General features: G+C 41.8%; 1 protein-coding gene across 2 annotated transcripts; it reads right to left on the bottom strand.

Annotated features, from left to right (window-relative positions):
• Positions 1-57,444: 57,444 nt before the first annotated feature.
• HSD17B2 (hydroxysteroid 17-beta dehydrogenase 2) lies at positions 57,445-123,624 on the bottom strand. 2 transcript variants are annotated; one of them, XM_033219139.1, is made up of 5 exons: positions 122,794-123,306; positions 88,148-88,360; positions 85,359-85,544; positions 65,115-65,252; positions 57,445-57,892 (listed from the first exon to the last, which is right to left on the bottom strand). In XM_033219139.1, exons 1-5 carry the CDS (start codon positions 123,056-123,058, stop codon positions 57,531-57,533), a joined length of 1,164 nt encoding a protein of 387 aa, XP_033075030.1. In that variant the 5' UTR covers positions 123,059-123,306; the 3' UTR covers positions 57,445-57,530. The 2 variants fall into 2 exon arrangements, with proteins under 2 accessions (XP_033075030.1, XP_033075031.1); XM_033219140.1 differs by lacking the exon at positions 122,794-123,306 and adding an exon at positions 123,348-123,624 and having other exon boundaries at positions 57,490-57,892.
• Positions 123,625-141,148: the final 17,524 nt, after the last annotated feature.

Genomic DNA, 141,148 nt, shown 5'->3' with positions numbered 1-141,148 from the left:
CCTTTCATACCCACATAACAATTCATAATATTTAATTTTCTTTGTTAAAATAAGGGTGACTTTTAATCTCCTGACTAGATTTTAACTGTTACCGACATCCTAAAGCAATAATATCTGAAATCATGGGTTTGCTAAGCTTAAAATGCTTATTTTTCCAATCTGCATTCAAGTATATAGTGATTAAAGTTGAAATGTTTATCTGTCTACAACTTCCTGGAAGTTATCCCATGAATCCAGGAATTAGTATGCACTTTTTAAAAAACACTGCCTTGATATTTTAATGCCCTTTGACTGGGTTGGCAAGTCATCCCGTTCATCCCCTTAGTTGCCAAGTTACTGTCCTCTAGGGTAGGGCCTGTATCTTTTTTTTTTTTTTGAGACCGAGTCTCGCTCTGTCGCCCGGGCTGGAGTGCAGTGGCCGGATCTCAGCTCACTGCAAGCTCCGCCTCCCGGGTTTACGCCATTCTCCTGCCTCAGCCTCCCGAGTAGCTGGGACTACAGGCGCCCGCCACCTCGCCCGGCTAGCTTTTTGTATTTTTTTTTTTTTTTTTAGTAGAGACGGTTTCACCGTGTTAGCCGGATGGTCTCGAATTCCTGACCTCGTGATCCGCCCGTCTGGGCCTCCCAAAGTGCTGGGATTACAGGCCTGAGCCACCGCGCCCGGCCAGGGCCTGTATCTTATTTCATTTGCCCCGTGCCTAGCAAGGAATATGGCCTATATTGAAGCTTTCAGTAAATATTTCTTCTGTAAGTGAATGAATGGCAGAATGATTTAGAAACCAACTGGCTCACAAAGCCTATTTAAACCATAGTACTGAACAAAGACCAAAGGAGAAAAGCAAAGGTTATCGATTCTGAGCTTGCTGTAGCAAAAGAGTCAGCCACCATTACTAGCAGCTGTGTAGAGACTCAAAGGCAGGCAGAGGAATGCAAAAGATTTAAGACCCGCGGAAGAGAAGGCTCAGGTGTGCTCTGATTGGACGGTTCGCATGAAGACGCTGGAGATAAGATATCTACGTGCAGGGCACCCTGTGTGATAGGTAAGAGGTACATGTTTGACTTTCTCTAGTTGGTCCTAAGTTGAAAGCAAGGGCAAAATTAGGGAAGCTGTCAGTTATTAAGTCCTGGCCATCTGGGGCCAATTGTTACAGAAATTATTTACCTTCCAAGGTAGCAATCCGGCTTCCTGCAAGTGTGGTTTGTATAGCAATCTGGCTTCCTGCAGGTGTGGTTTATGTAGCAGGCTGGATTCCTGGGTTGCTTACTGTAAATAGGAGTTGGTTTCTTGGGCAGGTTGCTGCAGGTTATGGGTCAACATTCTATTTTTATATATGGTCCGGTCATTGTATATTCGGTTTCTCAGTCCTCAGTTTTATTTCTACTCATAATATGCAATGTTTGATCATGTCTAAGAAAATGTGCACCCAACTTAATAGGAAAACGCCACCAATGGGATCAGGAATGTTTGTGGCTCTAGCCGTGAGCAGAAGTGCCTATTCTGGAGGCAAGCACTGCAGCAGTTAGCACCACAGAGAGAAAGCCCACAAATCTAGGGAACTTTCACTATCCCAGATCTTGGGGAAAAAAACTGAATACCACATGGATATAAAATTCAGTTTAACAGATAACCATTGTTTCACGCCGATATACTTATCCAATCACTGACATTCCCATTGGTTGATGAACTTAATCTAAGTGGGCTTTGGGGGGAAAGACAGATAATGTAGCTATAATGGTAGTTTCAAGAAAATCCCTAGAGAACTCACGCTTTTTAATATGTCTTTTATAAAGGTGTCAGTTTCCTCAATCTTACTTTGTTCAGCTCTGTTTGGGGAAAAAAAAAAAAATCATTTGCACAGAGAGGTCACTGCTTTTCAAACCAACAGCTCAATATTATATACCAGAGTTTCCTTCCAATATATTTTGCTTGTTTTTTGGGGTGGCTGTGTGTTTTCATTTTCCCCAGGGAAAAGATGCACTGGGTTTCAGGATACTCGTGATGTAAGAGTTCCTGGACTTATTTGTGCAAAGTTGCACTGATCTCTGTAAGATACGTTTGATCTGGATGGTATCTCTTGCTAATATCTCTTTCATCAGCATTGTCTGGATGGAAGAAAACTCTGCCTGCACATGAGAGCAGGGGTGACCCTACATAATTGCAAAATTGTGGCAGGATCTAACAGGACCATTGAGGTCATGAAGATGACAATCTGCCAAATATTAGCAGACTGCATGTTACTGTGACATCCCTCCCTCCTCTCCCGATCATGGCAGGTTCTCACCTCCACCACTATTCTCTGACCTCTGCTCTGATCCCTGTACCTGATGGATAGTTCATCATGTATAACATCTGTATCAAACAAACACTCTCCCTGAACCGAATCCTTCCTACTTTCACCTCAGAGTCTCATTTAACCTCACGGGGATGGCCACAAGTCAAACATAGAGAATGACGCAAGAACAGGTCTGCAGTTCAAACCCTAGAGCAGTTTCTAGAGTCCATGAGAACAGAAAACGAGCTATGTCAGGAGAGTGAGGCACAAAGCCACACTTGGCTATCTGAGCTCCTATCAGGTATTCAGTCAACAAGTTAGCAGATAATGATGGGAACAGGACATTACCTGCAGGAAAATAAAGCAAGGTGGAAGCAGCTGCTCCGATGGATGCTCCCCAAAAGAGTAACCATTGTGACAGCCATGCGGTAGAGACCTGTCTTTAAATGTCAAGAACATTTGGGACATCATTCACTGTAATGATGATAATAATAACAACTCAGTAATAAATATTGAGTTTTGACACCGGGCCAGGCACTGAATTATGGGTGAGGGATGTAAAGTATTACCTTCATTTTACCCATGAAGAAACAGAGGCACAGAGACATTTGGTACACCCAATGTCACACAGCTTTTAAGTGATAGAATCAGGATTTGAACCCAGATCGGCTGACTACAAAGCCTGTGCTCTCTCTGTCGTGCTGTTCCCAGACCAAACCAAGGGTCGGGCTACTTATTCTGGCAGCCCTATAACGACATGCAGATGAACTGAAAGAAAATCGAGTTTTTTTTTTTTTTTTTTTTTTTTTTTTTTTTTTTTTTTTGAGACGGAGTCTCGCTCTGCCGCCCAGGCTGGAGTGCAGTGGCCGGATCTCAGCTCACTGCAAGCTCCGCCTCCCGGGTTTACGCCATTCTGCTGCCTCAGCCTCCCGAGTAGCTGGGACTACAGGCGCCCGCCACCTCGCCCGGCTAGTTTTTTGTATTTTTTAGTAGAGACGGGGTTTCACCGTGTTAGCCAGGATGGTCTCGATCTCCTGACCTCGTGATCCGCCCGTCTCGGCCTCCCAAAGTGCTGGGATTACAGGCTTGAGCCACCGCGCCCGGCCGAGAATCGAGTTTTTATTTCTGTAACCAGTTACAGGGAGAAGGCCTGGAAATTATCCCCAGACCAACTCAAAACTACAAAGTTTTCCAGAGCTTATATACCTTCTAAGCTATATGTCTACATGTAAGTGTGCATTCATCTAAAGACATAAGTGATTAACTTCTTTTAATCTATAACTAAGATCTGAGTCCTGAAGCTTTTCCTCTGGAACCTCAGTAAATTTACTTAATCTACATGGGTCCAGGTGCTGGGGTGAATACCTTTGTCTTGTCTCCTGCTAAATCATGGAGGTTTGGGGAGTTTCTTTAGCCCCCAGTAAAGCTTGTTTGTGGAGGCCTGGAGAGTTTCTTTGGACCCCCCAATAAAACTTACGCCTAAACGGGTCCCGTTAAGAATTCCTTCGTTATCGTGTCATGCTTCAAGGCCCAGGCAAAGCTCTTGATGGGCTTTTGTGACAGTCCAGCCTTTGCAGAAAGGCACGGGCTCTCTCAGCTTTTAATATTTCACGGAACCACTCGGTCAGTGCTGAAACGGTTGTTATGGAGGTCTGCGTTAGTGAGACCTGGCCTGCCACAATGTGGTGAAGAAAGCAAAAGAAAATAACTGGGAAACAGGTATAAAACCTAGCCCCATAAAACTGTTTTTTGTTTGTTTGTTGTTTGTTTTTTCCAAACAGAATCTTTCAGAATCCTATTGTTCTGGCAGGTATTTTTTAATATTTCCTTCTTACAAATTCCTTTTTATAGATGATATGCATTAAATTGACATTAACAATCAATCTTAACAAGGGATTGTTTTTATAAATAGGATCTCCTCAATATTAGTGATCCCGTATTAAGAAAGATTGCACACGTGAACCAACGATAACCAAAAATAATTTGAAAAGCAATTATTTAGTGAGAGCTCACTTGGAATATAACTGTATGTCATCATGTATTTATTTAAGTCATATTCTACGAAATATCCTATTTGAAAGCAAAGACACCCTTTGGTTCCAACCCCAAGTTACTCATGCAGTACTTTGTAAAAAGGAGGTGTTGGCTGGGTGCGGCACCTGTAATCCCAACACTTTGGGAGGCCAAGGTGGGCAGATCACTTGAGGTCAGGAGTTCAAGATCAGCCTGGCCAACATGGCGAAACCCTGTCTCTATTAAAAAAGCAAAAATTAGCCAGAGCGAGATTCCATCACGCACACACACACACAAAGTATGTGTTTAATAGATAATAGTGAATTGAATGAAAATATCTTTCTATTTACCCAACCTCACATAAATGTTTTCAGTGAGTCTCTTCTGTGAATTCATTTAACAAATATTGGACTCCTCAGAAGTTTTTCATGTTTCACTGTTTTCCAAGGTAATCCTGTCTGACAGCATATATTCACAAACTCAACCTCTTCAGTTGTTCAAGTTTCAAGAGTAATGGAGTAGAATTTCAATATTTCCCCCGGAGACCAGCTTTATGAAATTTGTAGTTTGGTATGTACTGCTCCCCTCTGGTTGAATCCTGGCACCAGACTCGATTCCCTTCTGTCACACAGAAGGTGCGAGGCAGTTGAGGTGGTTTCTTCCCAGAAATTAACTCTAGAGTTCGTTTCGTCTGGTAAGGTCTAGCTAAGGAAATTTCCAGGCAGAATGTTAAACGTGACACATAGCTTTCGCTGGTTTCCTATGGTAAAATACAAGATAGAAAGGAACTGTTTCATTTTTTAGCAGAATTTCAAGAAATGTTGAGGCCCCAAGGTGGTCTTTCTGTACCAGCAATCAGAAAGTTTTCAGGGTCAGAAAATTCAAAGATCAAATCCAGCACGTTGTCAGCAAAATCTGGTCTAAGGATAAATATTGAGGTAAATCCTCAAATGAAGATGCAACTGTTAAACCATTTTTTGAGATGTCAGAAAGATTTAAGAATGTGCTTCCTAGACCCTCCTTGCTATGTGAAAGAGATTTCATGAATCTTAAGGGCATTGTCATTAATTTGGTGGATAGTTTGTTATGCAGTGATACATAACTAAAACACCAACTTTTAAATGTTTGCCAATCTTATGTGTACAACGTGTAGCATCTCAGTGTTACTTCATTTGCATTTGTCTGACACTAATACGCTTGAGAAGCTTTACATTAATCCCTGTGAATTTCCCCCACACCCAGAATTGAATGACAAAGTTTGAAGGGGAAAAAAGTTTCTCTGAATTAGCCAGGATAATTCAGAGAAATAATAATCAATCAACAACAGGAGATAAACTATAGTGCAGATACTGCTGAAGAGAAATTTCAAGGGAAGAAAATAATTCCAGAAAGTTAGGTTGCCCGCCTGGCACTGGTGCACCTTATAGAAGATAGCGGCAACATTGTACCTGCTTTCAAGAGAACACTTGTTCAACGGATTATGGCCTCTATGCCCTTGATTCTAGGAAAATTGGTCTCTGGATTGTTTGAAAGTACAGCTCAAAATGGCCAAATGCACAAGTCTGAGGTTGCTTCTCTCACCACCAACAAAAGTGGCAACAGTACCTGAGAGACTCCAACAGAAATCTAACAGGAAACCACAGGATCTTAAGTTTCACTGGTGAAAGGAAATGAGGTTGAAATCTAGCCTCATGATGACAGAGTGAAATCTAGCCTCATGATGAGAGAGGGGTATTAAGGCTGGGGATGGCAGAGGGCTTAAAACACCTGGGCAACATGGTGAAACCCCATCTTTACAAAAAATACCAAAAAGTTAGCTAGGCATGGTGGTGCGCACCTGTAGTCCCAGCTACCCAGGAGGCTGAGGTGAGCCTGGGGAGGTCGAGGCTACAGTGAGCCGTGATTGAGCCACTGCACTCCAACCTGGGCAAGAATAAGACCCTGTCTCAAAACAAAAACAAAAACAAACAAAACATAACATAACAAACAAACAAATAAAAAACATCCTCCAGCACTCATGGATTAACAGCTAATCATTTTTAAATCTGAAATTGGATATTTCCAATATTTATGCCTTGGAGCAGTAGAGCTAAACTAAGAAATGCCGATGCTTACTTCGCTTCACAGATAAAGAGATTACAAAGAAAAAAGAGAAAGCCACTACATATATACCAATAATTTCAAATGTGGGAGGAAGTAATAATTATGAAACTAGTAAGAGCTCTCTCTCAAATATGAATTATGCATATTGGAAACTCATTGGTTTTAACACATAAAGTGCTAGAATTGGTAGTCTTATTCCAAAAATTATAATTCATATTAAATTAATTCTTAGAATAAAAATTCAAATACAAACTAACTCATTTTCCATTTCTTTGATGAAGAGTATTTTTATTCTTAAAAAGAAAAAAGAGAAGAAGAGAAAGAAAAGGAAGAGAGGAGGAAGGATGAAAAGTTTTTTCTTCATTGAAAAGGAGCCAAGGAAGAGATGGGCTTCAAGTTGAAGATTTTAACAGTAACCCTTTTAAAATATTGGAAGCCGGGCACAGTGGCTCACACCTGTAATCCCAGCAGTTTGGGAGGCCGAGGCAGGTGGGTCGCCTGAGGTTGGGAGTTTGAGACCAGACTGATCAACATGGAGAAACTCCAACTCTACTGAAAATACAAAATTAGCTGGGCGTGGTGGTGCACGCCTGTAATCCCAGCTACTTGGGAGGCTGAGACAGGAGAATCACTTGAACCCAGGAGGCAGAGATTGTGGGGAACTGAGATTGCACCATTGCACTATAGCCTGGGCAAGAAGAGCGAAACTCCATCTCAAAAAAGAAATAAAAATAAATAATAAATAATAAAATAAAAATATCGGGACCAAATCTTTACCTTATAGGTCTCTTTTATGTTAAAGCTCTGTCAACTGGCAAAACAAATTAATGTTGTTTTTTTGTCAGCATTTAAGTATTTATTTGCATGCAATAAGATGCACCCATTTTAAGTCCAAGGTTTAATGAGTTTTGACAAATGCATTCACCTGTGTAGCTATTCCCATAATCAAGACATAGAATGTTCCCATAATCCCTGGATTTCCCTCTTGCCTCTCTGTTGCCAATTCCAGACCCTCTATCCTAGGCACCCACTGATCTGTTTCTATCATATTATATTAGCTTTGCCTATTCTAAAATTTCACATAAATGAAATCTTACAGTATGTTGTTTTTCTAACTGGCTTCTTTTCCTCAGCCTGATGTTTTCCTGTTTATCCATGTTCTTGCATGTTTCTGGAGTTTTACTCCTTTTATTGCTGATTAGTATTCTATACCACCACTGTACAAAATGTATTTTGTCCATTTATCAGTTGATGGTCATTTGGTTGTTTCCAGTTTCCCTCTATTAAAAATAAAATGGTATAAACATCTGTATGTAAGTGCTATTTTCATTTATCTTGGATTAGTATCTAGAAGTGCAATTGTTGGATCTTACGATGTGTACTTATTTGTATAAGAAACAAACTTTTCCAAAGTGAGTATGCCCTCCTAGACTCCCATCCTCAACATATGAGAGTTCTGCTTGCTCCGCATCCTCGTCAGCATTTGGTGTTGTCAGTTATATTTGATATTAACTATTCCAGTTGTACTTCATAGTGGCTTAATTTGCATTTCCCTTTTGAACAGTACTGTTGAATGAACATCTTATCCTATACTCGTTGGCTATTCTGTATCTTCTATTGTAAAGGGTCTGTTCAAATATTTGCCAATTTAAAAAAATCCAATTGTCTGCCTTCTTGTTAATTTTCAAGTATTATTTAAATATTTTGGATAGTTAAGTTTTGTCAGACATGTATTTCCAAAAATTTTTTCCCTACATCAAAGCTTGCCTTTTCATAATCTCAATGTTATCTCTCCAAAGGCAGAAAGTTTTAATTTGATGAAGCCTGATTTGTCAGGATTTTTTATGATGTATATTTTGTTTCTTAACTTTGCCCACCTCAAGGTTATGACAATTTTCTTCTAAAAAGTGTATAGGTTTAACTTTTACATTTATGTCTATAATTTATTTAGAGTTTATGCTTATGGTATAAGTAAAGGGCTGAGATTCCTGGTTTGGTTTGGTTTGGTTTTCATACAAATGTTCCGTTGCTCTAGTGCTACCGGTTAAAACACTATACTTTTCCCTACTGATTATCCTTGGTACTGATTATACTGCCGTGGATTTATTTCTGCTCCATTTATCCATATGTCCATTCTTACACTAATATTTACCTATCTTGATGACTGCAGCTTTATATTAAGTCTTGAACTACAGTAGTGTATTTATCCAACTTTGTCCTTTCTTTTCAAATTTGTTTTGAGTGCTCTAGGTAATTTACAATTTCATATGTGTGTGTGTATATACACACATATATATGCACACATGTATATATACACACATATATACACAGAGTGATAACTTCTCATTATCACAAGGACAGCACCAAGCTATTCTTGACAGAATCTACCTCCATGACTCAAACACCCCCCACCAGGCCCAGTCTCAAACATTGGAAATTACATGTCAACATGAGATTTGCAGGGACAAACATCCAAACTGTGTCAGTGGCTGGGATTTAGAAAAGCATTAATCAATGGAGTAGGGCTTTTTCACCTTGATTCAGGGAAATTAACACTTACATTTTTAGAAATTACCAAATTTACAAGGTTACTTCTATCTAATGTGACACTGGCACCTGAGAATCTTTGGCACTGAAATCAGAAGCATTGTTGGTTAGAAGTGAGGATGAAATCTTCTGCTGTGGTGGTGGAGGCCACAGGGATCAATAACAAGAATGGTACCAGTCTGGGATTGGATAAGCAATTGCTGGGCAGATGTCCTCACAGAAGTATTTTTGTGTAAGGTTGTGATGGCCTCTGTGCAAGGTTGTGGTTTTTGCAGAGTGTTTGTGATAGTTTTGTTTTGTTTTGTTTTGTTTTGTTTTTTGTTTTTTGTTTTTAATCAGGCAAGAGTGTTTGTGATAGTTTTTTCAGGGCACTTAGTCAATGAAAACCCTCCCTTCTTGACCTTTCCCAGTTCTGTCAGGATTTTCTTTTTTTTATTTTTTGAGACAGAGTCTTGCTCTGTTGCCCAGACTGGAGTGTAGTGGCATGATCTCGGCTCACTGCAACCTCCGCCTCCTGGGTTTAAGCAATTCTCCTGCCTCAGCCTCCGGAGCAGCTGAGATTACAGGTGCACGCCACCAGGCCTGGCTAATTTTTGTATTTTTAGTAGAGAGGGGATTTCACCACACTGGTCAGGCTGTGCTCAAACTCCTGACCTCCTGATCCACCTGCCTTGGCCTCCCAAAGTGCTGGTAATACAGCGTGAGCCACCATGCCCGGCAGGATTTTCTTAACTCAAGTGACTCCAATGATTCTGACAGCTTTCACATTCCCCCGTTTTTATCAAGATACTTCTTTAAAAGCATCACTGATCAATCATGTGTAGTTAGATTTTGATTGTCTCTTGGTGCTGGGATGGACCTCTCCTGGGTTGTTGGTATGGTTCCACATTGGAGGGAGTGATTGGCAGTTAGGGGTCAGTGTCAAAACCCTTTAGCCACATTTGAGCAACAGGAAAGGTTTGAAGGAAGTGATTCTCAGACTAAGTCTATCTGGAGCCCACTATTAAGTTTAATTTTCTCTGTACCATAGTCTTTTGCTATCACCTCAAAGTGCTGGGCCAGCAGTATTTTTTTAAGGAGGTGCACTTCTGCAAAATTTAACACATAACAAATGCAAAGTTTAAAAAGAGAAAATGCAAAATTAATAGTAATATGAACATGTTGGAGTGCAGTGGCACGATCACAGCTCACTGCAGCCTCCACCCTTCCGGGCTCACCTCAGCCTCCCAGGTAGTTGGGACTACAGCTGAACACCACCACACCCAGTTAACTTTTTTGTATTTTTTGTAGAGACAGGGTTTCACCATGTTGTTCAGGCTAGAGAAGGGTGTTTTTAAGCACTCTGCCATCCCCAGCCTTAGTACCCCAGCTTTCTCTGCCTCATCATGAGGCTAGAAGATTTCAACCTCACTTTCTTTCACCAGTAAGACCTAAGATCCAGTGGTTGCCTGTTAGATTCCTGCTGGATACTCTCAGGTACTGTGCCACTTTTGCTGGTGGTGACAGAAGCAATCTCAGACTTGTGCATTTGGCCATTCTGAGCTGTACTTTCAAAAAATCCAGAGGCCAAGTTTTCTAGAATTAAGGGGATAGAGGCCATAATCCGTTAAACAAGTCTTCTCGTGAGAGCAGGTACAATGTTGCCACTATCTTCTATAAGGTGCACCAGTGCCAGCAGGCAACCTAACATTCTGGGATTATTTTCTTCCCTTGAAATTTCTTTCCAGCAGTATCTGCACTATAGTTTATCCCCTGTTGCTGATTTCCTATTATTTCCCTGAATTATCCTGGCTAATTCAGAGAAATATTCCCCTCCAAACTTTGTCATTCAATTATGGGAGGTGGGGGGAATTCACAGGGATTCATGTAAAGCTTCTTAAATTCATTAGTAGTCAGATAAAAGGAATGAAGGAACATTGAGATCCTATACTTCGTACACATAAAATTGGCAAACATTTAGAAATTGGTATTCTAGTTATGTATTGCTGCATAACAAACTATCCCCCAAATTAATGACAACATCAGGTATTCACCTAAGTAAATACCTTAAAATTAAATATATGGGTATTTTATCAATAACTCAGATGACTTATTCAACCAACAATATTAAATTAGCCATATGTATGAGTTACACAAATAAATGCCATTCTATCTTTCAGAGGGGCTTATAGTTTTATTTTATCTTACTTTTATTATTTTATTTTATTTTTTGAGATGGGGTCTCTCTCTGTCACCCAGGCTGGAGTGCAGTGACTTGACCTTGGCTCACTGCAGCCTCTGCCTCCTGGGTTTAAGTGATTCTCCTGCCTCAGCCTCCTGAATAACTGGGATTACAGGCATACACTACCACGCCCAGCTAATTTTTGTATTTTTAGGAGGGACGGAGTTTCACCATGTTGGTCAGGCTGGTTTCAAACTCCTGACCTCAGGTGATCTGCCCGCCTTGGTCTCCCAAAGTGCTGGGATTACAGGCATGAGCCACTGCATCCAGCCAGGGGCTTATAGTTTTATAACCTTAAGACATCTATCAGAGACAAATATAAAACTATCTGACCAGTAAATCCAGGCAAAAATGTATGTGGACAATTTTTTTTTTTTTTTTTTGAGACGGAGTCTCGCTCTGTCGCCCAGGCTGGAGTGCAGTGGCCAGATCTCAGCTCACTGCAAGATCCGCCTCCCGGGTTCACGCCATTCTCCTGCCTCAGCCTCCCGAGCAGCTGGGACTACAGGCGCCCGCCACCTCGCCCGGCTAGTTTTTTGTATTTTTTAGTAGAGACGGGGTTTCACCGGGTTAGCCAGGATGGTCTCCATCTCCTGACCTCGTGATCCGCCCGTCTCGGCCTCCCAGAGTGCTGGGATTACAGGCTTGAGCCACCGCGCCCGGCCATATGTGGACAATTTTAAAGACATTTCTATTTTTTTAATCAATAATTTAAAAACCAGCTTATTCATTAAAGATTTACTTCAGCCACATGAAATGAAAGCTATGTGGGTTAATCAGTATATATTTTTAAAATTTTTTGGAAGACTCGTTTATTTGAACCTATCTGAATAGAATTCCTTAAGGGATTTCTGGCCAACTACACCAAATTTTACCATGTGGACACACATACAGCATAATAAATGTACATATGCATAAACACACCTAAGTGTATGTAGGTACACACACACACACACAAGGATCTTAGAGCTCTTTAATTTTAGAATTTTACTCATGAAATAGTAATATAAACTCACTAGTTTGTAAAAGATAATTGAATCAAAATTTATTTCTGACAAAATGGGACAAGTTCATATGGCCAAATTTTAATTGCACTGATAGGTAATCTAATGAAGACTGTGAACCAAATTTTTGATTAAAGCAGCTTCCATAGCAGTTTGACCTCTTAAAAAGACATTTTTTTACCCTTTTATTCCTTCTCAGTTTCAAATGAGTTTATAGTTAAATTATTAATGTTTGTGTTAATATTTTAACTAGGACTGCCTGAATTCTATAAAAAATAAAATTTCCCTGTGGCCTTGAATTTTTAGTAACAAATCTATCTTGTTAGCTCCTCTGGTTTTTTTGATCAGTCAGTGCAGGTGGGGATGCAATTAAGCAGCAGGATTTTTTGCTTTTTCTGGCTCCTGTACAGAACACAAAGTAACTTTTACATCAAACAGCAGTACCATGTATTATTACTCTGAGCTCAAGATTTTGACCAGTCTGATCTGAGAGCCTTTTATGAGCATTTATCTGGTTCTTTTTCTCTTAGACTATCAATCCTTCAATTAACAGTTCCATCACCCTAAGCAATTGTTAGTGAAGCAAACCCACATTTACATTTCCAAAAGGGATCTAGGTGGTTGGTTGCCATGGAGCTGTTAGAATTTGCAAAGACATTAATTTGGAATCCCTTTAAGACTTTTTAACAAAAATCGTGGCTGAAGTGAAATAAGCAGTGAGTTTTATCTCAACACCAGCAGAAAAGTCAACAGTTTCAAAGTAGGAGTGGGGAAAAAAAGAAAGAACTTGGCAGGCTGAGGCAAGTAGATGGTTTGAGCTCAGGAGTTCGAGACACGGCAGGGAATATGGTGAAATCCCATCTCCACAAAAAAATACGAAAATTAGCCAGGCATGGCTGCACACACCTGCAGTCCCATCTACTGAGGAGACTGAGGTGGGAGGATGGCTGGAGCCTGGCAGGTCAAGGCTGCAGTGATGTATGTTCATCACACCACTGTACTCCAATCTGGGTGACAAAGTGAGACCTTGTCTCAAAAAAGCAAAAACAAACAAACAAAAACTTAGAAGGTTCTACACGTTAAGTGTGTAGTAAGTTTCTTTTTCCTCAGAGTTTCTGATTTGTGTGTGAGGGGGGTTACATAATAGGCATATATATTTATAGGCTACATAAGATATTTTGATACAGACATACAATGCATGGTAATCACATCAGGGTAGATAGAGTATCCAACACCTCAAATATTTATCCTTTCTTTGTGTTACAAACAATCCAGTTATATTCTTTTAGTTATTTTTAAATGTACAATAAATTATTCTTGACTATAGATTGTCCTGTTCTTTTCTTGACTATAGATTATTCTTGACTACAGATTGCCCTGTTCATTGCCCTGAGTCTTTTGTGGTTCCATATACATTTTAGGATTTTTTTTCTGTTTCTGTGAAGAATGTCATTGCCCTGTTGTACCATCAAATACTAGATCTCATTCATTCAAACCGTATTCTTGCAGGTATTGACTATCCCCCTCCTAACACCAGACTCTGATAACCATCACTGTACTCTCTATCTCCATGAGTTCGATTGTTTTAATTTGTTTAGCAGCCACAAATAAGTGAGAACATGTGAAGTCTGCCTTTCTGTGCCTGGCTTATTTCACCTAACATAATGACCTTCCAATTCTATCCATATTGTTGCAAATGACAGAATCTGATTCTTTTCTATGGCTGAATATTACTCCATTGTGTACATGTATCGTATTTTCTTTACCCATTTGCCTGTTGATGAACACTTAGGTTGCTTCCAAATCTTAGCTATTCTGACTAGTGCTTTAATAGATATGGGAGTGCAGATACCTCTTTGATATACTGATTTCGTTTCTTTTACATATATACCTGGAAGTGGGATTGGTGAATCATATAGTAGCTCTATTTTTAGTTTTTTTTGAGGAATCTCCAAACTGTTCTCCATAGCAGTTGTATTAATTTACATTCCCACCAACAGTGTATGATGGTTCCCTTTTCTCCGTATCCTCACCAACATTTGTTATGGCCTGTCTTTTGGATAAAAATAATTTTAACTGGGATGAAATGATACTCAATGTAGTTTTTATTTGCATTTCTCTGATGATCAATGAGGTTGAGTGCCTTTTATATGCCTGGTTGCCATTTCTATAACTTCTTTTGAGAAATTTCTATTCAGATATTTTCCCCATTTTTAATCAAATTATCAGATATTTTTCTATTGAGTTGTTTGAGCTCCTTATAAATTCTGGTTATTAATTCCTTGTCAAATGCATAGTTTGCAAATATTTTTTTCATTCTGTGGGTTGTCTTTTCACTTGTTGATTGTATTCTTTGCTATGCAGAAGCTTTTTCAATTTATGTGATTTGTCCGTTTTTCTTTGATTTCCTGTGCTTATGGGATATTGCTCAAGAAATCTTTGCCCAGTCCAATGTCTTGAAGGGTTTTTGTAAAGTTTTCTTGTAGTAGTTTTATCGTTTGAAGTCATGGTTTTAAGTCTTTAATCCATTTTTATTTGATTGTTGTATATGTGGGAGATAGGAGTCTAGTTTCATTCTTCTGCATAAAGGTATCCAGCTTTCCTGGCACCGTTTATTGAAGAGATTGTTTTTTCCACAATGTATATTCTTGGCATCTTTGTCAAAAATGAGCTCACTGTAAATGTACAGATTTATTTCTGGTTTCTCTAACCTGTTCCACTGGTCTGTGTGTCTGTTTTTATGCCAGTACCATGTTGTTTTGGTTACTGTAGCTCTGTAGTATAATTTGAAGTGAGATAATATGATTACTCCAGTTTGGTTCTTTTTGCTCAGGATAACTTTGGCTATTCTGAGTCTTTTGTGGTTCCATACACATTTTAGGATTTTGTTTCTGTTTCTGTGAAGAATGTCACTGGTATTTTGAGAGATTGCATTGAATCTGTAGATTGCTCTGAGTAGTATGGACTTTTTAACAATATTTATTCTTGCACTCCATGAACATGGAATAACTTTCTTTTTTTATCCTCTTCCATTTCTTTCATCAATGTTTTATAATTTTAATTGTAGATATTTTTCACTTCTTTGATTAAGTTTTTTCCTATTTAATTTTATTTGTAGCTATTATAAATGAGATTACTCTCTTGATTTGCTTTTCAGATTATTTGCTCTTCACATACATAAATACTACTAATATTTTATGTGAATTTTACATCCCGTACTTCTACTGAATTTATCACTTCCAATAGTTTTTTGTGAAATATTTAGATTTTTCCAAACACAAGATCTTATCATCTGTAAACAAGAATATTTTTTTCCAGTTTGGACCCCTTTTATTTCTTTCTCCTGTCTGATTGCTCCAGCTGAAACGTCCAGTATTATGTTGAACAACAGTGATGAAAGTGGGCATCCTTGCCTTGTTCCAGATCCTAGAGGAAAAGCTATCAGTTTTTCCCCATTCAGTATGATACTAGCTGTGGGTCTGTGGTATGTGGTTTTTATTGAGTTGAGGTATGTTTCTTCTGTACCGAATTTTTTTGAGGGTTTTTATCAGAAAGGATGTTGAATTTCATTAAGTACTTTTTCAGTATGAATTGTAATAGTCATATGGTTTTTGTCCTTCGTTCTGTTGATATAATGTATCATATTGATTGATTTGCATATGTTGAACAATCCTTGCTTCCCTGGGATAAATCCCACTTGGTCATGATGAATGACCTTTTTAATGTGTTGTTGAATTTGGTTTGCTAATAGTTAGTTTAGAATTTTTGCATCAGTATTCATCAGGAATATATTAGCCTGTAGTTTCTTTTCTTTCTTTCTTCTTTCTTTTTTTTTTTTTTTATTTTTATTTTTATTTTTATTTTTTTTTATTTTGGCAAATCTTTTTTTTTCTTTTTTTTTGATTAATTTATTTATTTTTATTATACTTTAAGTTCTAGGGTACATGTGCATAACGTGCATGTTTGTTACATATGTATACTTGTGCCATGTTGGTGTGCTGCACCCATCAACTCGTCAGCACCCATCAATTCATCATTTATATCATGTATAACTCCCCAATGCAATCCCTCCCCCATCCCCCCTCCCCATGATAGGCCCCAGTGTGTGATGTTCCCCTTCCCGAGTCCAAGTGATCTCATTGTTCAGTTCCCACCTATGAGTGAGAACATGCGGTGTTTGGTTTTCTCTTCTTGTGATAGTTTGCTAAGAATGATGGTTTCCAGCTGCATCCATGTCCCTATAAAGGACGCAAACTCATCCTTTCTTATGGCTGCATAATATTCCATGGTGTATATGTGCCACATTTTCTTAATCCAATCTGTCACTGATGGACATTTGGGTTGATTCCAAGTCTTTGCTATTGTGAATAGTGCCGCAATAAACATACGTGTGCATGTGTCTTTGTAGTAGAGTAATTTATAATCCTTTGGGTATATACCCAGTAGTGGGATGGCTGGGTCCTATGGTACATCTAGTTCTAGATCCTTGAGGAATCGCCATACTGTTTTCCATAATGGTTGAACTAGTTTACAATCCCACCAACAGTGTAAAAGTGTTCCTACTTCTCCACATCCTCTCCAATACCTGTTGTTTCCTGATTTTTTAATGATTGCCATTCTAACTGGTGTGAGATGGTATCTCATTGTGGTTTTGATTTGCATTTCTCTGATGGCAAGTGATGATGAGCATTTTTTCATGTGTCTGTTGGCTGTATGAATGTCTTCTTTTGAGAAATGTCTGTTCATATCCTTTGCCCACTTTTTGATGGGGTTGTTTGTTTTTTCTTGTATATTTGTTTGAGTTCTTTGTAGATTCTGGATATTAGCCCTTTGTCAGATGAGTAGATTGCAAAAATTTTCTCCCATTCTTTAGGTTGCCTGTTCACTCTGATGGTAGTTTCTTTTGCTGTGCAGAAGCTCTTTAGTTTAATTAGATCCATTTGTCAATTTTGGCTTTTGCTGCCATTGCTTTTGGTGTTTTAGACATGAAGTCCTTGCCCATGCCTATGTCCTGAATGGTACTACCTAGGTTTTCTTCTACGGTTTTTATGGTATTAGGTCTAACATTTAAGTCTCTAATCCATCTTGAATTAATCTTCGTATAAAGAGTAAGGAAAGGATCCAGTTTCAGCTTTCTACTTATGGCTAGCCAATTTTCCCAGCACCATTTATTAAATAGGGAATCCTTTCCCCATTTCTTGTTTCTCTCAGGTTTGTCAAAGATCAGATGGCTGTAGATGTGTGGTATTATTTCTGAGGACTCTGTTCTGTTCTATTGGTCTATATCTCTGTTTTGGTACCAGTACCATGCTGTTTTGGTTACTGTAGCCTTGTAGTATAGTTTGAAGTCAGGTAGCATGACGCCTCCAGCTTTGTCCTTTTGACCTAGGATTGTCTTGGCAATGCGAGCTCTTTTTTGGTTCCATATGAACTTTAAAGCAGTTTTTTCCAATTCTGTGAAGAAACTCATTGGTAGCTTGATGGGGATGGCATTGAATCTATAAATAACCTGGGCAGTATGGCCATTTTCACGATATTGATTCTTCCTATCCATGAGCATGGTATGTTCTTCCATTTGTTAGTGTCCTCTTTTTTCACTGAGCAGTGGTTTGTAGTTCTCCTTGAAGAGGTCCTTTACATCCCTTGTAAGTTGGATTCCTAGGTATTTTATTCTCTTTGAAGCAATTGTGAATGGAAGTTCATTCCTGATTTGGCTCTCTGCTTGTCTGTTACTGGTGTATAAGAATGCTTGTGATTTTTGCACATTAATTTTGTATCCTGAGACTTTGCTGAAGTTGCTTATCAGCTTAAGGAGATTTTGGGCTGAGACGACGGGGTTTTCTAATATACAATCATGTCATCTGCAAACAGGGACAATTTGACTTCTTCTTTTCCTAACTGAATACCCTTTATTTCTTTCTCTTGCCTGATTGCCCTAGCCAGAACTTCCAACACTATGTTGAATAGGAGTGGTGAAAGAGGGCATCCCAGGGGTCTTGTGCCAGTTTTCAAAGGGAATTTTTCCAGTTTTTGCCCATTCAGTATGATATTAGCTGTGGGTTTGTCATAAATAGCTCTTATTATTTTGAGGTACATTCCATCAATACCGAATTTATTGAGCGTTTTTAGCATGAAGGGCTGTTGAATTTTGTCGAAAGCCTTTTCTGCATCTATTGAGATAATCATGTGGTTCTTGTCTTTGGTTCTGTTTATATGCTGGATTACATTTATTGATTTGCGAATGTTGAACCAGCCTTGTATCCCAGGGACGAAGCCCACTTGATCATGGTGGATAAGCTTTTTGATGTGCTGCTGAATCCGGTTTGCCAGTATTTTATTGAGGATTTTTGCATCAATGTTCATCAGTGATATTGGTCTAAAATTCTCTTTTTTTGTTGTGTCTCTGCCAGGCTTTGGTATCAGGATGATGTTGGCCTCATAAAATGAGTTAGGGAGGATTCCCTCTTTTTCTATTGATTGGAATAGTTTCAGAAGGAATGGTACCAGCTCCTCCTTGTACCTCTGGTAGAATTCAGCTGTGAATCCATCTGGTCCTGGACTTTTTTTGGTGGGTAGGCTATTGATTGTTGCCTCAATTTCAGAGCCTGCTATTGGTCTATTCAGGGATTCAACTTCTTCCTGGTTCAGTCTTGGGAGAGTGTAAGTGTCCAGGAAATTATCCATTTCTTCTAGATTTTCTAGTTGATTTGCATAGAGGTGTTTATAGTATTCTCTGATGGTAGTTTGTATTTCTGTGGGGTCGGTGGTGATATCCCCTTTATCATTTTTTATTGCGTCTATTTGATTCCTCTCTCTTTTCTTCTTTAGTAGTCTTGCTAGCGGTCTGTCAATTTTGTTGATCTTTTCAAAAAACCAACTCCTGGATTCATTGATTTTTTGGAGGGTTTTTTGTGTCTCTATCTCCTTCAGTTCTGCTCTGATCTTAGTTATTTCTTGCCTTCTGCTAGCTTTTGAATGTGTTTGCTCTTGCCTCTCTAGTTCTTTTAATTGTGATGTTAGAGTGTCAATTTTAGATCTCTCCTGCTTTCTCTTGTGGGCATTTAGTGCTATAATTTCCCTCTACACACTGCTTTAAATGTGTCCCAGAGATTCTGGTATGTTGTATCTTGTTCTCATTGGTTTCAAAGACCATCTTTATTTCTGCCTTCATTTCGTTATGTACCCAGTAGTCATTCAGGAGCAGGTTGTTCAGTTTCCATGTAGTTGAGCGGTTTTGATTGAGTTTCTTAGTCCTGAGTTCTAGTTTGATTGCACTGTGGTCTGAGAGACAGTTTGTTATAATTTCTGTTCTTTTACATTTGCTGAGGAGTGCTTTACTTCCAATTATGTGGTCAATTTTGGAATAAGTGTGATGTGGTGCTGAGAAGAATGTATATTCTGTTGATTTGGGGTGGAGAGTTCTATAGATGTCTATTAGGTCCGCTTGGTGCAGAGATGAGTTCAATTCCTGGATATCCTTGTTAACTTTCTGTCTCGTTGATCTGTCTAATGTTGACAGTGGAGTGTTGAAGTCTCCCATTATTATTGTATGGGAGTCTAAGTCTCTTTGTAAGTCTCTAAGGACTTGCTTTATGAATCTGGGTGCTCCTGTATTGGGTGCATATATATTTAGGAGAGTTAGCTCTTCCTGTTGAATTGATCCCTTTACCATTATGTAATGGCCTTCTTTGTCTCTTTTGATCTTTGATGGTTTAAAGTCTGTTTTATCAGAGACTAGGATTGCAACCCCTGCTTTTTTTTTCTCCATTTGCTTGGTAGATCTTCCTCCATCCCTTTATTTTGAGCCTATGTATGTCTCTGCATGTGAGATGGGTCTCCTGAATACAGCAGACTGATGGGTCTTGACTCTTTATCCAGTTTGCCAGTCTGTGTCTTTTAATTGGAGCATTAGTCCATTAACATTTAAGGTTAATATTGTTATGTGTGAACTTGATCCTGCCATTATGATATTAACTGGTTATTTTGCTCGTTAGTTGATGCAGTTTCTTCCTAGCCTCGATGGTCTTTACATTTTGGCATGTTTTTGCAATGGCTGGTACCGGTTGTTCCTTTCCATGTTTAGGGCTTCCTTCAGGGTCTCTTGTAAGGCAGGCCTGGTGGTGACAAAATCTCTAAGCATTTGCTTATCTGTAAAGGATTTTATTTCTCCTTCACTGATGAAACTTAGTTTGGCTGGATATGAAATTCTGGGTTGAAAATTCTTTTCTTTAAGAACGTTGAATATTGGCCCCCACTCTCTTCTGACTTGTAGAGTTTCTGCAAGAGATCTGCTGTTAGTCTGATGGGCTTCCCTTTGTGGGTAACCCGACCTTTCTCTGGCTGCCCTTAAGATTTTTTCCTTCATTTCAACTTTGGTGAATCTGGCAATTATGTGTCTTGGAGTTGCTCTTCTGGAGGAGTATCTTTGTGGCGTTCTCTGTATTTCCTGAATTTGAATGTTGGCCTGCCCTACTAGGTTGGGGAAGTTCTCTTGGGTGATATCCTGAAGAGTGTTTTCCAAGTTGGTTCCATTTTCCCCCTCACTTTCAGGCACCCCAATCAGACATAGATTTGGTCTTTTTACATAATCCCATACTTCTTGCAGGCTTTGTTCATTTCTTTTTCTTCTTTTTTCTTTTGGTTTCTCTTCTCGCTTCATTTCATTCATTTGATCCTCAATCGCTGATACTCTTTCTTCCAGTTGATCAAGTCGGTTACTGAAGCTTGTGCATTTGTCACGTATTTCTCGTGTCATGGTTTTCATCTCTGTCATTTCGTTTATGACCTTCTCTGCATTAATTATTCTAGCTATCAATTCTTCCACTCTTTTTTCGAGATTTTTAGTTTCTTTGCGCTGGGTACGTAATTCCTCCTTTAGCTCTGAGAAGTTTGATGGACTGAAGCCTTCTTCTCTCATCTCGTCAAAGTCATCCTCTAACCAACTTTGATCCGTTGCTGGCGATGGGTTGCGCTCCTTTGCAAGGGGAGATGTGCTCTTACTTTTTGAGTTTCCAGCTTTTCTGCCCTGCTTTTTCCCCATCTTTGTGGTTTTATCTCTCTCTGGTCTTTGATGATGGTGACGTACTGATGGGATTTTGGTATAGGTGTCCTTCCTGTTTGATAGTTTTCCTTCTGTCAGTCAGGACCCTCAGCTATAGGTCTGTTGGAGATGGCTTGAGGTCCACTCCAGACCCTGTTTGCCTGGGTATCAGCAGCAGAGGTTGCAGAAGATAGAATATTGCTGAACAGCGAGTGTACCTGTCTGATTCTTACTTTGGAAGCTTCCTCTCGGGGGTGTACTCCACCCTGTGAGGTGTGGGGTGTCAGACTGCCCCTAGTGGGGGATGTCTCCCAGTTAGGCTACTCAGGGGTCAGGGACCCACTTGAGCAGGCAGTCTGTCCGTTCTCAGATCTCACCCTCCGTGTTGGGAGATCCACTGCTCTCTTCAAAGCTGTCAGACTGAGTCGTTCACGTCTGCACAGGCCTCTGCTGCTTCCCCTGTTGTTTTTTAGCTGTGCCCTGTCCCCAGAGGTGGAGTCTACAGAGACAGGCAGGTTTCCTTGAGCTGCTGTGAGCTCCACCCAGTTCAAGCTTCCCAGCAGCTTTGTTTACCTACTTAAGCCTCAGCAATGGCGGGCGCCCCTCCCCCAGCCTCGCTGCTGCCTTGTGGTTAGATCGCCGCAGTCTGCTGTGTTAGCAGTGAGGGAGGCTCCATGGGCGGGGGACCCTCCCGGCCAGGTGTGGGATATATTCTCCTGGTATGCCCGTTTGCTTAAAGCGCAGTATTGGGGTGGGAGTTACCCGATTTTCCAGGTGTTGTGCGTCTCAGTTCCCCTGGCTAGGAAAAGGGATTCCCTTCCCCCTTGCACTTCCCAGGTGAGGCGATGCCTCACGCTGCTTCAGCTCTCGCTGGTCAGGCTGCAGCAGCTGACCAGCACCGATTGTCCGGCACTCCCTAGTGAGATGACCCCAGTACCTCAGTTGAAAATGCAGAAATCACCGGTCTTCTGTGTCGCTCGCGCTGGGAGTTGGAGACTGGAGCTGTTCCTATTCGGCCATCTTGCTCCGCCCCCCCCCTTTCTTTTTTCTTTCTTTCTTTCTTTCTTTCCTTCCTTCCTTCTTTCTTTTTTTTTTTTTTTTTTTTTTTGATATGTCTTTGTCTGGTTTTGGTATTACGATAATACTGGCCTCACAGAAGGAGTTTGGAAGCATTCCCTACTCCTCTATTTTTCACAATAATTTGCGTAGGATTGGTAATCGTTCTTCTTTACATATTTGGTAAAATTCAGCAGTGAAGCCATCGGTTTCTGGGCATTTTTTTTTTTTTTGCTGAGAGGCTTTTTTATTACATCTTCAATCTCATTACTTGTTATTGGTTTGTTCAGATTAAGGATTTCTTCGTGGTTCAATCTCAGTAGGTTGTATGTGTCTAGGAATTTATCCATCTCTTCTGGGTTTTCTACTTTATTGACATACAATTGCCCACAGTAGCCTTTAATGTTGCTTTGAATTTCTGTGGTATCAGTTATAACATCTCCATTTTCATCTCTGATTTTATTTATTTGGGTCTTCTCTCTTTTTCCTTAGGTAATCTGGATAAAGTTTCATCTATTTTGTTTATCTTTTTCAAAAACCAACTTTTTGTTTCATTGATCTTTTGTAGGTTTTTTTTTTTTTCCTGTTTCAATTTTGTTTATTTCTACTCTGATCTTTATTATTTCTTTTCTTCTACCAATTTTGGGTTTAATTTGCTCTTACTTTTCTAATTCTTTAAGAGGTGGTTTATTTGAAGTTTTTCTACTTTTTTGATGTAGGCAGTTATCAAAAGAAGCTATCACCTTCCCACTTAGTACTGCTTTCACTGTATCTGATAGGTTTTGGCATGTTGTGTTCCATTTTAATTTGTTTCACCTTAGGCCTCTTACTAGCAATGACACTCAACCTTAAAACCAATAACCTTAAACTAAAGTACCCATTACAGACGTTCAACTTCTCCAATATACTAGGTTTTTATTCCATCACAATTCACCATACAATTCACCCATGCAAGCCTATTCACAGGCCAAAATATGGCCACACTTCTAGACCTAATTTGACTAGAAAAGTTTATACCAAAGACCCTTTCACAAACCCAAGTTTCAGCCTCCATTACCATATCTACTCAAAAAGGCCTAATTAAACTCTTTCTCTCTTTTTTATCCCATCCCTTTTAACCTACTCTTAATTAATCTATTACCCCAAGTAATTTCAATTGCAACATAAACACTAACAACTATTGCTCAACCAGCAACTTCCACCAATCAACATCCATAACTGTACAAGGCAGCCACACCCACAGAATGTTCATGCAACAACCCCGCTCCCTCACCCTCAAAAATCATTCAACTCTCTATACTATTGAAATCTATCATAATTACCACCCCATCATACTCAACTATTCACCGAACCAATACCAACTCTACTAATAACACTAATAATAAAGTCCCTCTAATGTCAATATTTAACTCTCATGTTTCAGGTTATTTCTCAATAGCCATCATCACAGTATAACCAAAAACAACCATCATACTGCCCAAATAAATAATTAAAAAAAACTATTAACCCCACGAAAGCTCTGCCAAAATTCAACACAATACCACAACCCACAGCACCACTAATAATTAACCCTAGACCTCCATAAATAGGAGAAGGTTTTAAAGAAAAACCTACAAACCCTATAACCAAAAGAACACTCAATAAAAATCATGCATATGCCATTATTCCCACATGGACTATAACCATGACTAATGATATGAATAATCATCATTGTACTTCAACTACAGGAACACTAATGACCAATACCAGCAAAACACACCCGCTAACAAAAATTATTAATTACTCATTTATTGATCTTCCCACACCATCTAACGTTTCTACATGATGAAACTTTGGCTCACTTCTTGGTGCCTGCCTAATTCTCCAGATCATCACGGGATTATTTTTGGCCATGCATTATACATCAGACACCTCAACTGCATTCTCTTCAGTTGCCCATATCAGCCGAGATGTAAACTACGGCTGAATGGTCCGCTATTTTCATGCTAACGGCGCTTCAATATATTTGTCTGCGTCTTCTTAACACATTGGCCGAGGCTTAAACTACGGATCATTTATATTCCTAGAAACCTGAAATATTGGCATTATCCTCCTATTCACAACTATAGCAACAGCATATATGGGCTATGGGCTCCCATGAGGCCAAATATTATTCTGAGGCACTGCAGTAATTACAAATCTACCATCAGCCGTCCCATATATTGGAACTGACCTTATACAATGAATCTGAGGTGGATTCTCTGTTGATGAAGCCACGCTTACACGATTTTTTGCCTTCCATTTCATCTTACCCTTCATCATTACAGCTCTAGCAACTATTCGCCTTTTCTTTTTACTTAAAACAGGATCTAATAATCCTTCAGGGGTATCATCAGACCCCGACAAAATCACTTTCCATCCCTACTATACAACAAAAAATGTTCTAGGTTTCATTTTTCTCCTCTTCCTTCTAATAACTCTAGTACTATTTTTGCCTGACTTTCTGAGCGACCAGATATTTACACTTTAGCCAACCCCCTCAACACCCCACCCCACATTAAGCCAGAATGATACTTAGTGCTTGCATATGCAATCTTATGATCCATCCCTAACAAACTAGGAGATGTACTGGCCTTTGTATTCTCCATTCTCATTCTAGCAGTTATTCCCATACTTCACATGTCTAAAAAACCAAGCATAATATTCCGGCCAGTAAGTCAATGCCAATTCTGAATGTTACTGGCTGACCTGTTTACACTCACTTGAATCGGAGGGCAGCCAGTCAAATGCCCTTTTATTGCCATCGGAAACACAGCATCTGTTATGTACTTCTCTACCATCCTTACCCTCATACCACTAATTGAAAATACACTACTTAAATGAAAATGCCCTTGTAGTATAATTCAATACTCTGGTCTTGTAAACCAGAAGTGAAGAATTCCCTCCCCAGGACAACTCAAGGAAAAAGCATTCGCACTTCACTGTCCACACCCAAAGCTGAAATTCTAATTAAACTATTCCCTGAATTTTCTCAGCACACACTTCAACTACCATGCCAGTGCTAATTAACTAGCACTAATACATTAGTGCTTTTATGTACTTTGTGCATTACTGTTAGTCCCCATGGATAATATATAGTACTATAATGGCTTATTCGTACATAGTACATTCATATATGAGAGTACATTATAATCTAGTGCACATACATATAAGCACATATTAACAATCCCTTAGCCAATTATTGCACATCTACTGTTTTGAACCATACAATAAAACCTCACCCATATGAATACTGACCCGTACTAAAAATCCTTAATATTACATAGTACATACATTCGTTCATCTGACATAGCACAACTCAGTCAAGAAATCCCACACCAACATGGATATCCCTTACCAAATTTTGGTCTTTTAATCTACCAACCTCTGAGAAATCATCATCTCGCTCAGCAGTACTACCCTCCTCGCTCCAGGCCCGTAACACTTGGGGATGACTATCCTGAAACTATGCCTGGCATCTGGTTCTTACTTCAGAGCCATAACATTAAGATTGCCCACGTGTTCCCCTTAAATAAGACAGCTTGATGGACTAGTGACTACCACCCTATTAACCAGTCACAGGAGCACTGTCATTCATTTGGTATTTTTAACTTTGGGGGATGCTATCACTCACCATCGCGGAAGGCCTCGTCCTTTCCGAATCTATTGTAGACGAACTCGGATTTGATTCCTGCCAAATCATTGTAGAAGCTGTTCCCCTAGTCCTGGATAGGTCCAGAAATTCTGTACAAGAGTCAGGACCTGGAGTCAAGAACCTTAGCAATCTACCTGGTGCTCTATTCTAGTGTAGCTGAGCTGTCACCCAAGCCTCAAGACAAAGCCCTTCCCACTCTTCCCTCCCCTTTCCTTAAGCAGAGGGAGTGCCTCCCCATTGCCAGCACTACCCCAGACCTGCAGCAAGTACTTACTGGCTATGGCTGATGTTCACTCAAGGCCCAAGCACTCTTCAGGAACATAAAAGAACCGAAAGTAAATTTGCCAGAGAAGACATGCCTTGCAGACAGACATAAATTCTATAGAAACCAGAGTAAGTACTCAAACCAGAAAGACACTTATCTTTATGCCAGAAAAGACAAGAAGTCTTTTATTATCCCAGGAGTGTTGTGAGGTCCTTTATTAAGGCAGCCTTATAACCAAAGCAAATCCAAAATGAAGCCAAACACCTCTACCAAAAAGAGGGTGGCTTGGCATCAAAGAAGACTCAGCAGGGAAGAAAAGGCCAGCCATGAAAGGCAAACCATGGAAGTGGAGCTCCAAGGACTCAAGTGACTACTGAACACTAACTCCACGAATTGCCAGTTCCTCCTGATAGTGATATCTCTTCAGGTCCCCCTTCCAACACCATTTATGTCAAACTAAATCACTAACAGAGAGAGCCTCTCTAAAATAAAATTATATTTATTTGGAAACAGGGCATTGCAATGGGAATATGTATGCCATAGTAAACTATTAAGTTGGTGCAAAACTAATTAAAAGTAGTGGCAAAAACCATGAATACTTTTGCACCAATGTGCACTAATATGTGCATATTCAGGGAGGAAAAGGAAGACAGACGTTTTTAAAGGAAAATCAAGAGGATTACATAATTCCTTTGAGATAATTATCCTTGGCTAAAAGGATCAATAATGAGGGTAGTGCCAGTTCAGGACTGGACAGGCAGTTGCTGGGCAGATGTCCTCACAGCAGGTTTTGTTTGTTTGTTTTGTTTTTTTGTTTGTTGTTGTTGTTGTAAGGTTGCAATGGCCTTTGTGCAAGATTGTGGCTTTTGCAAAGTGTTTTGTGATTGTTTTTATCAGGCATTTATCCATAAGAACCTCCCTTCATGGCCTTTTAAGACTCCATTTGTCAGTTTTTTTGTTTTTTTAACACAAATGACTTTATATTTATTAATTTATTTTGTTTTGTTTTATTTTTCGAGACAGAGTCTTGCTCTGTTGCCCAGGCTTGAGTTCAGTGTTGCCATCTCGGCTCACTGCAACCTCCACCTCCCCAGTTCAAGTGATTCTCCTGCCTTAGCCTCCAGAGTAGCTAGGATTACAGGCACGTGCCACAACGCCCAGATAAGTTTTGTATTTTTAGTAGAGATAGGGTTTCGCCATATTGATCAGGCTGGTCTGGAACTCCTGAGCTCAAGCGATCCTCCCGCCTCACCCTCCCAAAGTGCTAGGATTCTAGGCGTTAGCGTCAGCACCTGGCCATGTGACTTTATTTTTATACTGACAACTTTAACCGTACTATCTTTATTGTAAAATTCTAATTTATCTATCTTCAATTACTCTTAAAGAATCCATTGTTGCCTAGTTTACTCTTTATTTTCTTGCTGAAGACCAAACAGAAAAATAAAAAAATGAATGGAAAGGGAAGAAGACAGGAAGAAAGAAAAGAAGAAAGGGAGGGGGAGAGAGGTAATAACAGAAATAAACAGAAAGAAAGAAAGAAAAAGCCATCAGAAGGAACAAAGAGGTTCTCACCCCTATCGTACCCTCTCTAAACATCTCTTAGGTGGCCAGAAACTTAACTTTTTCTGGGAATAACCCTCAAGCAATTACCAGCCCAACTGATATCAAAACATCCCATCAGGTGGAGAAATTCGGAGATGTGTGTTTAACACCGTTTTGTAGGATTTTCCTAGCGATTAGGCTGCAGTTGCCCTCAATGCCGGCCTGCTTGATAAGGCAGCTTTTAAGACTGCTTTCTCTTCTCTTTCCTCCCCTCCAAATTTTTCCTTCACCTCCAAATGAACTGCTGGCACATGAATCCTCATCTCAAGGTCTGCTTCTGGGAGATCTCAAATCAAGGCAGCAACTCTGAACCAGAGATTTGAATAATAGCTATTGGTAATGTACGAATGACAGATTAATAGATAGATAAAAGCTTGGACAGATGGATGAAATACATGGATGGATAGATACACACATCCATTGTGATGGGGTGTGTTTATAGATGGGGATGCATGATTAATATATGAAATCAAGAAGAGAATCATTGGAAAGGAGAAATATTACAGACATTTTTATCTGGAAGTTCATATTAATTAAATTCAGGTTTTACTGAATGCATTAAAATTGCTTTTAATTTTTTTAAAATTATCATTGAAAATTTTAACCCTGAAAAGCCTTTGGGGCGGAGCAAGATGGCCGAATAGGAACAGCTCCAGTCTCCAACTCCCAGCGCGAGTAACACAGAAGACCGGTGATTTCTGCATTTTCAACTGAGGTACTGGGGTCATCTCTCTAGGGAGTGCCGGACAATCGGTGCTGGTCAGCTGCTGCAGCCTGACCAGCGTGAGCTGAAGCAGGGCGAGGCATCGCCTCACCTGGAAGCGCAAGGGGGAAGGAAATCCGTTTTCCTAGCCAGGGGAACTGAGACACATAACACCTGGAAAATCGCGTAACTCCCACCCCAATACTGCGCTTTAAGGAAACAGGCACACCAGGAGAATATATCCCACACCTGGCCGGGAGGGTCCCACGCCCACGGAGCCTCCCTCACTGCTAGCGCAGCCGTCTGCGGCGATCTATCCGCAGGGCAGCAGCGAGGCTGGGGGAGGGGCGCCCGCCATTGCTGAGGCTTAAGTAGGTAAACAAGCTGCTGGGAAGCTCGAACTGGGTGGAGCTCACAGCAGCTCAAGGAAACCTGCCTGTCTCTGTAGACTCCACCTCTGGGGACAGCCCACAGCTGAGGTCCAATAGGGAAAGCAGCGGGGGCGGTGCAGAGGCGAACGACTCTGTCTGACAGCTTTGGGGAGAGCCGTGGATCTCCCAACGCGGAGGTTGAGATCCGAGAACGGACAGACTGCCTGCTCAGGTGGGTCCCTGACCCCTGAGTAGCCTAGCTGGGAGACATCCCCCACTAGGGGCAGTCTGACACCCCACACCTCACAGGGTGGAGTCATCCTGAGAGGAAACTTCCAAAGGAAGAATCAGACAGGTACACTCGCTGCTCAGCAATATTCTATCTTTGGCAACCTCTGCTGCTGATACCCAGGCAAACAGGGTCTGGAGTGGACCTCAAGCAATCTCCAACAGACCAACAGACAGTCCTTCTGACTGTCAGACGGAAAACTATCAAACAGGAAGGACACCTATACCAAAACCCCATCAGTACGTCACCATCATCAAAGACCAGAGACAGATAAAACCACAAAGATGGGGAAAAAGCAGGGCAGAAAAGCTGGAAATTCAAAAAATAAGAGCGCATCTCCCCCTGCAAAGGAGCGCAGCCCATCGCCAGCAACGGATCAAAGCTGGTCAGAGAATGACTTTGACGAGATGAGAGAAGAAGGCTTCAGTCCATCAAACTTCTCAGAGCTAAAGGAGGAATTACGTACCCAGCGCAAAGAAACTAAAAATCTTGAAAAAAAGCGGAAGAATTGACAGCTAGACTAATTAATGCAGAGAAGATCATAAACGAAATGACAGAGATGAAAACCATGACACGAGAAATACGTGACAAATGCACAAGCTTCAGTAACCGACTCGATCAACTGGAAGAAAGAGTATCAGCGATTGAGGATCAAATGAATGAAATGAAGCGAGAAGAGAAAACCAAAAGAAAAAAGAAGAAAAAGAAATGAACAAAGCCTGCAAGAAGTATGGGATTATGTAAAAAGACCAAATCTACGTCTGATTGGGGTGCCTGAAAGTGAGGGGGAAAATGGAACCAACTTGGAAAACACTCTTCAGGATATCATCCAGGAGAACTTCCCCAACCTAGTAGGGCAGGCCAACATTCAAATTCAGGAAATACAGAGAACACCACAAAGATACTCCTCCAGAAGAGCAACTCCAAGACACATAATTGCCAGATTCACCAAAGTTGAAATGAAGGAAAAAATCTTAAGGGCAGCCAGAGAGAAAGGTCGGGTTACCCACAAAGGGAAGCCCATCAGACTAACAGCAGATCTCTCGGCAGAAACTCTACAAGCCAGAAGAGAGTGGGGGCCAATATTCAACGTTCTTAAAGAAAAGAATTTTCAACCCAGAATTTCATATCCAGCCAAACTAAGTTTCATCAGTGAAGGAGAAATAAAATCCTTTACAGATAAGCAAATGCTTAGAGATTTTGTCACCACCAGGCCTGCCTTACAAGAGACCCTGAAGGAAGCCCTAAACATGGAAAGGAACAACCGGTACCAGCCATTGCAAAAACATGCCAAAATGTAAAGACCATCGAGGCTAGGAAGAAACTGCATCAACTAATGAGCAAAATAACCAGTTAATATCATAATGACAGGATCAAGTTCACACATAACAATATTAACCTTAAATGTAAATGGACTAAATGCTCCAATTAAAAGACACAGACTGGCAAACTGGATAAAGAGTCAAGACCCATCAGTCTGCTGTATTCAGGAGACCCATCTCACATGCAGAGACATACATAGGCTCAAAATAAAGGGATGGAGAAAGATCTACCAAGCAAATGGAGAACAAAAAAAAGCAGGGGTTGCAATCCTAGTCTCTGATAAAACAGACTTTAAACCATCAAAGATCAAAAGAGACAAAGAAGGCCATTACATAATGGTAAAGGGATCAATTCAACAGGAAGAGCTAACTCTCCTAAATATATATGCACCCAATACAGGAGCACCCAGATTCATAAAGCAAGTCCTTAGAGACCTACAAAGAGACTTAGACTCCCATACAATAATAATGGGAGATTTCAACACTCCACTGTCAACATTAGACAGATCAACGAGACAGAAAGTTAACAAGGATATCCAGGAATTGAACTCATCTCTGCACCAAGCGGACCTAATAGACATCTATAGAACTCTCCACCCCAAATCAACAGAATATACATTCTTCTCAGCACCACATCGCACTTATTCCAAAATTGACCACATAATTGGAAGTAAAGCACTCCTCAGCAAATGTACAAGAACAGAAATTATAACAAACTGTCTCTCAGACCACAGTGCAATCAAACTAGAACTCAGGACTAAGAAACTCAATCAAAACCGCTCAACTACATGGAAACTGAATAACTGCTCCTGAATGACTACTGGGTACATAACGAAATGAAAGCAGAAATAAAGATGTTCTTTGAAACCAATGAGAACAAAGATACAACATACCAGAATCTCTGGGACACATTTAAAGCAGTGTGTAGAGGGAAATTTATAGCACTAAATGCCCACAAGAGAAAGCAGGAAAGATCTAAAATTGACACTTAACATCACAATTAAAAGAACTAGAGAGGCAAGAGCAAACACATTCAAAAGCTAGCAGAAGGCAAGAAATAACTAAGATCAGAGCAGAACTGAAGGAGATAGAGTCACAAAAAACCCTCCAAAAAATCAATGAATCCAGGAGTTGGTTTTTTGAAAAGATCAACAAAATTGACAGACCACTAGCAAGACTAATAAAGAAGAAAAGAGAGAGGAATCAAATAGACGCAATAAAAAATGATAAAGGGGATATCACCACCGACCCCACAGAAATACAAACAACCATCAGAGAATACTATAAATGCCTCTACGCAAATCGACTAGAAAATCTAGAAGAAATGGATAATTTCCTGGACACTTACACGCTCCCAAGACTGAACCAGGAAGAAGTTGAATCCCTGAATAGACCAATAACAGGCTCTGAAATTGAGGCAACAATTAATAGCCTACCCACGAAAAAAAGTCCAGGACCAGATGGATTCACAGCTGAATTCTACCAGAGGTACAAGGAGGAGCTGGTACCATTCCTTCTGAAACTATTCCAATCAATAGAAAAAGAGGGAATCCTCCCTAACTCATTTTATGAGGCCAACATCATCCTGATACCAAAGCCTGGCAGAGACACAACAAAAAAAGAGAATTTTAGACCAATATCCCTGATGAACATTGATGCAAAAATTCTCAATAAAATACTGGCAAACCGGATTCAGCAGCACATCAAAAAGCTTATCCACCATGATCAAGTGGGCTTCATCCCTGGGATGCAAGGCTGGTTCAACATTCGCAAATCAATAAACGTAATCCAGCATATAAACAGAACCAAAGACAAGAACCACATGATTATCTCAATAGATGCAGAAAAGGCTTTTGACAAAATTCAACAGCCCTTTATGCTAAAAACGCTCAATAAATTCGGTATTGATGGAACGTACCTCAAAATAATAAGAGCTATTTACGACAAACCCACAGCTAATATCATACTGAATGGGCAAAAACTGGAAAAATTCCCTTTGAAAACTGGCACAAGACAGGGATGCCCTCTCTCACCACTCCTATTCAACATAGTGTTGGAAGTTCTGGCTAGGGCAATCAGGCAAGAGAAAGAAATCAAGGGTATCCAGTTAGGAAAAGAAGAAGTCAAATTGTCCCTGTTTGCAGATGACATGATTGTATATTTAGAAAAACCCATCGTCTCAGCCCAAAATCTCCTTAAGCTGATAAGCAACTTCAGCAAAGTCTCAGGATACAAAATTAATGTGCAAAAATCACAAGCATTCTTATACACCAGTAACAGACAAGCAGAGAGCCAAGTCAGGAATGAACTTCCATTCACAATTGCTTCAAAGAGAATAAAATACCTAGGAATCCAGCTTACAAGGGATGTAAAGGACCTCTTCAAGGAGAACTACAAACCACTGCTCAGTGAAATAAAAGAGGACACAAACAAATGGAAGAACATACCATGCTCATGGATAGGAAGAATCAATATCGTGAAAATGGCCATACTGCCCAAGGTTATTTATAGATTCAATGCCATCCCCATCAAGCTACCAATGAGTTTCTTCACAGAATTGGAAAAAACTGCTTTAAAGTTCATATGGAACCAAAAAAGAGCCCGCATTGCCAAGACAATCCTAGGTCAAAAGGACAAAGCTGGAGGCGTCACGCTACCTGACTTCAAACTATACTACAAGGCTACAGTAACCAAAACAGCATGGTACTGGTACCACAACAGAGAAATAGACCAGTGGAACAGAACAGAGTCCTCAGAAATAATACCACACATCTACAGCCATCTGATCTTTGACAAACCTGACAAAAACAAGAAATGGGGAAAGGATTCCCTATTTAATAAATGGTGCTGGGAAAATTGGCTAGCCACAAGTAGAAAGCTGAAACTGGATCCTTTCCTTACCCCTTATACGAAAATTAATTCAAGATGGATTAGAGACTTAAATGTTAGACCTAATACCATAAAAACCCTAGAAGAAAATCTAGGTAGTACCATTCAGGACATAGGCATGGGCAAGGACTTCATGTCTAAAACACCAAAAGCAATGCAGCAAAAGCCAAAATTGACAAATGGGATCTCATTAAACTAAAGAGCTTTTGCACAGCAAAAGAAACTACCATCAGAGTGAACAGGCAACCTACAGAATGGGAGAAAATTTTTGCAACCTACTCATCTGACAAAGGGCTAATATCCAGAATCTACAAAGAACTCAAACAAATATACAAGAAGAAAACAAACAACCCCATCAAAAAGTGGGGAAAGGATATGAACAGACATTTCTCAAAAGAAGACATTCATACAGCCAACAGACACATGAAAAAATGCTCGTCATCACTCGCCATCAGAGAAATGCAAATCAAAACCACAATGAGATACCATCTCACACCAGTTAGAATGGCAATCATTAAGAAGTCAGGAAACAATAGATGTTGGAGAGGATGTGGAGAAATAGGAACACTTTTACACTGTTGGTGGGATTGTAAACTAGTTCAACCATTATGGAAAACAGTATGGCGATTCCTCAAGGATCTAGAACTAGATGTACCATATGACCCAGCCATCCCACTACTGGGTATATACCCAAAGGATTATAAATTACTCTACTACAAAGACACATGCACACGTATGTTTATTGCGGCACTATTCACAATAGCAAAGACTTGGAATCAACCCAAATGTCCATCTGTGACAGACTGGATTAAGAAAATGTGGCACATATACACCATGGAATACTATGCAGCCATCAAAAAGGATGAGTTTGCGTCCTTTGTAGGGACATGGATGCAGCTGGAAACCATCATTCTTAGCAAACTATCACAAGAAGAGAAAACCAAACACCGCATGTTCTCACTCATAGGTGGGAACTGAACAATGAGATCACTTGGACTCGGGAAGGGGAACATCACACACTGGGGCCTATCATGGGGAGGGGGGAGGAGGGAGGGATTGCATTGGGGAGTTATACATGATATAAACGTTATGCACATGTACCCTAGAACTTAAAGTATAATAAAAAAAATAAATAAATAAATAAATAAAAAAATAAAAAAAATAAAAAAAAGAAAAAAAAAGAAAATTTTAACCCTATACAATAGTAGAAAAACTACTAGTATCATAAATTTCCATATATCCATCTTCTAGGCTTCAAAAATTATCTACTCGTAGTCATCTTGTTACATTTCTACCTCCACCCACATATCCCACTCTATATTATTTTAAATAAAATCCCAGATGTCATACAGTTTTATCTGAAAATATTTCACTATATATGTATAAAAGATAAGGACCCTTAAATAATAATCACAGTATTATTATCACATCTAAAGTAATTAATAATTTCTTAATATCATAAAATATCCAATAAGGATTCAATTTTCAAATTGTCTAATATATTTACCTAATTTTTTTTACAGTTTTTAAAAGTCATGATCCAAACAAGGTCTCCACATTGTGGCTGGTTGATGTTTCTTTTAATACTCTTTTAATCTGTGTATCTCTGCTCCATCTCTCTTTTTTTTTCTTCTCATGCATTTCTTGAATAATTACTTGATACATTTTAATTTAACAAAAACTTGGCCAAATCGAATGCAAATTACATTTTTGCTTCCTATGAGTCATGCAATTTATAACTCAGGATGAAGCCAGTGCTTTGACTTTATTTCTTACTGTCTGAAGACTAATAGTGGAAACTGTTATTTATATTGTGAAAAGCATTCTTGAAATGTAAGTGCTTGGAGGCTGTGGAAACAGACATATGTATATGAAAGTAAAATTAGGAATTCTCAGAAGCTGGATAATTAAAGAGAATGAGAAAGCCAGCAGTAAACGCCAAATTACTGTGCTTTATAAATCTGGAAATTGATCATGCCATTTCCCTGCTTAAAATATTTCTATGCATTTCCATTACACAGAGAAGACACTCCAAACTCCTTATCCCGACCCTGTGTGATCCTGGCCTGTCTCTCCAACTACAAGCTCTCCCTCTCCCTCACTACACTACAATCACATGGCCTTCTCTCTAAACCTCTGATCACATTATGCACTTGTATTCTCAGTCTGGATAGCATTGTTTCTAATTCTAAAAATGCCTACTCACAGTGGAGAACTAAGAAAGTGCTGAGTACTTCTCAAGTTTAAAAACGTATAGCCAAATCTGAAAGCAGCAGACAAGCGGCCATGGGGGATTTTAGCCATAGTAGTAAGCAGAAATAAAAATCTTGTGGCGCATGTGGGTATCTAGACAAGCAAATTCTTTAGGAACTGGACCTTGAACCTATGCTTTGAAATGGAATGACCCTTGGTGATCGTTCATTTGGGTATAGAATTCTGGGTTGAAATTTGTTTTCACAAACACATAGACCAAGACCTATGACTCCTCACAGACCTTTTCTGTAAGCAGTATTAAAGAATGAGCTTAGGAAAACAAAGACAGTTGTGTCGTGCAAGAAGCATTAGTGAGGACAGAAATCAGCAAATATTAGTTGGAAAATCTAAATATACAACTATTGTAAATTGTATAATTATTTGGTTTTAAAAATAATACCAAAGACAAAAATAACATAGAAGACAGGAGGGGAGCATTTTAAGGGGTTAAGCTGTGCTTACGTCCTCGATTTATTTAAAAGGAGACCTAAAATACAAGTTTATGTAGATATGATTTTTAAAAATATAACATTTAAGTGTACATGTTAAAGTTCTGAGTAAGCACTAAAGGAACTGAAATAGATTATGGTTAAGTTAAAAATAGAAGGTCAAAGAAAACTTAATTCATCCAATACAAGACAAAAAGAGGAAAAATAAATAAACAACAGCATATAGCATGGCATAGAATAGACAAATAAATGAATGGAATATAAGAAGTACAGAAATACACCCGCATCTATATGGTCAGTAATATTTTTTTTAAAGGCATCACAGCAATTTGGTGGCCAAGTCTTTTTAACAAATGGGGCAGGAACAACTGAATATACTTATTTTTAAAAAAAGAAGTGAAACATGACCCCCCTATTCTCTCTTGTGTGGGCCATGCAGGTGTAAGAATTTCTCAAAACTCATTGAGCCATTTGCTTAAGATGTGTATGTGTATGTGTGTGTGTGTGTTGTATCTAAAATATTACTTAATTTTAAAAATCTTTATTAGAAATGATTACATCTGATTCCTTATCAACCTTTGTTCTCAGCCTAAATGTCAGTTCCTCAAAGAGGTCCTCCATAACCATTCATTGTAGGTTAAATTTAATCCTTAGTTCTTTACCTGCTCCCTGCCTCCACACCCTTTCTATGGGTGGAACTTACTTCCCCATCTCTGGATTGGGGATTGGCCATGTGACATGCTTTGGCTAATGGAATCTAGGTGGAAGTGACGGTATGTAGGTTCTGACTTTAAGTCTTAGGAGGCATCACGTGTTTTCACTTTCTTTTTGTACTTACGCTCTTCCCATGAGAAGAGCTTCTGTTGGGTAGCCACTACACCTTCAGCCTACTCCCCAGAAGGAATCCAAGCTGAGGGAAGCCATCCTAAACCAACTGAGCCCAATCCACAGCTTAAAGCAGAACTGCCAGGCTGCATGCATCCTCAACAACAGACCCCCGGTTGATGTGAGAATAAATGGTTGTTGTTGAAACTATTAAATTTTGGAATGGTTTGTTACACAGCATTTTGAAGGTCGTAGCTACTCAACACTCTACTCTACACAAGTAAGCCTTCTTTGATTCTCTCTCATGTTTCCTGGTTTATTTCTTTGCCAGCAATTATTGAAATTGGTTTATTAGTGTATTTGTTTGCTATTTCATTGATTATTTCCCCACTAGCTTGTGGACTCAAAAAGGGCAGAGACCTAATCTTTTTTATTCATTGTTTTATCATTCATGTAGAGCCTAGGTCCTGGCATATAGTAGTTTCTCAGTGAACATTTATTAAGCTGAATTGAACACTGCTCTTTCTAGGCTGGTGGAGGGAATGGCATCAAAGGAAGTTTGTTTTAGAGGGGGAGACCTGATCCTGTTTCGAGGTTGAGAGACAGAATCCTATAATAAGGGAAAAACTGAAAAGTTAGTGAGAGCTAAAGATAGAGATAGAGATGGAGATAGAGATAAAAACAGAGACACTATCTCTATCTCTTTCTAGAGCTAGAAAGAGATAGAGATAGATAGGGAGAGAGATACAGTCATGTACAGCATAATAACATTTTTGGTGAATAATGAACCACATATATGAGAGTGGTCCCATAAGATCATAATGGAGCTGAAAAATTCCTACTGCCTAATGATGTCATAGCTGTCATAAAGTAATAGCATATTACCTTTTCTATGTTTAGATGCACGAATACTGACCATTGTATTACAATCGCCCACAGTATTCAGTATAGTAACATCTGTACAGGTTTGTAGCCTAGCGGCAATCAGCTATAACACACAGCCTAGGGATATAGCTGGCTCTCTCACCGAGGCTTTGGTAAGTGCACTCTGTGATGTATGCACAACAAAATTCCCTAACGATGCATTTTTCAGAACATATCCCTGTCATGAAGGGACACAAGACTGTATGTCAATAGCTGGCTGAATATTATCTGTGTCAGGAATTTCCTCTCCTTTTTCTGGGTGTTCCATGAAACTGTGTTCCTTCCTACAGCTTCAATATTCAAAGCTGTCAGGGTTAAGCCTAACTCCCTAACTTGGGTTTCAAGCTTTTCGTGGTGCGACCCTTGCCAATCTCACAGTTACATTCCAAGTTCCGCCGAGCAGTGTGTGGCTTACAACTCACCCAAGTTTGTATCTGAGGCTTTGCACAAATGCTGTCCCCTCTGCTTCCCTCTTCTCTTGCCCAGTAGCTTTCTTGCAGCTGGCACCTGTTCTTGCTTCAAGTGTCCCTCTATACGTCACCTCCAGGAAGCCATCTCTGACTCACTGGTTGGATTAGATGGCCTATCCCTCACCATATGTTGGCACTGATTGCATTCTTAATAATAACTGCCATGTACACGAGGCAGGCTCTAACAATTTTATATGCACGCACTCATTTCAGATTTATAACAGCTTTCACTATAAGGCAGGTATTTTATTGTTCAGTTCTTCAGATAAGAACAATGAAGCACAGAGGGAAAGAGTAACTTGTCTGAGATCCCACAGCCAGCAAGTGGTACAACCAAGACTTAAAGTTTGTCTCGGAAGCAGTCTGGATTCAGAGTATGGGCTTTTCATTGCTACACTTAACTGCCATACTACGTTGTAGAAGGTCTAGTACATTACTGTTCACTAGACATATACTATGAGCCACGTATGTCATTTTAAATTTTCTAGTAGCCACAGATTTAAAAAGTAAAAAGGAACAAGTGAAATTAATTTTGATAATATATTTTGTTTAGCCCAATATATCCAAAATGCTAGCATTTCAATGTGCATGTGACGATAATTGGTGTGACTATTGTTATACTGAATTTTCAGTCAAAAAGTTATTGAGCATTTTACATTCTTCTTTATTTTTGTACTAAGGCAACCAAATCTAAGGTATATTTTACATTTTACAGCATATCTCATTCGGCACCAGCCACATGTGACGTGCCTCACAGCTACATGCAGCTGAGTGTTACTTTATAATCCCTGAGGGTAATCTATAATCCCTGATTATAATGCTACAATCCCTGAGGGTAAGGGCTGCATCTAGTTAATTGTTGTAACCATCCCCCCCACCTTCCCAGCATAGTAACTAGCACATAGTGGGTTCTTTACAATTTCAAAACAAATAAGTCGTTGTATGAAAAAGACACTTGCACACGCATGTTTATAGTAGCACAAATTCACAATTACAAAAATATGGAACCAGCCCGAAATAAAATGTGATATGTGTATATATATATCTATATATATAGTGTGTGTATATATGCACATTATGTGACATATATACACACACTATATATACACACACACATACACACCTATATATACACACACACTATAGAATACTACTCAGCCATAAAAAAAACAAAGTAATGGCATTTGCAGCAACCTGGATGGAGCTGGAGACCATTACTCTAAGTGAAGTAACTCAGGAATGGAAAACCAAACATCGTTATGTTCTCACTTACAAGTGGGAGCTAAGCTTTGAGGACACAAAGGCATAAGAATGATACACCCATTACCCCATGTGTAATATTTTATTCCTCACCCTCCTCCCATCTTTCCCCCGACTTTGGGGACTCAGGGGGAAAGGTGGGAGAGGGATTAGAAACAGAATATTACACGTTGGGTAATGGGTGCGCCACAATCTCAGAAATCACCACTGGAGAACTTATCCATATAAGCAAACACCTCCTGTTCCCCAAAAACTATTAAAATGAAAAATAAAATAAAATTTCAAATCAACTTATTGGTCACGTGGGCCTCCTCATTGGCAGATGCTTGGACTACTAACTAATTTCCATACCTTCAACTCTACAATGTCATCAAGTCTTCACTTTCCTTTATTTCGTTTTCATTCAGGCCCAGTAAACTTAGCCTGGGGCCACATGTAGGATGACCTCCCAAACTAACTGGGTCTTGGGAAACATGGAAGGGCTTACAGAAATAGCCCTTGGTTCACTAAACCCAGATACTATCTCCAAGGAGGTTACTGTCATAATGTCAAGAAGCTATGGGATGATGTGGTCACTCACTTGGCAAACTGTCCATTCAGAAATTTCATCCTCTAAGCCATAGGAATGTCAACCCACTAAAGAATCTGCAGGCATGGAAGACTGATTGCATTAGTGGCCCCAGTTATTCATCTTTCCCTGCATACATGCCCTTTGCCATGTGACTTTGCAGCTCCTGTCACTGAAGAGGCAGAGTGTCTCTTGACTTGCTTTGGACAATAGAATATGATCATAGCGGGGTGCCAGCTGTATGCCTAGACCCCAGGGGCTTTGTGTGCATCCCACTTGTTCTTCCTCATGCCTCTGTCATTGCTATGACATAATGGCCAGGCTGGACCTCTGGAGAATAAAAGCTATGAGAAGCAGAACTGAGTCATCCCAGTTGTTCCTGCTGAGGTCAAGCTGCCTCAGCCAACAACCTGTCTATCCCAGATATGCAAGTGAGCCCAGTTAAGATCAACAGAGCCCCCTGGCCACCTAACCCCACAGACCTGTGAGGAGACAAGGCTTATTGTCGTGTGTTTGTTAGGAAGGAATAGTGTGTCAGTTGACAACCTAGTCAGCAGAAGAAGAAAATAACATTAATTAAGTGCCTGTTGTGTACTGGGCACTCTGAATGGGTGCTTTCAATATATTTTCTCACTCAGTCCTCTGTCTTTTGTAGATGAAGAGGTTTTGCAAACATTATTTGCCCCCAACCCACAGTTAGTTAATAAGTAGCCTAATACATAGTGATCTGAACCTAAATCTATCACCAAAGCCCAGATTTTTTCTCTATTTAGGAAGATCTGCTGAGCACCGATCGGAAGTGCTGTCTTAAGATGAAGTTGTTTGGTGTTTGAGAAAGTGTCCCCACACAAATGCACATGGACCCAGATCCTGTGGGTGTGACCTTATTTGGAAATAGGGTTTTTGCCGATATAATTAAGTTAAAATGAGGGCATACTGGAGTAGGGTGGGTCGTAATCCAGTGACTGGACACAGAAAGGGGAAATCTGGACATGAAGACACACAGACACAGAGGGAAGGATAGGATGTGAAAGCAGAGGTGGAGGCCTGGTGCAGAGGCTCACTCCTGTGATCCCAGGACTTTGGGAGGCTGAGGCCAGTGGATCGCCTGAGGCCAGGAGTTGAAGACCAGCCTGGCCAACATGACAAAACTCCAACTCTACTAAAAGTACAAAAATTAGCTGGGCGTTGTGGCACATGCTTGTAACCTCAGCTACTCAGGAGTCTGAGGCAGAGAATCACTTGAACCCGGGAGGCGGAGGCTGCAGTGGGCTGAGATTGTGCCACTGCACTCCAGCCTGGGAGACAGAGTGAGACTCCATCAGAAAGAAAGAAGAGAGAAAAAAGAAAGAGAAAGAAGAAGGAAGAAAGGACGGAAGAAGGGAGGGAGGGAGGGAGGGAAGGAAGGAAGGAAGGGAGGAAGGAAGGGAGGGAAGGGAAGGAGGGCGGGAGGAAGGAAGGAAGGAGGGAGGGAGGGAGGGAAGGAAGGAAGGAAGGAAGGAAGAAGGAAGGAAGGAAGGAAGGAAGGAAGGAAGGAAGGGGAGGTGGAGATTGGAGTGAAGCCACCACAAGTCCGGGAACGTCAAGGATGGCTGGCATCCACTGCAGCTGGATGGCAAGGAAGGATCCCGCTGTAGAGACTTTAGATGACATGGCCCTGCAGACACCTTGATTTCAGATTTCTAACCTCCAGAAATAAATTTCTGTTGTTTTAAACCACCAAGTTTGTGGTGCTTTATTACAGCAGCCCCAGAACATTAACAGAGTGTTTTCAAAACTGGTAGCTTTAACACTTCTTTTGTTTTTGCGTTTCTTTTTTTGACAGTTACCAATAGGAAGACATATAAACCGCTGCAAAGAAGCAGAATAACAGAGTTGCTAAGAGCATAATTCAGGCTCCAGAGATTTCTTAGGCTCAAATTTCAACTTCCGCACTTGCTAGTTATGTGATCTAAGGCAAGATACACAATCTCTTTGTGCCTCGATTTTCCTCTCCATAAAACAGGACTGATGCAACAAATTGGATGCATCTCTGAGGAATCATGCTGAGTGAAAAATGCCAGTCCCATAAGCTCACATGCTCAATCGATTCCATTAAAATGATGTTCCAGAATTGACACAATTCGAAAACTGGAGGACGGATCAGTGGTTGCCAGGGCTAGGAACGCAGAAATGTGGTTGACGTGACTATAAAAGGGCACGGTGAGGGATCCCTGCGGTGATGGAAAGTTCTGCACCTTGACTATATCAGTGGCAATTTCCTGGATGGGAGACTGCTAGAGTTTTGCAAGATACATCAGGGGAAACTGCATCATGGGCTCAAGGGATCTCTCTGTATTACATTTCATAACTGCATGCGATCTGCACTGATTTCAAAATAAATACTTTAACTTTTAGAAATGGAGCTAATAAGAGTATCCACTTTAAAATTTGTGTTAGTTTGCATCCCGATGAGTGAATGAGTGAATACATGAAAAACAGGTTGGACAGGGCCCAGCGGAAGTGCTCATGAGTCTTTATCATGATCAGTTATTGCTCAGTACTACATCCTGTTTCAGAACCGTTTTCAGTCTTGCATCTTGAAAGGTTCCTGTGCATGTGACACCTGGGCTCAGTCTCTACTTTCTCATTGCCATGAGGCAATCTGAGTAGATGGTCATTCATACAGGTGAGTAAGACGTTATGACAATTGTCTACAGTGCACAGAGCCTTTCCAGTATCACTTCATCCATGCAACTCTGGAAAGAAGGCGCTTTCACATAGTGAAGGATCCAGCAGCCGTGCATGGCTGCTTGCAGCAACCAGTCCGGGGCATGTTAGCATGGGTCTGAGCACACTTGGTTCTCTTGGTGTGAGATGCAGTCCGTTACTCTCAGGGATTATAGCATTATCATCAGGGATTATAGAGTCCTCTCAGGGATTATAAAGTAACCATCAGCTGCATGTAGCCACGAGGCACTTCAAATGTGGCTGGTGCTGAATGACATATGCTGTAAAGTGCATAAAATATATCCTAGATTTGGTTGACTTAGTACAAAAACAAAGAAGAATGTAAAATGGTCAATAACTTTTTGGAAGACACTGCCTACCTCCCAGAGCAGCCCATGGAACTACTAAGCACAGAGCTTTGCAGGCAGCACATGGCTGCACCCTGTAAATGGCATTAGGAGTACTTAAGGCAATCTTCCAAAGATGGAAACAGTGGTAGTTTGAAACGTTCCTTTTCTGTATTCAAACAACCGTGTACACCCTTCTCTCTTCCCCTCCCCATTCCCAACCCCAGTGTCTGAGAAGTCTTTATAATTTAGGAGTACCCACGTTACTGGCTGACCAAACCCGAGGAGGTTGGTGTTATCTGAACTCAGCACTTGTTTATAATAGAGAACTAAGTCAAAATCTCCATCGGAGACACAGACCTTATAATATTACTATCATGTCAGCACAGAGACCTGGAAGTTTTAAATTCCATGAAATTCTATGCTCAATGATTCCCTCCTTTATACACTTTTTATTGAAGCACAAATCATAGTGTAAGCCTCAATGAATTTTCACAAAGCGAGGGCGCTTGTGTAACCAATGTCTGTACTTAAAGCAAAAACAGAACATGGCCAGCCTTCCTGAGGCCCCCTCATGTCTGCTTCTAGTGAAGAGTCCCCTCCACCCAAAGTAACTACTATCCTGACATTCATTCATTCATTCATTCATTCATTCATTTATTTATTTGAGATGGAGTCTTGCTCTGTCACCCAGGCTTTAGTTCAGTGGCATAGTCTCGGCTCACTGCAACATCCACCTCCTGAGTTCAAGCAATTCTCCTGCCTCAGCCTCCCATGTAGCTGGGATTACAGGCGCCTGCCACTACGCCCAGCTAATTTTAGTATTTTTAGTAGAGACGGGGTTTCGCCATGTTCGTCAGACTGGCCTCAAACTCCTGGCCTCAAGTGATCCACCCACCTCGGCCTCCCAAAGTGGTGGGATTACAGGTATGAACATGAATTAGGTTTTTCTTTTTTTGAAATGTATATAAATGCTTGGGGTTGAAGCAGAACTCCCTTCTTTTATGTAACAGTGTGGGTCAAGTGGGCAGAGGGGACCCCTAGGATTTGGTTTGGCCTTTGTGTCCCAGATCAGATCAGAGAAGGACAAGCAGCCGGGAGTCACAGGGCAGAAACACTGGAGCTCCTGCTCCAATAGGTGGGATGTATCACATATGAAATAGTGAAGTTATGAAATGCTTCATCCCTTAGCGTCTGTTTTGGCTGGTATGAGTCTAGCTACACCAACTTTTAAAAAAATTAGTTTTAGAATGGTATATCTTTTTAAAAATCTTTTTACCTTCAGTCTTGGGATGTTTCTCTTGTGGACACTCATTTGTTTTCACTGTCGTGGTGGACATTAACCCTCAGGAGTTTGAGGAAAGTGTATTACTGTTCACTACAAAGTGAGTTTGGGGAACCAAAGTGGTGTTGTCTCTGTTCTGAACCCACTCTGACCTTCTCCAGCTTCTCACCCAGTGCTGCTGCTTTATGATTTGCCAAAGTGGGGCTGTCTCCCATCTCTCACCAAGCCAGGAATCTCACTCTCAATTACAATGAAGCAGAAGTCACAGGACACAGCGATATAGAGATGGGTCAGGATGTTGCACTCTCCTTTTACTTCACAGCAGTTATGGTGCCAGGTGTTACTGGCTCTGCCTCCTTGAGCTTTTCTTGTGCTTTTCTTCAACCACCCATTCACAGCTGTCCTGAGAGGGAGAATGTTCTGTCCCTTTTACCATTTCACTCAGGATAGAAAGAAAAGATTCATGATGACACTGAATTAGTGTGCTTTTACTTTATTTGAAACACTAATGAGGCATCTTTTCTCCAATTTTTCAAAAACATATAAATGCTGACAGTAATTTTCAAACAGGAAAATTTGACAATTTCAGCATTGCATTATTATAAGAAATAACACCTCAACAAAAGGCATTTACATACCACTTACGTCTTCTGCCTTCCTGCAGATGAACATGCCTTTATTGGCAGGGGCACACAGACTTTGGAAATTTAAGAAATTTCCTGACTTAGGAAATTTGTTACACGTAGCACCAGGAGGTTTCATGATCCTTCTCAGGAGGAAAGACTTTCTGACACCTCCCAATAGATTTCAGTAAAGCTTGGCACATAGTAGTTGCCAAGGGATGCCTTGGAATGAATGGACGATTATTTCCTCACCTCCTGAGTCCTAATCTTCCCATTTTTCTTGAATAACAGTCCCATTTGCTGGGTAAACAGACCATACATCTCTACAAGGTCACTAGCAGCACCCAATGTAACTAAGAATAAATCTTGCATCTCCTGATATGGCTTGGCTGTGTCCCCACCCAAATCTCATCTTGAATTGTAGCTCCCATAATTCCCACATGTTGTGGGAAGGACCCAGTGGGGCATAATTGAATCATAGTGGTAGTTTCCCTCATACTCTTCTCATGGTAGTGAATAAGTTTCATGAGATCTGATGGTTTTATCAGGGGTTTCCCTTTTTGCTTGGATTTCATTCTCTCTTCTTGCCTGTCGCCACATAAGACGTCCCTTTGCTCTTCCTTCATCTTCTGCCATGATTGTGAGGCCTCCCCAGCCATGTGGAACTGTGAGTTCATTAACCCTTTTTACTTTATAAATTACTCAGTCTCGGGTATGTTTTTATTAACAGCATGACTAATACACCTTCCAAGCTCCTCACCCGTTTAACATCAACCCTTACACCTTAATTAAAATAACCCATCAGCATGTGAGATAAAAGGCTCTGAAATCATGCAGTTTATATATGAAATCCTGACTTAGAAAGAGAAGGTGAACTTCCGTCTAGGATAGGAAAGAGAGAGCTTCCTTTGACCTTTCGCCGCTCTTCAATGAGAACTGATGCTTCTCTTGGTCTTTCCTGATGGCTAAGTTGGAGCTCTGACCGAGTCATCGGAAATAGCCTCAGCCAGCCATGGAAGAAGCTGTCTGGAACATCTAAACTAATGCCCTGTTGTCATCAAGAGTTGGATGGCAAATCAGTTTCCTTTCTCACACAAATTGTCATCAACTGGGGGTGGCTGTGTGGTGCACAATGCTGAAAGAGAGTCTGAGGCCATATCTAGCCTTGGTGGAAAAGAGTTTCCTGGTCGCTTAGCAATCTCTGCCCTGGCAATTGTTAGGAAAAAACAATCAAAATTTGGAACCAAGACAAAAAATACGTGTGTAGTGTTTTTAGGATCACGTAAACAATGCCAGAACATTGTCTAAAAGCCCATGTAAGGACAACCTGACTTTTTGAGGAAATGTGACTTTGTTTGCTGTACAACTTGTATATTGTCCCAGTTCGGTAAAGGTAGATATTAAATTGGAGAAAACGAATAGAGTGCCAATTACTTTTCAATGTTTTTTAATTTTTATTTTTAAGTTCTAGGATACATGTGCAGGATGTGCGGGTTTGTTACATAGGTAAACATGTGCCATGGTGGTTTGCTGCACCTATCAACCCATCACCTAGGTATTAAGCCCAGCATGCATTAACTCTTTTTCCTATTCCTCTCCCTCCCCCAACCCTGCCACCAACAGGCCCCAGTGTGTGTCGTTACCTCCCTGTGTCCATGTGTTCTCGTTGTTCAGCTCCCACTCATAAGTGAAAACATGTAGTGTTTGGTTATCTGTTCCTTTTAGTTTGCTGAGGGTAATGGAGTGCCTGTTACTTTTATACCACAGAGATGCAAATAATTTCTGAACAGGATAGAGCCTAACCCCAGATGATGACTACATTGCTCCAAAGAACCTTAATCTGTTCTGTAGTTTTACATGTAATTTAGCAATCTAATTCTACCACCATTTTTTAAAGGACACTCTGTGTTGTATACCAGCTTCTTATCTCCTCTCATCTCCTCTCTGAGATTATTTATCTCACTAGTGAGTTAAATAAAACTTTGATGTATGCTCATTGTATATTTGTATGAGATTTTAACATTTTCTGAAAATTATTTCTTAACCTTGTGGAAAGAGGAGGGAGGTAGCATGAAAGTCATGAGTTTTCCCTTCCTGGCCTGGGGTCCGGTGGAGGAGAGGGGCCTGAGGATGTGGCCAACACAGGCTTGCACTGTGCACCTCATCCCAGGCCCTCCATGCCAGGGAACCAACCCTGTAGAAAGAAATGTGCGTGCATGATCGGTGCCTGCTTGGACCACCCAGTTGTCTACCGATCAGAAAGACCATGTTGCCTTTCAAAATCGTTTAGCGACCTGATGAAACCCTACCACCATTGTATAAGGAAATGATGTATTGCTTCAAGCCCAACTCAAAGAAGTAAGCTTAAATAAAACTTTACATAGTCCAAAGTCTTCTCCGCATTGCAACATCTTTCCTAATGCTTTGCGCTCATGTTTTAGTTTTTCTCCTATCATTACTATAGCACTCTATAATTAGCCATGTGAATAACAACGTATTGTGTGCCTTCTAGAGCCAAGTAAGTTCTAAGTACTTATTATAGATTAACTTACATAATATTGTAACGGCTCCATTAGACAGCTACTATTAATCATCATCCTCTTGGCCGGGTGTGGTGGCTCATACCTGTAAACCCAGCACTTTGGGAGGCCAAGGCGGGCAGATCCCTTGAGGTCAGGAGTTCGAGACCACCCTGGCCAACATGGTGAAACTCCATCTCTATTAAAAATACCAAAATTAGCTGTAATCCCAGCTACTCAGGAGGCTGAGGTGGGAGAATCGCTTGAACCCGGGAGGAGAAGACTGCAGTGAGCCGAGATCATGCCACTGCACTCCAGCCTGAGTGACAGAGCAAGACTCCATCCCAAAAAAAAAAAAATCATCATCATCATTATCCTCTCCACTTTACAAATGATGGTTCTAAGGCACTAGGAAAAAATCAAGTAAGATCCCCAAGATCTCATAGCTCGTCAGTGGCAGAACTGTGGCTTGAACCCACGAAGCTGACTTCAAAAAGAAATTAACCACTGCATAATTGCTACTTTTTAAAAATTGGAGTTGAACAAGTTCAGATTAAAAATTTTGCTCAACTCCACTACGTCCTAGGTGTGTGACTTTGGACAAGTTAACGTTCTAAGTCTGTTGTGTTATCTAAAAATTGTGATGAGAATAGCACCTACTTCATGGAGTCGTTATAAGGATTGGATTGGTATATCCAAGTACAAGTTGCCCCCATTATTCACAGTTTCACTTTCTGTGGTTTCAGGTACCTGAGGACTACCATGGTCTGAAAATATTAAACAGAACATTCCAGAAGTAAACAATTTATAAGTTTTAAATTTCACTCTGTTCTGAGGAGCGTAATAAAATCTCACTCCATCCTGCTCCCTTCCACCCTGCCCTGCATAGTGGGGATTCATCCCTCTGTCTAGTGCTTTCACCCTGCTGACGCTCCCCACCCGTTAGTCACTTAGGAGGCATCTCAGTGATCAGATCAACACTTGCTGTATTGCAGAACTTGTGTTCAAACAACATTATTTTATTAATAATGGCCCCAACATGCAAGAGTAGTGCTGCTGGCAATTCGGACATGCCACAGAGAAGCTGTAAAGTGCTTCCTTCGTGTAAAAAAAAAAAGATGAACGTTCTCAACTTCATAAGGAAAGAAAAAAATGGTACACCGAGGTTGCTAAAAGCTACAGTAAGAACAAATCTTCTGTTTGTGAAGTGGTGAAGAAGGCAAAAGAAACTCATGCTAGTTTTGCTGTCGCACCTCAAACTTGAAAAAGTATATAGAGGTCTGTACTACCCCCTGTTTCCGGCATTCACTGGGGGTCTTGGAACAGATCCCCTGTGGATAAGGGGGGATGACTGTGAAATTGCTCAACAGAGTCCCTGGCATGTAGAAAGTCATCAATGATGATTGTTACCTTAAAAAAAAAAAAAAAAAGGCAGTAGGGATTTTTATCAGGAGGAATAGGAGGTATAAGCCTCATAATTTGTTCATATTAGGTTTTCGAAAAAGTAATTGTGGTTTTTGCCTTTTAAAAAAAAATGTAATGGCTAAAACCACAATCACTTTTGCACCAACCTAATAAAAGATTCTCCTATGACCTAGTGGGAGGGAGAAGCATTAGCCAACCCACAGTGAGAGGCCCCATTTGGATTAGACTGTTCATGAAGTCCTGGGTACAGATTCAGAGCCATGTTGACCTTCTCACTATCTGGCCTCAAGCTAGAAAGGACACTCCAAAGTGACCTCTTGGCCTCATCTTCATTCAGATACAAGAGAAGAAAAGTGTGACTATTACTACCACATTCATGGAGCCCTTATTAAATGCCAGGCACTGGCTGAACCCTTTGCATTATCATCATAGTTAATCCTCACAAGCATTTTGTGAGACGATCATTACCACTGCCTCTGTGTTCAGAGTAAAAGGCAAAAAAGAAACCTTAAGATGCAGAGAAGTTGAGCAGCTTGCTTAAGATCACCCAGCTTTTGAACAGCAAGCCCGAGATTTGAACCCAAGTCTTTGTGTCTTATTCAGTTCGCACTTCTGTAATAAATTACCATAGACCGAGTGGTTTGAATGACAAACATTTACTTCTTACAGTTCTGGAGCCTGGAAGTCTGAGATCAAGGTGCCGGCAGACCCGGAGTGTGTTGAGCGCCCACTTCTTGGTTTGCAGACGGCTGTCTTCTGGTCGTGTCCTCACACGGTGAAGGGAGAAAAGCAAGCTCTCCCTTGTCTCCTCTTGTGACAGCACTAACCTCATCACAAGGACTGCATCCTCACAACCTAATCACCTCCCAAAGGCCCCAAATCACCTCCCAAAGGCCCCACCTCCAAATATCATCCCGTTGAGGCTGAGATTTTGACACATGGATTTAGGGGGTACACATTCAGACCATAACACCAAGTGACTCCAAAATGCCCATGACATACTGCCTTGTTGATCTGCCACCAAGTAGGTGACATTTGGAGCAATATTAACCAGGATTCAAACCACAAAAACAAAACCAAAATGCATCTGCTATGCCGGCGGCTTGGGGAAGGGTGAGCAGTTCTTTGACCTGAAAATAAGGAGAGCCACCTTGTGTTCCCACAAGTTGTTTGCACATCGCCCCATCCCACTTCATCCCAGCAGGTAGGACAGAGTCCTAGCCAGAGAGAGGGGAGGGACAGGAACCTAGAACGATGTACAAGGGGAAGTGCACATCCCATCGTTCTCACATGTAGGGCCTGGAGTCATTCATCCTGAGGACACATGAAGATGTGGGCCTGAGTGTTAGCCAGAAACCTTTGAAAACACTGTGGCAAGGATGATGATGATAATGATGATGCTGGTATGAATTAGAATGTTGTGCTTGCAAGTAACGTAAACTGAATTCTGACCGTCTTTTACCAAAAGGAGAGTATTTTTGAATGTATATATGATTCACACAATCAAGGCAAGCTTGGAGGACTCGGCTTAAAATGTTGGATTGGGGGCAGACAAATGTCTATAAAGGACCAAGAAATGTGAGACACACCTTCCATTTGTGGGAGACTGTCAGCCTCACCCTTCATGTTGACATTCCATTCCCTAAGAGGGTCATATGTTTGTTCACACGTCCAAGTCCTGGAGCTAAAATGCTGGCAGAGGCAGGATGTAGGCCTTGTGCCTTCCATGGTTGGAAGAAAAGCGCTGCTTCCCATCAAGATCTCACATCTGGGCAATGACCCCCAAGTAGGAAACTAAGTGGATGCTGCACAGCCACACCCCCTCCAAAATATCCAGCGTTACAATAGCAGTGGCATGTACTGGCCTAGCTGTCGTATAATTTTCAGACCTATTTTGCAACTCATCTTCGATATTCAACATGGAAGTGTGTGCTTTTCGTTCGTCAATGAATATTTCTTGCCTGAACATTTAAGCCTTACCAAAAAACCCTACCCAGACCAAAGAACAAGTTTCTATTCAGAACCTTCTCTATGTGGAATTAGTTCGCCTCTGACAGTCAGGAGAGAGAGCGCAGGGCAATGCCAAAGAGAGGGGTGATGTGTCCAGCAATGAATCATTACCTGTAATCAAAATAGGAGAAAGAACAGAAAATGGAGCTAAACAAAAATCTCTCTATAATAAAATTCTCTGGGAAATTACCTGGTGGGAGAACATCTTCACACAGGTGGAATTACCTGAGAGGAACAAATAATTTACAACAAATGCTTTGAGTTTACTTGTTGATCCTCCTGATTCCCATGGTAGGTTGGGAGTCTCACTTTAGTCATCTCTGTAGTTTGCAATATGGTAAATAAGTTTTACTGTCTTACTGTGCTAGACACAATGTACATTCTACTGTTATCCTAGCTAAGCATAACTCCAATAATCTAGGATTGCCAGTGGTCAGCTAAAATCTTTGATTTCCACATCGAGGCTCAGTAAGGATTTTGTTTTATCTTGTTCCAGAGGGACTGTGCTCATAGACTTTAGGGATGAGATCCCAAAATAAATTTTAACAGAAAAGTTGCTTTTCTGTGGGAGAGGGCCACTAAATGGTAATACCATCCACCCTAACTACTTTCTCTCTTTTCATGTCTACTCTCCTCACTTTCTTTCTCCCCTAGGACATTGAAACATTGTCCGTTTTCTCTGTTAAGCATTCTTTTATTCCCCATTCTTTACTACATCTATTTCGAGAGTGTGTATTTGTCAGAAATTAATTTTGTTGCCTAAAAATAGAAGTTCATCTTGAAATAGTTCAAAGAAAATGTATTGGTTCACACAATTTGGAAATCAATCCAAAGGGTAAGTCTGCAGGTATGGCTACATCAAGGCACTCAAACTATGTCATTAGACCTGAGTTTTTCTTCATGGTTCTGCTCCATTTTCCTCTATCCTGTCTTCATTCTCTAACAGACTCTCTCTCCTTGGTGGGCTCTAGAAGCTTCCGTTGTTACCATGGAAAGTACAGTTCAGCAGCTGCTCATTTCTCTCAGTGCCCATTAATAATCTTCCCACCAAAAATCTTTGATTGGCCCTTCCCAGGTCACGTGCCCACCATGAACTAATCACTGGAGCCAAGGATATAGGTTGGTAGGTCAGCCTGGGTTACACCCTGTAGTAGTCGGGGGGGGGGGTAGGGGTCCCTTGAATGACAGTGTCACTAAGATCCCAAAAAGAAGGAAGGCAGGGCAGGCAAGAGAGTAAGCAACTTTACCCTACAAACATATTGAGGTCTCCCTATCTTGAGCCTTCACATCTGTCCCCAATTTCTCTCTTCCTTTTGTTTCTATTTCTTGATGTGGAATTCTGAGCTGGGTGTTGTACTGGGACTCAGAAACACCCATCTACTTCTGCCATGTCCACCAATGATCTTGGAGACCTCAGAGGGAGATATGGGCCTACAAGACCAATCAGTAGAGAAACAGTTTATTTTGAGCCCCACCAGAGCAGGTGTGTCCAGGAGTCCTGAACCCCTGCATGGAGCATTATATGTAGGCTGGACTAGAGACTTTTACTGGGCAGGAGTTAACCACCCCATCAGAGCCTTTTGCATGGAATTTCTCTTTCTCTGAATTACACCATCCAGACATCTAGAATGGCATTCCAGAACATGGTCTTTATCACTAGTATAATGAAACTGATGAAATTTAATGTTCTATTCCAATAATATAATAGAATTTGTTTGTACGCCTTTTATCGACTCCCTGTGTAATAAAAGAAATCATATTTTCACTGGATGCTTTTCCTGACTTATCCTGGATCTGCTATGAGGATGGTCCATTTTCCTGCTGGCAGCACTGGGAAAACAGAGAAAGGCAAGAGAAAAAGAGGGTGGGTGGGTTTTGCGGGTGATGCTGTATAGCCAAGTAGTAAAAGCACCTTGTATCCTACCCTTGAGCAGGACAGCAGGACTAGGAAAGGGGAAATTCTTTCAGCCAGAAGTCCTGTTGTTGAACCACCATTTCGTCATGCCTTCCCCCAGGAATACAGTGAATTGTGGATGTGTGGAGGGCTTCACTCTGCCCTTGGCTCTTACTGGTTTCTTACAGTAAATCAGGGACATCAATTACTGTGTAGACATGGTCAATGCATGAAGGTATTTTGTATGTAACACTTGTCTCTTTTGTTTTCTGAGAAACTGTGTGTATTGCTCTAAAGTGAAATATATTTGAACCTTTATTAGTGCGTTCAGGCAACCTTGTCTCTCCTGCTTTAAAACAGATACATTTGAAGCTAAATTCAAGATTCTCTTCCCTCCTCCTTCTCTTTTCCTTGCTCTTTTCCTCAGGATCTAGATCTGTAGGGACTGGTGTATTCTCCTGGCATTGGGGAAAGAGCATTTGTCTTATCTTCCAGTTGGGATTTCTCATCATCACTTTGGCCCAGGCTCAAAGCTGCCGACACCGAGTGGCCTCCACTACAGTGTTTCCTGACCCACATGCCAGCACCCTGATTCTTCCAAGCTCTGCTCCCTACTCTCCTGAGGAGCTCCAATTCACTTTTCCCAGATCTCCTCACTCCCACTCAAAGCCAAAGGAGTCATGATGGAGGCTAAGGTCTGAATGTTTGTGTCCCAACAACCAGCACTATTCACGATAGCAAAGACTTGGAACCAACCCAAATGTCCATCAATGATAGACTGGATTAAGAAAATGTGGCACATATACACCATGGAATACTATGCAGCCATTAAAAAGGATGAGTTCATGTCCTTTGTAGGGACATGGATGAAGCTGGAAACCATCATTCTCAGCAAACTATCACAAGAACAGAAAACCAAACACTGCATGTTCTCACTCACAGGTGGGAATTGAACAATGAGAACACTTGGACACAGGAAGGGGAACATCACACACCAGGGCCTGTCATGGGGTCGGGGGAGGGGGAAGGGATAGCATTAGGAGTTATACCTAATGTAAATGACGAGTTAATGGGTGCAGCACGCCAACATGGCACATGTATACATATGTAACAAACCTGCACGTTGTGTACATGTACCCTAGAAGTTAAAATACAATAAATAAATAAATACATACTAATCCCCTTAAGAGGTGGGCCCTTTGGGAGGTTCTGCTTTCATGAATGGGATTAGTGCCCTTATCAAAGAGATCCCAGAGAGATCCTTCACCTGTTCCACCATCTGAGGATACAAGAAGATGAAAGTCTATGAACCAGGAAGCAGGCCCTTACCAGACACCAAATCTGCCAGCATCTTGATCTCGGACTCCCTGAGAACGGTGAGAAGTAAATCTCTGCTGTGTAGAAGCTGTCCCGTCCATGGTATTTTTTTACAGCAGCCCAAATGGACTCTGACAATGGGGGTGGCATGGGAGGTTGTCAATCTTTCTCTGGCTAAATAGAACATCTTGTGGTTTATTTTGCTCCCAGGTAACCCCAAAATCATGTGGAAGCCCTTCTTCAGGGAACCCAATGTGAGCTTCTCTGATCTGGGGTTCTCAGACCCATGGGGGTATCTATTCAGCACCTTCTCCTGATGGCTCACAGAGTTTTCAACCCTTGGGAAGCTGCAGAAGAGAATAGATCCCACACTGTCATCTCAGCTCTCTTGATGTCTCTCACTGTCTTCAAAGAGTCTTCCCCACTTCTTCTGTAGCCTGACCACATACCCCACAGCCTGCTCACTCCACGACTTGGAGGCGTGGTTCTCAAATGGGGGTGTGCATCACCTGGAGAGCTCCTTGCAACACAGGTTGCTGGCTCCAACCCTGTTTCTGATTCAGTAGCTGTGGTCAGTAGGACAATGGTCTTTGATATGATTGGGGCCTATGTCCCCACCCAAATTTTATGTCAAATTGTAATGTCCAATGTTGGAGGTGGGGCCTGGTGGAAGGTGATTGGATTATGGGGGTGGATGTCCCCTTTGGTGCTGTTCTAGTGATAGTGAGTGAGTTACTGTGAAATCTGGTTGTTTAAAAGTGTGTAGTACCTCCCCACCACTCTCTCTTCCTCTTGCTCTGGCCATGTGAATATGTGCCTGCTTCTCCTTCACCTTCTGCCATAATTGTACGTTTCCTGAGGCCTCCCTATCCATGCTTCCTGTACAGCCTGTGGAACTGTGAGCCAATGAAACCTCTTTTCTTTGTAAATGATCTAGTCTCAGGTATTTCTTTATAGCAGTGCAAAAATGGACTAATACAGTTCTTAACAATGATAATGTTGCACGAATCCTCAAAGCCTGTGAATACGTTATCTTATGTGGCAAAAAGGACTTTGCAGTTGTGATTAAATTGAAAATCTTGACTTTGGGAGATTCCACTGGACTATCTGGGTAGGCCCGATATAATCAGGAGGGCCTTATGAGCAGAAGGCAGCAGAGTCTATCAGAAAAGATGTGACAATGGAAGAGGAGATTGGAGTGGTGCTGCCATAAGCAAAGGAATGCAGGCCTTTGGATGCTGGAAAAGGCAACAGAGGGAGTCTTCCCTGGAGTCTCCAGAATGAACACAGGTCTGCTGAACACTTGATTTTAACCACTGCATAATTGCTACTTTTTAAAAATTGAAGATGAACAAGTTCAGATTAAAAATTTTGCTCAACTCCACTATGTCCTAGGTGTGTGACTTTGGACAAGTTAACTTTCTAAGTCTGTTGTGTGATCTAAAAATTGTGATGAGAATAGCACCTACTTCATGGAGGTAATAGGGCTAGTAGGGTGTTGGTTGCTAAGGCTAGTAATAGGTTAATTATTCTTTTTTGAATGTTATCGAAACTAGTTGATTGGAAGTCAACTGTACTGATTATACTAAAAGAATAGGATCCTCATCAGTAGATAGAAATATATAGGAACAATCAGACTATATCTACAAAGTGTCAATATCAGGCGGCGGCTTCAAAGCCGAAATGGTGGTTGGATGTAAAGTGATGTAATAATTGGCGGATAAGGCAGATAATGAGGAATGTTGATCCAATAATGACGTGGAGTCTGTGGAAGCCTGTGGCAATAAAAAATGTTGAACCGTAGACACCATCAGAAATAGTAAAAGATGTAAGACCCATTTCAGAATTCTGACCTCCAAAACTGTAAGGTCATGCCTTTATGCTGTATTAAGCTGCTACATACGTGGTAATTTGTTATAGCAGCCATAGGAATATAATACAGAATTGGGGTGGCTCCTGAGAATCTGCATTTCTAATAGTTTCAGGTGATGCTAATGATTCAGGTCCAGGGATCACTCTTTGAGGACTGTTGGCTTTCAGGGAAGCACGCCATCCCCAGTGCTCTTCCAAACTTTGGACTATAAGCTAAACAAATCACTTGTTCTCTCAACAGTGCTGGAAGCATGCAAATAGAAGTGTTGGCTTCAACAACACTTATCCCCAGAAAGTGCCTATTAGGGAAATCAACATTTAGACTGATTTTTTTTTCTTTCCATTCTGCTCTGAAAGAATGGTGGAGAGCCACTGGGCTGTCACTATGACTAGCCATTAAAAACATATCGTGTTAGTATTTTATAAGTATTTATCTTGCTATATGGCTATTTATTTTCTCTGAGAGACAATTGCAGAGCAGTGTCATGGTATATACTCTCAAGAAATCGCCAAGGAAAACAGAAAAAGAGTCTCCACATTCTAGAAAGGAAATGGAACAGAGAGGTTTGCAATGAGCAAGGTATTCTGGTTCCCTTTATGCACCCTCTGCTCACCAACTCCTCCCCTTTTGCCACACCAAACTGACTTTGGCCATACCTCTATAATTATCTGACATTGCTCCCTTCCACTAAGCTCTTCCAGGTAATGATATTGACTTTCCATCCCAGTGTGCTCAGATGGGGGTAACAGTGATGGTTACTATGGGCCCTAAACCAGTCAGCCACATTCCCTAGATCTGCCAAGAGGTCTCCTGGGTTCTGTTTGAGATGGGAGACCTTATCCTATTGTCTCCAGAGTTCCTGGTAGAGGAAAAAAAGAGGAAGGAAGAGAACGAAGCCCTGATGATTTACCGTGAATCCAATACCTTGGGTGTAGTAGTTACAGAATATCAATGCAGTCAGGAAGACTTGGAGGATCCATTAGACTGTTGCCCTTGCCATTTCTGCCTCCTCCTTCCCTTCCCTCTCTCTTTCGCCTCATCTCTCTCTGTCTCTTCTTCTTCTCTTGGCAGGCAGTGGAGTTCAACCCAGGATTTGAATTCTGGCCCTGCCTTTTGCTAGTGTGTGACAAGAAATCTCTCCGATTATAAGTAGGGGCAAAGATACCCACCTCAATTCTCTGATGTGAACTAGATGAAAGAATATCTGCAATGTATCTGGTGCATAGTACGAGCTCAATTAACATTCTCCATGAGGCTGTTGCTACTCTGCAGCCTTCTCGCTACAAAGTACTATTCAATCAATGAATTTCACAGAGAATGCAGAGTAGGAAACAACTTTAATGAGAAACCCAGTTTCCCTTTCATTTCAAGACTGTGACATTCCCACTTCTTTGAGGTCTTCCGTTGCCTAGGTGGCCTTCCTCTTATAGTTAGGCATGCTTAGAGCTCTGGGCATGGGCTTGTCTTTGCCAAAATTTCTTTCAATCAGGTAATTATATATGCCAATAGGCAAATAGAAAGCAAGACAGAGCCACAAGTAAGCGCCTTTCCCTGGCGTGTAATAGGCAAAGGGGCTCTTCGCCGAGATAGCATGCTGGATGTCCCGCAGCACCGGAGAGAAGTCCGTGCTGGCCTCCGAGTTGATGAATAGGAGGAAATTCCTCTGCGATAAGATGTAGTCCTGGCCGTAGTCTTCCTGAACCTCAGCGGGTAGGTGGTCCAGAATGTCCTTCTCCAGCTTTTCCCACTTGTCACTCGTGCCTGCGATACCTGGGGCGAAAGGAAAGGAAGAGTCAGGTCCTGGGAAAGCCAAAGAAGTCAGGGAGCAGGCGTTCGTCTCTGTTGGGAAGGATGGGCCTTTGCAAATGCCATTTATTTATTTATTTATTTATTTATTTATTTATTTATTTTTGTGAGACAGAGTCTTACTCTGTCGCTCAGGCTGGAGTGCAATGGTGTGATCTCAACCCACTGCAACCTCTGCCTCCAGAGTTGAAGAGATTCTCCTGCCTCAGCCTCCCAAGTAGCTGGGATTACAGGCATCCACCACCATGCCCGGCTAATTTTTGTATTTTTAGTAGAGATGTGGTTTTGCCATGTTGCCAGGCTGGTCTTGAACTCCTGACCTCAAGTGATCTGCCCACCTCGGTCTCTCAAAGTGCTGGAATTTCAGGTGTGAGCCACCATGCCCGGCCTGCAAATGCCTTTTAAAATGTGTGCTTTATAATGGCATTTATTATCACTTCTAAACCTACATACAGAAAAGTGCACACATGATTGGATTTTTCCAAACTGGTAGCCCATGTGACCAGCAAACAGATCAAGAACAAAACAGGGCTGGGCACAGTGGCTCATATCTGTAATCTCAGCACTTTGGGAGGCCCAGGAAGGGGAATCACTTGAGCCTAGTAGTTCAAGATCAGCCTGGGCAACAGCGAGATCCCGTCTCTAAAATATATATATATACACACACACACACACACACACGTATACATAGACATGGACATATACACAGAAATTTAGCTGGGCACAATGGTGCTCACCTGTAGTACTAGCTATTCGAGAGACTGAGGCAGGAGGACCCTTGAGCCTACAAGTTGGAGGATGCAGTGAGCCATTATATGACTGCGCCACTGCACTCCAGCCTGGGCAACAGAGCTACACTCCAATTTTAAGAAAAGAAAAAGGGGGAAAAAAAAACAGAACAGGACCAGCCTTGCAAGTCTCTCCTCTCAGCCCACTTCTCAGTAACCATTTTCCTGATTAACAGGATAGATTCATTTTGGCTGGTTTTGAACATTATATAAATTGAATCATATGAATAGTACTCATTGTTTAGCATCAGCTTCTTTATTCAACATTATGTTATGTGTGTTGATTCTCCTTTCAGCATAGTATTCCATTGCATCAAAATGCCATGAATTATTTATCCGCTATACTGTAATGGACACTGTGCTTGTTTTCAACTGGGCCTTTACAAATGCTGCTGCCACAAACACTCATGTCTTTTGGTGACTATTACATGTATAATATATCATGTAATGTCTACAATATAATATATACTGTATATAATATAGTATATATACACTCATATAAACATATATACATATAATTTTTTTAATATAGAAGTAATGTCTACCTTTGTATTTAAAATTAAATGCAGGATTTTAGACTGGGCATGGTGGCTCATGCCTGCAATCCCAGCACTTTGGGAGGCCCAGGTAGGTGGATCACCTGAGGTCAGGAGTTCAAGACCAGCCTAGCCAACACGGTGAAACCCTGTCTCTACTAAAAAATACAAAAATTAGCCGGGTATTGTGGTGGGTACCTGGAATCCCAGCTACTTGGGAGGCTGAAGCAGGGAGAATTGCTTGAACCCAGGAGGCAGAGGTTACAGTGAGCTGAGATCATACCACTGCACTCCAGCCTGGGTGACAGAATGAGACTCCATCTCAAAATAAATAAATAAGTAAATAAAATACAGGATTTTAAAAATTTAATCTATTTAGTAGATATACTTTTCATTGATGTTTTTAAAAATATATGAAATGTAATTTTAATATAATTTACACATATATTTAAATTTTAATATACAAATTACATATGATTAAGTATAAATATACATTTTAAATAAAGGCAATACCTGCTTATTATATAAAATTAAAGAATTTATTTACTTTAAAATGTAGCGGCTCTGCCTCCTCATTATATAAAGTGAATAATAAGGAGATGTGCGTATTTTAAAAATTAATCTCCTCTACGGTAACTAACAGTTTTGTGTGCCCTTCTCCATTCCTTCCTTGTTCATACAAACATACATACACATTGGCCGGGCGCGGTGGCTCAAGCCTGTAATCCCAGCACTTTGGGAGGCCGAGACGGGCGGATCACGAGGTCAGGAGATTGAGACCATCCTGGCTAATACAGTGAAACCCCGCCTCTACTAAAAAAATACAAAAAAGAACTAGCCGGGTGCGGTGGCGGGCGCCTGTAGTCCCAGCTACTCCGGAGGCTGAGGCAGGAGAATGGCGGGAACCCGGGAGGCGGAGCTTGCAGTGAGCTGAGATCCGGCCACTGCACTCCAGCCTGGGCGACAGAGCGAGACTCCGTCTCAAAAAAAACAAAAAAAACAAAAAAAAATACATACACACAGAAGAATTTGATTCATTTTTTTAAACCAAGAAATAACAATAACAAAAAGGATCATACTATAGTATTTATATTTTCCATGAATTTGTTTTGACTTAGTAATAAATCACAGACCTCCCTTCTCGTCAATGTCTATAGATTAAACCAGAGCAACAGAATTTCCCATTGAACAGCTTTTAGCCAACCACTTCCCTATCCAACGACCTTCCAGTTGTTCCTATAGGTTTCAGCATTGCAAGCGCTGCCGCAGTAAATAGACTTTCACAACCTATTCATTTGTACTTTGGCTTTACTTCTGTAAGCAAGAGTCCTCAGAATACAGCCTGGTCAAAGGCACGTTCATTTTGAATTTTAATAGCTACTGCCAGATTACTTTCCAAAAAGGTTGCAGTCTCCCACGCTCGCTCCTGCAAAGTGCTTGGTTGCTCAGACAGCTGTGGGGATGAGCCCTTGCTAGCTTGGGTGACTCCTGGATATCAGGACTGTGGAGAAGGAGGGGTGCTTACTTGGAAATGTGGACCAGTAAAATCCAGTTATACTCATGGAAATGCAAACGGAGTTTCAATTGCTCCTTTCTTTTCAGGAAGGCACACACTATGCTTAAAGAAATGATTATCCTGACAATGACTCTGGAGGCTTTTAGGTCCTGAAAAACATGTTTTCGTGAGCTAGTATTCCTCTTGCTACCTCTCCCCGTCCCTGTCTTCATAGGCTGGGGGTTCATTTTCCTTTCCACCTCCTCCTTCTCTAAACACCTCATGGACTTTCTGGTCACTCTTGTGGGTACCCTATCCAGAGTCCCCAAAGCTCTCTTTGTGAGTGACAAAGCCATCAGTCTTTTGCCATCAGTCCATCATCATCTCCCACTTTTGACACATTCGCCCTACCCACCCATCCCATGCCACTTTGGTGCTACACACAATGAAGTTACTGATATGACCTGTATCAAAATCCCATCTCTGCCTCCCATCAGCTCTATGGCTTTGGAACTTCCTTAACTTCTCTGAGTCTCCATTTTCTCACTGCAAGATGGGGATATTATGATGCCTACTTCATAGGTGAGGATTAAGGGAGATAATGCATATAAAGCACTTAAAATCTGCTAATCTAGCATGCAGTATGATTTAGCTATCTTATTTCAGGGCACCAAAAAAATCTGGAATGTCTCTTAGAATGTCTTCAGAAGCTCCTTGTCTGTGTCCCTAAAGATTCCTTTTCTTGCCCCCACCTTCAAATAAGTATAAGTATGAAGTGTCATTCTCCAAACATGAGCTCTCTGCCTTCTGCTCTTGGGCTTCTTGCCTTCAGAGAGCTCATCAAATAACTTTAAACTGGGGGCAGCCTGATTTAAAAGGAAGAACCCAGGCACTGCATCTCAGTATCTGATCTCAAATTTCCCACCATCACGGTGTACGTGGGGTACCAGATCCCCACCCTAGGGCATGTTATCCACCCCAGCTCAGCACCATCACCAGGAGAATAATGTCAATGAAACCTGCTCCTCAAAGTTGTGGTGATTGGAGTATACATAGAAAGGGTGGAGGTATAAATTGGAGCAATATTTCAGAAAACAGGTTGGTATGATTCAGTAAAGCTGAAGCCAGGAAAACTATGATCTAGTCATTCTTTCAGAGGCATTTGAACCAGAGTAACTCCATCTTGAATAGGGGCTGGGTAAGATGAGAATGAGACCTGCTGGGCTGCATTCCCTGGAGGTTAGGCATTCTTAATCACAGGATTAGATAGGAGGTTGGCAGGATTGGTATCACAAGATACAAGTCATAATAACTCTGCTGATAAAACAGGATGTGGTAAAGCAGCCAACCAAAACCCACCAAAATCAAGATGGTTATCCTCACTGCTCATTATATGCTACTTATAATGCATTACCATGCTAAAAGACACTCCCACCAGCGCCATGACAGTTTATAAATGCCATGGTAATGTCCAGAAGTTGCTCTGTATGGTCTAAAAGGGGGAGGAACCCACAGTTCCTGGTCATCCCTCCCACTTTCCCAGAAAACACGTGAATAATTCACCCCTTGTCTAGAATATAATCAAGAAATAACTATAAGTATATTCAGTCAAGCAGTCAATGCTGCTGCTGTACCTAAGAAATAGGCATTCTTTTGTTCCTTTACTTTCTTGATAAACTTGCTTTCACTTTACTCTATGAACTCACCCCAAATTCTTTCTCATGCAAGATCCAAAAACCCTCTCTTGGGATCTGGATCATGAGCCCTTTCCAGTAACAATTTCACTCTGGAGCATGTGTCATAGGAAAAATTCAAGCACACAAAAAAACAAAGTACATGTACCAGAAAGTTCATAGCTGCATTGTTCATACTTGTTCAAACTAGAAGGGGCACAAACATGCCATCAACAGTAGAAAATCGTGGCATATTCACAGAATACTACACAGCAATGAAATGAGTGGACTACAGCTACACACAGTGGAGATAAATTGTCAAATGAGAATGTTTAGTGAAGGAAGCCAGACACAAAAGGATACATACATATTGATTCCATTCAAAGCGCAAAAGCAGTTAAAGTCAAATGCTATTGATTGGGATGGATATAACTCTACAAAGAAAAGCAAATCAATGATCATTACAAAAAGTAAGAGGTGATTACCTATTGGGTGGTTGGAGAGGGCTGTGATGGTAGAGGATCATGTAGGGGCTTCTGGGTGTTGGTAAGGTTTTATTTTTTTATCTGGGTGTTAAGTACAAGAGTGTTTATAATAATGTGCTGAAACATGTGCGTATAATGCTTTTTTCTGTTTATGTATTTCTCGATTTTAAAATAAAAGACCAAAATCAGTAAAGAATGTATGTTAAGTGGGTATCCCAGTGCCTGGTAAGAACAGCTCCCCAGAACTATTATACATAGCAATTATATTGAATCTCCAAAATCATAACTTAACTGCAGGATTGCTCTCTCGTCTAAATGGAATTTTACATCTGTATGTTGGAATTCTCTTTGGGCTGTGTCACCAAACCCTCAATCCTCCTGCCAGATTCAAAATCAAATTCACCATTTCCCTCTTCCACCAGCTGTCAACCAACTTTTCTCTCTCTGTAACCCAGTCTCTCAGTCCAACCAGGACATTTGGCTTCACCTCTGACCCATATCTCTTTTCTATTACCTCTCCTCAATTCTCCTCCCCACCCAGGGAGTCCCCAAGTGGGTAACCCCTCTCAAGACTTCATCTTCTCTGCATTTTTATCGCTCCAGTCCTGCCTCTCATCCTGGTGACCCATTTCCCTTTCTCTGGGTCTCTGTCCCTTTCTCTGAGTCTTGTACCCCCTCTACAACCTTAGGAGGTTCTCAGCTACCAGTGTTTCAAGCCAAAAATTTCAATGTTTCTGTATAGATTTTATCTTTTGGATTTGGGATAACATTCAAACCTTTAGGGTTTGTTCTTTAGTGCGTTTAGCAATACCTTCCAGTCTGTGGTCTTTTATTAGACATACTTTTTATATCTTCACTTGAATCATCAATGAAATATTTGATGGCCCGTAACTAAAGACTGAGCCTTGGGGTAGGCTGCCTCTGCCCAGAGTTCAGATATGCAGGGAGGTGAGTGGAGAGAATGGCCATCTCTGCTTGGAGTGGAGAGGAGGTGGGTCATATTCTTTAGAGGGAAGGAGAAAAATATTGTTTCTGAAATATAAAGAAGCTGGGGAAGGAAACCTTCTTGGCCAATGGAAACAAAAGACTAATAAATGTTACTCCAGGTATCTGCTCAAACTTTTAGATGAAAATAAGCACTCAAGCTAAATAAAGAAATCTGGTATGAAACTAATGGATTATATATTGTTAAACAGGTTTGGGTGGGGCAATGAAAATAATCAAAATTGGTGAGAGTCAGTTAGGGATCATTTTTGAGCTGCGTTCCCAAAGACCAAATACAACTCTACCATTGAGGAAGGGAGTGTGTGTCCTAGAAAGGACCTGCTCAGAGCAGGCACCAGGGGACCAGGGTTCTAACTCAGGAGGCCTCTGCTTGCTGATGACTTATGATCCAATGCATTTCCTTTGTGAAAGGAAGCAGGGGTGAAGCCGTACACGGAGAGCCTGACACTTAGAAGAGGCCCACCCATCCCAAGTCCTGCTGGGTGGACCCTGAGAGCTGGAGAACTCTGTACACATGACAACCGCATCCCAACCCCTTGCACTAAGAGACTTAACCAAACTCCAGCACGGTTTCTAACAGTATAAGGCCCTGTCCCTTGGATGACACCAGCCCCTCACTAAAATGCCTGCCTAAGAAGGCTCAGCCTTGCCAGAAAATTTTACTATTTGTTCTAGCCAACACACCCCTGAGAGGTCCCTGACTTCCCTTTCCTGAAATACTTACTAAAAAAGAACTTTAAATTGTAAATATATAGCTCTTACAATGCAGAAGCATTTCTCTCCAGGATCTGAGAGCCATTCCTTTGGAATTGAATCATGCAGAAGGGTCAGACTTCTGTTTCTCAGTCTCTGTGGGAAGACAGAATCTGGACTTCTTTTATTGCCAAGCTGGCCCCTCTGCATGGACACTGATGACCCTTATACTTTTTCACTAATCTGACTTACTGAGCCCCCACTTTCCCCTCTCCCTCATTCTCCTTTTAAAATATTTAAAACACCTTTGCACAAATCAAAATGGAGCTTAGCTCTTTCCCCTACAGTCAGCAGTTACTGAATCAAACCTGTTTTCACCACTTTAACTGATGTCTGGCTGTGCTCATCTTTGACAACACTGAGGGGTTCAATGTGTGCTCTGTCAGACCAAGAGGACCTTCAGGGTTCCTTTCAGAATAAACATCACAGGTTCTTGGGCTCAGAAACCTACTTGTTCGGAAGCCTCCAGGTTGGATGGAAACAACTTTAATTCCCCACTTGGAAAGCTCGATTCTCATAACTGATGAGAACATGGTCACAGCCGCCTTTGATGAGCCATAAGATGCCAGCTTTGCCATTGGGGCCCCTCCTATGGGAATAAAGGGAGAAAAAGAAGTAAAGTTAGATATGTTCATTTGTTCATCCAATAAATATTTAATCGGCATCTACTGTATGCCAGGAACTGATATCAGTGACTTGGGCAGACAAAGGCAGACAAGGGCCCCTGAGCCCAGGTGAGCAATGTTCTTGCTCATTCCCACAGAGTAGCTTCATTTGCTTCTGCCCTCCTTGGCTCCCCTATTGCAGCTGGTAGGATGACAAACCAAGTTGAAGGCTCAATCTTGCCCAACTCCTAAGCAAAATGTAATTTAGGGCTGGCTGCGGTGGCTCACGCCTGTAATCCCAACACTGTGGGAAGCTGAAGTGGGTGGATCCCCTGAGGTCAGGAGTTTGAGACCAACCCGGCCTCTACTAAAAATACAAAAATTTGCCGGGCGTGGTGGTGCATACCTGTAATCCCAGCTACTCATGAGACTGAGACATAAGAATCACTTGGTTCTTATGGTGATTTTGGTGAAGCTCCGTCTCTACTAAAAATACAAAAATTTGCCAGGCGTGGTGGTGCATACCTGTAATCCCAGCTACTCATGAGACTGAGACATAAGAATCACTTGGACTCCACAGGGCAGAGGTTACAGTGAGCTGGGATCACGCCACTGCACTCCAGCCTGGTGACAGAGTGAAACTCCGTCTCAAAAAAAAAAAAAAGTAATTTAGGTAAGATGAAGAGCGTCTACTGACCAGGCCCTGATCTTCTAGCCTGACCAACCTACCTTCTGAGGTTCCTGGTAAACATATCTTTTTCAGGGGAGGAGAGTCCACTATTCAACCCACTACAACATCTATAATTGAACTGATTGGGCTCAATACTTGTTGCAGTGAGGAATAATGTGCATCATGGGGAATGGTGGGGCATTTCTGTAAGAGGGTGTGAGAAAGGACTTATTCTAGGGCTAGAGCAGATGCTCTGTATCCCACCTAAATCATATTTAGCTCAGAAGTTGGTGAGACTGAACCTTAAACTGAGTTTGTCACTGGACCAGCTATAAGGAATTAATGGGAGGCAAGATCAAAGGAAGCCAGGAAAGGGAGTGATCTACTTGGAATAAGAGTCTGCAGATGTCATTGAGGCAAGGATCTCTACAAAAGACCATCCTGGATTACGATGGGCCCTAAATCTCATTAACGATGCATGTCCTTATCAGAGACAGAAAAAGAGAAGACACAAAGGAGAAGGCCATATGAAGATGGAAGCAGAGATTGGGGTTGTGTCGCACAAGCCAAGGCACACCTAGGGCCACCAGTAGCTGAAATAGGCAAGGATAGATTCTTTCCCAGACTCTCAAGAAGGAGCACAGCCCTGCTAACACTTGGTTTAGATATCTGGCCTCGAGAACTACGAAAGAATAAATTTCTGATGTTTTAAGCCACTCCGTTTGTGGTGATTTGTGACAGCAGCCCTAGACTATGAATTGAGGTGCATTCCTGGTGGTCTTCAGCAGGAAGACACTGAGGTTATGAAGGAGCAAAGACAGTGAAAGCTCACAGGGCCTCATGAAGTCTCATAGGAAGACTAGACCCGTAACAACAGGGCTCCCAGTCTTGGCAAAATTTCCCAAGTCAAAGAAGCATCCATTGGGTAAATGGACAAGCAAACTGTGGTCCAGTCATATAATGGAACACAACTTAGCCATCGAAGGGAATGAGCTTGATACATGTAACAACATGGATGTCTCAAAACAATTATGGGCAGTCAGAGAGCCAAACAAAAAGGGTGTGTACTCTTTGGTATAATTCCCTTCATATAAAGTTCTAGCAAATTAATCTCTAGTGAAACAGATCAGTGGTGACCTGAAAGGTGGGGGTGCTATGAATGTTGTGCCCACCCCCATCAAAACTCATATTTTGAAGCCCAAACTCCTAGTGTGATGGTATTTGGAGATGGGGCCTTTGGAAGGTAATTAAGTCCTGAGGGTGGAGCCCTCGTGATGAGAGGGATTAGTGCCCTTTTAAGAAGAGATACCATTGAGCTTATTTATTCTCTCTCTCAGACAATTGGTGAGCTAGTAATTTGTTGTCTCTCAGACAATTGGCGAGCTAGTAAACTCCTCTTCCATTTTTGGTTTAAGCTAAGTTGGAGTTTGGCCCTGTCACTTAAAACAAAATGTCCCAAGGCTTAACTGATATAATTTTAACACAATGTCTGGCATCAAGCAGGGTCTCATTAAACTGGTTAATCTTGCCGCAGATGGCCAGCGGATTTTTATGTAAGTGATTTATAGTTTCATGAAATCTTAGTGTTTGAAATCCAACTCCTATCTATTACTAGTAAGAGAGGCCAAAGAAGTTAAAGCAACTTGTTCAAAGTCACAGTGTGGGCTGTGTGGCAACCCCAGTTTATGGGGTTAGCCAGAGTTCTCACTTCTCCACGACCTTTACAGATGATGAAAGTTGGTCAGATAGAAGGCAAACAGGTGAGCAGAGGAGCCAACACTGACTGCATTCAAATCCTAGCTCGACCATTGATTAGCCACCTGTTATCAGGAGAGTCGCTTTATATTTGGCCTCTGCCTTTTTATTTGCAAATTAAGAATAGTGATAGTACAAGCATCATAGGATCGTTGTGAAAGTTAAATTAATAATATATTAGAATAGTGCCTGGCACAAAGTAAGCTCCATGTAAGGGCTTCCTAGTATTAGTGCTACTCAGGCTTTTCAAAATAATATCTTAATAGCCCAAAAGGCTCCATATGTTCACGGTTTCTTAGAGTAATAAGTGCACCTGCTTCAGAATCTCCAGCAACTGTTGTTTATTATGTAGATTACTAAGAGCCACCCTGGACCCACTGAATCAGAATCTGCACTTAATACTTATTCAAGTAATCTTTTGAATATTAAATCTTGAACTATTACATTAGGGTTTTGTCACGTATTTGTGCACGTGAGCTTTCGTAATAATGCACTGCCTTATGGATAAGTGCTGTGGTTTGAATGTGTCCCTCCAAAAGCGTAAGTTGAAACTTAATCCCCAATGCAACACCTCCCCAGTGTTAGGAGGTGGGGTGTACCAAGAGGTGATTAGGCCTTGAGGATGGGGTGAATGGATTAATGCCATTATCTTGAGAGTGAGTTCATCATAAAAGGGGGAGTTTGGCCCCCTTTCACTCTCTTTCTCTTTCTCATTCTCTCTTGCCCTTCTACCTTCTGCTGTGGAATAACATAGCAAAAGACCCTCACGAGATGCCACCCCTTTGATCTTGGACTTCCCAGCCTCTAGAACAAAGAGCCAATCAATTTCTGTTCATTATAAATTACCCAGTCCGTAGTATCCTGTTATAGCAACACAAAACAGACTAAGACAATGAGTATGACATATGAAGTTTGTTGAGAGTAGATCATATACCACATTAACAATCTAAACAAAAAGCGTGCTTTGAATCAAACATTTAAAACTCACTTGTCTTTTGCATTATTTTGAATGCTGCAAGAACTGCCAATATTAGACCATGTCTTACCTATGAAATGGCAGTATTATATGGTTCAACCTCATAGATCCAATCTTGCTGTTAATGCTTAAGATGACGTAAGATGAGATAAATATAGGTGTCCATGGTTGCTGATTAAGAGCCACTGTGTCTCAAGGCTTTCTGACCTTACATACCCCTCCATTGTCTGTCCAGTTACAGCCTTTAATTTTTTAATTTAACTTTTAATTTTATCAGGTAAAAACACTTAATATGAGTTCTACCTTCGTAACAATTTTTTTAAGTGTGCAATACAGCATTGTTAACTATTGGCACAATGTTGTATAGCAGATCTATGTAACTTATTCCTCTTGCATTACTCAGACACTTTGAATAACCTAATATTAGGTAACTTAAGAGAACACCCCTTGTTATTCACTTAATGTTTGTGTTTCCAAAAAATTCCTATCTCAAAGCCCTAATCCTCAGGATAGCTGTATTTGGAAATGAGGACTCTAAAAAAGTAAAGTTAAATGAGATCAGAAAGATGAGGCCCCTGATCCAACAGAATTAGTGTCCTTATAAGAAGAGACACCAGACACTTCACACTCTCTCCTTGAACATGCACCAAGGAAGGGTTATGTGAGGACACAGCAAGAAGGTAGCTGTCTGTAAACCAGGAATAAAGCCCTCACCAGAAAAGCAACCATGCTGGCATTTTGATCTGGTACTTCTAAACTGCATAACTGTGAGAAAATAAATGTATGTTGTTTAGGCCACACGATTCGTGATATTTTATTGTGGCAGTCTAAGCAGACTAACATACGTAGTCAACAACAGGACCTGTCTTAACCAATAAGGTACAGAACTATGGACTCTTTCCACTCTTCCTAGACCTAGACTGCACACTTTCTATCCTTACTTAGCATAGGCATGAAAATCATCCCCCCTCTTCTAAGTCATATTCCCCCACATGCCTCTGTGAACTATTCAGTCAATTTGTTCCCTAGGCTGTGTTCCCTTACCTGGCAAGGGAATAAATTCAGCATTCATTTTGTTGATTATTCTGGTGGTCATTTTCTTTCCTTTACATTGTGGTATATTGTTGACAGTGGGCTAAAAATAAGGGATTTGAAGTTACCATTCTGAAGCTTACAAAAGAATTGTGGAGACCCTGTCTCGCCCCACCATATGTGTACTTAGCATCATGTTTTCAAGGTTCATTCATGTTGTAGCATGTATCAGTACTTCACTCTTTGTAAAGCTGAAAACTATTCCTTTATATGGATATGCTACATTTTATTTATCCAGTGACCCATTTATGTATACTTGAATTGTGTATACCTTTGGCTATTATGAATAATGTTGCTATGCCCATCTATGTACAAGTTTTTGTTTGAACACCTGTTTTCTATCTCTTACATATACACCTAGGAGTAGAAATGCTAGGTCACACAGTAATTCTAAGTTTAACTTATTGAGGAACTGCCAAATGTTTTCCACATCCGCTGAACCATTTTATATTTCTACCAGTAGTATAAGAGGGTTCCAATTTCTCCACATTCTCACCAACATGTGTTTTTTTCTGTGTTTTATTATTATTATTATTATAGCCATCTTAGGGTGTATGTTATATTATGGTGGTTTTTCATTACGGCCATCTTAGGAGGTATGTTATCGTATTGAGGTTTGATTTCCAGCCATTGTGTATTTAGAAGGCCTCTGGTGATTGTGATGCAGCTAAAGCTTGAAAATGTGGTCTGAGGATTAGTACCACCAACATCACTCAGGAACTAGTTATAGATTTGCAGAATGTTAGGCCCCACCCAGACCAATCCAGTCAGATTCTGCCTTTTAGCAAGATCTCCAAGTGATGCCCACATATGTCAGTGTTGAGAAGCAATGGAGTAAGAGATAGCCCTAAATTGCCAACACTTCTTAATTACCATTTAAACAGACCAGAGTTAGGGTTTGTATTTTATGCCCCTGCTTATCTTACATGTTCTTGCTTAACAGCCTGGAAAAGTAGAAAGCACATAGTACTTGGAGTAAAACAGACCCTGGTTCAAATCCTGAGTTTATCACTTACCAGCTATACAAACTTGGGTTACAGAGTGCTTGATCTAGAAAAGTAATTAATATCTGCATTCTTTGGATGTTAGAATGGACACCTTGGACACCTATATTTATCTCATCTTATGTCATCTTAAACATTAATGGCAAGATTGGATCTTTGAGGTTGAACCATACAATACTGCCATTTCATAGGTAAGACATGGTCTAATATTGGCAGTTCTTGCAGGGTTCAATTTACATGTAGGCATGTAAATCTCTCACACAACCCAGCACGAGGAAGTTCACTCAGTCTTGCTCTACCCACCTTCCCCCTTGTCCCACAAGCGCCCTGCAGAGTGTCAGGGAAGAAAATCTCAGCCTTGGCTTCCTGTTTTGCCACTGAGCAACTGAGGGACCGGCTGAATGACTTGCCAAATGATTCTTTTAAGGCAGCTGGCTCAGCAAGGAAAAGTCCAGGAATGATCCCACAGTCTGGACTGAGACAGAACTCAAGGCTGAAACTGTGAACTTCATTAGATCCTTTAATTTGTAGACTTGTAAGAATCTCTAAGATTGCTTGCTTTGGTGTAAAGTAATTTTGGTGTATTTTAAACAGCTTGGGCTGGACTCAGTAGCTCATGCCTATGATCCCAACACACTGGGAGGCCAAGACAAGAGGATTGTTTGAAGCCAGGAGTTCAAGACCATCCTAGGCAACACAGTGAGACCCCATGGCAAAATAAATAAGCGGATGTGATGGCATATGCCTGTATTCCCAGCTACTCAGGAAAGTGAAGTGGGATTATTGCTTGAGCCCAAGAGTTCAAGGTTATATAAGCTACAATCATGCCACTGCACTCCAGCCTGGGCAACAGAGGGAGATCTGTTTTAGAGGGCTTTATTTTCAGCTCTTCTTATTCAAGCATAGCATGAGGGCCTGAAAAAGGTTTTGGGCCTCAAACAGAACAATTTTCCAACTGTCCTTTGTACCATTAGAGTTTCCCACTTCCTCTAATACTAGGTTAAAAAAATAAAAATATGAAAACTAAAAAAACAACAGAAAAACAGCTTGATGTGGCAGACAACTGTGATTACTATCTCTCAGTCAAGAGGTCCCTTTGACTCGGGTACTTCCTATAAACCAGTGACTGTGCTAAGCACTCAGAACACGCGATGCATTTAAATCTGCAGCCAAGATCAGAGGTTTTCAATTGGGGGTGATTTTGTACCCCAGTGATCATGGGAAGTATCTGAAGATGTGTCACAACTAGGGGTGGGTGCTACTATTGTCTAATGGGTCAGGGACACATATGCCGTTAACACTCCATAATGCACAGGACAGTCCCCTTACAGAAAGAATTCTCCCCACCAAAATGCCAGTAGTGCCAAGGTTGAGAAATATTGCCCTGGACTCAGGTGCTACATGACCATCATTTGAAGATAGAGACAGACAAGTAAGGTGACCTGACCCAGGTCACCCAGCTAGTAATCGGAGAGCAAGATTTAAGCCAAAATGACACAAAATCTCTGAGGCCTGGGTCATTTTAGAAGGGCTTGTTTTCAAGCATAACATGCAATTGCACACGAGTGTTTACGTGTACATTTCTGAAGAGGAAAACTGGCGCTTTTAGGCCTCTCAAACAAAAGTTTTTCCAAATGCCCTTTGTACCGTCAGAGTTGCCTCCCGTGCCTCTGATCCTTGGTTAAATATTTATCTAACTGCCCTGCTGGGATTTGTGTTAAAGAGCTATGATATTTGTGTGGGAGGGATAATCAACATGTTATTACAATGGGGACAAGTCTCCTGTAGTAGACATGGTCAAATCTGGAAGGAGTGACCTGTTGGGGTCACCTCCTCAGGAGCTAGTAAGTGATGGGGCAGAGGATGAAGGGTCACTCGGTGTCACAGTCAGAGGCAGTTGTACCAGCAGCTGGCAGACTAAGAAGCTACAAGAACACAGACTGTCAGCTGCTGCCCCAGATCCTCGTGGTTGATGGTTTTTGGGTTGCCAATGCTACTGGGCCATTCACTGCATGCCAAGCTCAAGATTGATGTTTAAACATGCGTTATTTCATCTCATCTCTCCATGGTCCCCAGAAGAAGCAGTTACTATTATCCTCATCTTAAAATGAGGAGGCTGCAACTCAGAGGTTCAGAACTGTTCCCAAGGTCATGCAGTTGTCATTGGTAAAGACAGGATTAAAACCCGGGCAGTCTGTCTTCATTCTGCTTGCCTGGCATCCTAGAAGATTCTTACCTGCATTCCTACATGATGTATCTTACTCTTTCCCTTTCGTGTTCCTTTCTTTAGGGATGGAATATGTAGGAGGGAAAGACATCGGAGGGAAGGACATGGTTGACTCTAGATTGCATTTCTTAGAGAAGAACTTAAAGAAGTAATGTTTCTCCCCATCCCACTCCTGGAACTTCCCACCCGTAGGAGTGTATTGAGAAGACATGGGTTATGTTGACTTTATTTCCACACAAGAATGGGAGTTAGACTGGAACAAGCATCTAACAGTGGAGCTAGTAGAATGCAAAAAATGGCCAATAAGGTACCACTGGGAAGAGCATCTGAGACCCTTTGGCCTTGTGTTTGATGTGGTGGTAACATATGGTTACACTGAGTCACCACGGAAGGAGGTGGTTTAGTGAGTCAGAATATGAAACTCAAGTTCAAGTTCAAGTTCTAGCTTACAGACCAGTCACTGAATCCTTCTGACTTTGGTTTTTATAACTGCAAAATGAGGATAGCAACATTATAGAGGTTATTGGGGTCACATACCTGAGAGCATTCAACAACTGCCTGAAATGTAGTGGATCCCTCATAATAACTCTTAATATTTATTAGATATCTACTATATGCCAAGCACTGTTCTGAGTGTTTTAACATCAGCTCTAAATGTATTTAATGGTCACAGCTGTCACAGGAGGTAGATTCTAGTGTTATCCTCAGGAACCTCATTTTAAAAAATGAAAACACTAAAGTGTAGAGAGTTTAAGTGACTTTCCCAAGGACACAGAAAGTGATAGAAATAATAGCTAACCCTTACGTAAAATTTATAGTGTCCACATAAAAACTTGCACAAAAAATATTCAGAGAAGCATTATTCATAATAGCCCAGAATTGGAAAGAAGCTAAATGTCCGTCAACTGATGAATGGATTTTTAAAATGTGGTTATATTCATATGCATATTCAAAAAGCTGCAAAGAACCCTATTGAGGAGAACGTTTTGGGAGTTTCAACTTTCAGACAAACATCCTTTTAAGCAATGTGTACATTCCAACTCTAGCTGCCTCTGCCCAAATGAGAGGCACATGGAACTTCTCACTGAGGCTGGACAACCAGGTAGAAGGTCAGGAGAGGGCGTGGAAATTCTGCCTGATAGAGACAGCAAGGAGGGTAAGAAGTGGCCAGTGGGCACAGGGAACTGAGCAGTCTTTAACAGATAACAAAGGAGCCAAACTTTAATGGGTTAATGAGGTTGTCGAGAAGTAGAGGCTGCAAGTCACCTAGCTTTTGAAGGAGCTCAGGGGAAAAGGGGAAAAGAAGCTCTCACTGTTCAGCTCCCACTTACAAGTGAGGACGTGAGGTATTTGGTTTTCTGTGCCTGCGTTAGGTTGCTAAGGATAATGGATTCTAGCTCCATCCATGTCCCTGCAAAGGACATGATCTCATTCCTTTTTATGTCTGCATAGTATTCCATGCTGTATATGTACCACATTTTCTTTAATCTATCATCGATGGGCATTTGGGTTGATTCCATGTCTTTGCTATTGTGAATAGGGCTGCAATGGAAAATACATGTACCTCAGAATTTAAAATTAAAATTAAAAAATAAACAAGTGTGGGGCAGTGTCCATTAATAAAAATAATAATAACTCATAGCCTTCAGGGAAGATATACTACACATGAGCATCTATGCTAAGAACTTTATGAGGATTATTTTATTTAAGCCTCAGAACGCCCCTATGTGGTCTTATTTCCTCCTCTTATTCATCCACTCTTATTGTCTTTAAGGGGACAAAAGTGGAGCTTAGAGAGGCTATAGGACCTCGGGTTTTCCAGGAGTGTCACCCAACCAGGAAGTGGAGAGGAGAGCCCCGCCCTCCTGGCTCCCAGCCCAGCTCAAGGAGAAAAGGATTGAGAGTCTGGGGAGGAATCATTCTTAGAACATAGCCTAAGGTAGAATGAAAGGCCCAGGGAGAGAGGAGTTAGTCGGGAGGAAGAAGGAGGAAAGGCTGAAGAGGAGAATGAGTGACAACAGAAGGAACGAGGAGAAGTTAGGGAAGTTCGTGCGGGACAGCTTCAGTTTGTTTGTGAGAGTTCCAGAGAGGAGGGGAATAGAGCAGAGAAATAAACAGCAAACACGATTTGCAATAATTTTTTCTTCTATTCTGCACACCTCTTGCCTTCCAAGGAGGGCAGATCCAATGGAAGTGTTTAGTTTATTGAGCAGCTAAGAGTAGGTGGATGTGATATGAACGTGTGGTTATGGGGGAAGGAAGGAGAGGGAAAGATAAGGAAAGAAACCGCGGAGATTTGGGAGCCAGGAAGGACAGGGAGGGGAAAGTAACCAGGGTGAGGTGGCTGGCAACTGAACACCTTCGGAAGGAGGAAAAAAAAAAATCTAAAGGGAATTTGCATTAAATGGTGCTTTGTGGTATATGGAATCTCCAGTAAAATCTGCATTTTCTGGAGTTGGCTCTGTCTTTTTGGAACACGATAAAGTGCTAAGTGTTCCTTCAACATGGTGTAAAGAATGAGGAGAAAGTGTTCATGGAGACCTGAATTACATAAGATTGGGAGGAATGAAGTTTAAATTCGAGGGAAAAAAGAAAAATGTTTGGAATCGGTAATTAGGTGCATGTGATTTGTTGTAAATCAGAGCTCGTTTAAAGTCAAACCAGACACATTATTTTCCCACAGCTGCTATAACAGATTACTACAAACCTAGCAGATTAAACATTACAAATTTATTATCTTATGATAAAATCAAGGAGTCAGCAGGGTCATGCTCCTTCTGGAGGCTCTCGGGGAGAACTAGTTCCCTTAACTTTTCCAGCTTCTAGAAGCCACCTGCATTCCTTGGTTTCTGGCCCCTTCCTCCATCTTCAAAGCCAGCTGGGTACTATCTTCCAGTTTCTCTCTGACTCTGACCCTCATGCCTGTTTCTTATAAGGACCCTTGTGATTGCATCAGATCCATCCAGAATATCCAGGATAACCTCCTCATCTCAAGATCCTTCACTCAATCACACGTGCACAGTCCCATTTGCCATGTGAGGTAACAGGCTCACAGGTTGCAGACACTGAGACGTGTATGTCTCTGAGGACCCATTATTCTGCCTCCCAGACCAGCTGCCTACTCACAGCAGCCTGAGATCGTTTCTTCATGGTTATTTACTCTGCAGCAATGAATAACTGAAACAGAGTCATCAATTCCAGCTCAGTTTTTCCTGGCTGGTGCAAAGTTCCATGATAAATCTATGCCACCAAAATTCTTGTCATTCAGAAGGTGACAGAGGTGCCAGACTCAAGACAATCTGGTGGGTCAGGGCAACCACGTGCTTCTTCTGGAACCCTTATTAGTGACTGACTGCCTCTCTGCCTCCATGCACCTTGCTTCAAAGTGAAAATAACAGCAATGAACTCCCAAATAAGCACATTTTCCAAAATTGCTATTCCATTAATTTTGCCAAAGATATATCAACAAGTCAGCATCACATTAGATGTTAATTTCTGTGGATTTGTTGGTTATATATTGACTTTTACACATACTTTGACTTTTCTAATCCTTGCGTTACATTCTAGTTTTTTCTTTTCCATTTCAAAATCTTTTCTATTGTTTCACAAAACTCTCCAGTAAGTGCTAGAGAGTCCCTTACTGTGTTCTCTGCTGAATTTCCCTGTTCCTTATCAATTACGGTGTTATGGACTGAATGGTTCCCCCCACCACACAGAAAAGTTTATATGTTGCAGTCCTAACCTCCAGTGTCTCGGAACGTGACTGTATTTGAAGATAGAACCTTTAAAAAGATGATTATAGTTAAATGGGATCATAAGAGTGGGGCCCTAATTCAGTATGACTGCCATTCTTAAAAGAAGAGGAAGAGACACCATGGGTGCAACAGACAGAGAGATGACCATGTGAGGACACAGCAAAAAGGTGGTCATCTGAAAGCCGAGAAGAGAAAGCTCAGGAGAAACCAACCCTGCCGACAACTTGGTCTTGGACTTCCAGCCTCCAGAACTATGAGAAAAAAAATTTCTGTTTTTTTAAGACACCCTGTCTGTTGTATTTTCTTTTTTTTTTTTTTTTTTTTTTGAGACGGAGTCTCGCTCTGTCGCCCAGGCTGGAGTGCAGTGGCCAGATCTCAGCTCACTGCAAGCTCCGCCTCCCGGGTTTACGCCATTCTCTCGCCTCAGCCTCCCGAGTAGCTGGGACTACAGGCGCCCGCCATCTCGCCCGGCTAATTTTGTATTTTTTTAGTAGAGACGGAGTTTCACCGTGTTAGCCAGGATGGTCTCGATCTCCTGACCTCGTGATCCGCCCGTCTCGGCCTCCCAAAGTGCTGGGATTACAGGCTTGAGCCACCGCGCCCGGCCGTCTGTTGTATTTTCTTATGATAGCCCTAGCAAACTAACACAGAGGAAAACTGATCGTTTCAGAGCTTTGTTTCTTTAATTTTTAATATTTTGTGGGTACATAGTCAGTGTATATATTTATGGGCTACATGAGATGTTTTGATACAAGTATGCAATGCATAACAATCACACCAGGGCAAATGGGGTCTCCATCACCTTAAGCATTTATCCTTTGTGTTACACACAATCCAGTTATACTCTTTTAGTTATTTTTAAATGTACAATTAAATTATTATTGACTATTGTCACTCTGTTGTGCTATCAAATACTAGATCTTACTCATTCTTTCTAACTATTTTTTGTACCCATTAACCATTCCTACTGCCCCCTCCTTAGTTCTCTCCACTGCTCTTCCCAGCCTCTGGTAACCATCATTCTGCTCTATCTCCATGAGTTCAATTTAGCTCCCACAAATAAATGAGAACATGTGAAGTTTGTCTTTTTTTTTTTTTTTTTGGTTTTTTGTTTTTGTTTTTTTTTTTGGGACGGAGGCTCACTCTGTCGCCCAGGCTGGAGTGCAGTGGCCGGATCTCAGCTCACTGCAAGCTCCGCCTCCTGGGTTTTAGCCAGGATGGTCTCGATCTCCTGACCTTGTGATCCGCCCGTCTTGGACTCCCAAAGTGCTGGGATTACAGACGCCGGGCGCAGTGAAGTTTGTCTTTATGCTCATTATGTTATTTCACTTAATATAATGACTTCCAGTTCCATCCACGTTATTGCAAATGACAATATCTCATTCTTTTATATGGCTGAATAGGACTCCATTGTGTGTATATGTACCACATTTTCTTTATCCACTTATCTGTTGATGGACACTTAGGTGTCCATCTTTATCCACTTATCATTTGATGGACTTTCAAATGTTGGCTATAATGAACAGTGCTGCAACACACATAGGAGTGCAGATATCTTTTTGATATATTGATTTCCTTTCTTGTGGGTACATACCTAGCAGTGGAATTGCTGGATAATATGGCAGCTCTATTTTTAGAGCTGTTCTCCATAGCAGTTGTACTAATTTACACCCCCACCAACAATGTACAAGGGTTCCCTTTCTCCACATCCTTACCAGCATTTGCTATTGCCTCACTTTTGGATGAAAGTCATTTTTCCTGGGGTGAGATCATATCTCATTGTAATTTTGATTTGCATTTCTCTGATGATGAATGATATTGAGCACCTTTTCATATGCTTGTTGCTATTTGTATGTCTTGTCTTCTTTTGAGAAATGCCTGTTCAGATCTTTTGTACATTTTGAGTGAGATTATTTGATTTTTCCCTGTAGAGTTGTTTGAGCTCCTTATATTTTCTGGTTATTAAGTCCTTGTCAAATGGGTAGTTTGCAAATATTTTCTCCCATTCTGTGGCTTGTCTCTTCACTTTGTTGATTATATCCTTTGCTGTGCAGAAGCTTTTTAACTTGATGTGATCTCATTTGCCTGTGCTTGTTGGGTGTTACTCAAGGAACTTTGCCAATTCCAATGTCCTGGAGAGTTTCCCTAATGTTTTCTTATAGTACAATAGTTTCATAGTTTGAGGTCTTAAATTTAAGTATCGAATCCATTTTGATTTGATTTTTTTATATGGTGAGAGACAGGGATCTAGTTTCATTCTTTTGCAAAGGATATCCAGTTTGTTTTCTCTTTCTTTTTTTTTTTTTTTTTTTTTTTTTTGACAGGGTCTCACTCTGTCACCCAGGCTGGAGTGCAATGGAGTGATCATAGCTCACTGCAGCCTCTACCTCCCTGAGCTCAAGTGATCCACCCACCTCAGCCTCCTGAGTAGCTGGGACTACAGGCACATGCCACCATGCCTGGCTAATTTTTTGTAGAGACAGGGTTTTGCCATGTTGCCCAGGCTGGTTTCGAACTTCTGGGCTCAAGCAATCCACCTGGCCTCCCTATGTGCTGGGAATACAGGCATGAGCCACAGCACCTGGTCAAGTTTTCTCAGCACCATTTATTGAATAGATTGTCCTTTCCCTAGTGTATGTTATTGCATTTGTTGAAAATGAGTTCACCATAGATGTGTAGACTTATTTCTGGGTTCTCTATACTGTTCTGTTGGTCTGTATGTCTGTTTTTATGCCAGTACCATGCTGTTTTGGTTACTGCAGCTCTGTAGCATAATTTGAAGTCAGGTAATGTGATTCCTGCAGTTTTGTTCTTTCTGCTCAGGATATCTTTGGCTCTTCTGAGTCTTTTGTGGTTCGATAAAAATTTTGGGATTGCTTTTTCTATTTCTGTGAAGATTGTCATTGGTATTTGGATAGGGATTGCATTGAATCTATAGATTTCTTTGAATAGTATGGACATTTTTAAAATATTGATTTTTCCAACTTATGGACATGGAATATCTTTCAATTTTTTGTGTCCTCTTCAATTTCTTTCATCAATATTAGATAATTTTCATTGTAGAGATCTTTCACTTCTCTGGTTAGGTTAATTCCTGGGTATTTCATTTTATTTGTAGCTATTATAAATGGAACTACCTTCTTGACTTTTCTTTCTGATTGTTTGCTATTGGCATACTCACGCCTGTAATCCCAGCACTTTGGGAGGCAGAGGCAGGCAGATCACAAAGTCAAGAGATTGAGACCATCCTGGCCAACATTATGAAACTCTGTCTCTACTAAAAATACAAAAAAAAAAAAAAATAGCTGGACATGGTGGTGCACACCTGTAGTCCCAGCTACTCAGGAGGCTGAGGCAGGAGAATCACCTGAACCCAGGAGGTGGAGGCTGCAGTGAGCCAAGATCACTTCACTGCACTCCAGCTTGGCAACAGAGCGAGACTCTGCCTTAAAAAAAAAAAAAAAAAAAAAAAAATGTATGCCACTGATTTTTGTAGTTGATTTTGTATCCTGCAACTTTACTGAATTTGTTTATCAGTTTTAATAGTTTTTGGTGGAGTCTTTAGTTTTTTCCAAATATAAGATCATATCATCTGCAAACAAGGATAATTCAACTTCCTTTCCAACTTGGATGCTCTTTATTTCTTTCTTTTGTCTGCTTGCACTAGCCAGGACTTCCAGTATTATGTAGAATAACAGTGGTGAAAGTGGGCATCCTTGTCATGTTCTAGATCTTAGAGGAAAGGATTTCAGTTTGTTCCCATTCAGTATGATACTAGCTATAGGTCTATTGTATATGGCTTTTGTTAGGTTGAGGTGTGTTGCTTCTATACACAGTTTTTTTTTTTTAAATTGAGGGTTTTTATCATGCAGGGATGTTGAATTTTATCAGATGCTTTTCTTAGCATCAATTGAAATGATCATATGGTTTTGTCCTTCATTCTGTTGAGATTATGTATCACTCTGATTGATTTGTGTAAATGTTGAACCATCTCTGCATCCCTATGATAAATCCCACTTAGTCACAATGAATGATGTTTTTAATGTGCTGTTGAATTAAGTTTGCTAGTATTTTGTTAAGGATTTTTACATCAACGTTCATGAGGTATATTGGCCTGTAGTTGTTTTGTTTTTTTTTTTTTAACATATATTTTCTGGTTTTGCTATCAGAACAATATAGGTCTCGTAGGATGAGTTTGGAAGTATTCCCTCCACCACTATTTTTCAGAATACTTGAGTAGAATTGATATTAGTTCTTCTTTAAAAGTTTTGTAAAAGTCAACAGTGAAGCCATGAGGTCCCAGACTTTTCTTTGCTTGCAGACTTTTTACTACAGCTTTGAACTCATTACTTGTTATTGGTCCGTTCAAGTTTTGGATTCCTTCATGGTTCAATCTTGGTAGGCTTTCTGTAAGAATTTATCCATCTCTTCTAGGTACTCCAATTTATTGGCATATAAACACCACAAAGTTTCTGTGGTGTTGGTTGTAATGTCTCCTTTGTCGTCTCTGATTTTATTGGGTCTTCTCTCTTTTGTTCTTACTCTCATTAAACGTTTGTCAATTTTGTTTATCTTTTCCAGAAACCAATTTTTCGTTTTGTTGATCTTTTGTATTGTTTTCATTTCAATTTTTTATATTTCTTCTCTGATATTCATGATTTCTTTTCTTCTACTAATTTTGAGGTTGGTTTGCTCTTGCTTTTCTAGTTTTTTGAGATGCATCACTAGGTTGTTTACTTGAAGCGTTTCTACTTTTTTAATGTAGGCACTTATAGCTACCAACTTCCCTCTTTGTACTACTTTCATCACATCTCATGGGTTTTGGGATGTTTGATTTCCTTTATCATTTATTTTGAGAAATTTTTAAATTTTCTTCTTAATTTTTTCATTGACCTACTGGTCAATCAGAAACATATTGTTTAATTTCCATGAGCTTGTATAGTTTCCAAAATCCTCTTATTTTGTATTTCTAGTTTTGGTCCATTGTGGTCAGAGAAGATGCTTGATATTATTTCATTTTTTAAAATGTTTTAAGACTTGTTTTGTGGCCTAACATATGGTCTATCCTTGAGAATGGTCCATGAGCCCAGGAGAAGAATACGTATTCTGCAGCCTTTGGATAAAATGTTCTGTCAATAACAATTAGGTCTATTTGGTCTATAGTGCAGATTAAGTTTGATGTTTCTTTGTTGATTTTCTGCCTGGGTGATCTATCCAAAGCTGAAAGTGGAGTATTGAAGTCTCCAGCTATTAATGTATTGAGGTCTATCTCTCTGTTTAGCTCTAATAATATTTCCTTTATACATCTGGGTGCTCTGGTGTTGGGTGCATGTATATTTACAATGGTTATATCCTCATGCTGAATGAACACCTTTATGACTATATAATGACCTTCTTTGTCTCTTTTTATGGTTTTGGTCTTGAAATCTATTTTTCCTGATATAAGTATGGCTACTCCTGATCTTTTTGGTTTCCATTTGCATGAAATATCTTTTTCTTCTCTGGACAGTGCTTTGTTTCTGTCTTTACACAAACTCCCGGCCCTGTTGAGTACATACGCCTCCCATCTCTTCTGATTTCTTGCTACTGTTTTAACAGCTTTATAAAGTACATTGGGTGGTTTCTAAGTCCTACAAATAAACTCATTTCTAGAGTGTCTCTGGGACATGAAGGTTCAAAGCTGGTTGTGGTGGAGGAAAACTTTATACATCTTGGTGAGTGGGTAGGAGAAAGAAGAGAGAGGCATGGGGAAAAACAAATCCAAGATGACTCAAAGCTCTGAAACTCAAAAGACTAGGACAGAAAGAAGTCAGGGTCCAGTTTCAATGTTCTGCCTATGGCTAGCCAGTTACCCCAGCATCATTTATTGAATAGGGAATCCTTACCCCCATTGCTTGTTTTTGTCAGGTTTGTTGAAGATCAGATAGTCATAGGTGTATTGCTTTATTTCTGGGTACTGTATTCTGTTCCATTGATCTTTGTATCTGCTTTTGTACCAGGACCAGGCTGTTTTGCTTACAGGTAGCCCTGTACTATAGTTTGAAGTCAGGTAGTGTGATGCCTGCAGCTTTATTCTTTTTGATTAGTGGTGCCTTGGCTATTCATGCTCTTTTTTGGTTCCATATGAATTTTTAAATCTTTTTTTCTAGTTCTGTGAAGAACCTCAATGGTAGTTTAATAGGAATAGCATTGAATCTATAAATTGCTTTGGGCAGAGTGGCTATTTTAACTATATTGATTCTTCTTATCCATGAACATGAGATGTCTTTCCATTTGTTTGTGTCATCTCCAACTTCTTTGAGCAGCGTTTTGTAGTTTTCCTTGTAGAAATCTTTCACCTCCCTAGTTAGCTGTATTTCTAGGCATTCTAGAGGGCTGACAGCAAGTTTTGTTTCAGATGGGTTAACTTGGTGATGATCTTAAGAAAATAGACAGACATAGCTGGGTGTAATGAATTTGCACAACCAGAGGGTGAGAATAAGAGTGAAATACATTATTTATTTTAACGTTCAGGGTTTCTCTTCAATAAAAATACATGACAACAGAGTAAGGTGTTCTGGCTTAGAAAGAGCTTTAGAGGCCAAGTCGAAGATATGTGGAAGGGTATGCTCTGTATTATAAGTTATTTTTTGAGAGAGGGTCTCACTCTGTCACCCAGGCATGAACAGTGGCATGAACATAGCTCACTGTAGCCTCAACCTCCCAGGCTCAACTGATTCATCTCAACCTTCTGAGTAGCTGAGACTACAGGCACATGCCACCATGCCTGGTTTTTTGTTGTTGTTGTTGTTGTTCATTTGTTTGTTTTATTTATTTATTTTTATTTGTACAGACGAGGTCTCACTGTGTTGCCCAGGCTGGTATCAAACTCCTGGGCTCAACTAATCCTCCTGCCTTGGCCTTCCAAAGTGCTGGAGTTACATCCTTGAGCCATCACACCTAGCCTTGTATTGTAAGCTCTTTGCTTACCCATTCATTAATCCATTTTCCATTTTTCACTTGTTCACACACTTGCCTTTCTTCATTGATTAACTGAGCTGCTGCTGCATGCCAGACACTGGGCCTACAGCACATACTCCACATTTTGGCAATAACTAAAGTGATCTCATATGCATGAAGGTGTTGCTCAAAGTTGAGAACAGAGAAGAAAAGAGAAACCTCCTTGTCAGCGTGCCAAGGAGGAGGCAGTACTCTGTTATTTCAGTAAATATTTATTATATAAGTGAGGCAAAGAGTCTGTGTGACTTTCCCAGAAGTACCAGACTGTTCCAGGGAAACGAGAAAGGTGAGGCTTCCACACAGGCCAAAATTGTAAAGGCTAAGTTCAGAACAAAGATTAGGAAAATATTGCTGTGTGTTTTCTCAGGATTCATTTGCTTCAGCAAGGTAGCAGAAAATTGGAAATACTTTAGGGTTCTCACACAGCTAAAATATAATACTCATGGCTCCTAACCATCCTGGAGAAACCTTCGTCTCCCCCAACTCTCTCTTTCTCTCTTTCTCTCTCTCTCTCCCTCTCTTTCTCCCGACCTTCTTCTTTGCTTATGCCTCAGGCGAACCACGACTGTAGTCAAAGACAATAGCAGTTAATTTTAAGAACGTTACTGAGTTAAAGCCAGGAAACAGAATGTGATGGACAACAATATTTGTCTAGGAAATACGAAGAACCCCCTCCCCCACCAAATCATTCTAGAACTGATATTTACATTACCAAAAAAAAAGCACAAAACACAAAAATCAAGCAAACAAACAAAAACAGCCTAGTCGTACCGTTTATTTTAAGAAATTTTACTGAGAATTAATTGATCCAACAGTGAAGAGTGGTACTCCTCTACTTGAAGGCAGGGTCCTAGAGTCCAGAGCCCATCCCTTTGGCTTCCCTCTCACCTCTGCAATGACCCAGTGACCCAAAAGTCAGGTCAATGGATCTTCCCCAGACTGAATAAGAGCCTGAGGAACCCCAGTTTGAAAATGTCTGTCCCAGCAAAGAGGGTGTGCTGTGACACACATGGGCATTGTTAATGAAAAGGCAAGACTGTTCAGCCCTTGACTCAAGTTGTGTACTATTTGTTCTTGGAAACAGAGAGAGACAAACCATCCAGTGTCATCACATCCTGACCCAGCTTGGTTGAGGCTGCTCAACACTGGGGATAATCTTCGGGTTAACAATAGCAGGCAGCTTGTGTTTGACGGCATGAACAGAGGGAAAGTATGGCCTACTCAGCTTACAGGGAACTGAATACAGTGTGTTAAATTGACGAAGTGTTGAAAACAGGTTGCCTGAAATGCTGACATTATTTGTAATGTGAGATTTCCTGTGCAAATCTAGCAACCTTGTGTGTTGGCAGTCACTTTATGAAGATATATATGAACCCTAAATCCCCAGTAAGAAATGGATGAGTTAGAAGGCAGATGAGAGTTTGTACATGAAAGAATTTGGAAGAGGAGAAAGGTTTTATTGTGTGAAAGTCAACAGGGGATAAACAATTTGACTAATTCTGACCCAGCCCTGCCTTTGCATGCCCTGCTTTTTTATTCAGCCCACAAAGAATGCCATGAGCCATGTCTTGTGATGGGCACCCCATAACCACGTATGAAAATGCTGACTCACCTCCCATGCTGCTGACATTCACCAGCCTTCCTTTGGATTTCCTAAGAAGGGGCAAAAATGTCTTTGTGACCTCCACAGTTCCAAAGAAGTTCACGGCCATGCATTGTTTGTAGTCAGTCATAGGAAGAAGCTCCCCATCAGATGGAAAGCCAAGCACCCCAGCATTGTTGACCACAGCCCACAATCCTGGAGACAGAAAACCATAATGAGTGAGTGTCTGGAAGAGTAAGTGAATAACACAACCTGCGACACCTGGAAGACTGTGCAAGAGGTGTTACGTGTGAGCCAGGTCTCCCGTGGGATTAGAGTCTGCCACTGGACAAAGGCAAGAGTCTTAGGGAAAAGGAGTGGGAGTGGGAGGGGAATTCCTGTAACAGGAAGCCAGATGTGCAGAGATGTAAAGTAGAACATTCTGTTCCAGAAACTCTTCAGAATTTACTAAGTGAACCAGCAGGTATTGCAGATTAAGGGTTTGGCAGGAGCTATTATCCTGAAAGGACCTCTAATCCTTGTTAAGGTGTTTAGATAGTGAACCACTGATAGGTAACCAACAAACCACTGATAAAATAAATTCCCCACCACAGACATGCCCCATGGGAGGACCCCAGTCCATGGAGGCTCTGTGTGTCTAAAGGATTTTAGGAGATGGATGGCATTGTAAAATGTGAATGCTGTGAAGATTAGTCTCTGGAAAGTAATGGGGAAGGAAAGATGGGTTGCCATTGGAATAGCCAATTGGGATATCCAAGGAGGCCACTGGGATAGCCCAGGTGGAAGAAGGTGAGGGTCCAGTGCATGCAGTGCTAAGACATAGCGCTATGCAATGGTAGGAAGGGGCTGGAAGGTAACTACCCAGGAGGTAGACTTGACAGGACTAGAGTCAGTAGGCTACAGAAATTGAGGATAAGCTGAGGGTCTCAGTGACCCACAGGTTTCGGGCTTGAATGACTGGTTAGTTGGTAGTGCCAGTGTCTGAGCTGTGGGATGCAGGAGAGCAGAACGATTTGCAGAATGGCAGCAGGGAATAAAAAAAAATGAGCAGTTTTTGACATGTTGAAGTTGAAGCCTCTGGAGTATAAGGGAAGATGTCTGGTAGATAACTTTGTATACGTGGAGAAGAAGGGTTAGGTTGGTAATATATTAGTATATTTGGGAGTTATTGGTATAAACCAGTGTTTTTTGGCCCTGCCCTAACATAAGCATCACATTGGGACCTTTAAAAACTAATGATAGCTGGGACCCCATCCTAGGGACTGATTTAATTGGGTTTGGGGGATCTGTTCAGTCACACAGGGCCTGGTGCTTCAGAAGGGTCCTGTACGTGTGTGAAAGTTTCAGTCTCTGCTGTCACCATCTTACATTCCTAATTATTTTCCAAACTCAAACTAGGGGCCCCATATTTTCATATGGCATTGGGTCCGCCCAGTTACATAGCCCATCCTGGACCCCAGCACGGGTAATTTTCAAATGATTCTAATGTGCAGCTGGATTGAGAACTCTCGGTATAGGGAGCAAATGGTATGGCCCCAGACACATGGAGTGAGAAGTCTGGGGATGCAACCCTCAGAAGCATTTGTATTTGTGGGGAGACAGAGGCAAAGTTTCATCCAGGAGAAGTGGAAAGAAAGATTGGAGAACTAGGGGAGCAATGGGGGCTGGGGACCACAAACCATGGAGGAGAGTATAAACAACATGCTTAAATACTGCAGGGAAGTTAAAACCTGGGTCTTCCAGCAATCCCATTACTGGGTATACATCCAAAGGAATATAAACCATTCTATTATAAAGATGCATTCACACATAGGTTCGTTGCAGCCCTATTCACAATAGCGAAGACATGGAATCAACCCAAATGCCCATCAATGACAGACTGGATAAAGAAGATGTGGTACATATACACCATGGAATACTATGCAGCCATTAAAAAGAATGAGATCATATCCTTTGCAGGGACATGGATGGAGCTGAAAGCCATTATCCTCAGCAAACTAAAGCAGGAACAGAAAATCAAACACTGCATGTTCTCACTTATAAGTGGGGGCTGAACAATGAGAACACATGGACGCATGGTGGGGAACAATTCACACTAGGGCCTGTTGTAGGGAGGGGAGGTAGAGCTTCAGGAATAATAGCTAATGAATCCTGGGCTCAATACCTACAGGGTGGGTGGATCTGTGCAGCAAACCACCATGGCACGTGTTTACCTAGGTAACAAACCAGCACATCCTGCACGTGTAACCCAGAATTTAAAATAAAAGTTGAAAAAAAAAAAAAAAAAACCAACTAGGTCTTCAGGCTGATACTCGTTAGCTTTGCTAGATTAGTTAGGGAGGCAGAGTGAGAACCAACATCAAATTAAGGTGAGGAAGAGAATCAGAGAGCTACAGGAGCTTGGCCATGAAGGAAAGAGAAGAGGAGGGGTAATGGGTAAAGGAGGACAGTAACCATGAAGGTATTTTTTTCTAAGCTGGGGACTCTAATGCATGTTGCTATTGTGGACAGGAAAGCAATGAGCTGGGGCTGGTGGAGTTGTTCTTGGGAGAGTGACTGAGAAGTTGGTGAGAATGAGATAGAGGTTTCTGTAAGTTCTGTGTAGATGGGCCCATGTCTGAGTTATTCCAAAGGTCTTCATGTTGATAGAGGGCCCCACACATGGTAGAGGTTCAGCACAGGTGTGCTCCAGTGCAAGCAGAGGCCAGAGTGGAGTAGGGGCATGATCAACCCAAGCTGGAACAAGAACTGGGTATTCAGGAGGAGGGTCAAGGCACCGAGGGTGCTGGCAGCAGTACCTCTGTCCTGCAGCATTGCTGCAACCTTGCTGTAAGCATCTTTTATCTGCACTGGCTTCGTGACGTCCATTTGGAGCACCGAGAGGCGCGGGGAGCAGGTTCTTCGCAATTCCTCAGCTCCTGGGCCATTTTCATTCAAAACTCCGGCGAATACTGTGAAGCCCAGCTCATCCAGATACTTGCACAAAGCGTGACCAAGCCCGCAGTCACCACCTGCATAGGGTCAGGGGAGTAGGGAGTGAGTTAACCACAGTGACAGGAGAAAATATTTAACAAGGAAAACATTACGTTGTTTAGGATTCTCCATGCTCTCTGAAGAGAGGGGTTCCTGGGGAAGTTTCTTTATGTGCTAAGTGGGGAGGTGGGAGGAGAAGTCAAGCCATACAGATACATTTCTCCATATAAAGAAAGGGATATAATGTAGAACTGAGGGGTGGTGGGTGGGCATAGGTGGAAAGAGAAAGGCTTGGGGGAAGGGTAGTCCAGGAGTGACTGGTGGCCAAAGAAATTGGGAAGGAAAACCAAGACATCTAACGGAAGTAGTTTTAGTAATCTACAATGTGTAGTGTTTGATGTAACCTCACTCACTCTGTAAAACCTTCCGTCAAACATTCATTACAAACTCATACTTTGGACTCGGTTTTGCCTTATGGAGACACAGGGCAATAACAGAGGCTGCCCACGGGGGCCAGTTCGTTCTGGATTATAAAAGTTAAAAGTTCATGGCCACCTGTGTTTCTCACCCTCCTGGGCCTTTTTCCCTGTCTATGACTGACCTTGAGCTATGGAATAGATGTCAAGCCTAGAAAGAAAGTTACAACAGAAACCAAATAGAAAGCCCTAATTGCACTGCTCTGTGAAAATGGAGAGTAACGTAATACACAAAGTATGACTTAAGCTTCTCAGAATTTGAGATAGGAGTGTACCCACCCAGCCAAGAGGGTATTAGGGACCCCAGAAAGAGTGTTTTATACCCACAAGTGCAAAATGTAGATGTCTGAAATTCCCAAGTTGAAGATAACGTCAACATTAAATCACCCTTTGAGCTACATACACCATAATAAACAAATAACAGTTAATGTCTCTCTCCTTTTAATGAGAAAGTATTTCACATTGCCTGTGTCATGTGATCTTCCTTGGACTCCTGCAGGGATCTCTTTTGTCAGTAGTAAGACATCTCCACCAAGAATTGGGAAATAAGGAAAACTAGAGTACATGCAGAGAATCAACTCAAAGATCAGTATGTGAGTGGGCAGAAAAGAGATCTCCCTTCCAAGCTAACAACAGGGGCCTGAAATCTACTGTCCCCAAAGAGAGGACAGGTGTTCACATACACTGTTGATAAACATGTGCAGGACAAAAATCAACCAATGTGAATTCGCCTATCTTTTGACCCCAAAAGTCTCAGTATTCATCCTAGAGAAATACTTGCAGGCACATAAATGATGTTCTTTATAGCACTGTGTAAGAGCAAAAGAAGGAATTCACTTAAATGTCCATGAATAGGAGAATGGTTACATAAATTATGGTACATAAAATGGAATACGACAAAGCAGTTTTAAAGATGGAATAGAACTATCCAAAATGACATGGATATTGCTCCAAGATGCTTTGTTAAGTGAAATAAAATAACTTGCGGTATAATAATAATTAGTAAAATCCAATTTAATGCAAAAAAGGAGGAGAGTTGATTCTATACATACCAAGGTGTGGAAATGTAAAAACAAACAAACAAAAAAGAATTTGGAAGGAGAGATCCCTAAGTTCCCCTTAGGAAGAGAGGCAGAATGGAGGGGGACCTTATCTTGCAATGTTTACCATTTTTGCTACAAGAAAGTACTTTTTTCTTTTTTTAAAGGCTATGCTAATTAGAATGGAGATTGGCCAGCCCTCTAAGTGTAGAAAAGGGTGGAAAAGAGAGAGAAAGTCTAGCATGGTTGGCATCTGCAAACACTGCCAGAGAGAGAATGATAGTCATGACAAAAGGTGTGTGTGCTCCTGTCCTTCTGACACCACCATTAAGATATGAATGCCTCTGGTTGCCATCACTGATTGCATTTAACGTTTGCTCCATCTCCTTCCTTCTTATGTCTCCATGTGTGTCGGTGACCAGCAAATAGCCCTTGAGTTTCCTCCCTGAGGCTGGCCAGAGGAGGAGATGGTACCAACTGAAACAGATGCAAGTGTCTGGACCATGTAATAGACACCTGCCTTAGTGTAAATTAATGCATTAGAATTCTGGTACGAATACATAATAAAATATGTGTGTATAACCATTTTGTGAGCCCAGTTCCTGAAGAAATGGACCTGTTGCTGGACAAATCCAACTTCTGGATCCACAGTGCTGAGGCCAGATGCTGAGCACTGGCAAGTTCACCAGCCAGCAGACCAATGCTGTGTGGGTCTCCCTGGAATCCCCTAAATACCACTGGTGGTCAAGTCTATCCTATAAAATTATTCCCGAAATGTCTACAGTAGAAATTATCCTTCCTATCTTACAGATGAGGAAACTGAAAACAAGAGATGCCAAGATCACACAGATGGTAGGGATCAACCTGGACTCTTTATTGGATCCTAAATCCAAGTTCACCAGTCACTGTCATACTGGACCAGCCACCTTCTCCTTCATCTGTGTGAGCAGAGAAGGGAGGTTTGGGCAAGCTAATCCCAGGATGATCCTCTTGTGGTCTGTAACAAAGGGTATGAATTAACCTGAAAATAACTAACTTTGAACCAGGTTGAAGTGAAAAGTACCTGGAGCCTGATTATACACACCCTGCTGGGTGAGGCCAAGAGTTTCATGGACAGCCTCTCCCATTTTGTGATGTACCATACCTTATGCTTCTGCCTTATTATTGGCACAGCTAGATATATGGGAGCCATGGATTTTAAAGCACCCAGTTCCCCTTAGAGGCTTGTGTGATGTCAGGATGCCCAGCATATTCCTTCTACAAAGAGAAGAAAACTGCTCTGCAGTGCAGAGATGAAGACCATGACCTTGACTCTACAGGGCATATAAACACCCCACCAGGGTGTCTGCTGCTCTCTAGAGAACTAAGACAGGGGGAAAAGGGTCATCCACCCAATTAGAGCTGCTGACCATGAAGGCATGCAAACTGTCACCTGTATCCAAACCTGAAGTCCATCATCTGCTCCCCAAATCCACATGAGAATCATGAACTTTGCACTTTGCAGTCCTTCCTTTGGCCTTGCGTCCCACAAACACTTTGACGTGTTCAACACTATGTCCCTCCACACATGATGCTGAGAGCTTCCCCTTCCCCACAGGGGTTCCATCCATAAGTTTGTAATTGTCCTGTGTAACTCCACCGCTTGTCTGAGGCTGATTGGACCAGAGTCAACCAGCTTTTCTCTTTCAGAAATGTGGGGTTGTGGCTGCAAGATCCAAAGCAGTGTCTGATACTGTCTGACCCAAAAGGACATTAAACTCAATAGCAAATGGGGGCCCTGGGGGGCTGTCTTCCTTCATGCACATGGAGATATGGGCTAAGTCCTCTTGAAGAGTAACAAGAGGCAAAGCTACAAATAAGAGCAGAGTCTGAGGTCAGATGTTGTCCACAGACATAGACGAGCATCTTCTTGGCTCATGATAGCTTTCCAGTCTCTGGTAAACCTCAAGTGACCTCTTCCCCATGTGTGCCTTAAGAAATTCCACATCCTCATAATAATCCCTCTTCTTTCTCAAGTTAGTTTCAGTATCTTTCCTAAACTCTATCTTTTTCACTTACTGCAGACACTAAAACTAGTTATCTCTGCTTTGGAAAACAGTCCTCAAAAGGTTAAATGTAATGTTACCAGACGACCTAGCAATTCTGCTCCTAGGTGTGTACCCAAGAGAAATGAAAATATATGTTTCCACAAAAACTTGTACACGAATGTTCATAGAAGCATTATTCATAATAACAGAAAAAAGGAAACTAACCAAACATCCATCAACTAATGAATGGATAAAAAATATGGTATATCCAACAGTGGGATGTTATTAAGCCACAGAAAGGAATGAAGTTTCTATGCTTGCTACAGCATGAACATTGAAAACATTATACTGAGTGTAACAAGCCAGTGCGGTAGATAAAGGGATGAGAGCAAGGAGGAGACATTGTGGTCTTGACTCCTTTTCCTCTGAGCAGAGGATAATTTGTCACCTTTTGGAAGGCAGTGCCTTTGAGCAGCTTCATGAGCCTCGGATCTGACTCTCAGGAAAGTTCCTCGGAAGAGCCTACAGGTGATGACAGTGTTGAACTTTAGGCAAGCCCTGTAATCCTGGAAAATTGCAAAGGTTAAGAAATGTCCCCACCCTTTTGTGTTCTGGGAAGCAGCTCACTGCAAATAATGCCCTTCCCCATATGACTTCGATGAGACTCACAGGTGCTCCCACTTGTTTACCTATAACAAGGCCAGACCCAGAGCCTCCAAACTCCCTTTCTTTGTTTTTGTCGTTAGTTGAACTGCCTGTTTCCACTGGTCAGTCAGAACAAAGTGTTAACCTAACTTTCGTGTAGATTCTCTCCTTTCCCCAGGTCCTGGGCCACCCTCAGCCTGAGCCAGCAGACAAGTCCTCTTTACAGACCTTCCTGATCAGCCCTCAATGTCTGTCTGATTGTGTCACTCTGATCATCCCAGCCTGCAACACCCACTTCTTTCTAGCCTTGTTTATGCCTCTTTAGCAATGCAAAACATTTACTGCCTTATCTTGAGACACTTGCAGATTACGTGGTCAGAACATTCCCTCTACTGCAATAATCCTTTTGAATAAAATCTTTCCTAACTAAATCTGAGTTTGCTTTTATTTGGCAGTGAATTAATGAAGCCAGAGATCACAGGAGACCATCTGCTTGTGTTTACCTCTGAGGCAGTGTGGCATAGGGGCATGGGTGCAAATCTAGCCCTGCTATTCCTGCCTGTCTAACCCTAGAGAACCTTTCTAATTGCTCTCTGCCTCCGCTTCCTTATCTATAAAATGGGCTTAATAATGGTACCCGTGTCAGTTAATATTTGTGAAGTGCCTAATAGAGCCTATTCCGAATAATTACTACATCGGTCTTTTTAAAAAACAATACTCAGTCTTTATTTTAATTTTCAGGTGTTTCCACTCACATTATTGGTAAGTGTAGCGTTTGCCTCTACCGACTGTCAGCTGAACATCTTGGTTAAGACTCAGACTGCCTGATTCTCCTCTTCCACTTACGGGCCTCGGGAAAGTCACATATAACCATGTGGCACCTCCACTTCCTCACGTGGAATGTAGGGTTATCATAATACCCCCTCCTAAGCTGGCATGGGAAGTCAGCAAGACAGGATTTCCCACAGGCCCAGCGTGTTGTGAGTGGCTGTCATTAGTATCATGGCTCTAACCCTGGCATCATTTCTGACTTATGATGTTCGAGATCAGGCTGTGCTAGCCCCTGGTGTCTATGAAGTCTTGAGGCAGTTCAGGGGTCAGAGGGCCTTGAAAAAAATCTGTGGCTGAGGAATCGCTCCTTGAGGAGAGGGAAAAACAATTGTGTACTCCGGAAACCCGGCGACAAAGCCAGGGCTTTCGTGAGAAGGTGGAAGGTTTCATAAGAGTTACCCAACAGTGGTGTTTGAAAATAAGCACACCGAGTATGGATTGCCTGTTTACCAAGTTCCAGCTAGTTCACATGCATTTACTCATTGAATCCTCTCAATCATCGTGGGAAGTAAGTAATGTTACCATCACCCATTTACAGAGGCGGAAACTGAGATGTGGATGGATTAAGTCGTTCAGCTAAGACATAGCAAAGGTAGTTTGGAGCCAGGCACAGACTGGGATATAAACAACTGGGGTATAAAATATTCAAATCCTCCAAAGCACAAGGCTTAGCCCATAGTGGATGTTCAATAAAAAAGCACATGTTGGATGAATAGGCATCGAAGAGGGCACTAGAATATGAGTGCCTTACAGACCAACAGAGGGTCCTTTGTCGCTAGAGTTGAGGGCACCTGCCTCATAGTAAGTGCTCAACAGGATAGAGAAAATGTTGGTGTCAAACTATGTCATTTGGGATCATTCTATCTCTAGCAGCCTGGAAACCCATCAACCTGGAACAGGCAATGAGTACTAGAGACCCATTTGTACAAGATTGGAGTGAATTTGAAATAGCAGTTAATTCTAAAAATATTAATAAAGTCTCCGTTTATGTGCAAATTGGAAATAATGTGAATCACCTTGAATTTTAGAGCGTTAGGAACTGTATATTGTCGTTGCAAAGTGTATTTATGCTACTGCCACATGGGGGCGCCATATTAGCTGGTGAACGGAAACACCCTATCATTTGTTGGTTCAAGTCTTAAAACTGGGCAAATTGTGAATAACGCGTGTTTGGGAGTTCCTCGGGCCAGGCCCCTTGAATGAAATGCATCCACCCTGTAAATACAGGACTGAGTGGTGGGATGCATGTGCTCTGGAACACAAGCACTGCCCTTTGGAAGCTACAGTGAGAGAGAAGGAAGTAGGGGAAGAATTTACAAACCTGTAAATGGCTTTTAGTCATTAATAAAACATCATACAAGAAATAAAACCTCACAGTCAATACTGAGATCAATAAAAGAAGACCTTCTCCATAATCTCACCAGTACTGCATAACTCTCACAATGTTCATATTCTTTTTCTTCTAGTCTTTTTTCCTACATATCGTTCTTTTTTTTTTTTTTTTTTTTGAGACGGAGTCTCGCTCTGTCGCCCAGGCTGGAGTGCAGTGGCCGGATCTCAGCTCTCTGCAAGCTCCGCCTCCCGGGTTCCCGCCATTCTCCTGCCTCAGCCTCCCAAGTAGCTAGGACTACAGGCGCCCGCCACCTCGCCCGGCTAGTTTTTTGTAGTTTTTAGTAGAGACGGGGTTTCACCATGTTAGCCAGGATGGTCTCGATCTCCTGACCTCGCCATCCGCCCATCTCGGCCTCCCAAAGTACTAGGATTACAGGCTTGAGCCACCGCGCCCGGCCCATATCATTCTTTAACAGTTATAGCACACATAAAATTCGACAGCTGATTTTTAAATTACTATTATATAGACCAGTTTTACATATTTCTACACAGTCTTCAAAACCATAATTTTTCATTGCTGTAGATAAAATCATCCTTATTAAAGTGCAGCCAAGAAAAATGATGAGAACCTGGATTCTGGAGCTGGGAGACCTGGGTTCAAATCCCAGCTCTGTCACTTAACAGCTGTGTGACTTTGGTTGTCACTTAACCTCTCTGTGCCCCAGTTTCCCCAACTTTAAAATGCAGTCACACTAGGACCTGGCTCATAGAGTTGTCAGGAGAATTAAATAATTTGATATATTAAAGGAACTGGAACAAGGTCTGGCACAAAGCCACTGCTCTCCAGGTGTTTATTAAATAAATGGTAACTTTTTTTTTTTTTTTTGAAACAGAGTCTCACTCTGTCGCCCAGGCTTGAGTGCAGTGGCACAATCTTGGCTCACTGCAACCTCCACCTCCCAAGTTCAAGCAATTATCTTCCTCAGCCTCCCGAGTAGCTGGGATTACAGGTGCCCGCCACCACGCCCAGCTAATTTTTGTATTTTTAGTAGAGACGGGGTTTCACCATCTTGGCCAAGCTGGTCTTGAACCTCTGACCTCGTGATCCACCTGCCTCGGTCTCCCAAAGTGCTGGGATTACAGGTGTGAGCCATCGCGCCCGGCCCATAAATGGTAACTTTTTTAAAAACCCACACTACACTATTCCTTTCACTGGCTCCTTCTAGTTTCTGGAACCAAAAGGGTTTTCAGTTCAGTTCTCCTCTCAGAAGGTCATCACTGCTATTCTAGCCACAGTGATGAATCAGCCAAAGATCACAGCTCTGCTTTCTGAGTCCTTACCCCTAAAGCTCCTCCGAGCACCCCCTTTGCCAGTGATATCTTCAACCACCAGCAGCTTAAGGCGGAGGTGCTAACAGGGTTGGTATCTTCAGAGGCACCAAGACCCTTTCTCATAGTGGAATCCCACTTCTAATAGTAGACTGGACAAACACAAATCAAAGATCTACTATGAATCAGCAAAAGGATGTGATCTGAACAGGCATTTCGTTTGTCCCACACAATTAATTTTGTAAAAATTTGAACAAAGACTCAGAATCGAGAGATTGTACCTGAAAACTCAGAGCAATGATTTCTCTTGATTAACCAGGAGATGAGCCAGCATTCCCACAAGGGTCCCATCAGCTGAGGCTGAGGACCTCCAGGCCTCCCCCCCGATGGTGTATGCACTCCAAGGAACAAGGTTCACTCATCAAGAGCTCACACACACATTCCCATCACCAGCTTCCCTCAGTAATGTGGCCTGCCCTGAGCCCACCATCACCAGCTTCCCTCGGTAATGCGGCCTGCCCTGAGCCCATAGCCTTTTGAGCTGGAGACCCCTGACATAGTTTCCCACTTACGAAGGTCATCTGAATCAAAGCTGTTTATCTGGTTGAAAGCCTGTGGGAAACTAGTGGGAAATGGACTTTCCCCACCCTTTTGTTTAAGACTTAGGCAATCCATCAGATTGCCACCCTCATGTTGACATTGCCTGTTCCCCATAAAATAGATTAAGGTATAATAAAATGTTAGATAAATACAACAAAACTCCAGCATACTTAGGACTGCCCTGAGGTCAAAATAAAGCTCAACTCTTAATCCAGTGAGAGCAACTACTTGACATCCCACCTCCTTTGCCCTCAGCATTCTTACAAGATAACAGTTGTCGGGTGAGGAGGCCTTGGGAAATAGCTAGATTTTTCATGTCAATTTTTTTGATGAAAACAAATGCTTTTTTCTTGGAACACAACCTTGATGAAGAATTCTCCCATATTCTTGTCATTCCTGTGTTAAGATGAGCAACTGAAATGCCCGGGAAATTAAATACTCGCCCAAAGTTACACAACGGGAATGTGGTAGAGTCAGCCCTGAAACCCACGTTTGCTCTTTGCAAAGCACATTCCTTTACTGTCGCGGTGCCACTTTTAACTTATGACACTTCTTCCTACCTGTCTTCACCTCCATTCTTTTGTTCACTTATTCGTTCAGGGAGATCACCGCGTTAGGTCCTAGCAATCCCCACCCATAAAAGACAAATACTCCCTGTCTTCACGAAGCGTACTGCTTAGGAAAGAGGTTTTCACTCCTGAGTCCCACTACAGTCTAAAAAAAAGTCAACGCCCAGGTCCCATCCCCATAGAGTCTCATTTAATTGGCCTGGATGGGATCAATACCCACTGGCAACAGTTTCTGAGATCTCTCCAGGAGATTCCAAAGTTCAGCCAGGATTGAGAGCCACCAATGCAGGGCGGTGATTTTCAACCACGGACAATTTTGTCCCCTGGGGAATATCTGGCAATGTCTGGAAACATTTTTGGTTGTCACAACACAGAGCACTATTGAGGCCAGGGATGCTTCTCAACATCTGCCAGCCAACATCCAGCCTCAAATGTCAACAGTGTCAAGGCTGAGAAACCCTGGTCTAGAGAGAAGATGCACATTGGATAAATAATTACAATCTTGGTGAACGTTATTAATAGGAAAGACTTAGGAATATAAGTCATAGTCTACTTTGACAGAGAACTCCAGGTTCCTCCTTAAGGGAACCCTCATCGGAAAAAAATATGGGCAGGAAAGAGAAGAAACTAGATGATCTCCCTCAGGGTATGGACTGTCGTGGGTTGTCTGGTTCACTGGTCTAGACCCCACACCTACTGAGCAACTGTAGTAAATATTTACCGAATGACAGAATGAGCAACTGAGTAAATGAAGAAGTATCACAGTCCATCACCTTCTCACAGTTTCATGTGCTTGCCCTGTGCTCGCTCCCTGGACCCACTCATCACCCTCCCTGAGCCCTGCCATCTGTCCACAGTGCCTACAAATCAGATTCTTTCTTTTAAATTACCTTCATTTTTTAATAGGAACATAACTTGTGAAAAGTTTCTCAAATTCTGTATTCACAAAGGAAACTGAACTACACAGATGACTAATTCAGCATTCAGCTAAGACTTGGTCACCATGAAAATTCGCATTACCCTTAGGGCACAGGTGAACCAACACAAAGCTGATGTGGGAATGGGTGGGGTAGGCGGGCCCTAATGACTTTTGCCCATGAAAGGGGACTACGTCCAAAAAGTTTGAGAGCCTTATGTTTATATATGTTATCTCGCTTTATGCTTGCAACCTAAGGAAAGGTGCTCATTTTTTAAAAAAAACAGATTTTATTTTTTAGAGCAAATTTAGATTTACAAAAAAATCAGAAAGCTAGTACTCAGAGTTCCCAAATACTTCGCGTACAGTTTCCCTGTTATTAACATCTTATGGCTGGATGCGGTAGCTCATACCTGTAATTCCAGAACTTTGGGAGGTTGAGGCAGGAGAATCGCTTGAGCCCAAGAGTTTAAGACCAGCCTGGGTAACAAAGGGAGACCGTGCCTCTACAAATAATTGAAAAATTAGCCAAGTGTCCTGGCACACACCCCTGGCCCCAGCTACTCAGGAGGCTGAGGTGGGAGAATCACCTGAGCCCAGGAGGTTGAGGCTGCAGTGAGCATGATCACATTGCTGCACTCCAGCCTGGGTGACAGAGCAAGACCCTGTCTCAAAAAAAAAAAAAAAAAAAAAATTAACAACAGCAGCAAAAATCTTACATTAATATGATGTAATTACACCTTCTACAATTAATGACCCAATATTGATACATTATTATTAACTAAATTCTATGCTTTATTCAGATTGCATTACTTTTACCTAATGTCCTTTTTCTGCTGTAGGATCCTGTTCGGGATATTGTTACATTTAGTCATCCTGTCTGCTTAGACTCCTCTGAGCTATGACAGGTTCTCAGACCTGACATAGTTGACATAGTTGATGGTTTGAAGGAGTGCTCATCAGGGATTTTGTAGAATGACTCTCTATTTGAATTTGTCTGATGCTTTTCTCCTGATTAGACTGGGATTTTAGGTTTGGGGGAAGAAGATTACAGAGGTAAAATGCCATTTCATATCACATCACATCACATCACATCAAGGGTACATAGCACCCATGTGACGTAAGACCACTGCTGATGTTGACCTGGAAGATGTTGACCTGGATGAAGTAGTGTTCATCAGTTTTGTCCACTGCACAGTTGCTTTTTCCCCTTCCCAAGCTCTATGCTTTGAAATGAAGCTGTTGTGCACAGACCACACTTAAAAACTGGGGAGTTAGGCTGGGCACCATGGCTCATGTCTGTAATCCCAACATTTTGCAAGGCCAAGGTGGGTGGATCATGAGGTCAGGAGATCGAGACCATCCTGGCCAATGTGGTGAAACCCCGTCTCTACTAAAAATACAAAAATTGGCCGGGCATGGTGGTGGGCGCCTATAGTCCCAGCTACTCGGGAGGCTGAGGCAGGAGGATCACTTGAACCAGGGAGGTGGAGCTTGCAGTGAACTGAGATCGCGCCACTGCACTCCAGCCTGGTGACAGAGCGAGACACCATCTCAAAAAAAAAAAAAAGAAAAGAAAAAAAAAGGAAAAGTGGGGAGTCATGCTGCTTCTTTAGGGTGGAATAGCTCCATAAATTAATTGGAATTCTACAGAGAAGATTTATCTCTTCTCTCTCACTTATTAATTTGTTCAATTACTTATTTATATCAGTTTGGACTCATGAACGTTGATTTTATACTTTGGGTTATAGCTTACTACTTTATTTATTGTGTTGCTCTAATTCTTCCAGTTTTGGCTATTTAGAGCTTCCAGTTGGCTCCCATAAAAAAAGTGTACATTTTTTCCCATTTTACAGATGAGGAAACCAAGCTTCAGAAAGAATATAAAAAGTTTCCAGCCTCACCCAAGTGAAAAAGCAGGGGTGCAATTTGAACTCTATGTCCATAAGATTCTAAGGCACCTGTTTGGTTGGTTGGTTGGTTGTTTTTGTTTGTTTATATTTCCTGTCTGACACATTCTCTCTGAATATAGTCAACTTCCATGAATCAATGACTGGTGTATATTTTACCTATCATTGTGAATAAGCAATAGCATTTTGGAGGTTACCAATCTGCTATGTATTATACATTATAGAGAAACTTAATCAGCACCCAGGTTAAGAAATGGAACATCACCAGCTCACCAGCAATCTCCCTTGTATCTCCTTTCAGTTGTCCCCACCCCTCATAGGTTACCACGATCCTGACTTACAACAGCATAGATCTGCTTTACCTGATTTTTGTTTTAAATAAATGGAATTAGGTATCAGTCCTCTTTGTGGCTGGCTTCTTTTGTTCATTCTCTTATGTTTTCCTGTGGTTTGGTTAATAGAAGTTTTTTTGTAAATGTTCCAACCATATATTTCACAAGAATGGCTACAAGTAAAGTAACACTTGTAAAAACACGTTAAACAACTACCTAAAAAGTAAATTTACTTAAGATTAGCATAACATAAAAAAGAGAAAACGAAGTAGAGATACAACTAAACTGCCCCACTATCCCAGGGTCCTTTTTATAATTATCTAAGGTTTTATCTAAGTAGGGCAGCCTTACTAATGTCCCTTTTTTTCATGGGAAAGATGCTTCCTGACTGACAGGATGTCATTCTTGCCAACACATGACCAAAAACTCACTCAGCTGCTTCTAAAATATAATGGCACAAGATGCAACTTGCCAAACTTGAATAAAATCCAAGATGTCTGTGATTTACAGTTTTCTATCTTCTGTTTCATTACTAATTACCACCATTGACCTAGTTCTTTACAACAGAGATGTCCCCGGGCAAGCTTACCCTTCTCATGCCACCGTGGACACTGTTCAATCAAATCACCTCTCCCTTAGAATCTACTCACCCCAATACTCCTCACCAACCACAGAGGAAACCAATTTGCCACCCTCACTCACACCAGAGCACTGTGTTATTTTCTAGTTGGATCCACGTTTTCATTGCATGGTTTTCCGGTTGAATTCAGGCTTCTCATTTCCGCTCCATTCTTATCACATCTCTCCCCAACTCACAAACTTGCTCTGATACCCACTTGCCTGATAGGTAATGGATACAGTATACCGTCTGGATATTAATAACTCCTACCATTTGCCCACTCCAGGGAAGTTTTCTACATTTCCCAACCTTAGGACCTACCTTCTATTCTAGTTGGGCTGATTTCTTCATCATCTCACATATATCCTGCTTACTCCATCCTGTGTGTTCCTGCCTATTCGTTATCTCATTCTTTCAATAGCTCTTTGTTAAGCATGTGTCATGTACTCTTCTACATCATGGAGACACGGCAACATGTAAAACCATCCAAGTCCCCATCCCATGGAGCTTAGCTTGTAGGGGGTGATGGGAGACATTCAATAAGCAAACGTACTGATGTCAGGTGGGAATAGATGTTTGCAACAGAATAGTGACTGGGTGCCAGGATGCCATGTTCGGGGACAGCAACTCTGAGTGGGTAGCAGCTGAACAGCTATCCCAGGGAAGGGTGCACCAGGCACAGGGCAGAGCAGGTGCAAAGGCTCTCAGACAGGAACATAATTCTCAGTCGAAGAGCAGAGAGGCCATTTTAACCAGAGGAGAATAAGCGAAGAAGAGAATAAAAGGAGCTAAATTATAGCAGTAGTTCAAGGCCAGTCCATGTGGCCTTTAAGTCAGTGATTTTCAGTCCTCCCCACTGCCCACCGCCCCCCCCCCCCCCCCCCCCCCCCCCACCGACCAGGGAACATTTGACAATGTCTGGAGACGTTTTTGGTTGTAAAAACGGGAATGGGCTACTGATATCTGGTGAGGCCAGGGAGCTGCTAAACATCCCAAAGTGCATAGAACAGACCCCACCACAAAGAACCATCTGGCCTCAGATGTTGAGAGAGCCGAGGTTGAGAGACTCTGCTTTCAGCCATGAGGAAGACCGTGAGTTTCATTGTAAAGTGTGATGAGACATATCATCAGAAAGTTTTGAACCAAGGTGTGACTTGAGTTGAGTTAGGTTTAAAAAAAACCAGAAATATTTCTATTGGACAGCACCCTTCCTTTCCTGCTAAAGACACTAGTGGGGAAAGAGGAAAAAAATGACAGCCCAAAGAGATGAAGTGGGAGTGGGGACAGAAAGTAACATTTCTGGAGGTTGGGAAATTAAGTTGGAGGAAATGGCTAAGTGGTATGCTAAGAATAGGGCAGGGCTGGGCACAGTGGCTCGTGCCTGTAATCTCAGCATTTTGGGAGACTGAGGCAGGTGGATAACTTGAGGTCAGGAGTTCGAGGCCAGCCTGGGCAACATGGTAAAACCCCATCTCTGCTAAAAATGCGAAAATTAGCCAGCTGTGGTGGCACACGCCCATAGTCCCAGCTACTTTGGAGGCTGAAGCAGGAGAATCGTTTGAACCTGGGAGGCGGAGGTTGCAGTGAGCCAAGATAGCACCACTGTACTCCAGCGTGGGTGACAGAGTGAGACTCTGTCTCAAAAAAATAAATAAATAAAAGAATAGGGCAGTCTGTTAATGGCTATGAGTTTTTTGGGAGGGTGATAAAACTGTGGAATAAGTGGTGATGGTTGCATAACCTTGTAAATACAGTGAAAACCACTGAAATGTATACCTTAAAGACTACATTTTATGGCATGTCAATTATATCTCAATAAAAAGTTATATTAGGCCAGGCACAGTGGCTCATGTCTGTAATCCCAGCACTCCGAGGGGCCAAGGCTGGAGGATCACTTGAGGCCAGGAGTTTGAGCCCAGCTTGGGCAATACGGTGAAACCCCGTGTCTACTTAAAACACAAAAATTAGCTGGGCATGCTGGTGCACATTGTAATCCCAGCTACTCAGGAGGCTGAGACATGAAAATCACTTGAACCCAGGAGTCAGAGGATGCAGTGAGCCAAGATCACACCAATACACTCCAGCCTGGCTGACAGAGCGAGACTCTGTCTCAAAAAAAAAAAAAAAAAAAAGAATGGGCCGGGCGCGGTGGGTCAAGCCTGTAATCCCAGCACTTTGGGAGGCCGAGACGGGCGGATCACGAGGTCAGGAGATCGAGACCATCCTGGCTAACACGGTGAAACCCCGTCTCTACTGAAAATACAAAAACTAGCCGGGCGAGGTGGCGGGCGCCTGTAGTCCCAGCTACTCGGGAGGCTGAGGCAGGAGAATGGCGTAAACCCGGGAGGCGGAGCTTGCAGTGAGCTGAGATCTGGCCACTGCACTCCAGTCTGGGCGACAGAGCGAGACTCCGCCTCAAAAAAATAAAAAATAAAAAAATAAAAATAAAAAATAAAAAAGAATGGTGCAGTCTAATATTTACAATGTCTGTGATGACAGAGGAGCCCTGAATTTTCTGGAAAGCATATGACTTTCATCTGATCTATGTGCGTGGCTTTTCTTTCTTTTTTTTTTTCAGTATGTGGGTTAAGGTAAGTGATTAAGGAGAAAGGGCTCATGAAATGTTTGGGCTGATAGCAGAGTAAAGAATGAGAGATGAGAGTTCATCTTCACTAGAAATCCCAGCCAGAGGTAACTTGGAGAAAGACAAGCTTGGGAACTTGTAAACACGCTGTGGAAGGCATGGATAGACCTCCCTTAGGTCATCATGTAAGGACTCACACATATGATCTCTTTTTTGTTTGTTTTGTTTTGTTCTGTTTTCACACGGAGTCTAACTCTGTCGCCCAGGCTGGAGTGCAGTGGCACCATCTCAGCTCACTGCAAGCTCCGCCTCCTGGGTTCAAGCTATTCTCCTGCCTCAGCCTCCCGAGTAGCTGGGACTATAGGCGCCCACCACAATGCCTGGATAATTTTTTGTGTTTTTAGCAGAGACGGGGTTTCACTGAAGCACATGATCTCTTGACTTCATGAGCATGGTGACCTTAACTGATATCTGAATCACTTTGATTATCAGGAACAACTGCTTATTAAATAAAAATGATAATGAACTTCTATCTATGGTCATACATTCTATGTTAGAACTTCTTTACATAATGCAAGGGGGAGATGCTCTACCAGTCCAGTACCATCCATGTTCAGTGTTGTGTGAGCTCCCCAGTAGCAACACAAGATGAAACTTTCTTTCCACGGGCAGCAGCCCACAAAGTCTTCTCTGTGCACAGTCTCAGAGTTGATAGAACATCTTTAGAGGTCAACCACAACCAAAGAGTCTAATCGGTTCACTCAGCTTCCCTCTGCCCCCCATAGTGGACTGGGTGCTACAGGTACTATGGTGACCAAGATGGACAGAGTTCTTGGCCTCAAGGTCTTACAGTCTAACGGAGAACTCAGAGTCCATGGCTAGTGCAGTGAACTTTCCCCAGTCCTGCTAAACTTATCATTGGTTGTGTTGGTGTTTTTTATCTTAGTTTTCAATCCCTGCTACTTAAATAAATAAATAAATAAATATAAAAACTTGGGAGAATGAAAAACGGAGATATTTCCATTTTCTCTTTTCATCTCTGTAGACTGCAGGGGTGTGTCAAGTGTAGTTTGCTTGGGATGTGCGCCTCTTCCAAATCTTCTCTACCTGTAAGACTTTTGGTTTGACTTTTTCCCGTGCAGTCCAGGTGACTCTGATCACTAATTCCCTGATGTACATGGGCTCCTTCTATTGACCTCTGCATTTGCCATGCAGCCAAAGCCTGTGCTACCAGAAAAAGAAACTTCTTAGCAACTTTTAGCTAATAAGTGCTGTAGTTGGAATGTGTTCCCCAAATTTCGTATGTAGTAAACTTAATCCTCAAATTCATATGTTGATAGCATTGAGAGGTGAAGCCTTTGGGAGGTAATTAGGACTAGATAAGGTCATCAGTGGGGCCCCCGAGAGGGGACTGGTGGTTTTATAAGAAGAGGAAGAGAGACCTAAGCTGGCATGCTCTTGCCTTCTTGCCATATGATGCCCTCCACCATGTTATGATGAGAAAAGGAGGTCCTCACCCAAAGCCAGTGCCTTGCTCTTGGGTTTTTCAGCCTCCAGAACTGTGAGTGAATAAATGTCTGTTGTTTTAAGGCGACTAGTTTGTTATACTTTGTTACAGCAGCTCCAGGAGACCAACAAAGTGAACTATCCGTCTCCTACCACATGTGATCTTCAGTAGACTTCCTAACCCTGCCCAAGCTAAGAGAAAGGATGCTTTTTCCCTGGATTGTGAGTTTTGAGCATAAAAAATAGAGAGATGGGCAAGAGCTAGATTCAGGGCCTAGCTTTGTCAGTTACTCTCCTAGTGGGACTAGGAAAAGCTAGTCCGAGGGAAATGCACGCCCAAGGTCTAGCCTTCTGTAGATAGTTTCTGAGCAGGTAGAAGATCTCAAGGGATGCTCCCTGCTATGAGCAAACTAGAACTCACTGACAATTCCATTCACAAGAACCTCTCACTAGAATCTCTCACTAGAACCATTTGGATACAGGACAGTTCCCTTGCTCCAACCAAGGAGGAACAGCTGCCCACACTCAGTTCCCTGGGTCTAAGAGACAGTCAGACAATATCTTTGTTAAATTCATTATTTGCAAAGGTCTGAGGCAGAACACCAAAACAGAAAAAGAGGTAAGAGGATCCAGGCATAGCTTCTCAATTTTTGGCAAACCAGAACGCCCACCCGAATAACAGAGAGGAGCACAGCCTCCCCAGTCCCACAGCCCATCAAGGAGGGACCTGGGATTGCTCATTTTTCCAGGAACCAACCTCTATAAGAATAGTCTCAGCAAGCTACCTACAAGACTCATCAAATCTCGGATACAACTTGATCCCTGGTTACATACCGCACAGACGTTATTTCCTGAGCACCTATGCTGTGGTTGGCTCTGCATAAGGCACTGAGGGCACAGTGTGATCCCATCCTTGGTGATGGTGAGCCCTTGATAGAGACCTGCACCAGGTGCCAAGGGCACATGAAGAAGCATCCAAAGTCCATGGGGTCTGGGAGAGAGTAGGGAAGATTACACAGCTAAGCAAACTCTCAAAAGTAGTATCCCCGCTTTACAGATTAGTAATCTGAGGCTCTGAGATGTTAATTATCTGTCCCAGGTGACACACCAAGCAGCTGGAAGAGCTGAGAAGCTGCAACTAACTGATTCCAAAGTCCAAGCTCTTTTTTTTTTTTTTTTCAAGTTCCGGGATACATGTGCTGAACATACAGGTTGGTTACATAGGTATATATGTGCCATGGTAGTTTGCTGCACCTAGCAACATGTCACCCTGGTGTTAAGCCCTGCCTGCATTAGCTATTTGTCCTGAGGCTTTCCCTCCCCTCACCCCCACCCCAACAGGCCCCAGTGTGTGTCATTTCCCTCTCTGTGTCCACATGTTCTCATAGTTAAGTTCTCACTTATGTGTGAGAACCTGCGGTGTTTGGTTTTCGGTTCCTGTGTTAGTTTGCTGAGGATGATGGCTTCCGGCTTCATCCATGTCCCTGCAAAGGACATTATCTCATTCCTTTTTAGTCCATGCTCTTTTTGCGCTGCTAGATAATCTCTCTCACGCTGGGGAGAAGGCACTTGCCTGACTAGCAGCTGCAGTCTTCATTGGCTCATGCATTCATTGATGCATGCACACATTTCTTCAATGCATGTTTCTTAAGCATCTACTGCATACTAGGAGCTGTATGAAATGCTGTTATTACAGAACTGAATGAAATAATCAAGATAGTCTAGTGGGACTGTGACACAGATATTTACTCAATAAATATTCAATTTCAAGGTGAGAAAAGTACTATGAAGGTAACAAATAGGATATGAAGATTGAGAAATACACCTAGAGACTTAAAGCCTGGAGAACAGAGAATACCTGTTCAAGAAGTTAATATTTAAGCTAGTAGTTATCAACTGGCAGGGATTTTCTCCTCATGGGGCATTTGGCATTGCCTAAAGACATTTTTTCTTATCACAACTGGGGAGCAGATTACTGTGTCATCCAGTGAGTAGAGACTAAATATCCTATAATGTACAGAAAAACCCCAATGACAAAGAAATTTTCCAGCCCCAAATGTCAATAGTGCCAAGACTTAAAAACAAAAAAACAGAAACCATGACTACAAGCAGTTAATTGTCATGTCTTCGACTAAGACATGAAGGTGAAGAAGTAAGCCAGCCTGTAAAGCAAGGAGGAAAAAACATTCCAGGTGAAAAGAAGAGTACATGGAAAGGCTTAAGAGCTTGGTGCTTCAAGCTAACCAGCAGGGGAGAGGTGTGGGATCTGGGGGCTCAAATTCCACAGGGCCTTCTGGTCTTGGGCAAAAGTTTGGGTTAGAATTCTCTATAGCAGAATGCCTTTGATGGATGCTAAGCCAGAAAAAGACCTTCAGGCTTCTCTGCAGAGAACAGGTTAAAGAGACAAAAGTGAAATCCCAGAAGTGAGCGAGTAGCCCTAAAAGAAATGACGGTAGCTTTGACTACATCAGAAGCAGAGGAGGTGACGAGCTGTGGACATATCTAGGTGCACTTTGAAAGTAATAGCCTCAGCACAAAGAACAAATTGTATATGGGTGGGCAGTGGAGGAGATGGGCAGAGAAAGGAGAATGGAGGGGAGCTCTTAGGATTCTGGTCTCTACAGAGTGCTGGGTAGTGCAGCTCACCAAGATAGGGAACACTGAGCAAGGGCCAGGAAGAGAAGGGTCCCAAATCAAGAACTCAGTTTCAAGCATGTAAAGCCTGAGACACCCAATGGAACTGGGTATATAAGGGTTGGAGAGGGAAACTGTTTATACGAGATTGTGAGCTGTGGTCCATTCGTAAAGTAGGGCTGGCTATCCATTGACTTCACCTGGGTTGGAGGCTCTCTAAAGAAGCATCAATGCCCAGGCACATGCCTTAGATCAGGTGAACTTGAGCTCTGGGAGTGGGTGCCCAAACATCATTATTTTTTTAAAAGCCTCGAGGTGATTCTAACACACAGTGATGGTTGACATCCACTAGATTCGAGAAGCTGTCCCAAGGTGGAGACCTTCTCTGTACACATGCAGCCCCACGGTGGGACTAAGAAGCCTCACCTTTGTGCCTTACCAAAGGAACTGTCTCTAGTTTGTGTCTATTGAAACATTCCATCTCTGCTGCATCAGCAGTTGGCTGAAGTCTATCTGTCAAAACAATGAACTGCTTGTAGTCTCCGGCATTCTTGTGCTACCTGCAGTTCCAGACCTTTTGTTCCAAGACTCTCTTGTTTATGGCAACGTCAATCTCCTGGAAAAGCCCCAGGGCTGTTTCCTCTCTTTCATTCTTTGGGAGACAGAATGTTTGCAATCTCTTTGTTGAACTTTCTTTCCAAAATGCTCACAGCATCTTCTGACACTGTGTACTCAAAGCAGGAGATACATTCAGACCTGGCCTATTCTTCAAGGTCCAGTTAAATCTCCATTTCCCTTTATTATTATGGGGCACCCATCATGTGACTTGCTTTGTACCTGGCATTTGGGGACACCATGATCCACATGAATGACATGACTCCTGATCTAGGACAAAGTGTCTCAACCTGAGAGCTATTGACATTTGAGGTCAGGTAATTTCTTTGTGGTGGGGGCTGTGCTTTGCATTATAGAATGTTCAGTGGCATCCTGGCTTCAACACTCAATACCTGTAGCATGTTGTCATTACCCCCCACCCTATAGATTTTGACAACCAAAAATAACTCCAGAATTGCCAAATATTCCCCTAAGTAGCCAAATTGCTCCCAGTCAAGAAAAACTGCTTGAGAGAGAAGAGTATATTAAATAAATAGTCACAGAGAATGCTGATAAAGAATATGAAAGAGTCATAAACAGGAGAGATGTAATTGAACAGAGAGATATAAGCTCAACCTGGGACTACCTGTTCTAGCCCAGAAAGTAGCCAGGATTATTTTAATCATAATGCATTCTCTTATTACTTTATTGTCCTTTGTCTTCTTTGATTTCCTACAACAGCATTCACTAGTTGTGTACTATGCAGCCAGGCACAGCACTAAGCATTTGGCATGCTCATTTCATTTTATTCTCATAACTATTCTACTGACTACAAGCAGTTCATTGTCATGTCTTTTTTTTTTTTTTTTTGAGACAGAGTCTCACTCCGCCGCCCAGGCTGGAGTGCTGTGGCCGGATCTCAGCTCACTGCAAGCTCCGCCTCCCGGGTTCACACCATTCTCCTGCCTCAGCCTCCCGAGTAGCTGGGACTACAGGCGCCCACCACCTCGCCCGGCTAATTTTTTTGTATTTTTTAGTAGAGACGGGGTTTCACCGTGTTAGCCAGGATGGTCTTGATCTCCTGACCTCATGATCCGCCCGTCTCGGCCTCCCAAAGTGCTGGGATTACAGGCTTGAGCCACCGCGCCCGGCCTGTCATGTCTTATACAACTACCATATAACCAATATTGGCACCACAAACAATTGAAGATTTCCTATATAAGCAAATTGCCTTTCTAACCAATAGCATGGCATATTAGTCTTGCAAACTAGAACAAAAGCTCAAACATCTATAATGTCCACTTTTCCTTATCTCTTAAACAACAGCCTCCTAGTTCATCAGTTATCACAATCCTTTTTGTACTATTAATGTCTGTTTTTCAAGTCCTTCCTTCTGGATCTCCAAATCACTCCCCAAATTTCTCTCTTCCACCAAATTTTTTCTTTTGATATTCATGTTCCCTGGAGCTAATTCCCCATCTGCTCTTTCCCTTTTCCACCAAAATTCTCAAATTTTCAGAGTTTCCCACTAACATCATCTCCTGGCTGCCTTTGCACTGGGACTCCTTCGTGTACCCTTTCCTGAAAGAATCTCTCTAATCGGTATCCCTAAGGCAGTGAAACACAGAGCTATCATCTCATCTCATTCACTCTCTCCTCCATATTGGATGTTGTTTGTAACTATTTTCCTTGGAACCCTACACCACCTAGGTCTCCCTTCCACCTCCTATCCTATAGATATGAGTGGACCCAACCGCCCAGTGTCCTGTCCTAATCTCTGTGTATGCGCTTCTCTCAGATATCTTTTTAGCTTTCAGAGCTTCATTTGTCCTACATATGTGGAAGATTAACCTAATTTTATCTTCCATCTTGGGCTGTTTCTTGGATTTTAGCCTCATTTCTCCAATTTAATTTGGACACCACCACCTGAATACAACCTTGCCATTTCAAATTCAACATGTGTCAAACAAAAGATACTATATTTTTCACAAAGTCAGCTCCTTTTCCTCAGTCTCGCAAGACCTACAGTTTCTCTTCATTGTAAAATCACCTGCAGACCCTCAGAATCATACTCCATGTTTCTTTGTCTATGCATTCATTCCTTGAGCCTGTTGTGGGGGCTGTGTTTTTCACTGGGGCCATCGTGCCTCCCTGCATGGAGCTCATAGTCCATCTGGAAATACAGGCAGTCAAAAGAACAATCAGAAAGGGCATTGAGTCAAATACAGGCAGTCAGAAGAGCAATCAGAAGACAGCCATGATAGGGAGAGTCCAATGTGCAGTGGGTCTCTCCTTTTCTTCTCTGCCTGGGTCCAATGAGACAGCAAGTTCTACAGGACTTTCTTCATAAAGTCCCTCCAGTTGGCTGCTTGCTCTTCCAACTAATGGCCTCTACCCCAGCCTGCTACATGCTCTTGCCTCTTCTCACTTCTGCCCACTTCTCTGAACTCTCACACATTACACTGTCTTGTAATATCCTGGGTTTTTGCCTACCTACTCCTCTACACTACAAGTCGATTCATTGTCATGAATGCATGCTATTCGCCACTGTATTCCCAGTACCAGGCCCAGAGGTGCTCAATAAATGTTGGTGAAATAATGAATGAATGGATTCTAATCCCCTTTCCACACTACTAATCAGAGTTCTTTTTTAAAACCCTCCAATGCCATTGTCTTCTTCTCTAGCTCTTCCCTAAACTTCATGCTTTAACAGCGTACCAGGTAGGTTCTGAAGTAGTAATCTAGAGGTGGCCAGATAACAACCCCCAGACATGACTGGGAATATTTGGAAAACAGTGACGAGCTTCATGAGCAGAGGGCATTCATGATTGCTCACTGGAAAAGTGCCACCCCTGCTAACGGAGGGAGATCAGGAAGTTCCTGGCTGTTCAGTCTTCAGTGTTCTCTGGCGCTATGGGATAAGGATCTCTCTTTCTTTTTTTTTTTTTTTTTTTTTTTTTGAGACGGAGTCTCGCTCTGTCGCCCAGGCTGGAGTGCAGGGGCAGGATCTCAGCTCACTGCAAGCTCCGCCTCCCGGGTTTACGCCATTCTCCTGCCTCAGCCTCCCGAGTAGCTGGGACTACAGGCGCCGGCCACCTCGCCCGGCTAGTTTTTTGTATTTTCTAGTAGAGACAGGGTTTCACTGGGTTAGCCAGGATGGTCTCGATCTCCTGACCTTGTGATCCGCCCGTCTCGGCCTCCCAAAGTGCTGGGATTACAGGCTTGAGCCACCGCGCCCGGCCAAGGATCTCTCTTTCTTAAGGAATGGAAGTGAGCTTTGCCGTAAGATTCTGTGCCTGAACGTGGAAGGGGCTTCGGTCAACCAAGCAGGTCTGAAAAAGTTGGCGGCCATCGCCCCTTTCCCTCAAGGGGGCGCACTCGCCATCTACCTGTCTGCACTGCGTGTATTATCTCCTTGAGCTAAAATACCTGCATTTGAATTCCAGCACTGCCAATTACTTATTTGTCACGTGGCCTTAATTATATAAACTTGAAACCCCCAATTTTGTCATCGTTGAGCGGGGTTAATAATAAAAACCATTTCATCAATATCTGGACCATGATCACTCTAGAATATGGGTATTGGGTATATTGCGTATATTTGCTCCTCTTGTGTACACTTAAAGATTTACATACTTTTTTTTTTTTTTTGCCATCTTGGCTCACCACATCTGACTCCCAGGTTCAAGTGATCCTTCTGTCTCAGCCTCCCAAGTAGCTGGGATTACAGATGCCCACCACCATACCTGGTTAATTTTTGTATTTTTGGTAGATATGGGGTTTCACTATGTTGCTCAGGCTGGTGTTGAACTCCTGGGCTTAAGTAATCCACCCACGTTGGCCTCCCAAAGTGCTTGGATTGCAGGTGTGAGCCACCATGCCTGGCCCATAATAATTTTTAAATATCTTATATAAGATATATCCTGGCTGGGCACAGTGGCTCACGCCTGTAATCCCAGCACTTTGGGAGGCCGAGACGGGCAGATCATGAGGTCAGGAGATCGAGACCATCCTGATTAACACGGTGAAACCCCATCTCTACTAAAAAATACAAAAAACTAGCCGGGTGAGGTGGCGGGCACCTGTAGTCCCAGCTACTCAGGAGGCTGAGGCAGGAGAATGGTGTAAACCCGGGAGGTAGAGCTTGCAGTGAGCTGAGATCTGGCCACTGTGCTCCAGCCTGGGCGACAGAGCGAGACTCCGTCTCAAAAAAAAAAAAAAAATAGATATCCTATAAGCTGTTTGTGAGAATTAAATGAAATTAGGCATGGAAAGTGCTCCTTACAGTGCCTGACATATAGGAAGCCTCTGATACAAGGTGGCTCTCAATAGCACAGTCACACCACTATCCTAGCCATGAGGGTCTTGCGGCACTGAGATCATGTTATCCATTCATTGGTTTGTTTGCATTATGTCTTCCTCCACTAGAATTAAGCTTCATAAGGGCAAGGCCTTATTCTGTTTTTGTTCCACACTGTATCTCGAGTGTGCATAGTAGGCAATTGGTACTGAAAACATTAGCCGTTCAAACAACCAGTTTCAGCCCCAGACACAGCTCACATCAATCACTCATCCTGCTCCCAGTCAGCACCCTTCGCTCCCCACCTAAGAGGTAATGCCCTGTCTCATAGAGATGAGGACTCAGGAGGAAATGCAACAGGTGAACAGTTTGCCTAGAGCAAAGGTCTTCACAATCCAGCACCTCCCAAAGACTCTCTGTAACAGAAGAACCAAAAAGACAGCTCAGGGTAAATTATCAGGAGAAAAAACTCAAGAGGCTAGAGTGGTCCCAGCAGAAGCTCTCAGCGAGGTCAGAGCTTAAAAGGGCAAGAACCAAAGGTAGACAGCACAGAGCCAAAAGTCTCCACACTGGAGAAGCATTTGTCAGTGAAAAAACTGGATTAAGCTGAGACCTGCATAGCAAGTCTGCTACAGAAAGAGGGCTTGCCAGCCAAGGAACAGTCAAAATGCAAAGAACAAAGGAGTCGGGCACCATTGTATGAGGCAGATGAGGCACATTAATGAATGGCCCAGAAGACAGAAATCTCATCGCCTATTTTCCTTTCATCTCCTTTGCCAAGGGAATCACTGGACTAGAAAAGATAGGAAATAGGTAAAAATCATTATATTTTATGAAGCAGCTACTATGTATCAGGCAGCAACATATATTCACAATCTTGCTTAATACCTAGAAGAGATATCAATCATGATTCTACTTTATATGTGAGAAAAATTAACCTCAGAGAGGTGAAGCAGCTTGCTCATGAGTGCAGAGCTAGTGAGTAGCCTAATACCTTCATTTAGATACTGTATATCTTAAGAGGGAAGCTTAAGATGGATGGGGGGCTCACTAGGGGTAAACAGCCCAGTGCTGACCCCATTTAAGTTCACAGTCAAACCTCCCTGGACCATTTTCATACCAGCTGCAGTTTAGACACAGCATCTGCTATTTAGATAGTTGGTTTTCTTTTGTTTTTTCTCTTTTCTTTCTTTCTTTTTTTTTTTTTTTTTTTTACGGAGTCTCACTCTGTCACCCAGGCTGGAGTGCGGTGGTATGATCTCGGCTCACTGCAACCTCTGCCTCCCACGTTCAAACGACTCTCCTGCCTCAGCCTCCTGAGTAGAGTAGCTGGGATTAAAGGTGCACACCACCACACCCTGCTAATTTTTGTATTTTTAGTAGAGATGGGGTTTCGCCCTGTTGGACAAGCTGGTCTCGAACTCCTGACCTCAGGTGATCTGCCTGCCTTGGCCTCCCAAACTACTGAGATTACAGGTGTGAGCAACCATGCCCGGCCAGAAGAGTTGGTTTTCTGAACCTAGTGTGACAAGGGAACACTTCTTCCCCACTTCCTATGCTCTCTGAAATATGGAGGGATATCTTTCAGTGTGACATTCCTGGCCACTCTGGCTCCCCTACCCTCCTTCCCCCCAGTGAGGTAGAGCAAAGTATCTGATTGGTGAGTTTGGCGGAAAGAACTGGACATGAACATTTTACCTGGTGCAAAAGTCTTTTCTCTCTCTAGCAGGAGAACCAAATGACAACTCAGAGAAAATGATCAGGACTGAGAAGGAGAGGAGAAAACCCAAGAGGCCAGACCATCCTGTGGACACTGTCGTCTCTTCCTTCCAACCTCCCAGCCTATAAAACACCTGTGCTAAGCCCAGCTGCCCAGTCCAGACCCCATCTGTGGGTGAGGCCTGAGACTTTTCCACCTTGCCTTGGCTAAGCACCGTTATTACCACGAGCCAGACCTGTGCTCCAATATGCATCTATCAGGAATAAGGCTGATGTCTTAAGTTCCCTGTCTTGTTTCTCCATTGGTTCAGAATTCGGGGGGACATGGGGTTTAGGGACTGACTCCACCAAACAAAGCAACAGCATCTGGTGAAGAACCCTGCATTTGTTCTGATTTAATTTCACCTCATTTAGCTCCAGTTGGGTTTGCATTGCTCATACCAAGATGGTATGTGATATTAACTCTGAGTCAACAGCTCGGAGGAATGTCAAGAAAGAAACTGGAAATGGTTCAGAGGAGCTAAAGAGAATGATGAACGTTCTGGAAACTAGGCCATGGGAGGAATGGTAAAAAGAATGAGAAGATTTAGTTCAAAGAAGATTTGGCTCTGATATGATGCAGTCCACATGTTTCAAGGGCAATCATGCAAAATAATACTTTAATTAGGTTATGTGACTTCCAAGAGCAGAGTTAACTTCAAGGGAAGAATATTTTGCTCATTATAGGGAAGATATTTACAACTATTAGCATTGTAAAAAAATGAAATAATTTCCACCAATAGAGGGTCAACTCCCTGTCACTGGGATTATTCAAAACCCCAATGGATGAAATGGGATGATGCTGAACAGGGTGTTCCGGTGTTGGGAAATGGTTGGGTCTGAAATAAAATTTATCTATATGATTTTTATAAACCCTAAAGTGGCTGAATGAACTGTCTTGGCTCCTCACCCCTTTTGCCCCAATATCACAAGTGACCTAAAACAAGGAGGGCAGGCCAGGGGCGATCCCTTGCATGTGGCCAGATCCTGACTGGGGACCCCCAGTCCCCACACAGCACTTGCTAATGGGAGGGAACATGGAAGGCTCAGAGCTCTACGTGCTCTACTAGGGAAAAGCTTGGCCCAAGAGGAACTTCTTTTTCCCTTCATCCTTCCTTGAAGGAGTCTGTGATAGCCCAAGTAAGAAGACAGAGGCCCTGATAACAAACTAACCCGCAGAAATGATGTCAAGAGATGCAACTCCATAAGCAAGAGAAAAGTTTCTTCTCTGCCTGCTTCTCTCTGCAGGAACCAAAGCAGAAGTTGAAAGTTAACATTTGGCCACAAGAATGTGTTGTTTGATCTATGGGATTGTTTAAAAAACAAGAAAGAGGCTAGATGCAGTGGCTTACACCCATAATCCCAGCACTTTGGGAGGCCGAGGCAGGTAGACTAGCTGAGGTCAGGAGTTCGATACCAGCCTGACCAACATGGTGAAAGCCTATCTCTACTAAAAATACAAAGTTAGCTGGGCATAGTGGCGGGTGTCTGTAAACCCAGCTACTTGGGGGGCTGAGGCAGGAAAATTGTTTGAACCCAGGAGGAAGAGGTTACAGTGAGCCGAGATCGTGCCATTGCACTCCAGCCTGGGTAACAAGACCAAAACTCCTTCTCAAAAAATAATAAATAAAATAAAATATAAGAAAGAAGTCGTTGCCAACTTGTTTTAAATGGGAGATTTCACACACAAAGATCTACAATTTTCAATTTGCCCTGAAATACCACAAAAGTGGCAAAGTGGCAATAATTGACTGGCAGTAGGAAGCAGCTGCCTTCTCTAGTCAGGGGTTATGTGCTCCAGTTTGTATGGGACTTACCACCCTCCACCAAGCTCTAGACACTGAGGCCAAGTGCAATAGTTCCGGCTCACACCTGTAATCCCAGCACTTTGGGCGGCCGAGGTGGGAAGATCACTTGACATCAGGGGTTCAAGCCCAGACTGGTCAACATGGTGAAACCCCATCTCTACTAAAAAATACAAAAATTAGCTGGGTATGATGGCACGCTCCTGTAATCCTAGCTACTCGGGAGGCTGAGGCAAGGAGAATTGCTTGAACCTGGGAGGCAGAGATTGCAGTGAACCAAGATCGCACTACTGCACTCCAGCCTGGGCGACAGACTGAGACTCTGTGCAAAAAAAATTTTAACAAAAGAAAAGAAAGGGGAAAGATTCAGGACAGGAGATAATAAATTTGTTTTAAAACATGCCAAGTTTAAAGTTTCAGGCTAAAATTCTGGAAATATGAGTCAGGAGCTCATCAGAACACAGGTATACAAAACCACGATTTGCCAGTCCTCTCACAGAGGAGACAATTGATACCACAGGAGCAGGTATGACTTTGCTACTGGGTAGGGAATGCAGCCAAATAAGAAGGTGAAGTAAAGACAGAGTCAGAGGTTACCTTGGAGGAAGGGTAAGAAAAAGAACCTGGAAGAGTCAAAGGACAAAGAAATGGGGGAGAAGCATGGAAATGCAGTTCTTGCAAGGCTAACGAGGCCATGAAAAGAAGGAAAATATGGTCAGCGGTGCTGGAGCAGAAGTCAAGCTCTGGTGATTAGAGGACACCAGTGACCCTCAGTAGTTTCAGCAGCCTGGGGGGAGCCAGTGGATGTTCTATTTGTGCCACTTCCTGGGTAAGCAGGAGCACGCTCAGAACCAAATCAGCACAAAGCTTTGTCCAGGGCAAGCCAACAACTAAGTCACTATGGAACAATGGAGCTTCCAACAGCTCAGCGTTGTCATTCTGCCCTTTTTATGCAAATGACCCCAGCAAAAAGAAGAGCAAAGGTAAGTACTTCAGTGAGTGGGCAGATTGGGACAATCTTATTGAGTCAAACTAACGACCATGAAAAGGAGAGGACATTTCACCCCCATGGCTGGTTCACTCACAGCGCATTGGCTCATTAACACTGTGTTAGGCCTAACGTGCTCAGAAACTGAGAAGAGGCACATGATCATAAAAAGAGACCTGGTTCCTGCCTTCAAGCAGCTTGCAGTATAGTTGGGATGGATTTCCATGCCATCAGAATACTCCCCAATCAAAACACTCCATCTATAATGCCTGATACAATCATTGTTCAAACTTTCACAAAATTACCTGGGTTAACCACACCTTTTTATGCTTCCCTGTAGTAGGAAAAGGTAAAACTTAAACCTCATGATAAGTGGGGACATTTGTTCATGTAAAAAGCATCTGGTAGACTGGATTATAGACTCACTGAGGACCATCCTTTCAACATCCACCATCACTTTATTGCTCATGCTTCGCCAGCATCTATCTACAAATCTAACCAAGTTCTATTTCATTATTTCCAACTTCCAATGATATTTCACTTGAACTACACTTCACTGCTCTCAGACTCAGTTCTGAAGTCAAGCTTAGCACATGGCATCTCTCAAGTCATCACCCTCTGCAAACATCCCTCGCCCTGTCTGTGGTACCCTTATTTCATCATCCCTCATAAGCATCTTCTACACCCAATCAATTGCCAAGCTCTGTGTTAGGCAGAGTCATGGGCGCATATAGACATTCAATATTTACTTGTTGGTTGAGTGGACACATTTTATATTCTGGGTAACCTTTGTAGGCTAACACCAACTATGGATCTAACACTTCTAATGACAGTGGTTAAGAGGATGGCTTTTGGTAAGCCTTGGATCTGATCTGGGTTTAGTCCAATCTCTGCTACTTAGTAGCTCAGTGACTTTGGACACATTCCCTTGTTTACAAATGTAAATTATTAGGGTTGTGAGAATCAAATATAAAATGCATGTAAAGCTCAGAGCACAGAGATGTTATTTCTCTTAGTCTCTTAGTCTACTGTCAATGTTTATCCATCTAAATAATATAACGTGAAATCCAAAGGAGTCCAAACCCCAAGAGGATACCAATGGTATTCAACTTGAGAACCTTAGTTGGACTATTCAATAATTGCAAGAAGGGATCTTCACTGACCTGAGACCCTTTCTTATGAGCATAAAATATTTTCACTGAAAACAGATCTTACTTCTCCTCCTAGATCCATTCTCCAATATAACCAGTTTCGAAATTTTCAATTAAAAATTATCTAATGCAGCAAGCTTTATTGAGTGCTAGCTATATTCATTGTAGCTACTTAACCAATTAGGCTGGAATACCTTTCCACTTTCCCACAGGAAAACTACTTTTAGATTCTTAACAAGGTCCTTCTTTCTTTGTCAAGCTGTCACCAGCCCCACACACAAGACTTGTGTCTGCCTGGGATCCACTTTGGGAATTAACCTGGAGGTTTCTTATATGCCCCATCACACAGCCACAGTTGGGTGTGGCCATGTCTTTCCCAGTGGTCCATGAAGCCCTGAGGTGTCTGCCCTGTACCCAGTAGATGGTGAATCAATACTGAATATTTCAGATGGTTGAGAAAGACTGCAGGGGGCAGGATTACAGGCCAGAGGATAGAAAATTAAAGTTACCTGTGCATCTCCTGCCAAGCTTAGAGGGTAGGCTGAGGACAGCACATAACCTCAGAGGAGGGGTAGGGAACTCCAGTGAATGTGTGTCCAAGATGAAGGAAAAGTAGGAATTTTGATACCATCACTTGAGAGTAATTGTATGGTCTTAAAATTTCCTTCCCCCTTTGCTTCTGGAAAATGCATGGCACATACTGGGCTCTCAGTGAATATTTATTGAATGAATACATGAATGCTTTTGTTTGTCAACCTTTTCTTTTGTTCTTTTTGTTCCTTCATGTTCTTCCTAACTACTCAAGCTTTCCCCCTCACCACCCCAATACAGTCATTCTTCCTCTCCTTCTCTCTCTCTCTCTCTCTCTCTCTCTCTCTCATTTGCTAACTGCATCTATAGTAGTAGAAGATACGTAGGGGGGTGTGTGTTTGTGTGTGTGTGTGTGTGTGTATGTGTGTATTATTTTCCATTTACAGAGGAGAAAACAGAAGTCCCAAAGTCCAAAATGGAGCACCAAAGTTTACACAGCTGTCCACACAGCTAGTAATAAAGATGCAGCAAATAAGGCCCTATTGCCCCAGAACCCTCCCACTTTTGTGTGCATTAATCCAGGGTGCACTTTGACTCCCAGCAGCCATCACCTGCCACTCTTTCCCCAAAGGGCCAGAACTCACTTTGCCAGCCAGTGTCCACATGGTGCCAGAAGTGCACGGAATTAAGTCTCCCCTCCTCCCCACATCCAAGGGGGAAGAGAGGTGACTGCCCTTAACTAATGATTGACAGCTGTGAAGGCATAAAGACGACAGCTCTCCAGTCCCCAGTTGGCACAGCTCTGATGTGTGATCCACACTACCCCACGTCTGCCCAGGGTGATTAAGCCCAAGTGATCTTCAGAGGACTTCTCAATGTCACACCCTCGCCTGGCTTCTTCCTTTTCCCTGCCCATCTTCTCTGCAAACCCTCCTAATAAATCTTTCACACAAATCCTCACAGAAAGCACTGCCTCTGGGGACCTAGCCTAAGGCAAGGTAGATGCAAGATTCAAACCCAAGCCTGTCTGTCTTCAGAGTTTTCTCCCACTATGTTGTGGTTGAGATGTTGTTACAATCATGCCGGTCTGCTCTTCGCTCATTTTACAGTTATACATTGAAAATGCATCATACAACCCCGTCTCTACTAAAAATACAAAAATTAGCCAGTGTGATAGCACGTGCCTGTAATCCCAGCTACTTGGGAGGCTGAGGCAGAAGAATCACTTGAACCCGGGAGGCAGAGGTTGCAGTGAGCTGAGACCATGCCACTGCACTCCAGCCTAGGCAACAGAGTGAGACCTCGTCTCAAAAAATAAAATAAAATAAAATAAAATAAAATAAAATATAAAATAAAATAGAATAAAATGCATCACACATACATTTTAAAAATTTGAATGGCCGCTGTGGCTTCAGGCATCTTGAAGACAAATATGTATTCAAACACCCTATGCTTGCTTACTTTTTCTTACTATATTTATATTGTCTCTAAGGCAACAAACTTTTGAACATATTAGCAAAATGAAATCAAGGGCTCAAAGGGGAGAAAAAAAGGTTACTTTTTTGACTTGTCTTTGACTTGTCTTGCCTCTCGCCTGGGTCCATAATTAAGTACAAACTAAAAGGAGCTTTAGCTGTGTAGTGCTCTCTTTTAAGTATTTTTGTTATATGAGTAATGTAATCACATTAGAGAAATTTGAAATCCAAGGGAGAAAAAAAACACACAAATACTCTAATCCAACTATTAACCAACTATTTCCTTTATAAACTATTTCCTTTCATTTACACACTATTTCCAGTACACTAATCCAACCATATACAAACTATTTTCTTCCAGCTGTTATCACAGCTTTTCTCCCAGCCCAGGGATCTATGCATTTGACGTGGTTGCAGACTTGTTCCAATGCTGGGGTTTCCTGTGTGTTTGTTTTCCTTTGGCCCAGGCGGTTTTCCATTTAACACAGTTTTGGGGGCTGTCATATTTAATGGTCGCACATTGTCATACCCAGAGGATGTACCACATATTATCAGCCTTTTGGTTGCTTTTGATATTGAATATTAATCTTATTAAACAATAAGATTGTGTTGAATGTGCCATTTGGGTTTTGCTTCTACTCTTTTGTTTTCATGTTTCAGATTATGTCTTTAAAATAAATTTCCAAGACTTGAATTATCAGATAAAGGAACAATATGTATGGCTTTTGATGTACACTGCCACATTTTTTGCCGGTCCTGCCCCACCAAAACGCATACTAATCTATGTTATCATAAGCCAATGTGAAACAAAGGTCATTCCAAACTCAGCATGGCTTCTCATTCTTTAAAGAGTTCTGGTCTAACAAAATGAATTCATTTTAAATTTCTCGATTTCATACAAAGGTTTTGAAACCTTGTCTAGAATTATATGAGCCCATAGCATTCCTCATTAAAATGACAGAGAATTTGAAAATAACAAAGAACGTGAAAGTCACATTTCAGTCATCCTTAAATATATGTAGTACTCATCCTAATTCTAAACTTTCATAATTGCTATAAGCATTTCATGTAGGGAGTAGTCCTTAAGCTTGAGTTGCCTAATTAATTCAGTCATCCTTACTCAACAGTAAAAACGGCACCTTTCAGTGGCTGATGTGGGCTCACTGAGTTGGGTGCATATTTTGTGAGCGTTAATTCATGCCTGCATCTTGAAATGCAGAGGATAAAGAATGTTGACAAAATAAGCAAGAAGGAATTCCCATTTTTCTCAGCTACCCTGTGGTTTGCCTGAGTTCATCGTAAGCTTTCCTAATAGAACAGGACACAGAAGAGGAAAATTGAGACTCTTACAAATTTCACCGATAAGCCATTTGAGAATTCTAGTAAAAATGTGGAAAACCCAGCCAGACTCCCAGATACATGATTCCAGGTGATGTCAGACATTCTTGCAGATAAACATCCCATTGACTGAATTTTCTCCCCGTAAACTTTCGAAAATTAATTTAAATAAGCTTGTTTTCTGTGGCACATCAAACTCCCAACAAGCACCACTTGAATTTTGTTTCAAGAAAGCATTTTACTTTAACACAATAATAAAGTCTGTTTCTCTGTAAATTGCCAAGCCCCAGATTTTCTCCCAACCACATCCCCATCCCATTCTTGCCTTCACCCTGAGGCCCATGGTCAGAGGGGTGATGATCTCCCACAAATGATTCCACGGTTGATTTTTTTTTTAATTTGGCAGGGCTTTCTGGGTTAGGATAACGTTGGGTAATCCTAATTACAGCCATATCCAAGCTTAAACTCCATAACCAAACAAACCAGTTTTACAACTCAAAGAAATTTAATTTGGCCTCACACTTGCGGTGGGGAAACACACACACACATACACAGAAGAGAAAACTGGCAGCTCAGCTAACAGGCAACCGAATGTTGGACACACTGCCAGCTTGGTCCAATTAAGAAACATTAGAGGTCTAATGAGGAACAGTTCAGGCAGAACACAAGGTTCTTGACAGCAGCCAAGCAAACTGCAAAGTCTCCAGCCCAGGTGAGCGAATCCCTTCAATATTTCAAAACAGCAAGGGGCCAGTGGAACTTGGCTTGTAAGCTTTCTTGCATACCTAGGGAAGAAGGGTCCAGGCGGAGAACCTGGCCAAACAATGATCTCAGAACAAAAGTCCATTTAAGCCTAAAAAACAATCTATGGGACATTCCTGGGTACAACAGAACACATGAAATATTGCCATTTTGCCTATTAATATTTATTCCTGGGAAATTAACAAACTCATTGTCTGGGTGCACTTCATCCTCTCCTTCCCTCCTGCTACCAGCCCCTTCAAATGCACCTCCTGGGAAAAACTGAACCAAAGCAATGTCATGAAAAATACTTGGGCGAGGGCTTTCATTTACTCCATGCCAAGTATTTTATTTTTAAGCCAGATTTGACAAAGTCCTGCTAAGGCAAAGCAAGTTTCAGATCGTGCCCTCAGTGAAAATTGCAGTGCCGTTCTGCTTACCTGTCACCAGGACTGCCTTCTGATCCACAGGTAACAACTCTTGGCCAGATAAGTAAGTATACACGAGGAAACATGATAGAGAGAAGAAGATCAAGCCCCAAAAAGGGGACAGGATGAGTAGGCAGACTGCACAGAGGCCCGCCAGGCAGACCATCCAGTTCCACAGCTGCCCCGAGCTCTTCTTGTATTTGCAATATACTGTCCCGCACAGTACTGTGGGGACAGCCAGGCAGATCCATGCTGTGTCCGAGAAGAAAGTGCTCATTCTCAGTGACTCGCTGCACCTTCAAGTGCCCAGGGCCAGTGAGTCTAGTGGGCAAAGGCTGACTGGAGGCAGCCTGAGTTATGTGAACAGAGAGTCAAGAAGGGAGGGGAGAAAGCAGCCCCAGCCCCTTTCGACTGAGCAGAGATTAAGCATAATCATATTCCCAGTGGGTAATTTAAACCAGTGTGCACTTCAACATAAATACCGAGGCACTTCCTATTTGACCACTCTCCCCCTCCCTACCCCCTGCATACACAACACATGCACATACTCACCCACAAACACACACCTTCTATTTTTTTATGACAGTCCACCTCTGGAGAGATGACTAATTGGATAATAATTGACAGAATTCGAACTGCACGGAGAATAACAGGAAAATCCTCTAGCTCCCAGGAAAATACTGTCTTCTTCAAGAGCCTGCAGTGTGTCTGGGTGCTGAGTCCTTTTTCTGACTCAGGAGTGAGTGAATGAGAGAGAGAGAGAGAGACTGTGTGTGTGTGTGTGTGTGTGTGTGTGTGTGGTGTGTGTGTGTGTGCGCGCGCGGACATATAAATTCAGGCAATCAATGAAGTTTGGAAAATAGATTCTGGAAGGGAAGGCACCTGTGATCCGGTCCATAGCTTCAGGACTCCTACCAATCCCAACTGAGGCAGGCTGAAGGGTTGGATGGAGAGGGATATGAAAGTAGAGGAAGATATTCCTTGGCAGAGGAAAGTGCTTTGGTCTTGCCTGAGGGGAAACATGCCAGGGAGAGATAATAATGACAATTAACTAATAGCGGCTAATATCTATTGGTACTTTTTTGTGACAGAGGCTGTGTATAGCTGCTTATTTGTTCATTCGCTTTATTGCAAGCCTATTCTATGCCAGCCTCCATTCACTGGCACTCGGCTCATACTCCTTGAATACAATATCCTTATGAAGTTGGTTCTAGTATTATAGTAATTTTACAGGTGAGGAAACCAGGGCACAGAGAGGATAAGAGACTTAGTCAAGATCACACAGCAGTGCAGTCTTGCAGCCTGATCTCAGAGCTTTATGCTCCTAAGCATTCTATTCCACTGCCTGCTTTAGGCAAAAAAAAAAATTTTTTTAATTAAAAATTAATACATTATGTGCTAGATCTTTCCTATTTTCACCCCATTTCAACCTTGTAAAACGCTTTGAGGTGGATATTATTAATATGGTCAATTTACAGAGAGAAAAACTGAGGCTGGGAAAAAATAAATCCCTTACTCACAATTGGCTTAAAAGCCAGCACTCTGCAGCTACAGCACCACCTAACAGTTCTGAGCCAGAGAGGAGCCAATGCTCCTGGGCTCATGGCATGCCCCATGTGGGCCACATGCCTGGCTGGAGGGAGGCGAAGTTCTGATAAAGGCTAGACTTTAGCAAAGCTAGAGAGAACCGTTCTCTATTTGAGGTCGGTTTCCTTGTATTCAAATCTAATCTGAGCTCCACCACTGATTAATTACATAGTCTTGGGTGGGTCACTTTACCTCTCTAGACCTTCATCCCTTCAGCTATAAAATCATATCATATCCTGCCTGGAACAGTAGAAGAAACCTCATAAATGCTAGTGATTCATGTTTTTTAAACAGGAGGAGAACGAAGAATAAGAGGAAGTCGTGTAAAACAAAGCGTCCAATGGAACATAGACTTGTCCCAAAACACGTGCTGGAGTTAAATGAGGGGCAGGAGGAAGAGGGGAGAGGATGCCTTTTGTGGATGATGCTGAGGAGGCAGGACTTGGGAAGGAAGGGACCCAGCAGTATACCCCTGTAAAGGGAGGCGAGCAGAGCCCACCTGGGCTCAGAGCCAACTCAAGACCCAAGGGAGAAGGGGTGGGAAGCAGTGTCTTGTGAACCATTACTGTGCTGTGGGACTGTGGGGTTGGACAACAAGGCAATTATGAGGGTCTACGTGCAGTGATGGCAACTCTTGTCTGCCCTCCCAGCCACATGGACATTTGAGTCAGGGAGATGTTACCAGCTGCAGGCTGGGAAGCTTAGGGGCAGGGATCTGGAGTTGTCTTTGGCTAGCCCTGAACTCTCCCTCACTCCACAGACCCCAATTCCTTCCTGGGTGTCCTCTGAGCCACAGGGCACCTCTCACAATCCTTGTGGCCTCACCAGCCCAGAGCATCCTGGCAGTTAGCTCCGGTCGAAAAACGGCTTCCAGGTGAGGAGAGAGGACTAGTTATGGCTCTTCGCTGAGAGTATTGGCATTTGGTCCGTGGCTCCCACATTTGGGCTGGGCCAAACACCTGTACAGGTTTCCTGCCAAGTGTGTGTCCACATGACAGGAGGCGACTTTTCTCCTGGAGGCAGCCCCTGTGACTTCCCAGACCTGCTCTGTCCTGGGGCTCCCAAGGAGAAGGCAAAATCTGTGAGCAAAAGCCAACCTCAGGCCACACAGAAGTCCCAGGAAGGATACTCCACGAGCCCTGATGGTGAAGGGGATGAACAGTATTAAGAACATGAGCTTTCAGGTCTCACAGACTTTTAAATTGTGTTCGAATCCTGGCTTAGCTGTGAGTCACTGGGCAAGTTACCTGCCCTTCCTAAGCCTCAGTTTCCTCTTCTGTAAAATGAGGGTAGGAGGAGTCCTGCTTCCAAGGGCTGTTTTGAAAAGTGAATGACATCATTCTTGCATTGTCCCTGGCACTGACAGGCACTCATGGATGGTAGGCACTTTTCTCATTTTTGGGGGTACCAACTGCCTCTTAGCCTTTTTCCTCTGGGCAGAGAGAGAGAGGTTTTTGCCAGCTGCCTCCTCACTCATTTATTTCTTCTTTCAGTTCAGCACCCAGGTGTTTCCCTTGTCATCCTTCAGATATCTGTTTAAACATCACCTCCTGTCACCCAATCTGAGTATCCCCTATCAGCACGCCTTATTCATTGCCTTTGTTGCACTTAGCTCAAGGCACAATTATATATTTACTTTAATCATTTTAAGAACATTTTCTGTCTCCCATACTAGACCATAAACTTCATGAGGGCAGGAACCTTATCTGTTTATTGTTTTTCCTTTACTGTTCACTAAATGCCCAGTCCAGTGCCTGACACATCATGTGTACGTAATTAATATTTGTTGGATGAATATAGGAAGGAGAACATCTCTATTGAAAGCCTTCTACGTGGCCAGTTCTGCACCAGCCATGAAGGAATTCAGCAGTGAATAATATAGACCCGGTTGCTGGCCTTGCAGACTTGAGGACCCAGTGCTTCCAGGAGGCCTGCTGCAGGAGCAGGGACTAGTGGAGGCGGGGTGTGCATGGTGGTGGAAAGGAAGGCTATTTACCAGTTGGGGAATATATGGAATTGTAGAATCCCCAGGTGAGAACTAGCCCAATTCTTTCTGAGCCCTGAACGTCCTCATCCTGACCTCAGGGTCGGTCCATCTGAGAGCTACCACTGAATGAAGATTTCTCCCAATCTATTGAGCTAAGTCGTGTTCCTTGTTTGTGCCCACCATTTTGTCCTGAAGCTATTCTCGAGGCCATCATGGCTTGGCCAGTGTCCCTTTTCTGGCAAGCTTGCTCTCAGCCTTCCAGGGAAAAGGAGCCAATTGGACCAACTCATTCTTGCTAATGATGCCGGTGGGTCAATGTGCCATTTCCTGCTGTCAGCAGAGGGGCCTTTTGGAAAATGCCTTCTGAAAACAAAACATCTTACCTAAAAGAAAGGATTGCCTCCCCACCAAAAAAAAAAAAAAAATGCTGGGCAAAACAATGCTGGGAAGAAAATGCTGAGAATCCTCCAATGTATACTTTATTAGAATTGGTGGATCGTGAGTTTTAGAAGAGAACTTGAGGAAGGAACTGCCCATCTGAATGGGGATTCTCTCTGTAACATCCCCACCAAGTGGTCATCTTGTCTATTGCCAGAACATCTCTGAGGACATTCACTGCCTCTGAAAGCTGATTTTCCCATTCACCACGACGGCTCGGGATATTAGAACCTTCTCCTCTAGGCCAAATTCATCTTGACATTTGTCTTCCCTCTCCACGTGGAGTCAGAGGATGTCTTGTCCTATTTCTTTCAAATATTTGAAAGATATTTCAGAGCTCAAACATTTTTAAAATCACGTTGTTACAATAACTGAAGAACATTTTGCTATGATGAGGGTAACATAATGACGGCATGATTTGCTAAGCAGAGAATGACTGTGTGTTGACGTCATAGTGACCCAAAGTTCAGGATATGGACAGGGTGGTACAAACCATAACAGATCATCTCAGGGACATCACAGAGATCTTGTTGGTAATACGGGGTTTTTGTTTGTTTGTTTGTTTGTTTGTTTCTTGCTTTTTGAGCATTAGGGTAATAACTAATGTTTTAAGTGTTTGTGATTGTACAAATATCATGTATTACATATCTATCTATTTCATGCAGTGGGCAGGGGTGAGGAGACTAGGAGAAGATGGCCAGAAGTTGGGGCTGGACCATGCCTTTTTTCTGTCTTTGAAATAGTATGTGGTAAAGATGTCTAAACTCCTCAGTTATAAATTCCAAGTAAGTCAGATCCCATTTTTTATAGGGTTTCAGGGATCTGCAGCCACTTCTCAGAATAGCATCCAATTTCTTACATCTCCCCTGAAAGATTAGGCCCAGAACTGGGCACAACAATTTCAGTACAGTGCAAAGAACATAGACTAGAATAAGATTATCACCTCCCCTATCCTTGAAGCTGTATTTTTGCTTACGTGTCCAAAGACTTATTTGCTCTTTTAACAAAAGTGCCCTATTCTTGACTACCACAGTGTTTGTTATCAAACAAAATTTCCGTTTTTATAGTTTCTGTGTCACTTTTAACTTTTTTAGTAAAATATCATACTCATGTGGAGAAATTATCCAAAATATAAATAAATATCCATTCATCCATAATGATATAAGTTATCAGTTAAGTGGATGAGAAGAGACAAATCTCACATGCTGAAGCATTATAAATAATGGACATAAATACTCCTTGCCTCAAGGACTTGGAGTGTAACTCTCCATTAAGTGTGAGCTACACAGGGTAACTTTCTTCCAGAGTGCAGTATGAAAACAGAGAAACAGAGCAACTTTACCGTGAAGAAACCTGACAAACACTACTTCAGCCAGCTAGTGAAGGTCAGCACCAACAATGGCAAATCATGTTGATAGTATGATGTGATTAAAAAAAAATGGCAACTTTATCATTGCAGAACATTCTACAAAATACCCAACAAGTATTGGGTCAAGGTCATCAAAAAATAAGGACATTCTGAGAAACAGTCTCAGCCAAAAGGAGCCCAAGGAGACGTGACCGACTAAATGTAATGTGGAAACCTGAGACAGAAAAGAGACATCAGGTAAAAACCAAGGAAATCTGAATACAGTATAGACTTTAGTTAATAATAATGTATCAGTATTGGTTCATGAATTGTGACAAATGCCTCAATGTGAGGTCAGATGGAAATTAGCATCAGAACTTGGTATGTAACCAGGGCTTTTGCAGAGTGGTGTGTGTGTGTGTGTGTGTGTCTGGGGTCATGTATATGTGTGTATAACTGTATGTGTGTGCTTGTGTACAGGTGTATAGGTGTGTAAGTGTACCTGAATGTGTCTGTGTGTGTGTGAGCATATGTATGTGTATACGTATGTAGGTATGTGGGTATTCGTGTGTGTGTACATGCGTACATGTATGTTTATGTACTCATGTGTGCAGAGGTGTTTGTGTCTGTGGTTATATGTGCAGCGCGTGGGGAGGGAGTGTGTGGGGGTGTCTCCACTCATATGCGTGTATATGTGTGTGTACACATGCATGTGTAGATACATGTAAGGGTGTTATACATGTGCACACATGCATAGGTGTGTGAACATGCATGTACACAGGCATATCTACATATTCGTGTGTGTCTTTGAGTGAATATTTGTGTATGTATGTGCATGTGTGTATGTATATGTAGATGTGTCTATCTCTGTATCTGTGTCAGTATATGTACATGTGTGCATATGTATCCATATGCAGATGTGTATATCTCTGTGTGTAGGTGTATGTGTGTATGTGTATATACATGTAGATGTGTACATGTATCTCTCTGTATCTGTGTGTAGTTATATTGTGTATGTGCATGTGTGTGTATATATATAGAGAGAGATGGGTACATCTCTGTATCTGTGTGTAGGTAATGTGTGTATGTGCATGTGTGTATATATATAGATGTGTACATCTCTGTATCTGTGTGTAAGTATATGTGTGCATGTGCATGTGTATATACGTACATGTGAATTATATATATATCATATCTATGTGTAGGTATATATGTGTGCGTGCATGTGTGTATATACATAAACGTGTATCTCTCTGTATCTGTCTGTAGGTATGTGTGTGCATATGTGTATATACTTAGCTGTGTACATGTATCTCTTTGTATCTGTGGGTAGGTATATGTGTGTATGTGCATGTGTGTATATACGTAGATGTGTATGTGTATCTCTCTCTGTGTGTAGGTAGGTATGTGTGTGCTTGTGTGTATATATGTAGAGGTATACATGTATCTCTGTATCTGTGTAGGTACATGTGTGTGTTTGCATGTGTGTATATATGTAGACGTATATGTGTGTCTCTCTGTATCTGTGTGTAGGTGTCTGTGTGTGCACATGTATATGTGTTTGGATGTGTTTGTGCACGTGCACTGCCAGTGAGTCAACCAGTCAGTCCATTCCCAACAAGGAGGCCTGCTTACAGCTGCTGGACCAGAGGAAGGCTGTTGAAGATGGGTGTGGGTTCCTTCCTTGCTCCATTACAGCTCTCAAGCCCAGCTACTAAGCATCTCCTTGGGCTCTGCAGTCTGTAAACTGGGGATAACATTAATAGTCTCTCCCCCATTGTGTTCTTAGGAAAGTCATGTGAGATAAATGCTGGTCAAATGTCAAGTACAGTGTCTGGTCTAGATTTCTCATTCAATAACACGTGACTTCAGGAACCTCCTCTTGACCGATGGGTCAGAAATTACCCTGACTTGCATGTTCTTTACTTATTCTGTGACTTTCTATTTGTGGAGACCACTCCCAAGCCAACTTTGCCTTTATCTGCCACTTATGACTATAAATCCAAGAATGAAGCAATAAGGGTAGGGAGAGGCAATCCACTGAAATTAAACAATAGATTACCTGATGATTAGCTTTTAGTCCACTCCCTGATTCATCAATTATTTGCTAAATGTTTATTCCAGACCAATAATTAGAGATACAGACCCCTCCTTGCCCTTGAGGCTTAGGTGCGCGTGAGGAGTAAGGCACGCTCCTGCATGCCTTGCGTTCCATACACAGTGAATCAGTGAATTCTGTTAGGAAAAGACAGATTGAAAGATCCCTGAGCTCTGTTTTGATTTTTTATCTTGGATACTGACAAGGATTCTCTGTCTATACAACTTTAATTCTCCTAAATACATTAAGAGATCAACATGTATAAAAATGTTTCTCCCCAAGTGTCCCAGTATTTCTCTCTCTGTCTGTCTCTCTCTGTTTTTTTCTCTCTCGTTCGCTCTTTCTCTCTCTCTCTCCCTCTCTTCTTATTCTCCCTCCTAAATGGCTTGAATTTTACATCCACCATGTCCCCTTCCTTTCCTCACTCTCAGAAAGGAACAGAGTGTGAGAATTCTATCCTGAACAGGGGGAGGTGATAGAATGGATGCCCCTCTACCACTAGGCTGAATGTTTTTTCAGCCCCTTCCAACAGCAGAGAGGAGGCCTTGCGTCCCCTTCCATGTTGGTCAGCCAAGCCAGAGCAACCCTCTGTCAGGGCAGTGATGACAGTGTGACCTCCTGAAGTGGTTCTTAGATGGTGTCTGGAGAGAGTGCCCACTTTCCCTGGTCTATGGTGAGATGCTGACCACCAGCAAGGACAACATATTGAATTTCCATAAGATCTAATTCACCTCATTGAAGGGACTGTCTTCAGACATGATAGCCTTCCTCCTCTTTCAGGCATTAAAATAGCTTTTTGTATATGAGACCACTGAGGTAGGTGATCACACTTAGTGGTTGTTGCTGTTTGATGTCCTTAATTGGCAAAAGTAAAAGTTGGCAAGCCTACATGACTTCCACAATTTTGGTGAGAAATCTTAACCAGCATTCAAAGTTCAAAGATATGAGAGCCCCACTGACATACAACATGGTGGCTTTGAGTTAGACCGACCTGGGTTAGAATTCCAGCCCTGCTACTTAATTGACAATGAGACCTGCTCTCTCTGCTCTGAGCCGCTACCTGCTCACCAAGACTGCAGATAATAATACCTAACTTCTATTGGTTATAAGGACAGTCTATGTAGATGGTCTGGCATGTCACAGTTTTTCATGGTAGCCATTATCACAAGAGTCTTCTTGGTCCCAACAAAAATTCCTGCAGTCTAATTCTTTCTGGCTTCTGTCCTTTCTTCTTGGGTCCTACAATCTGAGAAATAGAAGCTGAAGGCAACTAATATACAACTTTGGCACGAATAGTCATGGCCAAGTTTCACAGAAGGAAACGCACTTGTATCTGTATCTCCAGAAGGGACATTAAACCTAGGTTGAGACTATTAGAAAGAAGATACTTAAATATTTGGGAGCACAGCTGAATACCAAAAGTAAATTACATCATAAGCCAGATGTTCCAGGAACTTCGTTTCTTTCTTTTTTTTTTTTTTTTTTTGCCTGAAGGAAAAGTTTTAGTTCATAAAGGAAACGATGAGCAGAAATTGCTATCACAAAATAGCAATTCATGGTTCATGGTTATTTAAAATGAGCCCATTTGAAAATAATCAAAGATGTTCACAATGATTTATAAAGAGAGTTGTTCATTTCAGTGTTATTTATCATATGCAAAATGTAGAAACATCCTAAACGGCTTACCATAAAGTATTTGTTATATAAATTACGGTACTTTAGTTTGATGGACTGCTATACAGCCATTAAAAATTGTGTTGTTGAGAAATATTTAATGATTTGAGAAAATGATTGCAATATTTTCTAAGCAAGGAGAGCAGGTTACAAAATAGAATGTGTAGTATGATCATATTTTATGCCTTTATAACACTGATATCAGCTGAACGCTTCTAAACTTTAGGATCCAGATAAGATTGGCTCAAATGCCCAGTTCTGTGGTCTTGGGAAGCCTTGCCAAGTCTTCTTCAGTTTCCTAGGGAACTACCTTATCACAGGTCCTTCTGCCTCTTGTCAGCCACTGCTTTGCTATGTCATTCTGACTTCAGTGTGAAACTCAACCTCTCTTATCTGCTTGCAAAACAAAATTTATAGCAGCAAAACTATTTTTGGTGGCATTGATGTTGGGGTAGGAAAGATGGATGGGATAGAAGTATTCATACTCTGTAGTGGTATGGGTAGTGGCCCCTCAAAAGATATGTCCATATTCTAACTCCAGGAACCTGTGAATATGATCCTTGGAGAAAGAGGGTCTTTACAGATGTAACAAAGTAAAGGATGTGGAGATGAGATCATCTTGGATTAGCATAGGCTCTAAATCCAGTGACACATATTTTTATAAGAGAAGAGAAGACGACAGAGGTAGACACAGGACAAAGGCCACGTGAAGACAGGGCAGAGATTACAGCTACATTGCCACAGCCAGGGGATGCCTGGAGCCACCAGAAGCTGAAAGAGGCAGTGAGTAGCCTCCCTTGGAGCCTCTAGAGGGACTATGGCCCTACCAACACATAGGTTTTAGAAGTCTGTCCTCCAGAACTGTGAGCAAACAGATTTAGATTTCTTTTATTTAAGCCAGGGGTCCCCATCCTCTGGGCCATAGACTGGTACCAGTCTGTGGCCTGTTACGAACCAACCTGCACAGCAGGAGGTGAGCAGTGGGCAAGCTAGTGAAGCTATATCTGTACACACAGACTCTCCCCATTGTTCACATTACCTCTTGAGCTCTGTGTCCTGTCAGATCAGTGGTGGCATTAGATTCTTACAGAAGCACAAACCCTACTGTGAACTGCACATGTGAGGGATCTAGGTTGTGTGCTCCTTATGAGAATCTAACACCTGGTGATCTGTCACTGTCTCCCATCACCCCCAGATGGGACTGTCTAGTTGTAGGAAAACAAGCTCAGGGCTCCCACTGACTCTACATTACGGTGAGTTGTATAATTATTTCATTACATATTACAATGTAATAGTAATAGAAATAAAGTGCACAATAAATGTAATGTACTTGAATCATCCCAAAACCATCCCCCCCTACCCCCACAAAGACCTGTGGAAAAATTGTCTTCCATGAAACCAGTTGCTGGTACCAATAAAGGTTGTGGGCTGCTGATTCAAGCCACCAAGGTCATGGTCATCCGTTAAGGCAGCCCTAGGAAACTACCACAATCACCAAAAGAAATACAACGGTGATGATAACTCTACTTACTAAAGGATGCTTTGTCTCCTCTCACCACCACCAGGGAGTTTCACTCACCTCCTAGACACTTCCTTGAGCTTCTCTTAATTTTCTCACTCTCTCTTTAACCTCTTCCTCCCACCCATATTGTTCCACGGACTCAACTTCTCCCTGTTTCCTACAGGGTTGTCATCTCACTTGTGATCTCACAGCCCACTCTAACTCCTACTCCCAAAGTTACATGTGCTAAATTTACTTTATTCATAGCCTTCCCTGTCTCAGTGAGGGCAACTTCATCCTTTCAGCAGCACAGCATGCAAGCACTGGCCTCCCCTTGACTCGATTCTTGGAATCGATCCACATTCAATGCACCAAGAAACCTTGCTGGCTCTACCTTCAGAATGTGTCCACTACCTGACCACTTCTGACTCCCTCCACTGCTGCTAACCTAGTCCTAGGTGTCATCACCTGCTGCCAGCATTGCAGCTGCCTCCAATAGATCCTTCTGGTTCCACGCTTGTCTCCCAACAGTCCATTTTCAACCCAGCACCAGAAAAAAATTCCTTTCATAACTTTAGTCTGATGTTATCACTCATCTACTGGAAACCTGGCAAAGGCTCTCTTCTCACCTAGAGAAAAGCCAAAATCCTTAAATGGCTACAAGGATGATCTGGCCCTTGTAGTTCTTAGACCACAGCTGACTTCTACCCCCTCATTCACTCCATTCTAGTCCCAAGGACCTACTTATTTCTTATCAAACACATGGGACATCCTCCTTGATCTAGCAGTTTCCTCTGCCTAGAATGTTCTTGTCCAGTTGCCTAATTCCCTCGACTCCTGTGATTCCTTTCTCATCTGTCTCTGGCTCAATGCAACTGGCCACCTCAACATGCTCTGAATGTTCCCATGGAAATGATCTAAATAATAGAACCATGGCAATGACAACAAACAACAAACTTCCTGCTCTAACTGTCTGCTGACAATGGCCTGAATGTTTGTGTCACCTCAACCCCCAAGTTCATATGCTGAAATCCTAACCCCCAATGTGATGGTATTTGGAGGTAGAGCCTTTGGGAGGTAATTAGGCTATGGCAGTAGAGCCCTCATGAATGGGATTAGTGCCCTTACAACCTGGAGAGCTCTCTTGCCCTCTTTTGGCCCTGGGAGGATAAAGGAAGACAGCAACCTGCAGAGCCAGCAGTTTTGCAGCCTCACCAGAACCCAATCATGCTGGCACCCTGATCTCAGACTTCCCTCATCCAGAACTGTGAAAAAAAATTCTGTTGTTGATAAGCCTCCTGTTGCTGATAAGCCACCTCTGGTACTTTGGAATAGCAGCCCAAACTGAACAAAACACTGTCTATCTGTCAAAAACAAAATAAAACAAAATGGTTGTCATGAGTATACTGTTAACGTGTTTATTTGAACTGAAATATGAAGTCAATTATTTTTTCTAACAGCTGATCGTTAAATATAATGTGGCCATAAAACTCAAAAATAATTTAAATACTTTGATTTAGCTGTTTGACTTGACAGTGTGAAATGGCTTTGCCAATTACATGATGAATATATTCCAGAAGTTGAATGAGTTAAATTTACAAAGTTGTCCTAAAATATATTTAACAAACAAAAGATAAAAGCATTTTATCAAAAATACTTCATTCACAATATTGTATTATATTGAGATTAACATTAACGCTGTTGTGATTTACCCAACTCTGAGTATACTTAGGTAAATGTAATGCCTAGGAAAAAAAAAAATAACTAGTATAATTAGTATTCATTTGATATGGGTTTAAACCCACTTTGGTTTAATTTGTGGACACTGAAGATTGAATAATAAATTATTTTGCCAGTAATTTTGTTTTCAATTCTCAGCTTCCAGCAAAAGTGAAGAAGAACCTAACCTAGTTGTCAGTTGATCTTAAAATGTAATTTGGGGCGTATAATTCAAAAGGAGGCTTAAAAATTGAGTGTCCCATCTATTCCTAACTCGCTGAGAATTTTATCATAACAGGATGTTGAATTTTGTCAGATGTTTGTTCTCCATCTATGGATATGATCATATGATTAAGCTTATTTAATATGTTAATATTGAGAAATATATTGATGGATTTTTAAATTGAGTAAACTTTCTCTTCAAATCTAGTTCCATCCTCATCTACTCACTTCTGTGAATGAAAATTCTCAGTGATACACATATAAAAATTTTTTAAATAGCAATATAATTCATGCTGAAACCTGTACTTTTCTATTAATAAGTAGCATTCATATTAAGATACCTGAAAAAATGGAAAAAAGCCACATCCATCGAATTAATACTTTATTTTTTATGTTTAATAATTTAAAAGTTTTATATTAATATTTTGTTATCTATGACTAATAATTAAAATGTTAACTCAATCCAGAGGACAGTTGATACAGAAGTCTACGGTAACTATGTTACCATATATATGTAATATATATATATGTTTAGCTTTTATCTTCATATGCATATTCATATATATTTATTCTATATATGTTTATATTTATACATATGAATGTACATTCATTACAGAGAAATGGGAGGAGAAATCAATAAGAAACATTTAAGTATAAAATATATTATAGTGAATAAAATTCTGTGAAGGAAGTAAAATAGAACTGCAGATACAAGAAGAAAAAAATACGTAAAATTTCCAACTGCTAACAAGAGAACATGTTTATGTGTTTTGAAAATGTTGTAACATGTTGGAAGTATTGAACTGCCAAGATATTTTGATTGCTCTGAATATATTTAAAAGAATCATATCATAGTTTGACTCAAAATGTCAATATAATAAATGTTAGGTATCTACTATTTACAACCATTTAGACATAAGACAAAAATTTTAGGTATCCACTTTAAAATGTGCTAGGAAGAGAATAATTTAAATTTAAAAAATCCTTTAGGAGCAATAAGCAAAAATGTCTGAAGACCTCTGATTTCAAATACCTTATGGCAAGACATCCCCTTTATTAGTGAGAAATTCAATACAATTCTTTTCTAAGTAAGCAGCTAGAGTTTTCCTGGCCAACAGTGGGCTGGCCCAGCATTCAAGTTCCCTTCCAGGGAGATTACAGGGAATATCGAACTTACCCCATGTGCCAACTAAATGTGGTAATGGCCATGTCAGCTGGGTTCTCCCAGTTTCCTTCTGGATTAGGTCCCTATTTACCTGCCCCATCTCCTCTGTTGCTCCAAGTCACACTCCTCTGTGCCCCAACTTCATAGAAACACTCATGGGTTCCCGACACCCCAGCTCTATCGTGCTTCATGGCCCACTGCTCCCTCTACCTTTCCTGTCTTCCGCTACTGCCCCTTGTCCTCCAAGTCTCAACTCAGGTACCACCTCCAAAAGCAAGCCTTCGATGATCCCTCCACAGGCTCCAGATTGGAATAGGGGTCCTGTTTTAGTTCCTATAGTCCCCTGGGTTCTCTCCATCGTGGCACACTAAACTTACGGGGTTGCAATTCCAAAAATGTAATGGGAAAGCAGCTCACCCGGGATGTCTATTAGGAACGCTCATTCCTGGCCTCACTGCAGGAAAATCTATTTGAACATCTGGGGAATGGAGTCCAGGAAGCTGAACGTGTAACACACATCCCAGGTGATCTGTTGCAAATGGTGTAACGAACACATTTTGAGAAATTCTGTTATCGTGTAATTGCTCACTTACTTGACTGAGCCACACTAGCCTCTGAAGTTTCTGAAGGCAGAGAATGTTTTATTCACCATCATCTCTGCCTGTAGTGCCTAGAACACTGCCTGGCATGTAAACGGCACTCCATAAATATTTGTTGAATGCAGGAACAGGTGAATTAATTCATTCGCCAATACTCCCATTTTCACTATCTCCTATATCAAGTCTCGCATTAACCTGTGTCAGCTAAGTCATCACATTCCTTGGTTGGAGTTGATCTTTATAGCCATTTGGTGGTGTTACTTGGGTTTTCTCATATTAATCAGAAGTTACATTTATCTCTGATAATATAAAATATTAATAATTCTAACTTCATCAGCAATTATTTTTAGTTGGCACACACTTTCGAGGTTCAGAGTCTTGGTGTGCCATAAAGAGTTTAGAGTTCTTGCCCTAAATAGCCTGCTGCAGCTTATAAACTCCACTTATCTGCCATAGTTTATGTGGCCACCTCCCTCAGTCCAAGAATAAGAGCAATGCAACCCCTTTTACCTTATTGTGGCAAGGGGAGGCACAGTCTATAATCCCAATTATACAATAAACTGACCGACATTTGTATGGAATCAAAAGAATATTTAATGAGTCTATGTCGGGTGCCATGCACCAAGCCTTAGCATCCACAGAAGACGTTCTGGAACAACTTCCCTCCCCTCCTCAGCTCATTCCTCCCCTGTATCTCCCCTGGCTGCGGCATCCGGGTTGTCATCAACCATTCCACAGTGATAGGCAGGAAACCTTTCTGCTGGTATTTTTTTCTCTCTCTCTCTCCTTCCACATCCCCAAGGCCCTGTGGTCCCTGCTATGCTTGGTCCCCATGTCCTCCACTGCATTGCCCCATTTCTTGTCCCACTCTCTTACCCAAGGCTTTCTCTTAGCATCATCTCATCCCACAGGCCTTTGGGGAGTAGTGCAGGGAAGAAGTGGTTCTGGACCCCGGGAAAAGATAGAGGGAGTGAGAAGGCAGCACTGAGGTCTGTCCTCAGGATGATTCCCTGAGAGATTCTCAAACCTTGTAGACTGTCCAGATTAACATGCTGACCCTCTGGGGTGTCACTCTAGTCAGGAGGCCATCAGGAAAACGGAAGGGGCAGAAGGAATGGAAAGAGGGAGCGGGTCCAAGAGATTTTGCAAAGGGAAATTAAACTCACCTGGGAATGAAGGGAAAGAGAGGGCATGTCAAAATGCTACCACCATTGTCAAGCATTCCCAGAGATAAGGAATTCACTTTTGGACATTAGGACAAGATAAATTGGGCCATTCCCATTAAAAACATTCCAGCGTCAAGTTCACATTTATTGCAGAGTCGTCAGCCCAAGATTCAGAGTTGAAACCAAGAGAACTGAAGTGAAATGATGTAGCTGTTAAAAGAAAGGCTGAAGGCTGAATCTTGGGTTTTACCCAGTTGGGAGCTAGGAAGAAAATACAAAGGGGCCAATAAAAAGAAAACAGAGAAGGAGGGAGAGGAAAATGAAGTAGGAGTGAGAGGAGGAGACGGCCAGCCGAGAGTAAGTGGGAGAGTGTTAGTTAAAGGAGAAAGAATCCCAGCACTTGGGGAGGCCAAGGCGAGCAGATCGCTTGAGGTCAGGAGTTTGAGACCACCCTGGCCAACATGGTAAAACCCTGTCTCTACTAAAAATACAAACAATTAGCCAGATGTGGTGGCGTGCACCTGTAGTCCCAGCTACTCAGGAAGCTGAGGAAGGAGAATTGCTTGAACCTGGGAGGTGGAGGCTGCAGTGAGCTGAGATCGTGCCTCTGCACTCCAGCCTGGGTGATAGAGTGAGACTCCATCTCAAGAACAAAATAAAATAACTAAAGGGGAAAAAGTCTACAGGAAAAGGGGAGAAGAAATACTGTTAGTGACAGAAAAATTCAAACACATGACAGATAGCAAAGGTGTTTTGCAAAAAGGAAATTCTACAGAAATGGTACATTTTAATTTGTCTTACACAACTGAATCCCTAATGAAACATCTGTGCTAGAATTGCATTTAGTATCAGATAATGAACCCATAGCATCCACAGTACTGCTTTTAGTTTTGTAGGTGCATCTGAATAACATATAAGTTGCTTTCCAAGAAACACCACCTGAATGTTCCTTACAAACAAGGACGAGAAATAAAGGGAACCTCATCTCCATACCACGCATCCCCTATTAATATTATGTTGCACTACCATGGTCTCTGGGGGAGCAAAAACATTTGGGTGTGCTGTGGGTTAGGTAAACACCCACTAAATATTGATGAATGCATAATTAGAATGACTAAAATAATTCTGGCATAAAATTACCCTAGCAGTCAGGGGAGAGACAAAATGAAGTAATTTGATTGTGAAAATTAATACAAGTCAACTCTCAGTTTTCAATGCAGCTAACTGAAAACCACTTATTATTCAAACCTCATTTTCCCTCCTGGTTTGTACTCTTTTTTGCATTGCCCTGAGAGAAATGAAGGCAAGAGGAGGGTCCTAGGGGGGCAAAACTGTCATATTGAGATAGTGAAACAAGAGACTAATGTTTATTTTTCTAATGCAGTGGCTCCTCATCTTTTAGTCATGTTGATGTTGCCCCCTGTGACACACATCCATGGACATGTCTAAGGGGATAGGCCATCTTCTCCCATTCAAACAGCATTGAAATTAGAATGAGACTGACGTTATTGTAGGTGTAATCTTTTTTGTGATAGCTTTATTAATATATAATTCACATATCATACAATTTACCAATTTAAAGTGTACAAATCAGTCCAGGTGCAGTGGTTCACGCCTGTAAGCCCAGCACTTTGGGAGGTCAAGTCGGGCGGGTCACCTAAGGTTAGGAGGTCGCAACAAGCCTGATCAACATGGTGAAACCTTGTCTCTACTAAAAATACAAAAATTAGCCAGGCATGGTGGTGGGTGTCTGTAATCCCAGCTACTTGGGAGGCTGAAGCAGGAGAATCGCTTGAGCCTGGAAGCAAAGGTTGCAGTGAGCTAAGATGGTGCCACTGCACTCCAGCCTGGGTGACAAGAGCAAGACTCTATCTCAAAAAAAAAAAAAAAAAAAAGAGTGTACAAATCGGTGGTTTTTCAGACTTATGCAACCATCATTACGTTTCACCTTAAAAAGTAACCCATTAGCAGTCACTCGCCATTTCACCCCAAACCCCCTAGTTTTCAGCAGCCGCCAGCTTTCTCTCTCTGTGGGTTAGCCTATTCTGGACATTGCCTACAAGTAAAATCACACAATACGTGGCCTTTTATGAGTTGTTTCTGCAACTGGCTAAGGAAAACATGAGTGGAATGTTTTCATGGTTCATCCATGTTGTAGCATGCATCAGGATTTCATTGCCTTTTCTGGCTAAATCATATTCTATTGCATGAACATGTCAGATTTTATTTATCCATTCAACAGTTGATGGACATTTGGGTTGTTTCCACTTTGGGGCTATTATGAATAATGTTGCTTTGAACATTCCTGTACAAGTTTTGCACATGTAATCTTGAACGTGAGCTATAACAAGAGCACGTAACATTGTCCAATAAGTGTCTGTAGGGAATATAGGCACCGTCTCATTTCATCAGCTCAGTACTCCAACATGCAGAGCCATGATTCAAATCTCCATCACTCTGACTCTGAAGTCTATGCTTCTAGTCTCCTTGTTTTATTTCCTCTAAATCTAAAGATTAGAAAAGGGAAGTCATTCATTATTTCAAGTGAATTATTATCCTATAAGTAAGACATTAGTTAGGACATTAGTTATTCCAATGGTGCCCCACTTCCTTTCCCCTACACTTATCTGTGCATGCCTGCTGGACTTCCAAATGTTAGAACCCGCATGGTTTTACGTTGCTTTGTTATGGAGAAACTAGAAGTGATGGGGAAGAAATCCACCCCATGCATACTTTCAACCAGTAAGCAATGAGTGTTAGTGAATAATAGTGAACAACTTCAGCCAGCAGGTAGAATAACACTGAGAAAGGTGTTTACTGCATTTCAGAGTTTCTCCAGAAGGATTCAGTTTATGGAAAGATT

Source organism: Trachypithecus francoisi, unplaced genomic scaffold (genome assembly GCF_009764315.1).
Source record: "Trachypithecus francoisi isolate TF-2019V2 unplaced genomic scaffold, Tfra_2.0 Lachesis_group10, whole genome shotgun sequence".
NCBI classification, from domain to species: domain Eukaryota; kingdom Metazoa; phylum Chordata; class Mammalia; order Primates; family Cercopithecidae; genus Trachypithecus; species Trachypithecus francoisi.
This window is presented reverse-complemented; position numbering and strand designations above follow the sequence as displayed.

Excerpts from the sequence above, each read along its gene's own strand:
- HSD17B2 (XM_033219139.1), bottom strand. The coding sequence starts at position 123,058 with ATGAGCACTTTCTTCTCGGACACAGCATGGATCTGCCTGGCTGTCCCC. Across the intron at positions 88,361-122,793 it reads GAAGGCAGTCCTGGTGACAG|GTGGTGACTGCGGGCTTGGT; the intron begins GTAAGCAGAACG and ends GACCCTATGCAG. Across the intron at positions 65,253-85,358 it reads GAATGTCAGCAGCATGGGAG|GAGGGGCCCCAATGGCAAAG; the intron begins GTGAGTCAGCAT and ends TTATTCCCATAG.